General features: G+C 38.2%; 6 protein-coding genes, 1 long non-coding RNA gene, 1 other non-coding gene and 1 pseudogene across 8 annotated transcripts; 5 read left to right on the top strand and 4 right to left on the bottom strand.

Moving 5' to 3' along the window:
• Window positions 1–52,708: 52,708 nt before the first annotated feature.
• On the top strand, window positions 52,709–52,812 carry LOC147524709 (small nucleolar RNA R71). Its single transcript, XR_015206129.1, has one exon. It is a non-coding gene; the product is annotated as a small nucleolar RNA R71 (small nucleolar RNA).
• Window positions 52,813–67,546: 14,734 nt separating this feature from the next.
• On the top strand, window positions 67,547–68,089 carry LOC147524708 (uncharacterized). The gene has a single exon (XM_086576015.1). The coding sequence runs from the start codon at window positions 67,547–67,549 to the stop codon at window positions 68,087–68,089; it is 543 nt and encodes a 180-aa protein (XP_086432141.1).
• Window positions 68,090–68,356: 267 nt separating this feature from the next.
• On the top strand, window positions 68,357–68,830 carry LOC147524707 (uncharacterized). The gene has a single exon (XM_086576005.1). It carries the CDS (start codon window positions 68,357–68,359, stop codon window positions 68,828–68,830), a length of 474 nt encoding a protein of 157 aa, XP_086432131.1.
• Window positions 68,831–70,025: 1,195 nt separating this feature from the next.
• Window positions 70,026–72,808, top strand: LOC147524706 (NAC domain-containing protein 71-like). Its single transcript, XM_086604072.1, has 5 exons — window positions 70,026–70,610; window positions 71,170–71,447; window positions 71,541–71,837; window positions 71,972–72,254; window positions 72,333–72,808. The coding sequence occupies exons 1-5, from the start codon at window positions 70,454–70,456 to the stop codon at window positions 72,452–72,454; spliced, it is 1,137 nt and encodes a 378-aa protein (XP_086460198.1). The 5' UTR covers window positions 70,026–70,453; the 3' UTR covers window positions 72,455–72,808.
• A 2,128-nt stretch (window positions 72,809–74,936) lies between these two features.
• Window positions 74,937–89,067, bottom strand: LOC147524704 (uncharacterized). Its single transcript, XM_086575998.1, has 11 exons — window positions 88,492–89,067; window positions 88,210–88,350; window positions 87,851–88,123; window positions 87,578–87,696; window positions 87,250–87,393; window positions 78,200–78,488; window positions 77,949–78,089; window positions 76,722–76,991; window positions 76,460–76,584; window positions 76,258–76,375; window positions 74,937–75,943 (listed from the first exon to the last, which is right to left on the bottom strand). The coding sequence occupies exons 1-11, from the start codon at window positions 88,772–88,774 to the stop codon at window positions 75,336–75,338; spliced, it is 2,511 nt and encodes an 836-aa protein (XP_086432124.1). The 5' UTR covers window positions 88,775–89,067; the 3' UTR covers window positions 74,937–75,335.
• On the bottom strand, window positions 79,044–84,584 carry LOC147524705 (TLDc domain protein). Its single transcript, XM_086604066.1, has 2 exons — window positions 84,331–84,584; window positions 79,044–79,637 (listed from the first exon to the last, which is right to left on the bottom strand). Exons 1-2 carry the CDS (start codon window positions 84,491–84,493, stop codon window positions 79,117–79,119), a joined length of 684 nt encoding a protein of 227 aa, XP_086460192.1. The 5' UTR covers window positions 84,494–84,584; the 3' UTR covers window positions 79,044–79,116.
• Window positions 89,068–97,776: 8,709 nt separating the features above from the next.
• LOC147524703 (uncharacterized) lies at window positions 97,777–99,378 on the bottom strand. The gene is made up of 3 exons (XR_015197095.1): window positions 99,122–99,378; window positions 98,536–99,032; window positions 97,777–98,463 (listed from the first exon to the last, which is right to left on the bottom strand). It is a non-coding gene; the product is annotated as an uncharacterized LOC147524703 (long non-coding RNA).
• A 5,599-nt stretch (window positions 99,379–104,977) lies between these two features.
• Window positions 104,978–108,254, bottom strand: LOC147524702 (MND1-interacting protein 1-like). The gene is made up of 3 exons (XM_086604061.1): window positions 108,086–108,254; window positions 106,257–107,985; window positions 104,978–105,724 (listed from the first exon to the last, which is right to left on the bottom strand). Exons 2-3 carry the CDS (start codon window positions 107,958–107,960, stop codon window positions 105,206–105,208), a joined length of 2,223 nt encoding a protein of 740 aa, XP_086460187.1. The 5' UTR covers window positions 107,961–107,985; window positions 108,086–108,254; the 3' UTR covers window positions 104,978–105,205.
• Window positions 108,255–109,106: 852 nt separating this feature from the next.
• LOC147524701 (polyadenylate-binding protein RBP47B'-like) lies at window positions 109,107–121,347 on the top strand (annotated as a pseudogene).
• Window positions 121,348–144,179: the final 22,832 nt, after the last annotated feature.

Below are 144,179 nucleotides of genomic sequence, written 5' to 3'. Positions count from 1 at the left end.
AAAAACTATTATAATGCAAAAGCTACGTGAGACTTTTAGATTATTGAGAGCATAGAGAAAGAAAACAATACCAATATTCTTAAGTGTATAGCATACTTTTTATTTATATTTTTAATTTTTTTTTTAATTTTTTAACTAGAAAACAAGTGCATATTATACATATCTATATCCTAATAGATGCCTTAATTACACATGTTTCTATGCCCACCCCCCCCCCCCCCCCCCAAACAAAAAGCATGCTTTATCCTCAAAGTATTTAAATAACTAGGGTAGAGAAATACCATTGAAACGCGTGAAATTCTAGAGCATCTGCAAAATAAGGTTAAACATACTAATATAGAAAAGAAAAACTGACGCAACTCTATAATAGTTCGACCCGTTATGGGGTTAATGAGTAATATATTGCTTGGGACATAAGCAGACACTAACTGAAATAAAAACTAACCTTAACTCCCATTTACACATTTTCCTCCTCATCCTTAATAAAGAAATGAGGTTCCTTCGCATTCTGCCACGCCATGGTATTTTGCCAGGCTTCACGCCACTTATCGTCTACTATAGCTAACTTGTCAAGCGCCACTTGGTCGGATGGGGTGTAGGGGGCAACCAAATGAGGTTGCACCTGCCATCCCGGCCAAGTCATTGCACGGAAAGATCGAATAATAGAATTGGTGGGTCTTACAGTGTAGACCCCTACCCGATCTGTGTAACGGGCCCAAAAAACAAGGAAGAAACATAGCATAATACGGCAAACTAAAATAGGCATAAGAAGATACTTATGCCTCATATTCTGGGCTCGTGCTAAACTAGACATTAATGTCTTGGGATGGTCATATAGCAGATGTCCCTCAGCTAGAGCAAGGAAAATGTCGCAAGTGGCATCATTCGCAGAAGAAAAATGCCACTCCCCTAATATGTTTAGCATTATAAAAAACATCACTGTGCCCACGTTCATGGACAAGCTACCAAGGGCGACGTTATATTCCCCTTGGTCCTCTATCCTAAAGATTCATGCCCCATAATGCTCATGCAAATCCTCATAGTTATAGAGGTACATATTATCTACCAAATAGGCCCATGAGTCTTGTATTTCAGCGGTCATAGGAAGTCCGAGAGCAAAGGCTAACAAGAACCTGGTAATTTCCATTGGTTCATCCCTGATGGTGATGGAGAACACTTGTTCTCCATCTGGTCTATCAAAGAACTTACAATTATCATAAAAATAAGATGTAAGTGCGGGAGAATAAAGTTCATCAGGACTTACCAATAGTGGCTCCCATCCTACTAGAATGATCACTTCGCAAAATCACGCATCATAGGTGTCACTTTGGAACAAGTCTTGAAAGAGACTGCTTCAAAGATGATCTGAGGAATGTCATCCCCAATAAACTTGCTGGAATAGCTGCGAAGGATCCTAGAACAACCCACAAACAATTGGAGTTTTTCTTGCCTACAGGGTTTTGGGCGTGGGGTGCCCCCCCTTATGCCTGGATAGGGCGCGGGGTGCGCCTTGGTGATTTTCGAGTTCCAAGCACTTGGGCGCAGGTCGCGCTCACTTTGTGCCTGGGATGGGCGCGGGTCGCGCTCAGGATGAAAACTAAAATTCTAGTGTTATGGGCACAGGTCGTGCTCAGCTCAGGGCTTGGTAGGTCGCGGGTCGCGCTCTAATAAAATTCTATCAGAGAGTGCCTATGTAGGTCGCTGGCTCCATCGGGGTATAAAACGCTCCGAAGCCACCGATAGTGCTAAAATAGATAAGAAGATGGGAATCGTGGGAGTGAAAGGTGAGAGATGAAAGTGAGGTGTAGTGTGGGTTGTGAGTGTAGAATGAATGAAGTTTTTATAGGTTTTAAGTTGCTAAAACTAATCGGGAAGTTACCAAATAGTTTTAAGGCAATTGCCAGAAACAAAAAAATTCCAAACCCAAAAACGGAAACAACCCATATTCTCTATTCCAAAACCAACCTAATATCTTTTAGGTTGAATTTAGGATAGAAACTGCCTAATTTATCAAGATTTCATCCTATCACAATATCTATTCATAGCTATGCCCATATCGGCAATATTCTCAACCCTCACTCCAACACAAATTCTTAACCAGAGGATCATATCAAAAATCATGCTAGAATACATAATACCACCCCCAAACAATTCGGGAAGGTGGGATTAATGATAAAAACAATGCACAATTTAAAAAGAACCGGATTATATTAAAATGGAAATTCAAACAACATTTAACAACCAAATTCAAAATTAAATACAGAATTCATAAATTAACATCCGAACTAAAATAAAAAGCAAATACAAAACAACATCAACTTATAATATTCCTAAACCACTCGCTGCTGGTAGTGGAAAGGACATGGAAAGGTGATGTCTCCTGAGCTCCTGATGGGCCAGAGCCATTAGTCATGCGGCGACGACGCTCGTGCCTCACAGATTGCTCCTCAGAAGAAGCACCCCCCTGGGGTAGAAAGCGTGCAAGCATATCTTCTCGGAACTTGCGTTGAGCTTCCATCTCGGCCCTCGTCTGTTCCCACCGCTCATTCTCGCGCTGGGCATGAGTCTCGAAGTTATGATGCATGGTAGCTTGCCGAATTTGGAGGTCTTCACAAATAGTATTGAGAGATCGCATGCCACGATGAATCACAGCCATGCGTTCTGCATCCGACCTACACCTCTCTAAGGCATCGGCATCAAAACAGGCCGTGTCCTCCTCATCCTCCTCGACTACTCTCTCTTTAGGCAACCTCCAAACTCTCTGGATACACTCCGTATAAATATGAAGATTTCGGTGCTCTTTCAGGCAAATCCTATCAGAAGTCGGAGTCGCTCTCAAGGTCATCATGATCTTGGTTATCAAAACAGGGAGAGGTGCAATACTCTTCCCAACTCCCCTAATCATGTTACCCAAAAACTCTAAAATACAGAACTCGTACTTCTGCTCTTGGAGTATCCATAGAATGTGAAGGCAGTTCAGACCGATGTCACTGACTTTCTCCTTTCCTATGACATTCCTACCAATCCATCGAGCTCTGACCCGTTGGTTGGTTTCGAGATGATTTGGCGAACACAATGCGAGCTCGCATTGTAGTTCCCTTCCGAAATAGTCACGTTCATCAAAGGCTCAACCCCAGTAAATTGGGAATCCTGTAGTGTGGAATCGAGATGGCGTCTAGGTGGAATGCCTTAAATCTCAGCTAACAACCCAGTAGATACTTCTCTCCTCCGCCCAGCCACCTTAACAAAAATCCTATTTCCATCTAACTCCCTCATCCTATAAAACTGTCGGACCAAATCTTCATGGTAAAAATCCTCTGTCGAGTACTACAAACCACTCCAATCTTTCCTAACCATTTTGTCACCGTAAAACGGCGCGAAGTGGTCGGCAGTAAACGCGTGCTCCGGCAAAATCCGACGTCTTTGAGCCATCTTAAGATTTGGGACGATGTGGGGGTTTAACTTGAATGTGGGGATGGAGTTTGAGATAACCTCACTAACCAAATAGTGGTGGTGGCGCGACAGTTCAAATTCCACAATTTTTTTGTTTTTTTTCTAATGTTTGGTGGTGGGAATTGGTGGGGGAATGATTTGGAGAGGATTTGGGGTGGATTTAATTGATGGACGTGGGTGTAATTAGATTTCTTTTTATTTTTTTTATTTTTTTAATTTTAGGTTAGGTTTTGAAGTTTAAACTTTGTTAATGGTGGTTTTGAGGTGAAATTGCGATTGTTGGGTTGAAGGAAAGGGACGCACGTGCTGGCACGTGCGCGCGAGATTGGGCCCAAGCCCAATTTGATTTTGACATTTTTCCATGCAACTTCAAACTAAAATTGCCGCTTCGTTACCAGTCCGATTTTTGCAAATGAGGTATGGAAATGATCATGAGAGAATTTCCAATCTAATAATCCATAAAACACCCTATTCTGACTGTGGATGACATATAAGAAGATGGAAAATACTTCGAAGTACGTGCATGACGTAAGTTATGCTAACGAATGAGCTCTAAATTCATAGATAATGTCACTTCGAATCGAAATACGATTAAACAGCTTAAGCAACACAAATGGAAAGTTGAACAATCCATTACGGAAAAACGAACATCCCACCCCCAAACAAATTTTAGACAATAGAGTTTGAAAATTTGTTTTAACAGTGGGTCTTTTAAAGTCAGATTCCCGAGACTTCCTAAATTACTATTTTTATGATTTTAACAATTTTTTTATTTTTTTATGAATAAGGTTTAATATAAGAAAAACAATAAAGCAATAAATGCATAATTCATACCATAGAAGAACATGACTCAAAATCCGAGAAACGTGAATTATGTTTAACGTGGTCTTAGGATCCGGTACTTACAGGCACACATTGTATAAGGAGGTCCCGGTTACCTGAATGGTGCACTTACCAATATATGAAAATGAAAGGAAATACACCAATGAAAAAGGTCAATCCTCATAGACAGGGTCCTGTAAGAGGACTTCCTTTACATCAGGGGACAATAGCTCGTGAAAATGTTTCAACCGTTGGCCATTAACTTGAAAGGTATTGTTGTCCTTGAGATTTACCAAGGTGATTGCCCCATGAGGGGTGACTTCAGTAACCAGAAAAGGACCAGACCAACGGGTTTTTAATTTCCCTGGAAAAATATGTAGACGAGAGTTGTAAAGCAAGACTTTTTGACCTACCACAAACTCTTGGCGCAAGATTTGCTTATTATGAACACGTTTCATGTTAGCTTCATAATCCTTCGCGAGATCATAAGAATCGCTACGGATTTCTTCAAGCTCATTGAATTGCAACTTGCGCTTGACACCCGCCTCATCGACATTGAAGTTAAGGCTTTTTATAGCCCACATAGCACGGTGCTCCAATTCAATGGGCAAATGACAAGGTTTCCCAAATACAAGTCTAAAGGGAGACATACCTATAGGAGTTTTGAAAGCCGTCCTATATGCCCATAAGGCATCAGATAGACGCTTTGACCAGTCTTTCCTATCAGGATTTACAGTTGTTTCTAATATCTTTTTGATTTTCCTATTATAAACTTCTACTTGTCTGCTAGTTTGTGGATGATACGGAGTTGCGACTTTATGTGTAACTCCATACTTTTTCACTAGAGATGCAACAACTCTGTTGCAAAAATGTGTTCCACCATCACTAATAATGGCTTTGGGAATGCCAAATCAACAGAAAATATATTCTTTAACAAAAAACACAACTGTCTTATGGTCATTGCTACGGCAAGCCATGGCCTCTATCCATTTAGACACGTAGTCCACGGTGACTAGAATATAAATGAAACCATGGGAAACTGGAAAGGGACCCATGAAATCAATGCCCCATACGTCAAAAATTTCTACCACCAATATTGGATTCAATGGCATCATATTATGCTTTGTGATTCGCCCAAGTTGTTAGCAACGAATGCACGTCTTGCAATGCACTTGGGCATCTTTAAAGAGAGTAGGCCAATAAAACCCATATTGAAGAATTTTAGTAGCTGTTTTCATACCACTAAAATAGCCACCATACTCTTTATCATGGCAGAATGAGAGAACCTCATTATATTCCCATTGGGGAATACAACGACGAATAATCTGATCCGCATAATACTTGAAAAGGTAGGGCTCATCCCAGTAGTATAGCTTAACTCTGGCCAAGAACTTCTTACGTTCATTTCTTGACCAATCATAAGGAATAACATCAGACGCTAAATAATTCACAATGTCAGCATACCATGGTGCAGAAAAAATAGCATACAGATGCTCATCCGGAAAAGAGTCCGGTATGGAGTCAGAATCACTATCATCGTCGTTTGTAAGTCTAGATAAGTGGTCGGCAACTACGTTTTCGACCCCTCATTTGTCCTTTATTTCTAATGTGAATTCTTACAGGAGAAGAATTGTCACACCACGAATTTCGACAAAATTCGGAAAAAACATTATTTGTTCTCGACTCTTCGATCTCCGAGGTGTGACGCACTCTCCACTTCCAAAAACCCATAAACAGTTTAAATATGCGGATAATTAAAAATCAATAAAAATTTCAATTAAACAAAAGTCATGTTCATTACAAAAATTAACAAATGAAAATGCAAATAACTTTATCTCAATTGAAACTCTATATCACCTCAAAGGAAAACAAGGCCTATCTTGAAATGCGACGCTAACGCAAACCACAAGCAGCAACCAATCTTCTTCAACACTAAACCTGTCAAGACTTATCAACTGTGTTCATTTAATAAACACACCCGATAAGCAAACATGCAAATCGGGTCAGCATTACAAAAATGCTGGTGTGAGTAGCTCTAAAATACAACATATAATTATACATATATATACACAATCCATACGGCAGTTAGTTCCTCCATCGAGGCGCCTTAACTTTCAACGACTAATACAACATCCTCAAGTTCAATAACTAAGGCAGGTAGTTCCTCCACTGAGGCGCCTTAACTTTCAACAACTAATACAACATACCATACGCATAATAAAAAGGCATTTAGTTCCTCCACGAGGCGCCTTAGGTTCTAACTAAACTACTAACCAACATATTACCATAATTATATTAATTTAGACTTTCTTTGTGTGTCCCTAAAATTCACGTCGTATCTATGTCTTACCTAGTTTCCCTGGCTACCACAATCGCTACCCAACGCCGAACATGTACATCCACATGCCTCCCCTTACATAATGAACCACTCCGTGCGTAACCACCCTGAGCGGGATGCCGCACATTAGGTAAATCCTCACACGAAAGCCATTATGTAAGTAATGCCACTATTCGGCATAAAATATCGCGCGTCTCGTTCTATTTTGCGAACGGAATAATCAAGCCACTATTCGGCTACGCCAGGAGGACCATTCAGCTTTACTGAAACGCCAGGAGGGCCAATCACATTACTTATGCCCGAAGGCCATTCAGATTAACTGAAACGCTAGAAGGGCCAATCATATCACATACGCCCGAAGGCCATTCAGATTCACTGAAACGCCAGAAGGGCCAAATCACATGAGTTGTGGTAGCTAGGTTCTAGGATTTTCGTTACATAATTTATTCAGGTGTCATACATTAATGACTCATAGTAATTCCACTATATCATGTGCAGGTCAATTACCTTATTGCACTAAGCCACAATATGTAGAAATATCTCAATTATATCTCATAACCACTTTCATTCTTTCACGTGCCAATATATTATTGCACTAAGCTATAATCCCGTGGGAAAAATATCCACACATACTATACTATCTCATAGTAGCATCTCACATATAAAGTACTGGAGTGTTTATACATTTATTTCTCCAAAACTATTGCATTTAATATATATATCCCAACATATTATATAATGTCATAATACCAACGTCGAATCTTAATTAGATAATGACCACCAAATTTATACAAGCTTCCACAACATTTTAACATTTGATTTGTCCATACAATTTACAACATAAAATGTAGCATAATTAAACAATCCACAGTCCACAATCAAAGCCCAATATATATATATATGTTTTACACACTACTCACGTCAAATCTTAATTCGATAATGACGTTCGACAATATTTTATTATTATATTTGTCCATATTCTTAAATATGTGAAAAACGGGAAAAAGTCAACATTCCAAAGTCAAAGGTCAACGGTCAAAGTCAAAGTCGACACGTCATGGTCAAAGTCAAACTGGCATGGTCAAAGTCAAACTGTCGTTCGACAGGTTTAGAGTCATAGCCATGGTTCATGGTTAAGGTCAATGTGCATGGCTCATGGGCTCATGACTACGGAAACGGTTCGGACCCAACTAGCCGAGCCCAAACCTTAGAACCCGAAAGTCTAAACATTTAAATACCCAATTAGATCTATTTTAAGTTATATGGACCGGCCCCAAAACTAACTTGGAACTGGTCCAAAGAAAAGCAATTAAAACTGGCCCCCAACAAGAAATAGAACTGGCCCAACTCAAAAGATTAATATCGGCCCAAAACAGAAAATTGGATTTCGGCCCAACCAACTAAACAAGCTAGGCCCTAACCAAAACTAAAATAGAATCGGGCCCAACAACAAATGAACTGGCCCATAGACTAAGCCAAATTGGTCTGGCCCAAACAAATAACTTAAAATCGGGCCCAACAAGAAATAGAAATTGGCCCAAAGAACTTAAACATTTCGGCCCAGCTAACAATAAGGTTTTGACCCAACCAAATTAAACTTGCTAAGGCCCAAGACCCAATTCGGATTACTGTTCATCTTCTTCACCCATTTCTCTCCTCATGAAAACCCTTTAAACTTTAACAAAAGCCAAAAACCGAAAATCCTACAATTAAACCTCTTCCTAAATCTAGATCTGAAAATCGTGACCGCCATTAATGGCTTCTCTAAGCTCTCCATCAACACTCTCCAACACCCACTTATCCCCCCACTACAATCAAACGTAAATCCAACCAAAAAAAAACAACATCATAAACATTTCAACGGTTCAAATGATTTAGAGGACGGTTCTTGGAACTGCCGCTGCCATTAACACCTCCATCGAGCTTCAACAGCCCCCAACTCTCTAGTACTCAAACCTCCCACTACAACCCAACCTTCATCCCCTTACTACCACCAACAGTTTATATAATATTGTATCGGCGATTTCTTGGTGCTGCCATAAAACCTATAACCCCGACATCAAACAACCCATATAAAACCAACAAAATACCCCAAATCCACAATTCCCAGCTCGACAGTCTAAAAGCTCAGTATCACAGTTCAACATTTCAACAGTTTAACAGTTCAAATGTTCAATACTAACCAAAACAATATACTAATAATTAACCCATTTAATAAATGACGCGACATGACGAAGAGTAATGAACAGTAAAAACCGTTACTGTGTACCGGTGAAGTAGAAAACTAACTACTCACAATAATGAACAGCTCGATGAATCCTCCTAGCCCGAATCGTCGTGCTCCAACGCTCGAGCAAACAAGCTTTAAGCTCTGCCTCCATTTTTAATATTTTTATTCTCCCAGAACCCTATTCTCTAGAACAATGTGTTTATATACTTGGGTCTGAAACCCAAGCCCAACATAGACCCGGGCCCAAAAACCAGGCCCACGTATCCCGAACCCAATCCAGCCGATTTTTAAATAAATAAATTTAATTAATTAATAAATAAAAAAAAAACGTATTTTAAATACGGGCGTTACAAGAATCCATCGGATCAACCTCTGCTTAGCATCTTTCTTTGCGAGAAGGTACCTAAGGGCTGCATGGTCCGTGTAAACTAGAGTCTTAAAACCAACCAAATAAGGACGAATCTTATCTAAAGCATAAACGACAGCTAAGAATTCTTTTTCAGTAGTTGTATAATTCCTTTGAGCATCGTTTAGAGTTTTACTAACATAATAAATAACGATGGATTTATTATCTAGTTTCTGTCCCAAGACAGCACCAACTGCATAATCACTAGCATCACACATAAGTTCGAAAGCTTTAGACCAGTCGGGAGGCTATATAATGGATGTAGAAGTTAAGGCGGCTTTTAAAGTTTCAAAAGGCTGTTTACAGTTAAAATTAAAATCAAAGATGGCCTCATTTAAAAGCATATTAGTTAAGGGTCTAGCTATTCGAAAAATCTTTGATAAAATGTCTATAAAAACCTGCATGGCCTAGAAAGGCTCTAATATCACGGACAGTCCGTGGTATAGGTAAAGTCGCTATCTTATCTAGTTTGGCCTTATCTACTTTGATGCCATCACTAGATACGATGTAACCTAGTTCTATGCCTTTTTTCACCATGAAGTGACATTTTTCCCAATTTAAAACGAGACTCTTCTCTTCACATCGTGTTAAAACTTTAGACAAGTTAGACAGGCATTCAGTGAAAGAGTCTCCATAGATAGAAAAATCATCCATGAACACTTCCATGAAACGCTTTACCATGTCACTAAATATATGAAGTATACATAGCTGGAAGGTACCCGGAGCATTATAAAGGCCAAAAGACATTCATTTATAGGCGTATGTTCCAAAAGGACATGTGAAGGTAGTCCTTTCTTGGTCATCAATATCAATAATAATTTGGAAATAGCCAGAGTAGCCGTCCAAAAAACAATAAAAAACATGACCAACTAGACGTTCAAGCATCTGATCTATAAAGGGTAAATGAAAATGATCATTTTGTGTCATGGCATTTAAATGTCTGTAATCAATACAGATCCTCCATTTCATAGGACCATGCGTGGCAACATATTCACCCTTGGCGTTACGTACCATGGTAATCCCTGATTTCTTTAGAACTACATGAATGGGACTTACCCATTCACTATCAGAGATTGGGTATATGATACCCGCATCGAGTAACCGTAAGACCTCTTCCCTGACCACTTCTTTCATGGCAGGGTTTAAACGACGCTGAGGTTCGCAGGAAGTCTTTGCGTTATCCTCTAAATGGATACGATGAGTGCACACATTAGGGTCAATTCCCTTAATATCGGCTAGGGATCAACCAATTACAGAACGATGTTCCCTAATCACCCTGATAAATCGTGTCTCTTCCTCATTAGATAACAGAGAAGATATAATTACCGGGTGACTACCATCCGGATCAAGTTGAATATACTTTAACTCAGGAGGAAGACGTTTAAGCACCGGGGTGGAAGGAATATCGATAAATGCTTCTAGAGGGTCCTCATCTTGAGTAATGAATACTTGCTTAGGCAGCAGGTCTTCAAACTCTGTATATGGAGCAACTGAAGGGTCTACGATTTGTGTAGACTCGAAGATGGTGTTGACTTCCTCTATGTAGGAGTCATCGACAAAATCTAAACTTCCAAAAGAAAGGAATTTATGCATATGGTTTTCTGGAAACGTGTTATTACAGTAATCTTGAGCTAAGCTCTCGATCATGCTAACCTCTCCATCTATAAACGAATCTGGTAACTGTTTCATCATTTTAAAAATATTTACCTCAACCGAAAGATGGCCAAAAGACAAGGATATCGAACCATCGCGGCAGTTTATAAGCGCGTTGGCAGTCGCCAAAAAAGGACGCCCTAAGATGATCGGAACAGAGTCGTTAGCGACTTCTGTATCAAGGATAACAAAATCAGCAGGATAGTAGAAATCCTAGACCTTAACAAGCACGTTTTCAACCACGCCCTTAGGGTACTTAATAGATCGATCCGCTAATTGCAACGTCATTTTAGTAGGTTGCATATCTTGTAGACCTATTTGTTTGTATAGATAATTGATATTAGCTTTTTTTTTTTACGTTAGAGATTTGACTCTCTAATTTGATGCAAAAGCGAATTCAAAGTTCCTTACTCACGATCTTCGCGTTCGTAAAGTTGAAGTAAGGATCGAACCAACCTAAAGGTTAGGACAACTACAAGTTGGTTGTTACTCTTAGGGAACTAGTGAGTAAGTTTATATTAAAACTAGGATTCTTACCTACACAAACATTAAATAAAAATATTAAGATTCGAAATATACAACTAAGACAAAATACAATTTACTAAATAAAAGGTGGAGAGCTAATCCTCCTCATGTAAAAATAACATTTAGTTGTTGATTTGAAAAGGTTCATTTGATTCTTCCTAGACTCATAGACAAGCCCTAATGGAAGAAAACTTGATCCCTAACATGTATGGCTCATTTCTAAACTCATACATGTTAGCAATTGGAATCAAGCAATGACTTATCTCTAAGCTCATTCCTTGATTCCTAACTAGACACTACACCAACTATCATTTTGGGATAGGATGTAGGTCTAGTTGTTCTTCCTAACAACCTACCAAACCAACAACAATTATTTTCCCTCACATGAGTTGGATTAACTCCCCAAAAGGGAAGTTAGCTCATGATCCTTGGGATAAAGGATTACAAACTAGAAGAACAAAAGAGAGAGAGAAAGAGGAAGAAGAAAAACTAACTAAACTCACTTGCTTTTATTTATTTTCTAGAAGAAAACCAAGGTTTCCTCCATTAAAACTATTACAAGCTTTCTTACAAAACTAAAAACTAAAAAATAAAAAATGACTAAGGAACTAAAATAATACAAGATAAGGAAAAGAAGTCAAGGGAGTAAATGGAGTGTCCCCCCCCCCCCCCCCCCATCAAACCATATTTACTTCATTTTTATCCACCACATTAAAACAAAGTGACACCTTGCCTTTTTTTCACTATTAACACCTAATCTAATTAATTACATGCAAGGTGTCAACTTTGCACCAATAATTTGTCATTTTTGTCTTGACATGCTCCATGATTGATGACTCATCCAATCTTGTGGGTCCTCATAGTGGGTCCTATGTGCAGTCCAGTGGCGGTCTGGTCTTTGGCCAATTTTACAACTTCCCGCCTATGTGTAGAGTTCATCTCCCTGATTGTCTGGGCAGCTCATTTGTCGCATTCGGAGTCCTGGTTCAAGAGGTAGGAGCTTCGAAAGTTTGATGCTTCTGTGCGGATTTGGAAGAATTTATATACATGTCGTTCCTCGTGCTTTATTGTAGGTTTAAACCATATTTCCATGTTTACTGCGAATACCTGCAAAAGTATGAAAACATATTTATTTCATGATTATTAAACACATAGTTAACCAAATTTATATGTCTCCACGGGGTTTCATAATACACTTTTGGGTGCTTATCAATAATATGGGAGTAAGTTAAAACTCGCCCCCAGGTCTAGTAAAGCGGTTGTCGTGTGGGAATCTCATAAGGTGCATTGTACAGTAGGATGACCAGGGTCCTTGTACTTAACGATTCCATTGTGTTCCGTTAAAGTTGGAAACTGTTTAGTTAAAAAGGCGTCTTTAGGAATGTTTGTCTTACGCCTTTTAGTGCACAACTCTTTGAGAAACTTAGCATGGTGAGGTAATTTTTTAATTGCGTCCAGAAAAGGTAAGTTTATCGTTAGATTTTTAAAAACTTTTCTAATCTCATCGAAGTTTGTATCCCTGTTTAACATAGCTAATTTCTGGGGAAACGGTGGTTTCTCTCTATATTTAACGTATGGATCAATTGGATGTCTAACCTTTGCTTTCTGTTTCTTAGGTTATGGTTTAACTGGTACCTCTATAGGGGTAGGCTCTTCAGTTTCTATTACGGTATCTAGTACAATCTCCGGTGTAGGGACAACTGGTGGGGTAACTATAGGCATAGTTACTTTGTTAGCAACCACTCTCCCAGAACGAAGAGTGGAGATGGCATTTAGCTCACCTACATTTTCATTTTCCGTACTAGTATTACCATTTACCTCAAAGGCTATGTTTGATGTTTTAGGTTTAGCTATCGCTTGTCCTGGAAAAACACTTTTGGGTTGCACTTTCTCTTGAGATAACTGTTGTAAGGAAAGTTGGATGGCTTGTAAAATCTGTTGTTGAGATTACATAAAGGTATCGAAACGATCCGGTTGTGGGAGAGTGTTAGCTATAGGTTGTGTGACAGGAACTATGTCACGTTGATTATTAATGTGTGGATTTTGATAGTTATTATTTACCGGAACGATACCTCTATTAGTATTATAATTATTATTGTTATAATTATTATAATTACCCTGACCTTGTCCTTGTCGTGGTTGAGCTTGGTTGTTATAATTATAATTACCCTGACCTTGTCCCTTGACCTTGTCGTGGTGGGCCTTGGTTATAATTGTTTGCTAGCCTAACATTTTGATTATTAAACCCTGGAGGTGTTACTTGTTGATTATTTCTCCAACTGAAATTAGGATGTTGTCTCCAAGGGGCGTTAGGAATAGGAAAACTATTAATCGAGCAAACATTATCTTGTTGTGACTGTTGTTGTTCATAGGCAAAATGACAATAGGAGTCGGGATGTTGTGGACTCAAACGGAAATTACATGGATTGGAGTTGACATTCATGATGGGGATCGGCGTTTGTTGAATAGAAATAGCCTCTCCCTTTTTAGTTAGAGATTCGATTAAATTTTTAAGTTCCGGATCGGGTTTCATCTCAAACATACCGGCGACTTTAACTGTTGTAGAAGAACTAGCGGAACGGGAGAAATCGTCACTACCCCACCCAATTATTATTACGCTTAGTTTGATCTTCTAAAAATTTATAAGCCTCTAAGGCTCCCTTACTTAGGAAACTACCCCCATTCATTATGTCAAGCACCTCCTTGTGGTGGTGTAATGATCCCCTTGAAAAGGCAATTTAATTAGCGTGTCTTTCAGGAAGTTATGGTGTGGACATTCTATAAGTAGATCGGTGAAACGATTCCAAGCCTCTGAAAATGATTCATGAGGATTCTGTCGAAAGAAATGAATCTTGGAAAGCATTTCATCGGTCTTTAGTGGTGGGTAAACATGTTCCATAAATAGTTGAACAAGTTTAGCCCACGAGTCCACAGAATTTGGCGCTTGGGCAATTAACCAAGACACCGCCTTATCGGCTAAAGTGAAAGGAAATACCCTTAGTTTAATTTTTTCAGCACCAACTGTAGGATGGTAGAATGTAGTAAGGACTTGGTCAATCCTACGCATGTGCTGATAAGGCTTTTCATGGTCTAACCCATGAAAAATGGGTAACAAATTAAATATATTTGGGGGGATTCGGAAATACCCCACTGGGTCTGATAGAACGATGCAAGATTTAGGGCTATCGTTCAAGGCTTTGTAAAAGTTAGAGAGAGGAGACTCTCTTTCTTCAGCCATTACTTCAGGTGGTGTGTAGTATATTAGTTAGAGGTGTAGTGAGTGGTATACTAGAAAGGTGTGTTTGTTGACGTTGCCGGTTGATTACGTTAGGCATTTTTCTTCGGCCTGACCTTAATCTCATGCAAGGTTAAGCCAATCTTAACGAAACACAAACACTCCAAATAATCCTAATATGCTAGTATGAACCTCTAACAGGAGATGCGAGGTATGGAAGAAAAGAGTACCTGAATGCCTCCTTGCGTCGCTTATAAATAGCGTCTTGTTTACGCGTGCTCAGTGTTTATAACAAGTTAAAACACTGAAAACAATGAAGAAATGGAAATTTGAAACAAACCTGTGGAAATCGGGCAGTTTCAGCAGAGGGCGCAGGTAGCGCTCAGAATAGGCCTAAGTAGGGCGCACGTAGCGCTTAGGTTCGAGTTGGAGTTCCAAGCTCTTGGGCGCAGGGCGCGCTCCAATTATGCCTACCCAGGGCTCGGGTCGCGCTCCGTGTAATTTTTCGAGGAAAATTTTCAGTGCTAAAACGGACAACCACAGTGAGAATCAAACAAGGGTGGGTGAGTTATGGAACTTTGGAAAATTAACAATTCTAAAGGAAACAATGCTAAAGGCAACTAAGATGGCAGAGGCGCCATTTGCTATGGTAAAATTGAATAGTTTTACTAATGAATAAAGCGATGAAACTTTAAACGCAAGTAAAATTAAAACTAAACTTATACTAGACTTATCAAAGATTTCTACTCTCGATACTATTGAAGTAGAGATGGAATAGAAGATTCGTTCCACTCCTAGTTCTTTAGCATTCAAGTTTCTTACGACTATCAATCCTACCGAAGTCAATGAGAGAATTACAAATTATACTACGAAATGCTATGGAATACTAAGGTTGAATCTAGAATAAGAATTAGGGGGGAATTGAATCCACCTTGAATCCAACTTAAGAAACTAGCATAGATTGTTGTAATCCAATTCTTACGTTCTTACGGTAAAAATTGGTCGTTCTAATCCCTAATTATACATGGCATCTCTACCAATTCATAACTACCATGTGAGGACGTCCACCCATTCTCATGGCGAATCAATGTCCTTCTAGAGTGGAATAGACTCTTACAACGATTCTAAGCTAGTTTGATCAAGTTTTCATCAAGGCTTCATTAAACCCCTCTAATGGAGGTTTAGCCTCGATTCATCAAACTATCATTTATAAATGAAATTGAATAAGATATAATATAAAAATTCTAACTTTATTAAATTCAACTAAACAATAATTGAAATCTAAATTAACAACTAAGAATTCATTGAATAACAAGAATTGAAATTAGATCTAAACAATTTTAAATAACAAAATCGAATTTAACAAGAACTAACTATTTTATTTATCTAATCAATGATAAACAATGATTCAAATACTTAATCTAAAACAAGGAATGAAACTAATTAATGGAATGGAAACTAATTAATTAAAACCAAAAACTAGATCTAGAACTAAGCTTTTTTAATGGCTACTCTAATGGCTACCTTCTAACCTAACCTAATTGATTCTTAAGAGCTCAGTCTTGTGTGTGGAAATGGAGGAGACCAGATCTACATTTTTGTGTATGGGCTGAGGGTCCATGTTTTGGGCCGGAAATCGAGCCCAAAGCCCAATTTCTTCAGTCCACATGGCACTTTTCAGCTGGCTTTGGCTTCAACAAGCTCCTCTTATTGGATCAAGGTTTGGACCATTGGAAATCTCTTTCCGAGTCGGTTGTTTTGACATAAGGTACGCCCAATTCTGAGACCTGAGTCCAAAGAGACGATCTTTGGAAGTTCTGCTGACTTTTGTGTGCTGTTTCTGCCCGTCTTGGCCTTATCCCAGAACTTCTTAGCAACCAACCCTTTTCTCCTTTCTATCGCCAAAGTGGCACATTTCTGCACATAATTGACTTCAATGCCTGAAATAGATAAAAGCACGTAATTAGCATTAACTCTTATTTATTACTCGTATAATTGGTCTAAAAGTATTATTGTTAAGGGGTTAAAACTATAGTTTTGGGCTCTTATCAATGTGTACTAGATAAAGTCTATGATTTTATAGACCTAGTACATTGGCAATGGAGGCATGATCTTGTTCTAACATATTGGCCCCCTTCTTATGCTGATCGTATTTTATCTATGCCTTTGAGTTGCTCTCCTCATCATGATTCTCAATACTGGGCACCTGATAAGCATGGAACTTACACCGTCAAGAGTGCCTACACTAAAGTGATGGAATTTATTCAACCGATAGAGGACATTCCAACAACTTTGTATAAGCGGATTTGGTCATTAAAGGTGCCTTACAAGATTCGATTTTTTCTATGGCAAGGCGCACAAGGTGTAATTCCAACGGCTGATTTACTAGCGGCAAAATCATTCATTGTTGACCCATATGTTATGTTTGCACTGATAAAGATGAATCAGTTATGCATCTTTTTGTCGATTGTTCTTTTGCTCGTGCGGTATGGTTTGGTCTTAATTTATGTCATACTATTAACTAAGCATCGCATGTCAATTTCCAGTCTTGGATGACAGATGTTCTCAAAGTCCTTACTCAAGGCATTGATTCCACCTACTTATGGATACTTTTTGCCACCACGATATGGCAGTTGTGGCTTGAACGTAATAAATTCCGGTTTCAAGCAGTACATGGCAGGCCTAATCCTCTGACTGTCATTCGACTGAGTCAAAAGTTTGCACAGGAACTACATCTACTCTATCTTAACGTAGCTTCCAACTCCATTCAGGCTGATAAAAGAACAATTCCTCTTTATTGGATGTCCCCACCTTTTGACTACTTAAAGTTCAATGTGGATGGTTCGTCTCTGGGTAATCCAGGACCTGCCAGTGCTAGAGGAGTTTTGCATGATGTCAATGGTAAGTTCTTGCTTGGATTTGCTTTTCCTATGCGCAGAGGATCAACTTTGCAAGCTAAAATTCTTGCACTTCGCACTAGTATGCAACTGCCGCAGTGACTGGGACTTACAAATGTGATCTTTGAGACTGATTCTAAGTATATATACTAGTGCATTACTTCTTAATGCTCCGAAGTTCAATGGGAGCTCCGTGTTGTCATTGGTGATATCAAAGAGTTGTTCAATTTGAACCCAACTTATATCTTGAAATGAATGTATAGGGAGTGTAATTTTGTCGCAGACGCTATGGCTAAACTTGCATCACAACAAGCAAGTGATTCAACTTGGTGGGTGATAACCCGTAAAAACTCAATTAGATTACTCTAACCTTATTCTTACGGTATCAATAATTTATTTCCAACTCTCACATGTATATTCATGCAATATATAGAGTACGGAATCGTTCCACTCTTAACTCTCAAGACTTAAACAAATTCAATTGAACAAACACAAAGAACAATGGTGAGAGCAATGTGTTATGTGAAATTTCTATTCTACGATTATACTACGGATTCAATTTTTACTAACAAGACGCGATAATTCAAATAACAAGGTATGAACTAAAATGATTTCATGAAAAGGAATTAGGGGGGATTTGAATCCACCTTAACTCGACTTAATTTACTAACAACGAATCGTCGTAATCCGAATTGAACTGCTACGCAGAACAATTGGTTTTTCCTAATCCCTAGTGTTCATGGTAATCTCTACCAACTAACATCTAGCATGTGAAGTATTCAACCCCATTCTCATGGTGGACTAATTACTTCTAGAGTTGAATGGGAAATTACAACTATTCTACGTTAATCGAAATCAAGCTTCATCAAGGTTTTTCAACCCCCTCTAATTGAGGTTTAGCCGAGAATCATAAGACTATCATTTCTCATGGAATCTAAACAAGACATAATATAAAGATTTGAACTTTACTTGTTTAAACTAAATTCGAAACTATTCATGCAATAATTGAATTAAACTAATAATGACAAATAAGTAAATCTAAGGATTTAAGCTAATAAATAAATGAAAATGAAACTAGATTATGGAGAACTAATTAACTTTATTTATCTAATGAATAGCAATAACAATAATTTAATACTGAATTAAAGGTAAGAATAAAAACTAATTAATTAATCTAAAACTAGATCTAGAAATAAGGTTTAATGGCTACTTTTCTTATCCTAACCTAATTTATTTTCTAACCTAACTATCTACCATTAACAAGGAGTCAAGCTTTTGTTTTTATACTTTCAGATCCAAAAATTGTGCATGGGCTTGGAGCCATGTTTTGGGTCGAAAAATCGAGCCAAAACCTAATTTCTTTAGTCCAAAATGGGCTCTTCAGCTGCAATTGGCTTCGACAAACATCCATTTCTGCTCCTCTGATTGGGTCAAGGCTTAGACCATTGAAAATCTCTTTCCGAGCCGGTCTTATTGACGTAAGGTAGGCCCAATTCCGAGGTCTGAGTCCAAAGATATGGTCTTCGGAAGTTCTCATTGACTTTAATCAAGTTTACGCCCGCGTGGACTTTGACTTTTCATCTTTTGACCGGGCTTTACAGAGGCTTTGTCTTCTTGAAAATTGGCCTTTAATCACAGAACTCCTTAGCAACCGACCTTTGCTCCTTTATCTCGCTAAAGTGGCACATTTCTACACATAATGGACTTTGAAGCCTGAAATGCATAAAAACACATAATCAGTATTAACTCTTACTTATTATTCACATAATTGGTCTAAAAGTACGATTGTTAAGGGGTTAAAACTACAGTTTTGGGCTCTTATCAAACCACCCCCAAACAGCATTTTGCTTGTCCTCAAGCAAATATAAGAAATTAGAATAAGTGACCAAAAATGGAGTTCTAACTACTCTCGTTTCGCTGAGTGCGATTGCATTTACCATATGCAATAAGGCCTTAAACCACTAGAAATTCCCTAGTGGATGAGTTATAGCCTCGTGAGAGTTTTCCATTGAAGGTACTCACAAACTTCATCTATACTACAACGACTAAGAAATAAAACTATTGTTTCCTTATTCATGTCTCAACTATCTATACATCTCACTAGCAAATGAATAAGAATAACCAAGTCAAAAACCTAAGCTAATATATGCATAATAATCAATCATCTATGATACAAATATATATAATATGAGTAATACTATGAAATACCTAGCAAGTTCGTTTTGAAAAACTTCGAATAGCGTGCCCTTAAGTAGGTCCTCACATAAATGTCAAGACAAAACCACTCGATTTTTCCGCTCAAGTTTTTTTTACTCCATTAAGTGTCGGTGGGCACACTTTACCTTACAATCTCAATGACAAACAAGGAAGCCGGAGTCGATCAAACACATCTGCCACTTACTATCACACTAACCTATTTCTAATTGAGCTAGAGGTCTTTATTAGGTGTCTTGCGGGGGATTAGGAGATGGTTTAAGAAGGAAGAAAATGGATATTCAAAAGGACAAGTCCGAGATAATAGAGTCTTCATATTATGTAACTTAGAGAAAACCTTGTTATTTTCTTTTTGCTTCTATACTTTGTTTCCATCCTTAGCCATATTTTTCTTTTTCTTTTCTTTGGCTTTTGACTCCCTTTTATTCTATTTTTTGGAGTTTTTATTTATTTCTATTTTTTTTTTTCTTTTCCTTGGATGGAAACTTCTTTTCTTTTTTCTAAAGCAACTAACTAATTTTTTGTTTACATGTGTTTTTCTCTTCTTCTTTCTTCACTCATTCTATTCTCAGACTTATTCTAGATTGGGTAAGTTGAATTTTTTTATTTTGTTTTGTTTTTGTAACAGGGTAAAGGAATTGTGGTTTATGGAAGGCTAAAGAAAGGCTCAGAGGGGCGACTAGCGGAAAATAATTCATAGGTTTGAATTTCTGGCTATATCGATCCAAAGAGGGAATAAATTCTCGCTTAGGATATGGCATAGTGATCAAGCAAGTGGACGTGTGATTTCTCTATCCGGATTTTACTTCTCCCTTGTGTCATTTCTCAAATGTTTCGCTCATATAAGGCTTTAGGCTATATTCTCACAGGATTTGTAGAATAAGTACTCTAGCCTAGATTTCAGAAACTTACTGCTAACAATCATAGATACTCTTATAGATAGATGCAAAGATTATTACCTACATATTAACCTAAGTTTCTAACAATTATCCTGATGCAAAAGCTACGTGAGACTTCTAGATTGTTAAGAGCATAGAGAAATAAAACAATACCAATATTCCTAAGTGTATAACATAAACTTATTTATTTATATTTTTGAAAATTTTAATTTGAAAACAAATGCATATTATACATATCTATATCCTAATAGATGCCTTAATTACACGTGTTTCTATGCCCCCCCAAACAAGAAGCATGCTTTGTCCTCAAAGCATTTAAATAGAGAGGGTAGAAAAATACCATGGAAACACATGAAATTCTGGAACATCTGCAAAACAAGGTTAGAACATACTAATATAGGAAGGAAAAACCGACGACGAACTCTATAAGAGTTCCACCCATTATGGGGTTAACGTAATTAAATTGCTTGGGACATAAGCGCATTACTTAACTGAAACTAAAAACTTACCTCCACTCCAAAGCGTTTACTTTCATCCTCCTCTTCTATAAAGAAGTGAGGTTCCTTCGCGATCCCGCCATGCCATTATAATTTGCCAAGCTTGCCGCCATTTATCATCTACGGATGCTAACCTTTGTTAAAGCGCCACTTGGTCGGATGGAGTGTAAGGTGCAACCTGATGAGGTTGTATCCTCCACCCTTGCCAAGTCATTGCACGGAAAGATCAAATAATAGAATTGGTGGGTCTCACAATGTCGAATTTAACCCGGTCCGCAGGAAACGGGCACAAAAAGCGAGGAAGAAACATAGCATAATACAAACTAATATAGGCATAAGAAGATACTTATGCCTCATGCTATGGGCTCGTGCTAAACTAGACATTAAGGTCTTAGGAAGGTCATATAGCAGCGTTCCTCGCCTAAAGCAAGGAAAACATCGCAAGTGGCATCATTCGCAGAAGAAAAATGCCACTCCTCTAATATGTTTAGCATGATAAAGAACATTACCGTATCACATTAAGGGACAAGCTACCAAGGGCTACGTTATATGTCCCTTGGTCCTCTACACGAAAAATGCCGGACCCATAATTCTCATGTAAAAGCTCATAGTTGTAGGCAGAGAAATTATCAACTATGTAGCCCCATGGGTCTTGAATCTTAGTAGGCATAGGAATCTCAATAACAAAAGCCAACAGGGACTTAGTTATCTCCATTGTTTCATCATCAATGTTGATGGAGAACACTTGTTCTCCATCCATCCGATAAAAGAATGTACAATGGTTATAAAAATACGAGGCAAGTGTAGGGGAGTAAAGTTCATCAGAACTTACCATTAAAGATTGCCATCCTGCTTGTATCATCACAAAACTACTCTCTGGAATAGCTGCAACTATCCTGGAACAACCCACGCAAAAAATCGGAAATTTTGCGTCTCATCGAAGTTCCGGCGCAGTGCGCTCTACTTGAAGCAGCGCCGGGTGTTTTGGATTTACAAGTGTTTTGCCGAAGTCGCTCGGCCAACTTGGGCGAAGGTGTGCTCGGGGTAGAATTTCTCGATGATGATTAGGGTGCGGGCGCTTCCATCAAGCAGTGCTTGCCGGGTGTCAGAAGTGCCGAAATGCGAAGGAAAATTAAGCGAAAATTGGGAGTGAAAAATGAGGGATGGATGTGAGAGATGTGTGTGTGTGGAGAATGAATGAAGTTTATATAGGGTTAGGTTTCCAAAAACAAATCGGGAAATTTCCAAAACGTTTTAAGGCAATTGCCGGAAACAGATATTTCCAAAACCGGAAACGGAAACAACCCATATTCTTGATTCTATAACAACCCTAATATCTTTTATACTAGATTTAGACTAGTAACTTCTAAACTCTCTTAGATTTCATCCTACCACCACATCTAATCATAGGTATGCCAATTACGGCAATATTCTCAACCTTCACTCCAAAACATACTCTAAAATGGAGGATCTTCTACAAATCATGATAGAATAAATAATACAACCCCCAAACAATTCGGGAAGTTGGGATTAACAATAAAATCCATGCACAATTTGAAAAGAACCACATTATATTAAAATTGAAATTCAAACAACATTTAACTACCAAATTCAAAGTTAACTACGGAATTTAACAACGTAACATCCTATCTACTAAAAATAATAAAAAACAACATCAAAACAACAAACAAGAAGAAATCTAGCTACTCTTCAAGGGAGCGAGGTGGGGGTAAGAATAGGAATTTGAGTGATCAAGAATGGAAAAACCAAACACCCCACCCCCAAACAAATTTTTGAAAACAGGTTTGTAAAAATTTGTTTTAAAACGTGGGTCTTTTAAAGTCAGATTTCCGAGATTTAATGTGGGGTCATTTTACGTCAGATTCCCCTAGACTGTGCACACCCCCAAACAAGCATGAAACTGGGGTGGCACAAAGTGGATGATGCGTGGTCAACTATAAACAAATAGTCGGAAGAGTTGGGGGTCTAGCCATAAAAACATGATACTAAATGCACCCCCAAACAGAATAATGTTGTATAATTGGAAGCAAACATGTAAGAGAAGGAATGAAAACTTATGCATCCTATCAAAGAACATATGCAAACCATCATGTTGTAATTGTTTTAAATAGTTGGAATGACCAAAAAGATGAATTAGCGATACTTTAGGTGAGAAGGGAATGAAGTGTGGATCCTGATGTCTTTCATGAAGCTCAGATGAGGAAAAATAAGACAAACTAGGTTTCTCACTACACTTTCCGTCTTGTCTTCTCTCTCAATTACCGAATGGTGTACTCATGGGATTGTGTGCTAGGCAAACACTCTTCACTGTGAGGGTTGAAAAAATTATAGATGGTCTCTGAGGCAATTGGCTCAAGGGCAAAATCGAGGTTCCTTTTAAATGGTGGGTGAATGGATGGCTTAGTTGTAGTAGATGGTTGGATTATAAGAGGTGGTAACTCAGGTGGATGGTGGTTGGTTGGTGGTTCATCGAGTGGTGGATCCTCACATGCTCTTAAGAACTCTACATCTGGCTTAGCTGAATCCACAAGGTTGTGGTTCATGGCTTTATCTTTAAGATTTTCCTCTATTTCTTTCCTTGTTATTTCCTCAGCTGCCAAACTGAATTGAGATTCACATTGCTCTAAAGATGTAACTTCCTCGTTTTCTTGCACATTAACTTGTTCTTGCCTTAGATTTGAATTGTTAATCTCCATGTCCTCACCCTCTTCCTCTAAAACACTACAAGTATCCTCAATGGCCTCATTCGAATGTGTCGAGACATCATCCAGCCGAGTGCGGTTAGCAAACTCAAAGGCCTGGACATGCTCAATAGGAGGGTCCATATTACGAGAATGCCAATAGTTATCAAATTCTTCCTTCGTCACACCTTTACAAATATCTTCTAAAGTGTCATCATTATATTCATCATCAGGTGGATCAGTGGGAAGTTCATCGGAGACATCGCTCAAGTTTGAGTGGTCATCCGAAACTAGTCCTAAAGAGTCGTCTACAAGAATTTCCTCATCCAGGTGGGGTGTGGAGTTAATATCATGGTTAATGGGAGGGTCTTCAGAAGGTAATGGTTCATGAAATGTAGGGTAGGTGTGAACTAGGTTGACTGGGTTAGTTATGGGAATAGTGTCGATCTCTGGCATGGTAGAAATGTTTGGTGTAGGTGAACCTAGTATCTTTAGGTTCCGGTTTATTTCCTGAAGTATTATTTTGTTTTGGTCCATTATTTCATCGAATGTTGTTAGCTGAGGGGAAGCTTGGTGGTGTGGGTCTGGTTGGTATGGTGTTTGATAGTCATAGTTATTGGCGTTTGAGTGACTCTAGTTGATGTAAATCTTGTGATGGGTTGGGTTGAAATTTGAATGGCTGGTTGATTGTTATTGGTGGAATTACATGAATAGTTTGGATGACTAGAAAACTCTTGATTGTATGAGTCACTATAAAAATTTGAAAATTGAGACTAATAATTATTATTATATCCTATAGTAGGCTCAGACTCTTGATATGATGGGCATTGAGAAGCCCAATGGTCAGGACTACCACAACATGAACATGGTGAAGGGTTTCCATAATAATTACAAGATTGCTCTTGATATGATGGGCATTGAGAAACCCAATGATCAGGACTACCACAACATGAACATGGTGAAGGGTTTTCATAATAATTACATGATTGCTCTTGATATGATGGGCATTGAGAAGCCCAATGGTCAGGACTACCACAGCATGAATATGGTGAAGGGTTTGCATAATTATCATATGATTGTTGGTCTACATATTGATATGCCATATTGGTTTTTCAAATATATTATAGGGCAATTAATATGCAACCACAACTTTAAGCATACATTTCTAGATAGGCGTGTGGTATTTCGTTTTAAGAAAACAAGCCTGATTATACTATAATTAAAACTCCTCTGACAGAAGAAACAAGGAGTGAAAGAAAGAGTACCTGAATGCCTCCTTGCTTCGCTTACGAATAGCGTCTTGTATACGCGATCTCAGTGTTTGTATGATGTTAGAAATACTGAATGACTTGAAGAAATGAAAATTTGGAACAAACCTAAGGAAATCGGGCAAATTCAGCAGTTTAGGGCACAGTCGCGCTCTGTTTCGGCACAGGTGCGCTCAAGACACTCGAAGTTCCAGGCGTTTGGGCGCAGGTGCGCTCGGTTTGGGCGCAGGTGCGCTCAGGTCAATCTTTGAGTTTTAGGTATTTTAACGTACTCCAAAAAATTTGAAATTTTTACAGTAAATTTCTAAGACATCTATCAAGTAGCCTGTAAAATTTCAGATCAATCGAAGCTATGAAAGTCCCTTTACTGCCTTGCAAAGTTTGCAAAACAGTTTTCGGACACAATACAAACAACCTAATGGTTAACCCATCAAAACAAAGCCAAAAATTTCCAAATTTTTACTTGAGACTCCTGACAGATCCTACTTATTTCTGTAAAAATTTAAGAGCAATTAGAGTTCTATAAACTCTCCTTATGAGCTGGTGTTCCAGAAATTAAGTGTTTGCAAAACTGCAGAAACACACTGGAAACACTCCACTATTTAGGAGGTCAAAACAATTCGAAAACTCATCAAATTTTTACTGAAAGCTCCTGACGTAGGATAGATACTCCTGTAAAAATTATAAAATTTTTAGAACTGCCTAAGTAACCTTACTCGACAGTTTTCCAAGAACACACGGTTTGAAAACTGAAATGCGGCACTATAAAGATCGTATTTGTTCACAAGGTAAAACAATTAGGAAATTTCTGAAAAAATTACAGTAAATCAATAACACATTAAGGATTACAGCTGTAAGTTTTTAGAATTTTTAGAAATTTACAAATACCTTTACTATAGTGTTTTCCTCCGTGAATCCGCAGCCCCTATGCCTAAACAGTGAATAGTTCTAAAAATTCAAGAAATAAGAATGAAAAATTAAAAGGGTGGGTGGGTAGAGAATGGGGGATTTCCCCTTGGATTCAATCAATTGAATTATTGTCTTGAACGAGATTAAGATGGCAGCGGCGCCATTTGATAACCCGTAAAAACTCAATTAGATTACTCTAACCTTATTCTTACGGTATCAATAATTTATTTCCTACTCTCACATGTATATTCATGCAATATATAGAGTACGGAATCGTTCCACTCTTAACTCTCAAGACTTAAACAAATTCAATTGATCAAACACAAAGAACAATGGTGAGAGTAATGTGTTATGTGAAATTTATATTCTACGATTATACTACGGATTCAATTTATACTAACAAGACGCGATAATTCAAATAACAAGGTATGAACTAAAATGATTCAATGATAAGGAATTAGGGGGGATTTGAATCCACCTTAACTCGACTTAATTTACTAAAGACGAATCGTCGTAATCCGAATTGAACTGCTACGCAGAACAATTGGTTCTTCCTAATCCCTAGTGTTCATGGTAATCTCTACCAACTAACATCTAGCATGTGAAGTATTCAACCCAATTCTCATGGTGGACTAATTACTTCTAGAGTTGAATGGGAAATTACGACTATTCTACGCTAATCGAAATCAAGCTTCATCAATGTTTTTCAACCCCTTCTAATGGAGGTTTAGCCGAGAATCATAAGACTATCATTTCTCATGGAATCTAAACAAGACATAATATAAAGATTTGAACTTTACTTGTTTAAACTAAATTCGAAACTACTCATGCAATAATTGAATTAAACTAATAATGACAAATAAGTAAATCTAAGGATTTAAGCTAATAAATAAATGAAAATGAAACTAGATTATGGAGAACTAATTAACTTTATTTATCTAATGAATAACAATAACAATAATTTAATACTGAATTTAAGGCAAGAATAAAAACTAATTAATTAATCTAAAACTAGGTCTAGAACTAAGGTTTAATGGCTACTTTTCTTATCCTAACCTAATTTATTTTCTAACCTAACTCTCTACAATTAACAAAGAGTCAAGCTTTTGTTTTTATACTTTCAGATCCAAAAATTGTGCATGGGCTTGGAGCCATGTTTTGGGCTGGAAAATCGGGCCCAAAACCTAATTTCTTTAGTCCAAAATGGGCTCTTCAGCTGCAATTGGGTTCGACAAATGTTTTGTCCACTTCTGCTCCTCTGATTGGGTCAAGACTTGGACCATTAAAAAGCTCTTTCCGAGCCGGTCGTTTTGACGTAAGGTAGGTCTAATTCCGAGGTCTGAGTCCAAAGATATAGTCTTTGGAAGTTCTGCTGACTTTATGCACTATTTCTGCCCACGTGGACTTTGACTTTTCATCTTTTGACCAGGCTTTACAGAGGCTTTGTCTTCTTGAAAATTGGCCTTTAATCACAGAATTCCTTAGCAACCGACCTTTGCTCCTTTATCTCGCTAAAGTGGCACATTTCTACACATAATGGACTTTGAAGCTTGAAATACATAAAAACACGTAATCAGTATTAACTCTTACTTATTATTCACATAATTGGTCTAAAAGTACGATTGTTAAGGGGTTAAAACTACAATTTTGGGCTCTTATCAGTGGGGTAATCCAGAAGTTCTTCATTCTAATTTGCCTGCAAGTCTATCTAATTTAGATATGAGGGACCTTTCTTTATGGTTCTCTACACCACCAGATTGTATAAATGTTTTACTTTTCAGAGATGTAACTGCAACCTATACCTATCGCACTGTATAACAATAAAAATTCCAAATTACCAAAAAAAATAAATAGATATGGTAATACAATTGAAAATGTCAACAAGAGTCAATGTGTCATTGTTTATCATTCTATGAGCATTTACAATGCAAGTGACTATAATCCCCCCCTTATCACCGCCACCTCAACACTTATTCACCCCATTTTCACCAAAACGGTGAAAACCAAGGTGAAGCTGTGTAATGCAAAGGTGAATAAAATATCTCGAACAGGATGTTAGATTCTGTCTGGAGGTTTTTTATTGAGACGGAATGTAACATCCCGTCTGGTATTTTATAACGAGACGGAATATAATATCCCATATGGTGAGTCAATATGAACAGACGCGAACAAGCTCCATTTTCACTTTCTTCCCAGCCTCCAATGTGATTTTCTAGCCTCCACTAACAACCTTTTATCACAAACTTCCATTCCTAATAACTTCTCCACCCAATGCATCCCCACCAACCTCACCACATGAAGAGCATAGTAGATGATTTGGAAGTTTTAAAATATCCAAAAAAAAGGGGTAAAAAGGATCGTTGTCGCGAACGCAAAATGTGGGCGAGGAGGATGAAATTGAACTTGGGTTCAATTTTCCACCACGTTATGAAATCGAGGAACACCCACCATTAGCGTCAACATCGGTCCAACACGTAGCAAATCGAGTGGCGGAGTCTCAAGTAAGTTTTAGATTTTTTTTTTATGTTAATTATTATTATTTATGTTAGTTTATATCAAGTTTGTTGTTGTGTAATTAGTTTGAATATATTTGTCGCATTGTTTTAATAAAAAATTAGTTATAATTATATCGTATTGCGTGTTGGTTGAATGTAGGAAGTACACCTATGGAAAGTGCGTTGTGCACTTTCAAATGTTGTGTCGTGGTGGCGTTGTATGAAATCAAAAACGGATTCTAATTTTGTCACGATTACCAATATTATAGCCGCCACACCATTTGAGAACTTTTTAAATTCTAATTTGGGACAAAATGATCAAGCGTTGTTGTTTGGGATAGTTGAGCGGTGGTGGCAAACTACCCACATATTCCATTTCCCATGGGGTGAGCTTTAGATTACCCCTCTTGATTTCACAATGCTCATGGGTATCCCAATTGGTTATGGAGATGTCATTCCTTTTGATGAAAATTTAGAGGTTTTTACTACGGCGATGAGTTTCTTTGAAGGTTTTGATTTGGTTGAAGATGATGAGAAAGACGGGTTTTTGAGATTATCAGCTGAGCAGTTTAAGGGAGGAGCTATAAATATGAGTTGGTTTACTTCGAGATATTTGAATAGACTCAAGGAGAAGCCGAAAGACTATCATATTGGTGAGGAGTCGATCCACGAATATGTACATGCCTTCCTCTTTTACTTTGTTGGTGCAGTATTATTTGGATATGCTGATAGTTATTTACGTATAGGGTGGATGGCCGCTGTCTCAGACATAGAGAGGATGTGGGATTATGACTGGGGTCAATCCATCTTGGCATACCTTTACCGCTGGTTAGACCTCGCAGTTGAGACGAAAGCCGCTAAAGGCAATTTGTGCAGCTTTGTTTGGATTATATTGGTAAGTCTTATTTATTAAGTTATTGTTTCATTTCATTTATTTATCTAATTATTAATGTTGACATATATATATATATATATATATATATATATATATATATATATATATATATATATATATATATATATATATATATATATATATATATATATATTAACCCAACAACAAAAGGAAAAGGTCCATAATTTTAAAAATGTTTAATACATAACATGCATATGCTCATCAAAGCCATTATCTAAAAGTTCTATTTAGCGACGGTTTACTAAACCGAAGGCGAAGGTGATGCCTCCTCCGGAGGCGAGAGGTGCAAGCCCGTCCATCCAGAGAAAAAAACCTATCATGTGACATTATAAAACTAAACCAGATGGATAAATTGATTACTATTTCCTTAAACTTTATCTTATCAAGACATTAGCTACCACACATTAATTCAAAAGCACACAGTCCAAACAAAGTCACCACTAAGCAACGATATATAGATGATTTGGCATCATAAAATTGTTATAATAAGCGGACTCAATAAAGATCAGCACATCTTTAAAGATCGATACAGTACAAACAAAATCACCATTAAGCAAAGGCAAATAGATAATGGCGTCTTATAACTATTATATGAACTCGACTCAAGGATCACCAAATCTTTAAAGATCAGTAATTGAGGGTGGATCATGATATACTAAGTATAAACCTAAGTATCATGCATTGAGTCCCTTCGCTTCAAGGACCTCATGGTGTATTAGGACTTATGAAACTCTGGTTTCAGCTTGAACTCCTTTGAACATTGGGGAATGCAGTAAGACATTTTTAACAAGTATCTATGAAATTCCTGTTTTACCAAGTTTATAAGATAGAGTATGTCGTATAACTATATAACTATAAACTATGTCAACCAACTATGAAGTGAGAACTATAAGATTCCTTCCTAAAATAATACAATATAATTGTAAACTGAAAAGAAACGAATGATATGTATTTGAGTTTTATAGCTAAAACCGTATAGAGACATCCATAAGTCAAATGTAAGAATAGATGGCCCATAAGATGACTAAGCTGTTCAACAAAGGTGACAAAAGGTGTGCAACTTTTCCTCATGCACCAAGCAAGCATACAATGGAGCAAATTTGCTATATAAACAACTTAGAATTTTTCTGTTACGGCTTAAAGTCAAATGGATTAGTCCTTGACTTAACTAGCATAAATTGGATTTGTAAAACATATGAGATTGATAAACAAAATAATTTTTCAAAAAGTTCATCGAGTTTGACAACTTTGGTATAGACATATATGCATCATAAACATAACCAAAGATAGAAATCTCAAAGCAATCACGACATCTAATTAATCTCTAAAAACAAGACAATTATCCAATAAACTTTGACATTTAGCAAAGTATAATTACTTCCGTCAAATAAATCAATCCATAATGTAACTAGCATTCATAGGAAAACCAAATAACTAAACAAATGACAGCAGAGGGGATTTCAAACGACACAGTTATTAGATCACTGTGACATTTAGCAAGCACAATTTTCAAGGAGTTACCTGAAAATATCAACACCATCAAGCATAAAAATCCGGGTTCCTCACCGTCTTCCCCATCAAGAACAACTACATTACCCAATCTCCTCCCTCTCCTTCTTCCCACATATTCTCAATCTCTCTCCACTTCCCACCACTCTTCAACTCCAAAAACCACACCATCTCTATAATACTCATCCTTTGAAAAACCCCCAAACCCGCCCTCGACTCACCATACCAACCCATAACCCAAAACTCCATCTCCTCACCATTCCTAACTAAAAACCCAACACACCCAGCTCGAAACCTCGGTAACCCATCTATCTCCACCCACTCATTTTTCTCCACATCATATCTCTCCACTGAACTCATCCTACTTCCAGCTGCCCCAAACATAGCATGTCTAGACCCGCCACCAGCCACAATAATCCCCCCATTGACCGCCGCACACGCAAAACTCCCCCGAGCCGATAACATAGGCGATAAACACACCCAGTCATTGGTAAACATATCAAACCTATATATCGAGCCAGACGCCGATGGGCAGTCCATAGGAAACGACCTGGCGTCGAACAACGAGCCGCCAATTACGTGTGAGGAGGGGCTATCCCCCGCGTATCGGAAATTACTATTCTAGCGTGTCCCCGGCGTGTCCCCCGTGTATAGGAAATTAAAAATTAATTATAAAATCCAGATACTCTAAATTACATTGTATAGCAGAACCTGACAACAATATTATCTAGTGTTCAGATTGAATGCAAGCTATGGTTATAAACTTATAATGGTGCTTAAATCAGTTTCTTGACCAATTCCCTTTCATTCAATCTCAAATTTATTGATCAAAGTTTACGGTTTTATTTTTTATCAAAATTTACGTTTTGTTTCCTGTATAGACTCAAAGATTCAACAACAACAAATACAGAGTGATATAATAGACTCAAAAACAAAACTTTGATCAGATTAATTTTCAATAGCATCCAAAACATAGACAATTAAATAAAAACAAAAAAAAAATATTACCTTTATTTTCTTGCTCGTGAGAGAGAGAGAGAGCTGGAAAGCGAACCGGAGAACGACACCAGACGAGAGATGGGTGAGGAGCGCGCGTGGTGCAATAAAACGCCGGTGAGAAGTTGGGAGGAAGAACGGTTACGAGACAGAGTTTTTCTTTTCTCTTTTTTTTCTTCTGGTTTTTTTCTTTTTTAACCTAAGTGATGAGTACGAAGTGATTTAAACGAACTTCAGTTTCTATTTCTATTCCCTTTCTATTCTTTTTCCTTTTAGGTTTAGTAAGTTAGTTGTTTTTGGGAGGGAACTTAAAACATATAGCCGCACGCCCAAAATCATGACTTTGAGTTTCATGGCATAATGGTAATTATTCGTACTGCATTGCACTTTCGTACTGTCATTATTAAACTTATTTATTTCGATAATTTGTTAATTTTTGTTTTCGATATTTTTACACCCAGAAGTGACACATCAAGGCAAACCACTAGTGTCACTTTCAAATAATGGGACACAAAAAATAAAATTACTTGTGTCACTTTTCCTAGAAGTAACACATCAACCCTCGTTCTATAAAAAAGTGACACATCAAAACTCTGTATGTCACTTTTTTCTAGTAAAGTAAGTGACACAAGACAAAAAAAATAAGTGACACAAAAAGCCCTTCTTTTAGTAGTGTATGTTGAACTACCAAATAAAAATGTCCAAATCTGAAATCAAATCAGGATTGGAGTTCAGAACAATGAGCTCATGAAAAGGAGCCAAAATATATCACAAAGAACTAGAACAAGTTGAAACAATTTTAATTATTCTATTCAACTAGAATATAGAGGCACATATGGAACACGCGTATTCTATGCAACAATTTATAAAACAAGCCACCAAATAGCCTTAAATATATTGACCATTTATATATAACACATGAAATCAAGATCTAGTATAGTTTTGTGTTACTTCAATGTTTACCAAGCTAAAAAAATTATTTGCACAATACATTACAAAATTATAACAGATATTGCAATTTTTCTTACAATGAATTAAATATTAAATGTATTAGCTTTTAGGAAATATTCAACATTTTTTCATACAAAAAATTGCAATAATAATAGCATACCAGTAACAATAATTAATTTTTTGACTAATAACAGCCATCAATAAAAAAAAATAGGCGAAAATACATGTTAATTGGATGACTTACATAAAAGAAACCCACCAGAACTCTAGAATAGAAACCGAAGAAATGATGTGAAATGAATAAAAGAATTCAAAATTGGAGAATGGGAGATCTCAACTGAAGAATGAGAAATCAAAAAAGAATTCAAAGTGCTATTGCAAAAGAGAATTAGAAATTACGTTGTCAATGGCGAAGGAACCAAGCTTTATACTAAAACAAAACTGCTTGATTTCCAGTGTATTTCTCTACTTTGAAATCACTCTCTCTCTCTCTCTCTCATGCTCACTTTCTGTTTTGTGAAGAAATGAAACTCTCTTAGTTTTTCTCTCTCACGCTCACTCTCACTCTCTCTATTATTCCGTCAAAGAGATGAATGTTGGATTAGCGTTTTTCAAGTTCTCAAAAGTTTTGGGTGGCCCCTACTAAAATTTAGCGGGACGAGTCAAATTTTTTCACGAAATATTAGAGCGGGAATGAGCCTGTGCCCCAAATTTTCACATAGCGTGACCCTTGAGTACTGGCCCATGCTTTATTACAAAGGCTTTTAACTAACCGTCACTTACGCTAGATTGTAGGTGTCACATTTTAAGAGCATCTCTAGGTGGTAGTATAACAGGTCGAATTCTTCAAATTTACTTTCAAAACTCAAAATTTCCCAGAATTCCAACTCTAAGTGGCCTCAAATTATTTCATCACTCGGCCCGGCCAATTCTTGTTTCGCAAATTTGGCAATTTGATGCGGATGCGAGCTTATTGATGGTAATGTCGTAGCGCCATTGCAAATGTAATTGTCGGGCCATTGCCAATGTCGCGTGCTCCAAAAAAAAAAAAAAAAAAAAAACGGGGGTAAAAAACGGCCGAAATTCTACATCCATATATCTACACTCATCTCCTTCTTCATTTTACATACACTCAACTCAAACATTCTTATAAAAAAAACTCAACCATTTCACATCAATCCTCACCAAACAACACACACACATTGCCAAAAAATGGATAATGAAGTGTATGAGATTTTTCCCCTTCAATCTTTATCTTTATCTTCATCGTCGTCTTCTTCTTCATCTTCTCCAGCAGAAGACTCGGCAAATAGTCTTGATGAAGAATTTGTTAATGTTATTCCCTTTATGAAGCACCATTTCGCTGTATTTGCACAAGCACAAGTGCATGCTTTGAAGGCACCACATGGTGGTTCAAAGAAGGGTCAAAAAGTGAAACATAAAAACTATGTTTTGACTTTGGAAATCTTGAAGGCCAACTACTTTGTCGATCATCCTGTTTTTCCGAAAGAGGATTTCAAACGGCGCTTTCGTATGAAAAAAATCTTTATTCCTTCACATCTTCAACGATATTCAGACTCATTTTCAGTACTTTTAGCCTAAATTTAACAATGCTTGTAAACCTGGTATAGATCCTCTAATCAAGGTGGTTGCAGCTTTGCATATTTTTGGTTATGGTGCGGTGGCTGATCAAATTGACGATCAATTATACATTTCTGAGCAAAGTGGAAACCAGGCGTTGAGGCATTTTTGTGATGCAATTATCAAATTGTACGGTTTAGTCTACTTGCGAAGGCCAAATATTGCAGATACAGAACGCTTGCTTGCACATTCTGCCATATGTGGATGGCTGGGTATGTTGGGAAGCATTAATTGTATGCATTGAGAATGACATTGTCCAACTGAATGGCAAGGTGCTTACAATGGTCGTTCTGGAAAACCATATGTTATTCTCGAAGCTGTTGCAACCGAAGACCTGTGGATATGGCATTCTTTCTTTGGGATGTCAGGGTCACACAATGACATCAACATGTTGGACAACTCGCCGGTCTTTGAGCACGTGATCAATGGTACTTCTCCACCTGTTTATTTTGATGTAAATCAGCATAGTTATAATATGGGTTATTATTTAGCTGATGGTATCTATCCTGACTATGCGGCATTTATACAAACAATTTCAAACCTTAATGCTCTAAAGACAAAGTGGTTCGCAACGATGCAAGAAGATGCAAGGAAAGATATTGAAAGATTTTTTGGGGTTTTGCAATCTCAATTTGGGATTTTGGCAAAACCTTGCAAATTATGGCATGTGGAGACAATGGGTACCGTTATGAAAGCATGTATCATATTGCACAATATATAATCGGAGCTAAGAATAAAAATTATGAAATGATGAGGTACATTCCTGATCCAGAAGGACAACCGCAGATCCCACCTACTCGGGAACACTACATTGAGGGGACTCTACGAGTTCAATCAAAGACTATGCATGATAGACTTAAAAATGACCTTGCCGAGCATCTATAGAGCATTAGGGGTGACCGACGTTGATTGTTGTAATTTAATTTAATTTCGTAGATGCATGTTTATTTTTAATCATCAATAAACAATGTTAATCAATTTTTATTTTATTATATATATTTTTTAATTTAAACTAACATATATTTATATCAAATAAAAGTTATTCATATTAAAAAAACATATTACGTTACATAGTCATAGAAAATAAAATGATTAACCACTCTTAACCTTTTCCATTACAGCACCTAACCACTCACATTTTTCACACGCTAAACACTTCAATAGATCAAGACCTTTTCCTTCAAGGTTCGTGAACTTTTTCAGCTCGATCTCTAACACCATCACAACCATTTGGGCATGGTATATGTGCATAGGGGCAATACCTATACCAATTATCATCCTCACCATTACAATTGCATATCAACAAACTGCCTCCATATATATATTCCATACCAGGACATATATCATACATGTATTTCAAAAATCTTACTTCTTCACCATCTTCGTTACAACTTCTATGTATAAGCATATAACCTTGGCAATGTAGTGCTTTAGGACACCTTGCATTCAGATACTTGCATGATAACGCAAGGTGTTTTCTTGAGGTGCAAATTTGGCACCTCTCTTGATCGAGTGTATCAAAATAACATGATTGCTGAGTTGATTTGCCAACATCGGTATGTTGGCTAGTTTTTTGTAATGATGAAGAAGAAGCCACGGTAAAATGAAATGGTTGTGGAGATAGTTTTGGAGTGTTGGGTGAGAATGAAGCAATTTCTGAAATTTCTGACTTTCTACTCGATAGCACGCGTCATTAGTAATGGAGCGTGACAGTACCAATGGCACGCAGGGTGGGATCTACAATCAATTTTGTGGTCGATATTTGCGACCACTTAGAGTTGGTCAAAATTTGCGACCAGATTCTCCAAATTTCTCCTTCAAATTTGAAGAGTATACTACCACCACCTAGAGATGCTCTAACCAAGTGCTCATTGACCACATTTAAGTACCAATCTCGTGTCAATTGTCATGGAATTTTAGTGTCCTTGCAAAAGCCTAAAATAAACCAAACCAATTGTTGCAATTTAATTAGAAAATTGGGTATTAATCCCTCATTCCATTTTGTATACAAATCAACGACAGCAAAGTTGCATATTAATGGTCCTCACTAAAGTCGTACATATACTAACATAACGGACAATGTGACATATACAAAACCTAAAAAATCAACGACCAAGATTGCACCTCTCATCCCACTTTCATTATCAAGGGTCAGATATTGTTTATTTGAATAAGAGGATCACGAAACTTATCATCCTTTGGATCTTTATGCCTGAATACTCATTACCATATTAAAATCCATCTCAAAACATTACAAATATGGGGTTTCATTTCACTCATTAGATCATCTTCAGTTAGTCATTCAGATAACGAACTAATTGCTTAGTAGTCTTCTTTTCTTTAGTATTTTTTTTTTTTTTTTTTTTTGGCCAATTCATCATTTTATGTTAAAACTTCTTTAATTTAATCTTAAGATGAAGGTAAAAGTTCAACTTCATGGTTTTTCTAATTTAGTTCTTCATGTTCTTCGTCCTTATTAATTCCATTTTCTCCTAGTTCGATATTGAGTAGAAGCTTCGGTCTTGAATAAAATCTCAACATCTTCTCTCTTACCTATCATCTAAATTTTACACCTCAATAGAAGTAAGGTTGGCTTCACTAGGCGAGTGTGGGAGCCTAACATTTCCCCACATCATACCAAGTACGTCATTCACGTATGTTTTACTTAACTTTTCCTTGATAAAGTTAGGTAGCGACTCTAAAATCAATTTCTTAGACCTAGGCACACATTTTTGTGTGTACAACGTCCTATATACTTAAACGCTCTATATGATCATACGCCTTACAATGTCATACGTCCTATATGATCATTCTGCTTATATACATATACGTCCTACAAGATCATATGACATCTCATATCTTAGACCGTCTATAACGGTTCATTGTCGATATCAAAAAGATAACCATTACAAGATCCAGTACACGCTTTGCACTCCTTTCTCTAGCACAATGGATCTCTAAATCCTATGCAACCGTTACAAATCTACTCATTAATGTATTCAAATACAAGCGTGTTATTGCCTTCCATTTATGGCAACGCGATCTCAGGCAATATCTCACCTATAAAAGGATACCCAAAACTACCTTGGATTGATTCCACTCCCCCCAAAAAGATTGGATACAAAGACATCTTGTTCATTGAAGAAGAACATCCCTAACCTATTCATCTCAAAATCCACATTCTCATTCTTTAGTGTAATATTGATTACAAGTCTTATAGACGAAAATCGGTATCTATACTTATAGTATCTCTACACAGTACAAATAATTTGGTTAGTTTGGGAGTCTATTAATGGAGTCCCTTTAGAAGGCGCAATATTTTCATAGACCTTTCTTTCGAATTTTTGACATAGAGGACTCCTCTGTATATTGGCATTTTAAAAATGCAAAACCTAGAGTACGCATGCTGCATGTGTACTCTCTCATCTGGGCCCTCCACCAGCAAAAGGTGAGGGTGTATTGCATGGCAAGGTACTGGATCTAGGTTCTCCTAGTCCTGTGAACCGGTATAGCCAGCGCATGCTAGAATTGATATTTTAAAAAATGCCAAACCCGTCATAATGCTTTTTCAAATCAAATCTAAATCAATATTTCTAATCAATATATCCAACTAAAGAGACTATAGTATTTTTTGTGACCATAAGAGTTTACCATACAATCCACTAAGTGTGGTACCTCCATGCATTCACACAACTCAACCATCATAAATTACATACAAATAAAATAACATTGTTCACCCACAGGCGCTATTACACATAGAAACCACAAGAAGGCTATGCGAAGGATACAATTCTAGTTCGCTTAGAAGTTCCAATCTTAATGTACATGATATGAAGAACAAAGTGTGTCAAATCACGTACCAAAATTCATTCATACAACATGATTAAAATGGATATATTTCATTTCTTCTTCATGTAAATCATATGCAACTACATTTCCCTGCATACTTAACTAATTAACACGTGACGGTAAAAGATCTGCATCAAATCCCTTAGCTCCCATCAAATGAGCAGCTAAAAATTGTAATTCAAAGCTGGCAATTGTATTAGATTGGTGCATAGATGGCAATTGTATCCCCGACCCTTTCATTCCTCAATCCAACCTTACCTAATTAAGCTTACCTACAAAAAACAAAGATAAAAAACAGAGATTCATGCGAGAAGAAACGAAATAAAATATTAGAATTACAAAAACATCAACAAGTTAAGCAAACTGAAATAGTAATCAAATAATCAATAGATAAAGTAATTTCATTTTTCAAAAATCTTGACAAAGGATATAGTCTCTATAGAAACAACCAAATCTTTTACTGATCAAAGCTTCACGAACGTCCTTTTAACAATAAAAATGTCAGACATCCCCTCCTTAAACACATTTATCCAACAATTGATGTTAATTCTAGTAATCAAAAAGTTTTATTTCAGACGTCAAATGTGCACCTTTTCTTTCCGTATCATATGTCCAACTTAGTGAAAAGGCACCCACTCCAAAAGTAGAACCACCAGCCCTTTCCTCACCAGTCCATTATAAACTTAAAATTTTAGAAATAACATAATTAAAGAATAAATGAAGTACTAGAGGCCTCTAACGCAACTCAAAATTAAAGAATACAATCCAATAGAAAAGAAACCAGAGTACTAGAGCTATGCATAACTGGTTACTGATCATAAGATGATCATAAGACAAGGATCTTTTGCTGATTGAATGATTAATTAAATAACAATAATATATGCAAACAAAGTGATTAAACAATATTAAAAATGGAATGGAGAATCAATTGATATACCTTCCCACTCATTCATAAGTCTCACAATGATTAGTGTATACTTGAGGACTACGCCTTCAAGTTTATGTCTCCACAATGTAACAAGTGATGACAACATTAAAGCATTGAAACACCAAGCACTTATAACAACACTATGTGTTAAATATTGGCAATACCTTAGCCTGTACGAAGAACAAGAATTTTCCAGTGTTAGCACAGACTTCCATGACCGCCATAAGAAGAGATAGGTTCCTTTCACATGCAAATAGGGTCGCTATGTACAATAACCATCCTCCTCAAGTATACGAATCTACAAGTACGCCTTTGTTTTTTCGGTAACAATCTACAAAAACGCCTTTACCTATAACACCTAAAACAAAGAATATGAATTTATCCTCTTGATTAGCAATTATTTGAGTCACAAACTAGTAGCACCATATGCTGAAAACTAACTCATAGTCTAGGAAATTGATAAAAAAGGTTCTCTCACCAACAAGTCTATTGACATCATAAAAAAATTCAATAGCATTAGTAGCTCTTAAACTCAACCTTCCACATAATTTAACATCACATGTACATTAACTTATAGTAGTCAGATGTCACCATATTTACGAACATATAGTAAACATACTACTTGTGGAGTAATTTATTTTCTAGAAAAATGATCCAGACGTAGAAAATACTGCATTTTATATTTCTATTGGTTTAATACAAAATCTTATCAGTAATTTATTAACAGTTAGACTCCGAAGTCCCAAAATTCGATACGAGCAATTTTATAATTTATACTAAATGCCAATCACCATTCAGAGAAAGCTGAAAAAGATATGAGCATGAGCACAAGTTATCTAGGAGCACAACCTTATTAAGAAGAGAAACTCGAGGATTCAAATACATACCAGATTTTTGTTACACACAAAAGATCCCTTAAACACATACCAATAAAACATGTAGCTACGTAGAGTTCTAATAGCCAAAGAAGACATTTTAATTTTCGGTTTTCTTCATGGGATTTTTGCATAAAATTTCCAGCCAATATATAAGAGGTAACAGATGGCTTCTAACACAACATTTGTAAGAATAATTGCTAGTACACAACAGACCAGAAAATTGTAAGTGTGGTTATAAACTTATTCAAAGTGGTAACATCACTTCATTAAAATAGTTAACCAGTTACAACAATCAAGACTAGGTGTTAATGAATATAGCCAACCATAACCAGGATAACAATATGGAAGGAGGTTGGGATATGATGGGGCAGTGTGCTAGTGATTACTGTAAAATGAATAGTTTACCTACGAAATGAACTATGAATTCAAAACGTAAGTAAACTAAAACTATTCTTTTATACTCAATTATCAAATCTTCTACTCTCAATGCGAATTGCACTATGTGGAGTAAGAAGTTCGTTCCACTCCTAGTTCCCTAGCATGGATTGTTTTCTAAGTCTAACTAGTCGCTCTTAAGTCAATGAGAGCTTTACGAAATATTATACTACGATACTTAATTAAGATGATTACTAGAAATTAACTACAAATGCTATGGAAATACTATTGTTTGACTCTAGATAAAGGAATTAGAGGGGAATCGAATCCACCTCGAATCCAACTTAATGACCTAGTACAGATTGTGGTATCTCGATTCTTACGTTTTTCACGGCAGCAAGAATTCGAAGTCTAATCCCTAGTGTTCATGGCATTTCTACCAAGTACTAACTAGCATGTGAGGTCGCCCACCCATTCTCATGGCTTAAACACGACCTTCTAGAGTGGAATAGATGCTACAACGCGTTTCTATACTAAACAACTAAGTTTTCATCAAGGCTTCATCAACCCCTCTAATGGAGGTTTAGCCTTGAATCATCAATCTAACATTTCCCATTGAATCTAAACTAAACGTAATGTAAGAAATTTAGATTTACTTAATTTGAACAATAATGAATCTAATTTAATGGTTGGAATGAAACAAGAACAAGAATTGAAATTAGATCTAGAATGGAAATGACAAATTGAAATTGACAAACTATCTATTTTATTTATCTAATCAATCAAGAACAATGATTCAGAGATTTAATCTAAAACAAGAATTTAAATGGAACTAAAACTTAATTTAATTAATAAAACTAGATCTATAATTCTATATCTTAATTTAGGTCTAACTAGCTACCATTAACAAAGAGCTAAGCTTTTGTTTTTATACATCCAGATCCAAAATTCGTGCATGGGCTTGGAGCCATGGTTTGGGCCAGAGAATCAGGCCCAAAACCCAATTCTTTCAGTCCAAAAAGGCCTCTTCAGCTGCAGTTAGTTTCCACAGACTTTTTGTCCACTTCTGCTCCTCTGATTGGGTCAAGGCTTGGACCATTGGAAAGCTCTTTCCGAGCCGGTCGTTTTGACATAAGGTAGGCCTCAATCCGATGTCTGAGTCCAAAGATATGGCATTCGGAAGTTCTGCTGACTGTTGCTCCTTTATCTCGCTAAAGTGGCACATTTCTGCACATAATGGACTTTGAAGCCTGAAATGCATAGAAACACGTAATCAGTATTAACTCTTACTTATTATTCACATAATTGGTCTAACAAAGATGATTATTAAGGGGTTAAAACTACAGTTTTGGGCTCTTATCAAAACCCCCCAAAGCTTGGCATTTTGCTTGTCCTCAAGCAAAGATGAGAAATTAGAATAAGTGACCAAAATGGAGTTCTAACTACTCGTTTAAGCTGAGTGGGATTGCATTGACCATATGCAACAAGGCCTTAAACCACTAGGAATTCCCTAGTGGACGAGTTATAGCCTCGTGAGAGTTTTCGATGAAGGTACTCACAAACTTCATCTATACTACAACGACTAAGAAAATAAAACTATTGTTTCCTTATTCATGCTCAACTATCTATACATCTCTCTAGCAATTACATAAGAATAACAGTCAAAACCTAAGTTAATATATGCATAATAAACAATCATCTACAATAAACATATAACAATGAGTAATACTATGAAATGTTCAAAGGTTTGTTTTAGAGACTTCGGAATAAGCGTCCTTAAGTAGGTCCTCACATAAATGTCAAGACAAAAACCTCTCGATTTTTCCACTCAAGTTTTAAGCTACTCCGGTGTGTGTGGGCACACTTTACCTTACAATCTCAATGACATCAAGGAAGCCGGGGTCGATCAAACACATCTGCCACTTACTATCACACTAACCTATTCCTAATTGAGCTAGAGGTCTTTATTAGGTGTTGCGGGGATTAGGAGATGGTTTAAGAAGGAAGGAAATGGATATTCAAAAGGACAAGTCTGAGATAATAGAGTCTTCATATTATGTAACTTAGAGAAAACCTTGTTAATTACTTTTGCTTCTACACTTTGTTTCCATCCTTAGCCATATTTTTTTTTTTTTTTTTCTTTTCTTTGGCCTTTGACTCCCTTTTATTCTATTTTTTTGGAGTTTTTATTTATTTCTATTTTTTTTTTTTTTTTTTTTTTCTTTTCTCTTTGGATGGAAACTTCTTTTCTTTATTTTCTGAAGCAACTAACTAATTTTTGTTTACACAGGTTTTTCTCTTCTTCTTTCTTCCTCATTCTATTCTCAGACTTATTCTAAATTGGGTAGGTTGATTTTTTTATTTTGTTTTGTTTTTGTAACAGGGTAAAGGAATTGTGGTTTATGGAAGGCTAAAGAAAGGCTCAGAGGGGCGACTAGTGGAACATAATTCATAGGTTTGAATTTCTGGCTATATCGATCCAAAGAGCGGCCTAAATTCTCGCTTAGGATATGGTTTAGTGATCAAGCAAGTGGACGTGTGATTTCTCTATCCGGATTTTACTTCTCCCTTGTGTCATTTCTCAAATGTTTCGCTCATATAAGGCTTTAGGCTATATTCTCACAGGATTTGTAGAATAAGTACTCTAGCCTAGATTTCAGAAACTTACTGCTAGCAATCATAGATACTCATGTAATAAATTTATAGATAGATGCAAAGATTATTACATACATATTAACCTAAGTTTCTAACAATTATTCTGATGCAACAGCTACGTGAGACTTCTAGATTGTTAAGAGCATGGAGGAAGAAAACAATACCAATATTCCTAAGTGTATAGCATATTTTTTTTTTTTTATTTATATTTTTGAATTTTCGAAATTTTAACTAGAAAACAAGTGCACATTATACATATCTCTATCCTAACAGATGTCTTAATTACACGTGTTTCTATGCCCCCAAACAAAAAGCATGCTTTGTCCTCAAAGCGTTTAAATAAAGAGGGTAGGAAAAATACCATTGAAACGCGGAAATTCAGAAACATCTGCAAAACAATGTTAGAACGTACTAATATAGGAAATAAAACTGACGCAACACTATAAGAGTTCCACCCATTATGGGGTTAACAGAATTAAATTGCTTGGGACATAAGCAGACACTAACTTAACTAAAACTTACCTGCACCCCAACATCTACTCGTCATCCTCCTCTTCTATATGAGGTTCTTTCGCGATCCCCGCCATGCCATAACAACTTGCCACGCCTTACGCCGCGGTATCATCAACTAGTGCTAACCTCTCTAGTGTTATTTGGTCCGATGGGGTGTGAGGAGCAACCAAATGTGGTTGCACTGCCATCCCGCCAAGTCATGGCTCGAATGATCTTACCCACGATTGGTGGGTCTCATGATTTCGACCCTTTCCCAATGCGGTAATCGCGGTAATGAGAATCACGGGTAGGCAAAGCGCGATAAGGCGGCAAACCAAGACAGGCATAAGAAGGTACTTATGCCTCAAGGTATAGGCTCGCTTCGAGTAGCAACTAAAACTCGGGAATGTCATACCTACGACGCCCCTCGCCTAAAGCAAGGAAAACGCCACCGGTATTATTATTGGCCATAAACTGCCGTTCCCCTAGAATGTTCATCATGATGAACAACATGGTTGTGCCTACATTCAGTGATAGGCTACTTTCGAGGCGATGTTATATTGGTCTTGGTCCATGATATGAAATACCCTCCCCATAATACTCATGGAAATAGGCATATTCATATAGGTATGAGTTATCGTCATATATCCCCACGTGTGCATGGTCGTAATGGCAATCCCGAAACCAAAGCTATCAAGTGTTTATTGAATTCCATAGTCGTACCATCAATAGTAAGGGAAAATTTTTGTTCTCCTTCTTGGGTACAAAAAAAAAGTAATATTATTATAGAAGAATTCAGTTAGCTTAGGTGAAAAAGAATCGTCATCACTCACCAGAAGATGCCGCCATCCTAATTGCACGATCCGCTCGCGGAACGATGCTCCATAGGTATAGGTTCCCATCAAGTCTTCAAAAGACTGTTCAGGAATCACTATAGGTGGTGTCATCTCAACACTACTTGTAGAATAGCTGCGAAAAACACGGAAGAACCTCGAAAATCGAAAAATTTCGTGATTATTGAGAGAGGCGCTGGCGTTCAGATAGAAGCGCGAAGTCGCGCTCTTTGGTTTTGAAATTACAGTGTTTTAGCTGGTCGCGCTTACTTGTAAGCGCTGGGCGCTGATTTAGGGATTTTTCGATTTACGATTATAATAGGGCTTCTAGGGATTTTTCGATTTACAGTATAATAGGGCGAAGTCGCGTCGCTGGCGCGCTGGCGCCAGAGAGGGTGCTTGAGAAAGTGAGTTTCTAAGAAAAACAAGAAAAAAGGTTGGAGTGAAAAGTGAAAGATGATTGTGGTGTGTAGTGTGGGTTGTGAGTGTAGTATGATGGAAGTTTAAATAGGTTTCGGGTTTCCAAAACGAATCGGGCAAATTGCCAAATTGTTTTAAGGCAATTTCCGAAATAGAAAAGCGCCAAACCCAAACCGAAACTAACCATTGTTTTGATTTCCTAACAACCCTGGTATCTTTTACTTGGTTTAGAACAAGTAACTTCTAAACTCTCCTACATATCATGCTACCACTACAAAAATCATAGGTATGCCGGTATCGGCCTAATTTTCAACTTTTACTTCCAAGACAACTATAAGAAAGATGATAAAAATAAATTATATTAAAATAATATGAAATCCAAGCAATCTAAAACAAACAACTTAATACTCAAATCTAACTACTGAAATAAAATTCCACTAACAAAACAATAAAAACAATGAAATAAAAGGACACAACTGATGGTGAACACCTAGGCGTGTGAAGAAGATGGTCCCTGAGATGGAGACTGGCTCTGTGGTGACGAATGGCTTGAGCCATCTGGCCTGCGGCGACGACGCTCATGCCTCTCAGAATCAGCTGAGACAGACTCATCCACGAGTGGCATGCGTCGTAGCATCTCTATCCTGAACAAGCGCTGTGCTTCCATCTCAGTCTTGAGTACTACATACTGGGCTTGGTGATTCTTGTGGATAACCTCCAAGTCGACAAGATATCTTTCGACCCCTTTCGAAAGCATTTCAACTCTCGTCGAAAGTTCGCTTTGCTTATTTCAATTACAATTTGTCTATGTCGTATATCTTCACAGAGATACGATAACCGTGATCGCAAAACCGGTTTGCGAAAGATTATCATACGTTCTAAATTAGAAGTATGACTATCAAAATTATCCTCAACCAACCATGTCATATCTTCCCCTACATTATCCGACTCAACTTCCTTCTCTGCAGACAACGGCCAAGTCTTTTGAATGCATTCCTTATAAATACTTGCATTAGAAGGCAATTTGATCTTAATAGGAGCAGATCTAGCGGCGGCTCTAAATGAGAGCATAATCTTAGTGATCAATACGGAAGAGGGCCGTGCTCTTTTCCCACTCCTCTAATCACATTCAAAATTAAATCAAGGATGCAGAAATTATACTCCTTCGTTTGCAAATTCCAGAGAACGCACATCGAAGTCCGATGTCGATGTCGCTGACTTTGTCTTTCCCGAGGGCGTTCTTACCAATCCACCGAGCTTCTGGCCGGTTGATTGGTTCTCGTGGTCGTCTGGCTTAACGAATAAGATATCGTATTGTATTCACCCTCTATGACCGTATCTTTCATCAAAACAGAACTGCAGTATCTTGGGATTCCTGTTTGGTCATATCTAGGTTGGTTCTGGGGTGATTCCTAATAGCTCACCAACAACCGTCTCATAACTTCCCTCCGCTCCTCGCTATCCTAATGAAAATCCTATTTCCCTCCACTTCTCGTTTCTTATAAAACTGTTCTACCAAATCATAGTGATAGAAATCCTCTCGAATACCACAGTCCGTTCAATTTCTCTTAAACATCTCCGCGTCATAAAATGGCGCAAAACTGTCGGGTGCAAACGCGTTTTCCGGCAGAATTCTACGTCGTAGCGCCATTGAAGTTTGAACTGATTTGGGGTTTGTAGATGGTGGTGGATTCGAGTTTGATGAAAACTAACCAAACCAACAGTGGTGGTTATGGTAGGTTCGGCGGCAGGTTCGAAAACTCGAATTGGTGGGTGGTTTCTTGGTGGAAACGGTTGGAGATTGTGTTGGTGTTTGACAATGGGGGTTGGGTGGTCTTTCTATTTGAATGTATTCTATTTTTATTTATTTTTTTATTTTTTTTTTATTTGGGTTGCTAGGGTTTGACTTTAAATTTGTGTCAAGCGGCTGGAGAAGATGAAGGTCGCGATTTGTTTTTGGAAAGGGGGGCGCGGGCGCGCTGTAGGTGAGCACGAGTCGGCCCAAGCCCAATTCGTATTTTTCGACTTTTGTCGCATTTTTAGCATAATTTCAAACTAGATTTCCGCCGTTATCGGTCCGATTCTTTTCGAATGAGATATGGAAATGATCGGGAGAGAATTTCCAATCCAATGATCCATACAACACTCGATTCCGACCATGGGTGACGTATGAGAGGGTGGAAGGACGCCTCGAAGCGCGTGTGTGACGAAGTTATGCTTAACGAATGAACACTAAATTAGATGACGCCAAACCCAATGAACTATACTAATGGACCTAAGCAACGCAAAAGGAAGGTTCGAGCAATCGGATGCAAGGATCGATCGCCCACCCCAAACAAATTTTTAAACACAAAATTTGTTTACAACGGGTCGCGTTTAAAGTCGATTCCCACGACTTGTTGGATTGCTATGTCTATGATTTTTAAGAATTTTAATTTTAATTTTATTTGTTAAGAAACACGAAAAACAATAAATACACAATTCACTCCATAGAGGAACATGACTCAAAGATCGAGAAAACATGCGAAAGTGGAAAAACGGAATTGTGTGAACTGTGGACTTAGGATCCGGTACTTACAGTACCACACACTCCATAGGGAGGGCCCGGTTACCTGAATGGTGTACTTATCAGTATATGGAAATGAAAGTAAGTACACCAATGACAAGGTCAGTCCTCATAGACAGGGTCCTGTAAAAGGACTTCCTCCACATCAGGGGACAAAAGTTCGTGAAAATGTTTTAACCGTTGACCATTAACTTGAAAGGTATCGTTGTCCTTGGGATTTACCAAGGTAATTGCCCGTAAGGGGTGACTTCAAGAACCAAAAAGGACCGCACCAACGGGTTTTAGTTTCCCAGGAAAATATGTAGACGGGAGTTGTAAAGCAAAACCTTTTGTCCGACCACAAACTCTTTATAAGATATGCTTATCATGAACACGCGTTTTCATGTTGGCTTTATAATCCTTCATGAGATCGTAAGAATCGCCACGGATTTCTTCAAGCTCATTTAATTGTAACTGCGTTTGATGCCCGCCTCATCAATATTGAAGTTAAGGCTTTTATAGCCCACGAGCACGGTGCTCTAATTCAATCGGGCAAATGACATGGTTTCCTAATACAAGTCTAAAGGGAGACATACCTATAGGAGTTTTGAAAGCAGTTCTATATGCCCATAAGGCATCCGATAGACGCTTCGACCAGTCTTTCCTATCAGGGTTTACTGTTGTTTCTAAAATCTTTTTGATTTCCCTATTAGAAACTTCTACTTGTCCGCTAGTTTGTGGATGATAAGGAGTTGCTATTTTGTGTGTAACTCCGTACTTTTTAACTAGGGATGCAACAACTCGTTGTAAAATGTGTTCCACCATCACTAATGATGGCTTTAGGAATGCCAAACCGACGTAAAATGTATTCTTTAATAAAAAATACAACGGTCTTATGGTCATTGCTACGGCAAGCTAGGGCCTCTATCCATTTAGACACATAGTCCACGGCAACTAGAATATAAATATAACCGTGGGAAACAGGGAAAGGGCCCATGAAATCAATACCCCAAACATCAAAAATTTCTACTATTAAGATTGGATTTAATGGCATCATATTACTGCGGATTAAGCCCAAGTTGTTGGCAACGAATACACGCCTTGCAATGCACTTGGGCATCCTTAAAAAGGGTAGGCCAATAAAATCCACATTGAAGAACCTTAGCAGCTGTTTTCATTCCACTAAAGTGGCCACCACACTCTTTGTCATGGCGTAACGATAGAACTTCATTATATTCCCACCGGGAATGCAAATCATTTAATAATCTGATCCGCACAATACTTAAAAGGTAGGGCTCATCCCAATAGTATAACTTGACTCGCCAAAAACTTCTTACGCTCATTTCTTGACCAATTATAAGGCATAACATCCGCCGCTAAATAATTTATTTATGTCCGTGATACCATGGTGATGAAAAAAATAGCATACAGATGCTCATCAGAAAAGAGTCGTATGGACTCGTAATCACTACTATCGCCATTTGTAAGTCTAGATAAGTGGTCGGCAACCACGTTTTGACCCCTCTTTTGTCCTTTTATTTCTAATGTGAACTCTTGCGGAGAAGAATCCATCGGATTAATCTCGCTTAGCATCCTTCTTTGCAAGAAGGTACCTATGGTCGCGATGGTCCGCGGTAAACTAAAGTTTTAGAACCAACCAAATAAGGATCTAAACTTATCTAAAGCATAAATGACTAAGAATTCTTTTTTCAGTAGTTGTGTAATTCCGTTGGCGCCGTTTAATGTTTTACTAGCATAATAAATAACAAAGTGGACTTATTATCTATTTTACGTCCCAAGACAAAGACTAACCGTGATAGTCACTAGCATCACACATGAGTTCGAAAGGTTTTGACCAATCAGGAGGCTGTATAATAGGTGCAGTGGTTAGGGCGGCTTTTAAGGTGTCAAAAGCCTGTTTACAGTTAAAATTAAAATCAAAGATTGCATCCTTCAAAAGCAAGTTAGTTAAAGGCCTAGCTATTTTCGAAAAATCTTTAATGAACCTTTATAAAACCCCAAGATGGCCTAGAAAGGTTCTAATCTCACCTGACAAACCGTGGTTTTAGGTAGGGTCGCTATCTTATCTAGTTTGGCTTTATCTACTTCGATGCCATCACTAGATACAATATGACCTAATACTATGCCCTTTTTGACCATGAAATGACACTTTTCCCAATTTAAAACGAGGCTCTTTTCTTCACACCGTGTCAAAACCTTAGACAGGTTAGACAAACAAATTGCGGAAGGAGTCTCCATAGATAGAAAAATCATCCATGAAAACTTCCATAAAGCTTCTACCATGTCACTAAATATATGAAGCATACATTTGGAAGGTACCGGAGCATTACAAAGGCCAAAAGGCATTCGCTTATAGGCATATGTTCCGGGGGACATGTGAATGTTGTCTTTTCTTGGTCATCAATATCAATAATAATCTGAAAATAGCCGAGTAGCCATCCAGAAACAATAAAAGGCATGACCAGCTAGACGTTCTAGCATCCGATCTATAAATGGTAAGGGAAAGTGATCCTTTCGTGTCATAGCATTTAAACGCCCTCAGAATCAATACGATTCTCCATTTCATAGGACCTCGAGTGACAACATAGTCACCCTTCCCGTTACGTACCATGGTAATTCCCGATTTCTTAGGAACTACATGAATGGGACTTACCCATTCGCTATCGGAGATTGGGTATATAATACCCGCATCCAGTAATCGCAAAACTTCTTCCCTAACCACCTCTTTCATGGCAGGGTTCAAGCGACGCTGAGGTTCGCGAGAAGTCTTCGCGTTATCCTCCAAATGTATACGATGAGTGCAGACATTAGGGTCAATGCCCTTAATGTCGGCTAAGGACCAACCAATCGCAGACCGATGTTCCCTAATCACCCTTATTAACGATGTCTCTTCATCTTTAGTTAACAGAGAAGATATAATTATCGGGTGACTACCATCCGGATCAAGTTGAATATATTTTAACTCCGGGGGAAGAGGTTTAAGCACTGGTGTGGACAGACTGTCCGTTGATGTTTCATAAGTGTCCTTATCTTGCGTAATGAATACTTGCTTAGGTAGCAAGTCTTCATACTCAGTATATGGAGCAAACCGGGCGGTCTACAATTGGTGTGGATTCCGGGATGGTGTTGACCTCCTCTAAGTAGGAGTCATTCACAAAATCAGAAGTTCCAAAAGAAAGGAATTTGTACATATTGTTTTCGTGAAACGTGTTGTTAAAATAATCTTGAGCTAAACTCTCGATCATGCTAACCTCCCCATCTATAGATCTAATCTGGGTAATCTGTTTCATCATTTTAAAACATTTTACCTCGACGAAAAGATGGCCAAAAGATAAGGACATCTTTCCATCGCGACAATTTATAAGCGCATTGGGGTTGCCAAGAAGGGCGCCCTAAGATGATCCAGACGAGTCATTAGCGACTTACGTATCGAGGATAACAAAATCAGCCAGGATAGTAGAAATCCTCGAACCTTAACAAGCACGTTTTCCACTACACCTTTAGGATACTTAATTGACTCGTCCGCTAATTGCAACGTTATTTTTGTAGGTTGCATTTCCTCGTGAGACCTATTTGTTTATACAAGTAATACGGAGTAAGTTAACACTCGCCCCGTGTCTAATAAAGCGGTCGCCGCGGTGGGAATCTCCTAAGGTGCATTTTACAAAGAGGGATCGACGTGGTCCTTGTACTTAACAATTCCATTATTTTCGGATAAAGTTGGGAACCGCTCGGTTAAAAGCGCCTTTGGGTATGTTCGCCTTACGCCTAGTAGTGCACAACTCTTTAAGAAACTTAGCGTGGTTAGGAAGCTTTTTAATAGCTTCGAGAAAATGGAGGTTTATCGTTAGATTCTTGAAAACGTTCCTAATTTCCTCAAAGTTTGTATCCCTAGTTAGCATGGCTAATTTTTTGAGGAACGGTGGTTTCGGGCTTCTATATTTCGCGATATGGCTCTACTTGCCGCGGTAACCTTGGCTTTCTGTTTCTTTGGTTGTGATTTAACCGGTACCTCTACCGTGGTAGGCTCCTCGTTTCTATTGGCGGTATCTAGTTCGATATCCGGTGTAGGGAGTAATCGATGGGGTAACTATAGCGAAGTTACTTTTTTGTTATCAACCACTCTTCCGTAAGCGGAGAGTGGTGATGGCATTTAGGTCACCTACGCATTGTAGTTTCGCACTAGAATTACCGTTTACCCTCAAAGGTGTTGGTTTGTTTTAGGGTTTGGTATCGCTTTGACTTGGAAACACGCCTTTTGGTTCTTTCTCTTGGGCTAACCGTTGTATGCCCCGATTTATGGATTGTAAAATCTGTTGGTTTGATTGAGTCATTGTCCGGAAAAGTTGTTGGGTAACTTGTATAAAGGCGCCGATACGATCCGGTTGTGTAGGTGTAGTAGTCACGGGTGGTGCGACCGAACTATCTCGTTGATTATTTATGGGTGGGTTGTGATAGTTAGTATTATAAACCGAACGATACCTCTATTGGTATTATAATTATTATAATTATTTCGACCTTGTGCTTGACCTTGCTTAGGTTGCGCTTTGGTTGTTATAATTATTATAATTCCCTTGACTTTGTCCTTGTCCTTGCCTAAGTGGAGCTTGGTTATAATTGTTTGCTTGCCTAACGTTTTGATTATTGTACCACCGGAGGTGTTACTTGTTGATTATTTCTCCAACTGAAGTTGGGATGTTGTTCCAAAGTTAGGAATAGGATAGTTATTAATAAAGTAAACATTATCTTGCTCGGTGGTTGTTGTTCATAAGCTAGAGGACAATAATTGTCAGGGTGCTCTGGGCTCAAACAGAAATTACATGGGTTGGAGTTTACATTCATGACGGGGATAGGCTTTTGTTGAACAGAAATAGCCTCTACTTTTTTGTTAGGGATTCGAGTAAATTTTTAAGTTCTGGATCGGTTTTATTCTCAAACATACCGGCGGCCTTTAATGTTGAAGAAGAACTAGCTGAGCGGGGGATATCATCACTACCCCCCCAATTATTATTCCGTTTAGTTTGGTCTTCTAAAAATTTGTAAGCCTCCGAGGCTCCTTTACTTAGGAAACTACCCCCATTCATTATGTCAAGGACTTCTTTATGGTGATGTTGAAGTCCTTTGAAAAAAGGCAACTAACTAACGTGTCTTTTGCTAGGTTATGGTGTGGACACTCTATAAGGAGATCGGTGAAACGATTCCATGCCTCAGAAAATGATTCATGAGGGTTCTGTCGGAAAAAATGAATCTTGGAAAGCATTTCATCCGTCTTTAGGGGTGGGTAAAAATGTTCCATAAATAGCTGAACAAGTTTAGCCCACGAGTCCACAGAATTAGGCGCTTGGGCAGTTAACCAAGACGCCGCCTTATCGGCTAATGTGAAAGGGAATACCCTTAATTTAATCTGTTCCGTACCAACCGTAGGATGGTGGAATGTTGTAAGGACTTGTTCAATCCTACGCATGTGCTGATAAGGTTTTTCATGGTCTAACCCATGAAAAACGGGTAACAAATTAAATATGTTTGGGGGGATTCGAAAATCCCCCACTGGGTCTGCTAGAACGATGCAAGATTTAGGGCTATCGCTCAAGGCTTTGTAAAAGTCGGAGAGAGGAGTCTCTCTTTCTTCAGCCATTACGTCAGGTATGGTGTGTGTGATAGTAGCTAGAGGTGTCGTGGGTGGTGTACTAGATAGACTTGTTTGTTGCGGTGTAATTACGTTTGTTGTTTTTGTTCGACCAGACCTTAATCTCATGCAAGACTAAGTTGAGCTTAACTAAACATGCAACACTCCAACCAATTCGATATACTAGTAGAAAACCTCTAACTAGAAATGCGAGGTATGGAAGAAAGGAATACCCGATAAAGCGTCCTTGCTTTCGCTTTATGAATAGCGTCTTGTGTACGCGTGTTCGGTGTATATAAGAGGTTAGAACACCGAAAAACTTGACAACTCGAAGTTCGAATCAAACCGTGGAAATCCCTGAAATTTTTCGCTAAGGCGCTTCTTAGCTGGCTTCTATCTTAAGCGCTTCTTCGGTCAAATAATGTCGAGATTCCAAGAACTTAGCTGGTCGCGCTCTCTCTTTTGGCGCTCTGCGGGTAAACGAGAATTCCAAGTAAAGATAGCTGGTCGCTCTCTTTTTTTTTTAAGCGGGCGCTTCAGTGAATTTTTCTGCGAATTTTTCCAAAATGAAAAACGGCAAACCACAGTATGAATCAAACAAGGGTGGGTGGGTTTAATGGGACTTAAAAATAACTACTTCTACAAAGAAAACGATGCTAAAGTGCAACTAAGATGGCAGCGGCGCCATTTGATTACTGTAAAATGAATAGTTTACCTACGAAATGAACTATGAATTCAAAACGTAAGTAAACTAAAACTATTCTTTTATACTCAATTATCAAATCTTCTACTCTCAATGCGAATTGCACTATGTGGAGTAAGAAGTTCGTTCCACTCCTAGTTCCCTAGCATGGATTGTTTTCTAAGTCTAACTAGTCGCTCTTAAGTCAATGAGAGCTTTACGAAATATTATACTACGATACTTAATTAAGATGATTACTAGAAATTAACTACAAATACTATGGAAATACTATTGTTTGACTCTAGATAAAGGAATTAGAGGGGAATCGAATCCACCTCGAATCCAACTTAATGACCTAGTACAAATTGTGGTATCTCGATTCTTACGTTTTCACGGCAAGAATTCCGAGTCTAATCCCTAGTGTTCATGGCATTTCTACCAAGTACTAACTAGCATGTGAGGTCGCCCACCCATTCATGGCATAAAACACGACCTTCTAGAGTGGAATAGATGCTACAACGTTTCTATACTAAACAACTAAGTTTTCATCAAGGCTTCATCAACCCCTCTAATGGAGGTTTAGCCTTGAATCATCAATCTAACATTTCCCATTGAATCTAAACTAAACGTAATGTAAGAAATTTAGATTTACTTAATTTGAACAATAATGAATCTAATTTAATGGCTGGAATGAAACAAGAACAAGAATTGAAATTAGATCTAGAATGGAAATGACAAATTCGAAATTGACAAACTATCTATTTTATTTATCTAATCAATCAAGAACAATGATTTGAGATTTAATCTAAAACAAGAATTTAAATGGAACTAAAACTTAATTTAATTAATAAAACTAGATCTATAATTCTATATCTTAATTTAGGTCTAACTAGCTACCATTAACAAAGAGCTAAGCTTTTGTTTTATACATCCAGATCCAAAATTCGTGCATGGGCTTGGAGCCATGGTTTGGGGCGAGAATCGTGCCCAAAACCCAATTCTCTTCAAATCCAAAAGGCCTCTTCAGCTGCAGTTGGCTTCCACAGACTTTTCGTCCACTTCTGCTCCTCTGATTGGGTCAAGGCTTGGACCATTGGAAAGCTCTTTCCGAGCCGGTCGTTTTGACATAAGGTAGGCCTCAATCCGATGTCTGAGTCCAAAGATATGGCATTCGGAAGTTCTGCTGACTGTTGCTCCTTTATCTCGCTAAAGTGGGACATTTCTGCACAGAATGGACTTTGAAGCCTGAAATGCATAGAAACACGTAATCAGTATTAACTCTTACTTATTATTCACATAATTGGTCTAACAGTATGATTATTAAGGGGTTAAAACTACAGTTTTGGGCTCTTATCAGCTAGCATGCAACAAACAAAATTACTCCACTAATCCTCTCTAGAAGTTACAACATCTATCCTTGATCTGACAGACCTATGGAAAACACCGATGGCTATGCACATCCACCACATTGAACTTTACCCAGAGGAATTGAGCAATAAATGCGTCAACAATAGACAATATAAAGGGGTATCGGATTCCAAAGCTAAGGTTGTTACCGGAGGTGTTCTTGTATTAACAAAATAACAATTACAAGAAAAAAGGGCAATGTTTTCCAACTTAATACCCCACCGCAATGTACAGGGCAATCAAAAGCCAAACTATACTATAGAATTTCCATGAACATGCTATTTATTAAGCTTAGTTACACCCACGAGGGTCCAGCCCGTATTTTGGGATCTAGTAATATTTCGTCTTTGTTTAACCGGTGATGCGCCTCAAGTTTACACTTATGCTAGAAACACTTCAAGAGTAAGCCATGACTAAAGGCGTTCTCTGCATCCGACTTAAAGGTTTTGCAACATCTTAAGCATATGCACATCAAGGGGAACTGTCCAACAGACTCACTCATCTAGTAAGCCTCTGATATAACCATATCGGTCAATGAAAACCCGGTGAGCATTTATCAAACATCATCGCCCACAAAAGCGGAACCGACAAGTTGAAATATTTTCAAACAACTACACAGAATCACACAACTTGACAGAGATATAAGCCTTTTAGATATGCATTAACACAACAAGTCAATATAAATAGAACAAAGAAATAAATCAGCGCCAAAAAAAAATAACAAACAAGTCACTAAAAATAGAACAAAGAAATAAACAAAAACTGATCACACTATTGTGCACTTCATAATTCAACTCGACTCAACATTTCCACTTGCATAAATAATCCCTATTATAATGACAAGAATAAACAAGAAAAAAGTATATAACTACATAAGAGAAGAAATATTGATAATTTTTCTTTTTTTTTGCTCGGTATATTGAATAATCTTTCACCAAACAAGACAACAAACACCAACCCCAATTTTATCAAGGACATAAGATACACATAAGTACCACGCACAATAAACGAACTGAGAAGAGAGCAATATAAATCTGCCCAAAAATTATTCCTGTGTGAGCAAGTTTTTTCCCTTTTTTGTTGTTTCTTTTGAACGTTAAAAAATATAGATATACATGTAGGGAATTGAAATAGTATCCTTCGACTGTAGACCATGCCAACAAAGGGGCCAAGGAAGTTTAATTAAAATGCAAATGTGCGCCTAAGTAAGCAAGCTTTGTATGAGCAAGAATGATAAAATCTCCTAAAATCTTTACTATGAACAGAATACCTAAAGGCCCTGGCCTTACCTTTTCTAAGAAAGGAATCATGCCTTACCATATGATCAATCAAGATAGTGCAATAACTAAAACCATGAACAAGGAATTGAAAAGTAGTTTATAAATCACCTGGAATGTATTATCCTTGACAAATTAAAAACCAAATGATCTCTCCTTCAACCAATTAGCTAGCGAGCAGTTGAGAACCCTCTCCATCTGGTATTCAGTAGACATTTTTCAGAGTGAAAGATATGTAGGTCAGTAGGTATCAACTTGATCAGACACCACCTGCTCAAGTATCGCGAGGTTAATAAATTATGTAATAATTCAAACATAACACTGTTTTTTTTTTTATATAACCAATGGTAAACCTCAATTGAAACTATGGATTAAATCAATAGCTGCTAACAAGACCTGCTTCTAATTTCCCACCCGACTACCATTATTAACAGACTACAACAACAATGCAGTAGTATGAACCAAATTGAATCCGAAGTACACTTAACAAGAAAATTACGCACAACTGCCCACTTTTAGCATGGTGGGGAAGGCTTTATCGAACTTGAAGCAATACAAACACATTGACTAATGAAGTCGTGGGACATCACTGTCTACTTTGTGAATGGTTTTTAACATGTGTTCTTTCCCATTGAGTAAATTGACTAAAGTATACGACGAATTTGCAAATGAAGACACACCCATTACCAATCACTGTAAAAAAACCTTCATATGGTTCAGCCGAAAAAACTTGGGGCCATGGAGACATGGGCATGGATAGTAGAGCATGGTTGAGTGATTTTTATGATTTCCAATCCAAACATTAGTCGTCTTTATTGATTTCGTATTTAATCCATAACCAACACTTGTTCAAAACCCAAAACTAAATAAAGAATGGCTAATGAAACAAAAAACATTAAAAAGTTGTTGATTATCTTTTACATGATAAACCGAACGGTGGGTTGTAAGCAAGAAAGCGGAGTCAAATATGAGATGAGAAATTAGAGAAGACAAATGAAGTGAGGTGAGGTGACAGAGAAGGAGAGAAAATAGGGAAGAAGGCTGTAGAGAAAATAGACTAGATCGAGCGAAAGAGATGTGAGATGTGTTGTTACGTTATTACCCTCTACTGTTCCTTTTACTAAAGGTTTCTCACCCCGTCACCAAAATTTAAAACGAGTGGACATAAATCCAGCGCAACCATACACCCTGCGCACCCTAGCTTTTTGGTTGTTTCTAGCATGCATTTTGTCCACGAAGGTGACAGAGTATGGTATATACTGAGGAGTGTTCCTCTTTTGTTTGCTAGAACCTATGATAAATTAAGAGATAGGATGGTAGAAAATTGATAGAAGGCCTATAGAGGAACCTTTTACCTCAGTACAACTCAAGAGTTGAACAATTAAGATACGTGATAAGTCATGTCTTATTCCATATTCACTACACCTTATATAGGTGTTTGATTACAACGGACTCTACCAAGAGAATAGGAAAGAGTTACAACTACTTACTCAACCTACTTGCTACTATCTCCTACTATCCAGGAGAAGACTAGTTCTTTCCTACTTATTAGCAACTAAACCCAGACTTATTCAATTAGCACGTAACAATTCCTCCCCCCTTAAAAAAGGGCCTTGTCCCCAAGGCCATGTTCGAAATGGACCTTCATCAATTCGGATCCTCCCATGTTGTTTCTGTTGGTGATAACCCTTGCCAATGAATAAGAACTTGCTCTTTCCTTTTTCGTAGTCGACGATCAAGAATGGCTTGAGGCCTAGGATACAGCGATTCATCGACTTCTCTTGTAATGGGCAACTCAGTTTGAACTTGAATCTTGTCACCAACCTGTTTCTTCAACAAAGAGACATGAAATACTGGATGAATGCGAGAACCCTTTGGCAAATCCAGTTTATAGGCTACGACACCTATTTTCTTAAGAACTTGAAATGGCCCATAAAACTTAGGAGATAACTTAAAGTTTTTTCTCATCGAAAGAGATGTTTGACGATAAGGTTGAAGCCTCAAATAAACCCAATCTCCTTCTGTGAATTCTCTGTCTGTATGGTGGCGATCATATATCTTCTTCATTCTTGATTGAGCTTCCTTAATATTGGTCGTTAAGTCGTTAAGAATCTGATCACGGTCCATCAATTCTTTTTCCACAGCTTCAACTTTAGCTAAACCCGAATATAGGACTGACAAGATAGGAGGGTGCCGACCATAAACAACTTGAAAAGGAGTTGTTTTAATAGCTGAATGCCAACTGGTGTTGTAGCAATATTCAGCCCATGCTAACCATTTAAACCAGTCCTTAGGCTGCGAACTAGTGAAACAACGCAAATACATCTCCACAGTGCGATTTACAACTTCACTTTGACCGTCGGTTTGAGGATGGTAAGCTGAGCTGTAGTTGAAGTTGGTACCATTCACTTTGAATAACTCTGACCAAAAAATGCTTGTGAAAGTCGGATCTCGATCACAGACAATTGTCCTTGGCATGCCATGCAATCGGAAGATATTATCAAAGAAGACTTTTACGCCAACCCCAACTGTGTAAGCAAATGTGTGATAATGGAATGAAATGTGCATATTTAGAGAGCCTATCGACAATCACAAAAATTGTAGTTTTGCCCTTGGATATAGGAAGACCATCAATAAAGTCCATAGAAATATCTTCCCATACCCTGTTAGGAATTGGAAGTGGCTGTAACAAACCCGAAGGCGCCAGATGTTCGGATTTATGCCTTTGACACACATCACAAGCAGCAACAAATTCGCAAATTCGTCTTCGCATTCCTGTCCAATAGAAGTTTTCTGATAGCCTTCATGAGTGCTATTGTGAAATTGGCCCATAATAGCTTTGATTAGGAAGAACCTTCTGCTAGATAAATTCTTTCCTTGAAAAAAATTACTCCGTCCTTGAACTGCCATGGTCCTACTGCTTCACCATCATTTATACGCTGAATCACACGTTGCAAGTCTGGATTGTGTTGCACCTCTTCCTTGATAGCCTCCACCCAATCAGGAATCGGCTGGCTAATGATTGCAAGCTCCCCCTTTTCATTTTCAACAGGCTGGATGGATTCTTTCCTTGAAAGAACGTCAGCGACAATGTTCTCCTTACCCTTTTTGTACTCAATAACAAAGTCAAATCCCATCAACTTATAGAGCCACCTTTGTTTGTCTTTGTAGTAGTAATTTTTGATTCCACAAGTACTTCAAACTGTGATGATCATCCAAGACCAAGAATTGCCGCCCTAGTAAGCACGGACGCCATTTTTGCACGGCCAACACTAAAGCTAGCATCTCCTTTTCATAAGTGGACAACAACAAGTTCTTTCCCCGTAATGCATGACTGTAAAAAGCGATAGGCTTTTCTTGCATTAGGACAGCTCCCACACCCGAGCCACTAGCATCACATTCAACAGTAAATTGCTTTGAGAAATCAAGTAAAGCTAATACGGAAGCTTTAGTCATAGCTTCTTTCAACTGCTCAAATGATCTTTCAGCTTCATGTGTCCAAACAAATGAATCCTTCTTCAACATTTTAGTGAGTGGAGCAGCTATCTTGCCAAAGCTTTGGATAAACTTTCGGTAATAGCCTGTCAACCCCAAGAAACCTCTCAATGCTTTCAGTGTTTTCGGTTTGGGCCAGCTTATCATCACTTCAATTTTGTCGGGATCAACAAAGAACACACTGTGGTGCGAAATTACAAGGCCAAGGTATTGCACCTTGTTTTGGCCAAACTGACATTTTTCTTGCTTAAGATACAATTGATTAGATTCTAAAATAGAAAAGACAATTTCTAAATGATGCATATGTTCAGCCCATGTTTTGCTGTAAATGAGAATGTCATCAAAGAAAACCATAACAAACTTTCTTAGATAATCTTTGAATACCTCGTTCATAAACGCCTGAAAAGATGAAGGTGCATTGGTGAGACCGAAAGGCATGACCAAGAATTCATAGTGACCATGATGTGTTCGGAAAGCCGTTTTCTCTATGTCGTGAGGATGGGCACGAATTTGATAATAACCGGAACGAAGATCTAACTTTGTAAAGACTTTTGCGCCATTCAGTTCGTCCAACAGCTCATCGATCACTGGAATTGGAAACTTGTCCTTGATTGTAATACTATTCAAAGCTCGGTAATCAACACACAGTCGCCATGAACCGTCATGTTTCTTCACTAAGATAACAGGAGAAGAATAAGGACTATTGCTTGGTCGAATCACACCGAAGATAACAGGTTACGCCACCATCTTTTCGATTTCAGTTTTCTGAAAATGAGGATAGCGATATGGCTTCACCGAGACCGGTCCTTGATCGGGCAACAATGGAATTTTGTGATCCCGCAAGCGTCGAGGAGGAAGGCTAGTAGGTGCTACCAACACCCCTTTATATCGATGTAGAAGCTTCACCACTTGTGAGGGTACACAAGAATTAATAACATTTGTTTGAGACACCCTTAAGGAATACAAGTGTAGCATGCCTCTCCTGCTCTTCCTCCTCGGCTTGTATAAATTGAAGGTTACCAACAACTTTGTTTTTCGGACGGATAATCCCCTGTAGTGCCACTTCCTTACCTTCTACCTTAAACTTCATTCTAAGTTTAGAGAAATCCCATTCAATAGGTCCTAGAGTACTTAACCACCGAAAAGTACCTAAGACAACATCATAACCTTCCGTGGAATCACATAAAAATCAACAAATATCGAACACCCTGTAGATTCGGTTGAGTGTGAGCACACTTACCCGAACTACTCAACCTTTCACTGAAGCTACCATCACTTCGAAGTTTGGTAGATGAAGTTGGTTGCAATGCCGCTTTCTTTGCCATTCGTGCACACACAAAATTGTGTGTACTTCCCGAATCGATGAGAACCGCGGATTGGTTTGTGTCCCAACCTTCCCTAACTTCGCATTGTATCAGTGCACGAAGTTCCCGCAATCGCATGTAATGATATTTTCGGAGGTGGATCATCGGTACCCCCATCCATTTCCATTTCCACATCATCATCGCTATCGTCTTGGTGACCTGAATTGAGAACAATTTCTTGCGGTGACCGGGAACAAATTTCGTTACAATGAAAAGCAAAGCCCCTTTCTTCTCCTATCATTCATTTCCTCAAATCAACCTTTTAATTGGTGTTGCGGATGAATTAGTGGTGACAAAGATCGCTAACTCGTGAGCTGACTTTTTGAAGTTGCCGGAGGCGGCTTTTGGTGAGAGATATCTCTGGCTTCATAAAGGCGAGCCAACCCAATAGCTATAGAGAGAGTGGAGGGTCTGTTGGCTTGTACATCAGTTCGAATAGAATCCCGTAAACCACTAACAAAGCAACTCACCTGTCGTTCTTGTGGTAAAGAGCCTGCCTTGGCTAGTAGTCTCTCAAAACTTGCTTGATACTCTTGTACAATTCCTATTTGCTGTAACTTGGTAAGTTGTCCAAAGAAATCCATAAACTTGTTCGGAGAATATCGAGAATTGATTCCTTCCTTAAAGTCTTCCCAAGAGACATTACCCATTTCTTCTTGCAACAACTGGTACCATACTTGGGCATCACCCTCAAGATGGAATGAGGCTAAGGGAACACGATCGACGCAAGTGGCGATGATGAAGTTCAAAGAATTTTCCCACCCCGCACAACCAAACTGTTGGATCTCCTTCTCCATTTGGCGAGGAAAATCAATCTTCACTTGTTTTGGCACAATGGAACTGCTTGAAGTGGTGTCTTTGTGAACCGTTCCAACATTTTATCTCCACCATTTTGAATTTTGTTAGCGGAAGTTTCAGCATCATCGGTGTTGGAGTGAGCTAGTGCTATTTGTTGTACTTGAGTGTGGAGTTTCTCTAACAAATCAATGATAGACTTCATTTGCGTTTCCATGCTCTCCACTCTTGTCTCCATTCCAAGGCCCTGATACCAAGCTGGTATATACTGAGGAGTGTTCCTCTTTTGTTTGCTAGAACCTATGATGAATTAAGAGATAGGATGGTAGAAAATTGATAGAAGGCTTATAGAGGAACCTTTTACCTCAGTACAACTCAAGAGTTGAACAATTAAGATACGTGATAAGTCATGTCTTATTCCATATTCACTACACCTTATATAGGTGTTTGATTACAACGGACTCTACCAAGAGAATAGGAAAGAGTTACAACTACTTACTCAACCTACTTACTACTATCTCCTACTATCCAGGAGAAGACTAGTTCTTTCCTACTTATTAGCAACTAAACCCAGACTTATTCAATTAGCACGTAACAGTATATTTTTAATTTTGAAGCATGTTAAACTTTTCCAACTGGATCGCAGCATGGCTTAGATACTACTGTATTCAGAATTAAGTTCCACTGCCAACTGACTTCGAAATGGAGAGAGCAAATTCTTTTAAATTCCACTGTCAGAAGGTTACACTAGTTTGTGCAGCCGGTCACCCATGGTGGCCCAATAGCTAATCGCTCCAACGTGTAATTCACTTATATTTGGTGTGACGAAATGTCGATTCGTTCCTCAAATGCCTTTTTTACTCGTGAGAATTCGACAATGAATCGAGAACAAATCAATGTTAGTGTATTAATTATAAGAAAGCAACACTTTTATATAACCTTTTGGCTTTTGATAGTGATTAGAGTGCAGCTTTCTACATTGCCAATAATTAAGCTTCACACTGTATCCAGATGCAGCCAAATAACTACAACAGTTTTCCCATCACCTATGGAAAACTGGAAAAGTAACTACATTTGTTGCACTGGACTCATCATAGGCCGTCAAATTGCTAGAAGATGACATCAAACAAAGGAGAATAAGAGAATTGGACAAAGTGGACCGAAAGGAGGGGGACATTAACAGGGACAGAGATAATATGGTCATTCCATTTCCCAATAAACACCAACATTCTATACTTTTACCGTTTTACCACTTTCATTCTGCATTTGACATTTTGACCACTTTTACATTTTCTCATTTCATACTGCTACAAATTATAGTCTCAATGCTAGTAGGCTAGTATCTCATACACCACTTTTTTTCCCAAACCTAAACCGAAACAGAATAGGATAGAGAACAGATAGTGGGATATAGATTTGTCTCCTCCAACTATCTATCATTCCAAATTATAATGCCTACTAGCACATTATATCTTTGAGTTGAAAAAGTAAATAAATCTCAGATCTGGTTTTGAGTGGAAGAAACAAAAGTTTCAAATCTTAATATTGCTTCTCAAATTTGATTTTTTTAGTTGGAGAACAACAAATTTCAAGAGAAATTGATTGAGAAAAAGAAAATAATAATTTCGTATTTGAAAAGAACAAAAGAAAGAGAAAAAATGAGAAACGAAGATGTTAGTGGTGATGTTAGGAGAGTTTAAACATGATTATAATAGGGAAACCAGTAAGAAGAATAATTGAAAAGAGAGGAGGCTAGAATAATATGGTTAGAAAGTTCTCAATACTCTATCCATAGTTTCATCTATTTATACTTGACTTACTTGGGTGTCAAACTACTCAAAACAGAAACTCCTAAATATGTATCCACACTTATAGATATGTGGGATACTTTACATACTTCAACACTCCCCCTCAAGCTGTAATTACATAAATTATACAAATTACAGATTAGATTGCAAAAATAAACGATAAGAATACTATAAGAATAATGTTTCCCCTTTCGTATAGAACTGTCTTTAGTTGAAGAACTCGAACAACTATTGAGACGTTCTAGAAAGTGAAACTATCGGTGTAGGCAATAGCATAACCTGAATACCGAAGGTGTACCACAGTCACAAACTGAAACCATAACACCGTTTTAGTGGTGCGCTGCTTGGCTACTGCTCACTCCATTCGCTGTTATGGTTGTTATAATATAAATTGAAAAACAATAACACTGATTTGATGTGCGCTTCTTGGCTGCTACTATCAATATCACTGTTGAAGTCTACAAAATATTATTATGGGTACTCCTGAATACTGAATACTGGTACAGTTTAGGCTTGACTGCTACTTGAAATATACGTGCAGTTTAGGCGTGACTGCTACCTAAATACGGATGAGTGTAGTTTAGGCTTGATTGCTACCTGAAACATACGTGTAGTTTAGGCGTGATTGCTACCTAAACATTCGTGCAGTTTAGGCTTGACTGCTATCTAAAATATACGTTCAGTTTAGGCTTGACTGCTACCTAAAACATACGTGCAGTTTATGCGTGACTGCTACCTAAAACATATGTGTAGTTTAGGCTTGATTGCTACCTAGAACATACGTGCAGTTTAGGCTTGACTGCTACCTAGAACATACGTGCAGCTTAGGCGTGACTACGTGCAGTTTAGGCGTGACTGCTACCTGAATACTATACTGAATGGTGGGGATGTCATTATCTCATACGAATATGGATCTCATACTCTTCCACATATGTCTCCATATTTGTCGTGCCTCATATACTACTCAATGTTCTCATATCTCCATATTCCACCCCTCAAGGTGGAATATACAAGTCTGAAATGGAACATACAAAGGCTTGCCTATTCTGACTTAAACTTGAAACTGAGGAGACCAAATACCAACTCAATAAATAAACTGACCACCCCATCAACAAAACTGACCAATGCTTTCTTCAAAGAACAATACTTCACAAAAAAAATTTTGAATAGAACATGTATCATATACTACTCACTATAGAGGGTGGAGGGTGGGTCGCGCCTCCTTGTTATGACTGCGAACTTCTGGAACAGTACCGGAAACAGAGGAAGATAGAAAGAATAATTTCTCGTGAGATAGAGGTCGTGTGCCCCTATAATACTTCAAACAAACAACTTGAAACATCTAACAAATACTTTGGTCATCAATACCAACTGCGCGGAAGCTAGAAACTCAAACGTCCATAACAAGATTGACATCAAACTTTATATTCCTCAAATTTGACATACCAACAATACTCAAAATTACTCAACGAGCTCATATCTCCATATTTTCACCATACACCAACTGCGAAAGCGAATCAATACTTTCAATCAAGAAACCCAACGATTGCAATACAGTTTCTGAAATGTGCAAGTTGTCGAGAAAACCAAGATGAAACAGAAGCCTCCAATCAAGATACCAAGGTGGAGAACTTCTGAAATAGGACTACTTCAGTCATTGTAAAGAGAAGAAGTACTTACTGTATGGATATGAAGAGAGCGTGCTAGACGAATAGCCCAAAGCGCGTGCGCGCCTTCCACTAGAAACTGCAAGATATAGAGCCCAGAGCGCGTGCACTCCTAGCAGAAGGCTAAACCGAGCACATGCGCGCCTCGTCCAATACTAACTTCAGAGACTGCGAGATACAGAGAGGTTGTACCCTTCTTATCAATACTAAGACAGAGAGATTGCGGAAGAAGGAGACTGTGGAAGCAAAACAATACTAAGAAACCAATACTGAGAAACTTCGGATCTCTCTCATAGCATTCTTCAAGTAAACTTTAAACACCAATGGAAACTTCTTGTGAGAAATATTAAAACTTGAATTGAATACTATACTGAAAACTGAAAAAGAATTGATTTTTTTTTCTTGTATACTTATTTTGGGGGTTACCTCTTTTAGCATACCACTAAACTTATATTTGAACCTGATGCTCTGATACCATGTTAGTGGTGATGCTAGGAGAGTTTAAATATGATTGTAATAGGAAAACCAGTAAGAAGAATAATAAAGAAGAGATGAGGGAATATGATTGTAATAGAAAAACCAGTAAGAAGAATAATAAAGAAGAGAGGAGGCTAGAATAATAAGGTTAGAGAGTTCTCAATACTTTATCCATAGTTTCATCTATTTATACTTGACTTACTTTGGTGTCAAACTATTCAAAACAAAAACTCCTAAATACGTAGCCACACTTATAGAAACGTGTGATACTTTACATATTTCAACAGAAGAAGAAAAAGGATAGTGGTGTCAGGAGTTTTGAAAAGGAAGGAGGTTATGAGTTTGTTCGCTTAGAGGTGGTTTTAGCGTCCGGTTATCTTGCCAAGGAAATTAAACCCAAAACCTGGTGGTAATGAAATATATTTTTTAGACTTATTACTGTCTTAGTAGGCAAGTAGCTAACAGATTAATATAATCATAAATTCATAACAAATTAACAATCCGTATACATATTCTTTACCTTGAGTAAATTATATAAATGTGTTGTAAAAGTTAATCTTGGTAAAGTATTTTTTTTTTTTCGATAACCAAACTCTTGGTAAAGTATACCGACTGCTAATGCGCATTCATTTTGTTGAAATTCGTTCACTTGGTCGATTAGTTTTGTTGAAATACAGTCACTTGGTCGATAATTCAGCTCATGAAGTTATTATCGTGGGCTCCAAGTTAGTCACATCGAAAGTGAGAGAAAATTTGGATGAACATGAAAAAGTCAAATTTGCAAGTTTCTGAGCGCTTCGGACTTGATTACCAAGTATGGCATGATATTACTTAGCAGCCATATACGTAAACTCTTCCTTAACATATATCGACAAAAGGAATTAACTATGAGATGTGGATTTTTTATTTTTTGGAACTCTTCGTAATTTTCCACAACACATTGACATGAAATATTATTCACACAAATGGGCTAACAGCCTAACTGGATGTTGTCACACGCTACTTGGTCTGCAGGACACTAGGACGCCCACACAATTCTTAGTTTAAGAGGAAACCAATCAAATTTAATTCTGGAGTGCACCAAACGGTTCAGGATAATTTATGAAGGACAGGACCAAATTGGCCTGGGCGGTAAGGTTGGGCGGGAAAAATGCTATCCTTCCAAGGAAGGGTGGTGCTAGCAAAGCATGTCCTCAATAGTATCCCGGTTCACAATATGGCTATCTACAAATGGCCAAAATCGGTGATAAAGGAATGTGAAAACATCATCAGGAACTTTATCTAGAGTGGCAACCCAGCGGAAAGGAAAGTTATAACGGTTTCTTGGGAGAAATCATGCAAACGAACAGAAGAGGGAGGGTTAAGAATAAGGAGGCTCAAAGATATTAATCTTGCAATGTTAATAAAACAAGCTTGGACGCTGCTGTCCGGAGATGGAGACTGGGCAGATTTCATGAAGGGGAAATATACCAACAGAGTTGATGGATGGTCAAACTACAAAACCTCAACAGTTTGGCCTGGCATCAAATGGGCTCTCAATGAAATGGCATCTCTACATGGTTGGAACGTCGGTAACGGTGAGGCGATTAACATTTGGAGGGAGAACTGGCTATTGCAGAGGCCCATATGTGACTTTTTTCAGGAGGAAAGGAAAGAAATTGTTAAATTCCAAGCTAGACTCTGTGATTACATACACGAGGATAGATGGTCCTTCTCCAACGAGATGATGCAAGTACTCCATCAGCTGGGCATCAACATCTCTAAGCTACCTCAACCAGACAGTTCCAAAGAAGATTCAAGAGTGTGGATCGCTTCTACAAATGGGCACTTTACAGTGGCAGCAGCATATAAAGGTATCAGGAAAAAAGCTCCGAAATCAGCATGGAGTAAGTTCATTTGGAGCGCCAAAATTCTGCCGAGAACACAGGGTATTGCTTAGAAACTAGCGCACGGTGCTGCTAGAACGGATGATTAGCTACAAAAAAGGAAGTTTCACCTTGCATCTAGATGTTGTATTTGTCAAAATCAGGAGGAAACTCTGGAGCACGTCCTATTCCATTGCGCCTTTGCTAGGAAGATTTGGAAGTTTGCACAGGAAATCTTTCAAATTCAGCGAGAACTGGAGTCCTTCTCTGATGTGAGGCAGCAGAGCAAGCATTATAGCTCTCTCATCTTGGATATGTGGAAAGCTTGCTCCTTGACGATCATGGTCAGTCTTTGGAAAACCAGGAACAAAGCCCTCTATGACGACAAAGTTCCAAGCTACACACAAGTTTGCTTCTTGGTCAGGAGAGCGATTACAAGTGCGCACCATAAGTCCTTGGGGATTATGGAAAACTCGATGCATGACCTCAAGATTCTAAAGCATTTTCAGCTACAGCTCAAAATTCGCAGGTCCCCAAAAATCTTTGAGTGTTATTGGCTACCTCCTCCTCCGGGTATACTCAAGATAAACACTGACGGATGTTCGAAAGGAAATCCGGGAAGATCGGGGTGGGGATATGTCTTCAGAAACTACAGAGGAGATTTCTTGGGAGCGGCTGCTGGTGGGATGGGTATATCCACTAACTACATGGAAGAAACAATGGCTATTATCCAGGCCATTAAACAGGCGATTGATTTGGGTTGGCGCTATATTTGGGTGGAATGTGATTCTACTTCAGTTGTCCAGGCTTTCTAGAACAACACAACGCATTGGAGAGTCAAAGAAATCGGCAATCTTTGAAAGAAAAGCGGCATGGCATGGATTAATCTCGCTCCATCTTGGAGAGACTAATCTGAGGGGAGACATTGCATGACGAGGGGGCTACGTTAACACAGGGAGACAGTATATGGTGGATTTCTCGACCTTCTTTCTTGATTCATCTGGAGAACCATCATACGACTTATCATCGTTTTGTTCACTAGATTTTCATTTCTAGTGTAGGCTTGTATTTTATTTTTTTCTCTATTCTGCTACCTTTGATATCATGTAAGTCTTATTCTTTATAATTAATCAATTACCTTTAACAAAAAAAAAAAAAAAAAGGCCTGGGCGGTAAGGAGGATATTTTTTGTCATTTTAATTACCCCCAAATGTTTTGTTTTAACTTTTAAAACATATGCTACATTTCTATATATTTTGCGGCAGAGTTATGTAGCTGTAAAACACATGTTGTATCGTGGCAATTTCTTTCTCCGGCGGCTATGGGTAAGAAATGCATAATCTACTTTGCATAATGCAAGTCTAATAGGTCTTTATCAACAAAATATAATAAAATGTCTAATATATGTACAATCCGACCTTAAATGACACTTGATTTTTCTGCGGCATTTTGAGCTCTAGGTGAAAAGAACTAAAATGGTTTTTCAGTCTTTTCAAAAGTTCAAACTCCGACTACCTAGGCTCCTAGACATTTCCCATGCAATTTTGGAACAAGAGTGGCCCCAATAACAAAATTAACATATACAAAAGTCGAAAAAAGCATACTTGTCCGATTCAATATGATGTGGAAGAAGCTTAAATTGGGGGATATGAATCAAAGAGCTAGAAAGAACAATTAACGGTAATATAAAATTTGGCGGGAATGATCCATAAATAGTGTGTGAACTCAAATTGAGTTCATTCAAGGGTCCACACTCCACACACCACATACACCTTTAGAATTTTTTGGTTCGCTTCAGACAAGGAAACTTATCATGCCTTTCGGTGTTCTTTTTACACTGCACATACCTTATATATAATGCCCTTCACTCCCTTCTCTTTTCCTCTACCACACAACAACTCTCCCTCTTCTTCTTTAATCATATTTAGACCCTGGGTATTTTTTTTTATAATAATAAACAAACAAAGATATAATTCAAAAACTCAAGTTTTAAGCAGTTTTTGAATGCTATAGCATTTGGATAAAATATTTTAACCTTGGAAGTTTGTTTGAAGTGGGGAATGTATTGGAAACCTTTGAAGGATATGGCATATGGGTGGTGAAAACGCGAGTTTTGGTGCGTGTGTAATCTTGTTAGATTGTTGAGTATTTGGGTGGGGGGGTGTTGAATATAAGAAACATATTGAGTTTTGAAAGAATGATTTTGTCGTTCAACGGTTGCATTCTGTGGAAGTTTTCCTCTGTTGTTGTCAAGAAATTGTGCGTCGAAGAAAGATTTTACTACTGGATCTTCCAAATCTTTAATAGGTTCAGCATGGGTACCTAAATGCAACTGGATTTCTAATCTTTCTTCAACAAAATTTAGAAGTTTTTCGTTCTTTTCGAGTTTTAGTCGTTTGTTTATTTTATAGATCAAAATTGGCTTGTTTATGTGAGAAATGGGAGGAGCTTCATTGCCTCCTGGCTTTCGCTTCCACCCAACCGATGAAGAACTGGTTGGTTACTACTTGAAGAAGAAAGTAGATGGTGTGAGAATTGAGCTTGAAGTGATCCCAGAAATCGATCTGTACAAATTTGATCCATGGGAGTTACCAGGTACTCGCTTCTCATTTATAATGTTGCGCCTAATGTTAACATTACAAAGAGGTACTAGCTAGCCACAAATTTTGAAAGCAGAAACTACTCCTCCATAACATTTAGTACGTAGACTTACATACCATGACTTGATTATTGGTCCAAATATTAATAGGCCAGACAGTCGCCACTTCTTGAACCTGCACTTCATTTCAGTCAGTTTCATAAAAGTTTTTCCAATAGTCAGGCTTCAAATTACTCATATTGATTAGTTCCACCGATGACTGATGAAGTGTAGTATGGAGGTCATTTAAGAATTACTGGTGGGAATGCTAATAAGTTGAGGATTTAATAATGTTAGAAAGGTGTTAGTTTTGGTTTATATTCGTCACTACAAGATAAAAAGTTGCAAAACCTCTTTTTGTTCTGCATCTGACTTTATATTTAAAAGCGAATTCAGTGAAGCCTCTTTTTCAAAAAGCAAACATTGCATGACAAAAAAATAAGAAAAGGACAGTAGCACAAATTGAAACTTTTAATTATATCCAAAGAAGTTTGAATTGTATAATGTATATTGCAGATAAGTCTTTTCTTCCAAAGCGAGATATGGAATGGTTCTTCTTCTGTCCTCGAGATCGGAAGTATCCAAATGGCTCACGTACAAATAGAGCCACAAAAGCTGGTTACTGGAAAGCTACTGGGAAAGACCGCAAAGTTGTATGTCAGTCTGATGTTACCGGTTATAGGAAGACCCTAGTTTTTTATCGTGGGAGGGCTCCTATGGGTGATCGAACAGACTGGGTAATGCATGAATACCGTCTTTGTGATAATCTTTCTCAAGGATCATCTAGTCTCCAGGTACAGTTGACAATTGCATTGAACTAACTTTTGCATACATATCTAAAATTAGCCGCCCACATTGAATTTGATTATTTAAATTCTTTTGTCAAGGGAGCTTTCGCTTTGTGTCGTATCGTTAAGAAAAATGAACCAGAGGCTAAATCCAAGAGGGCAGAGAGCTCCTCTGCAGCTGGAAACTTCACCCCAACCACAAACTCAAACGAACTCTTAAACTACTCCAGTGGAAGTCCTTCACAAGCCAGTAATCTATATGGTGGGAGTAGTTACTCAAGCCCTGTCAATTCTCCCTATGATACCAGAAGGTTCAGTGATCTGGAACCAACTTCAGTCGAGACTCATCTTTCCAGCCCCTGGATGTCTCCTCATCTGATTCTGGATACCTCAAAGGTATTAAAGTTCTACGGGATAAAGTAACGTAATGATTTAAAATTGAGGATAGTGACTTGTAGAGAGAGTTTTGTTTAGTAAGCTTCAATTGTCTAAGTAATTCATTGTCATTTATATCTCATGCTTTAATGTAGGTTTACTCGGAAGGACGAGACGTCTCTCAAAGATTACCTAGAAATGACTACTCAAACATGCCGGAGCCACGGCAATCATGTAGTTCATTGGAATTCTCTGCCCCTCCGTCCTACTCAAATGTCACAGAAGAAGTTGATCTAGTCAATGATTTCGGTCAAGTTAGCTGTATGTCACCCTACATGGAGCCCACAAATTACATGGCAGCGGGCGGGGATGGGGATATAACATATCAGAGCTTCGATCAGACTGATTTCCTAAGGCATCAAAGCTCACCATTCAATGGTGTGACATTATATTCTACATTTACCAATGGAAACTCCTTATAAAGATCCTTAAAGCTCATCTGTACTTTAAATGCAGGGTTTGAAGCTTGGAACCCAATGTCATCTCCTCCGATTTGTCGACAAGCTAGTGGGGATGGGAGTCTGGGGGACCTAGGCAGCTTATGGTCACTAGAAGACAACTTAGCAATTATGATATGAAGTAATGGCCCAGAAGTATCTGCTGGCTAGCTTTACCCCTGTATCACTGGGGACGTACCACAGCAGTGGTTATCTAAATAATTTGGATCTCTGAGACAACAACTTTTAACGATTGCTCTCTGAATATAGTACCAATCCCAGCACTTTATTCGTAAGGTAGTAACAAAGATCTCCCTGTGACAATCACTATTAACGATTTGCAGCCGAGACTGTTTCTTTGGTAATAGCTTCTTATGTAAGTTTTATTTGAGGTTCATGTATATTTCTTTCCATTGCATATGTAGTCGGCTGTATTATAGGTAAGGGAACATGAATTTATATGATTTCTCTAATAGATGTATTATCTATTTCTTAGCTCTTATGGAATCATGTTTGGAGATAATACACTATGGATGGGCATTTGTTCGATCTGGTAGAGTTCCCAATTAGTTTCTTGAACAATACTGTCCTCATTTTCGTCTTACCTACATGTGTGGATATCAAAATGAATCCAAATTGCATTTTTCAGCGACAAGTTTAATTGGAGTCCATGTCAAGGGCTTTGCAGTAGTGCATACAGACTGTGAGGAACCTTCTTCATCGACCTTAGGGGGGGGGGGGGAAACAAGAGTGCGAGAACGGCAATAGACGCACACATGGCATGAAACAAACACAGAGAGTCTTCTAGGTACCGTATTATCACCTATCAAGGACTAATCCAGGCATAGGTATAGTGAAGTTATTGCATTAGGTTTCAATGGCATAGTTTAGAAGTTACTTGAGTTTTTTTCCTAGGGTTTTCTGAAGTATTCAATTGGGTAAACTAATATAATCATCAAAAGCACTTAAGTCAATAAATGTAAGCATATTCCTCTTCTCAAAGGAATACGTTTACAAATTACAATGAAGATAATGACCTTACTCGAGCGCTACTTCATGTGAAATAACTGTGAAAATATTATGTGATGCAGCGCATATTTTTTTCCACTTAACCTCGATCTCCTTTTCTGAAGAATCAAAGTAGGTTATAGTTCTTTAGGTAATTACTTTAAAGGACAACTAGTCACCAACACAATACTCCTTCTCATGAAAGTCAGTTGGAATAAATGCTGCCCGCCTGTCACATAGTTGCATCCCCAAGCCTATCCAGTAGCCGCCATGTCATTATAAATCAATATATCTGGAGCAGCATATAAAAAAGGGTGTTCTTTTTCAGTAGCTATATCGGATAAAATCCACAGCCTCAAGCTTGGAATCCAGAACACCGCCCAACTTATCTCTTGTTGCGTCATTTTTTATTATTGATAAGTAAAAATGTCGCAAGATCAAATGACTGATTTGACAAGTTCATATAAGGACACTTTTCCCTATTTAGAACTAGAATATGCCCCGTGTCTTAAAGACACTCACCCGCATGCCTTCGCCACGTTTCACCTATGCATTAAAGGCCTTCGGCACTGGTTGCAATCATGTTTGGGCATGCATTCAATACCTCCATGAGTAAATTCTAAGACAACGAATAGGATGATTTTACTCCAAGATGTTTGCATCACTGAGTATTCAACACACTGGTTTGACTGCTGGCCTTTGGGAACTGGTTCCCGAGTTCGATTCACCCCATTAGCAATATTTGTTTTAATCAATTTTATGTTGTTGCAATAAACAAAACAAAACACAAAATGATGTTAGAGCGACTCGAACTGTTGACCTGTTGGCGTTACAGCCGTTTCGGCTCATGGATCAACTTTGTGACATATTTAGTTAATAGTTGCCAACGCATATCTCAGGGAAAAGAAGAGCACAGTAGCCGTTTGATGGTTCTAGATTCGATCTGGATCGTCCTCTGTATATAATTTTGTCTTTTAGTGCCAAGAAAACCCTAGCTTATTATATAGATACAAGACAAATTTCATACTTGTAAATCTGCAAATCCCATACAAAAGACGAAATATGAAAAAGCACGTAGATAAACAGATATACTACCACTTGCTTCATGCAGTACTTGAACGACATCTGACTATCTGAGATGACACCCTGAATGCATCAGAGAAATGGAATCAATAATTTGTGTTATGAAACAGAATTTGCATAAGCATAGACGAGTTTGTTTTTCGACACCAAGACTCCAAGTGGGTTTCATTTCCTCTGTTGCATAAACAGACCCTGCATCCACGTACTGGTTGACCACAAAAACACTTGCAAAAAATGTTGCGAGTGGTACTTCCTAACAGAAATTGAACAAGAAGTCAAGAATCCCATACTTGTCTCTCCCATTGAAGCATGTACTTTTGCTCAGATTATTAAAGTTTAGAACTGTGTAGCACACACTCATTGGCAAGAGTAGGTTATAACTGTACGTAGATGCTACTCGATCTGGGAGCTTTCGACAGAGATAGTGACTAATATAAACATGAAGAGAAATACTATCTTGTGTAGATTACTTTCCATATTATAGGTACTTCAATTCCAGTTGAAATAACGGTTACAATGCTAAAAAAAAGAAAAAGCCCTCCTTATATCAAGTATAGTTTTTGTGCCATTTTTTGTTTACTCTCAGGATTATCTGTATGTTTCAATAAAGCAGTCAAAAGGAAAGAAAAAACCAACAAGATTTTATTTCCCTTTGAACAACACTACATCCTGGCGATCTAATACCAGGGATATGATGGTGAAACAAACACTACTATTAATAAACTAAATTTTAAGTTAACGTACAGGTATCCGGTGGTTAAGGACTTTAATTGACAAAAACCCAACATTAATGGATTTGATATACAACTAGGATCAACTAATGTATGTACAACACCTTATTTACAAAACTATCCAACAAATACATTTGATTTTTGTCTCCATCATTAGTCTGGGTGACAATGTGCCAATTAGGTTTTACACCTTCCGCGTACTATTTAGAGAGTGGTTTCTGGTTTCCTTTACTATATGTGTCCTGACTAGTAACAACAATTTCAATAGCTGTATCTTCATGGAATCCTTTAAACTGTGCCACATTTCCCAGCTCTTCTACTTCTTCAATCAGGAGGTCAAGCCTTGCCGCTGTCTCTACTAGCAGTGAAGCAAAAGCAGCAAAAGGAAGCGCCTTGCAAAATTCTAGACACGCCATTACAGTTTTACTCTCTGTCTGGTTAGCTATCTTAACACTTTCCTCTTTTGACTGTTCTACAGCTTGCCTTTTGCTTTGCTGTCTGACAAACTCCATGGGCTTGTACACTTCGGTGTCTTGAATTGGCTTTGAGGTGAGACAGAGTCGAGGTTGGGATTTAATTGAAGCATTGAGTTCTTGCAGTGCTTTGTGAAGCTGATTAGATATGTGTGGTGAACAATGCTGATGATTTCTTATGGCGTCAGCTAGTTTCCCAAGAACGTTTACGACTTCCTTTGCAACTTGCTCGCATGGTTCTCTAAATAGAGCTCTAACTGATTGAGGAGCCTGAGGCAAAACATTAGAAGTGTAAGCACAAAGTGATGATATGTGAGGCAAAGCACGGTTTGAGCCTTGCAATTATTTCATCTAGAAACTGAAGCTTTTTTATTCCCTAAGTTTGTATTCTGTTGAAACAACCGTGTACCTTGAGTTGAGTATGTGAATCATGCATAATTATTTGATGAAAACTAAAATGCTGATACCACAAGAACATGGATGGTTAGAAATTTTTTGAAAACAGTAAATCAAGATGTCATGACTGGTGTTCATTTTAATTCAACATTTCAAGTGAGGTTCAAACAGTAAAACTCTGTCCAGGCTCTTCATCAATTTCTTTATGCAACATATAGTACGAATCACGTTACCTGAATTTGAGATTTCAAACAGCCATTTAAAGCAAAAATATTGTGACCAAAATGGTGAAGAGCACTCTCTAGCTGCAAATACTGATGCCATGGATAACCAAATTTCAAATGACGAGGCTCCCATCCTGCAAAAGTTGCCTGACATCCAGAGTGTAACATTTTGTTATAAACTTGACTATACCAGATGCTAATAAATTATAAAATGTGTACAACAATGCATACCAATGATTCATCTGCTGATGTGTTCTCTAAGATCTCTTGGTAGACTTTCTCTGCGGAGGAGTCCTTGGTGGATTTGGTACTGTCTTCTTTAGCATTCTTTTCCTGAAAATACTCCTTTACGTGTGCTGCAGGATTTACATTGCAACCAGTTAGATATATGATTCCTAGTGAACCTTTCCATCTTAAAAACAATTTACGCTAAGCTGAATTTTTTGCATATATGAAGATGCATATGCTACTGCGATAGATAAGGTTGCGGTACCTTCTACTAATTCTGCCAACACTTCAAACTTTTTTGTAATGGAATTCTGAAGATCTTCACCAGACCAGTGGGGAAGTATAAAAGCGCTTACAATCAGACAAATGATAAAGCCTATACCAATGGCATAGATACGCTGCAACATCATCTTCCAAACAGTCTGGTCATGGTAACCGGAAGCTATTAACGTATTAAATGTCAAAAGAAAGACATTCACTCCATGGTCGTAGATTCTGAGGGACGAGATGAATCTTGCATACGTAGTAGATGAACCTGTCCAGAAATAAGCAAGTTACAAGTAAGAGTAGTAGCCCATCCATCCAGCAATGTTCTAAAGTTCTGAAAATTACAGTACTGTAGTTGGACACATAGAGACTTAGGTCAATTTTATGGACTCTTCAGTCCTAACCATATACATTACAGAACAACAAAATGATGCATGACCCTATGGTAGAAGCAACCCATAGAGAAGGAATTGGTTGTACCGCTATGTAACTATATGTAATCTATATATAATTAATTTACAGTTTAGGCAGTTGGATCGTGTACATAGATCTTTCCACAGTATAATTTGATCTCTGTCCCTAGGTCTTCTTGGATGTCTAAATAATCATTATTGCTCTTTTCTAATAAAAACTGGATTCGTCCCAGTTTACTACTCCTGCTTAGTATTTTGTAAAATACAGCATTTGCAAGTATCAGAAGGTTATGATATATGAGCCATGATATATTTTCTGCAAAGTGTCCTCATCTCTTAAATGTACAAAAAGTTAATACTTTTCAACATGGACAAAATTTTAACACTTCTCAATGTTTTACACGAATTCCCCAAACTAACTCATTCATCAAAAGTCATGATATCACGTATACTTACAGGATTTATGGTGTGGATTGTACAACAAAACATTGCAGAATCTCATTCTAACAATAGCGCAAAGATGAATTCAACGGTGAAAAAAAGGCTTTATGAGAAACATGGGTACAACAAGCAGTGACGGAACCAGGATTCAACGTCTGTGGGTGCAAGAGCATATGCAACACAGTAATTGAACAAGAGTGCCAAGTTTGCCCATTTTAAGCACTTTAAGCAAATTACTAATAAATTATGCAACTTTTCAAATCTATGGGTATAAGTGGCTGTGTTAAACAGCAGGATACTAAAAGAGCTATGCTTACAAGTTTAAACAGCAGTAAGCTATAATCTAGTAATGCGAGATGAGTTCAACTCACCTATTATCAAGGTTGAAATGCCTATAAAGAAGGCACAACCAACTTTGTTAAAGTGCCGAGCAATTATCTCCAAAAGAAACGCCAGAGATATTGCAGCCAACGTTCCGATCCCTCTATTGACTCCCTTGTACAAAGTCTCACCTGTCCATGACATGCATATATATCAAATAAATAAACGCACAATACTCCTACTTAAAAAAGTAATAGAAAAAATAATAACATTACAAGAAAATTAAAAAAATAGGACATACCTGCAGTGAACTCGAGAAGTTGAATGACAGTAAGAACAGCCCAAATAGCATTCTTTCCAATACCATTGAAAACAGGATCCAACAAATAAAGCAGAGAAGCAAAAGCAAGTGCTAAGCCCACTTTTACAGAATGTACCATCCTTCTAGGGTCTTCTTTCCCTGCCTTGAAAACTTCATCTTTCACTACTATAACCCACTCCTTCAATCTCTTAGCATGCTTTTCAACATGCATGCTAGATACAAATTTGTTTACATGATTTTTAACTTGTTTCATGTTGGTTAGCAATTTCTTGAGCCCCAAGTCTGGTGGTTCTGCTTTTGATGTTTGATCTTCAATCACGTTGTCATTACCTTGTTTTGTGTCCATGATGCTAATGGTGTTCTTGGGCCTTTGAGTGAGAGAGAGACATAGAGATTTGGGAATACGTTAATTACTAAATTAGTACAGATTTTGTGTAGTGTCTATAACAGGGAACGTGATGATCTCATGATCAATCCTATTTAATGTTTGGAATTTCATCCTACGTTTTTCCCGAGAGTCCGCTTCTCCCAGAGTCCCAGGTAATGTGGTGGGCGGTTCCCAACTTGTATTAGAAAGCCCAAGGTGGTGTGAAGTCCAAATGTCCCAACATACATGCTTATAGCCTCGACTGCTTGAGCTTGTTTTTTTTCACCAGAAAACAGATTTCGATTGATTTATGCCATTAAACATTGAAAAAGCAGCTGTGAGGATTTGCGATGCTTAGTTCATTTAGCATGAAAAATACACAAGACAAAGCTCATTTAGCATAAAAAGAATTAGAAAGGACAGGTGTTTATACAAAATTACATAATGCATGGCATATGAACAAAACACAAATCAATTTCCTGTAATGTAGAATCAATGTTCTCTGTATAAGTAATTTACATTATTGATGTCAATATAAACTTGCGATGTAAGGACTACAAAAGACTTGAACTTCTTCTAGGGTTGCTCTTGACTCATCCCCAAACAAAGACTCCTTCCCATCCTTCCTCTTGGCATATGACAACCCCAACCTTGATTTAGCCTGCCTGAGATCACCAACACCTGAATTTGTATCCGGTCCAGCGAACCCACCCATTACCGGTGCCAAAGGTGGCCCAATAAGAAGCCCATCTGCCCCAAATTGAGGCCCACCCCTAGCGTAGTCGAATAGCGCAGCACCATTCCCCCCTACTTTGGGTAGGATAATAGGTTTGATTTCCTCATTGTCTATCCAGTAAAACAGAAATGCATCAAATGAGTCATAGTAATCATCTGTACTCCTGTAACCTTCCGGATTAAATGCGCCAAACTTGAATGACTTGTTTGTGTAACCAATCACTACACAAGGCCCCTTGAAGTCGGAACAATTGTGAAATGAAGTTGCACTGAATCCATCTTTTGAGGCCGTATAGCAGCATTTTAGTTCTCTACCTGATCATTACAAAAATTTGGCCTCAAAAGTTAAAACAAGTACAAACGTAAGGAAATTCTAAATTATTTCTTGATCAATGTCACGAAACATAATGAGACACCAGTTACTGTTTGTAATTAAAAATCATGCTTGTATATATTTTGGAGACCCGATATTATAGCAGAAAATTTGATATTCTCTGCTTCGTATCTACTTTAATTGTTATAATTTTTCTTTGAAAGAAACATGACACATGACTTATCAACCTAGAGTCCAATAGATTCCTGGCATATATGTGGGCAATAACAGCTTCGTGCACAGTATACATGTATACATGAGACAAACCCTAACATGCACGCATTATTGGTGCACAACAATCAATTAGTTGTTTTGTTAAAATATGTCAATATTAGAATATGTCCAATATGAAAAGTCCCATGTTTCTATAAGTGTGGACATCCATATCTAGTAGTTTCTATTATCATGTTTTAGTTTTAGTATAAGTATGTAATTCTGGGTGGAGAACATAACCTCCGATACAAGAACTCTCTAACCCTAATCAATTTCTAGTTTTCTCTGTTCTTCTTCTTGGTTTCTCTAATATATCAATGTCACAACTCTCCTAGCATCACCACTAACATAGAATTTAACATGGTATCATAGCGAAGTTCAGTGGTATGCTAAGAGAGGAATCCCTCACCAAGTTTTTCAGTATAGTATTCAAGTCAAGTTTCAAGAAGAAGAAGAATTTCTCACAAGAAGTTATTATATCTCAATTCAAGTTTCAATCTTTCTCTGGAAGGATTTACTGTTCACTGACACTGTTCACGGTATTGTTCATCGACATGTTTAAGTATTCTAAGTTCTGAAATCTCTCATCTCATTATTCTTTATGGTTCGAATCTCCTTCTTCCACAACCTCTCCGTCTTAGTATTGTAAGAGGGGCACAACCTCTCTGTATCTCGCAGTCTCTAAAATTAGTATTGGACGAGACACGCACGCGCGAAGTTTAAGCCTTCTGCTGCGTGCCCATGCCGTGAAAAATAAGTAAGTTTTCTATGTACTGATTCGTTTTTCCAGTGAAAAGGCGCATGCGCTCAAGTATAGCCAGGCCTAAAAGGCGCACGGGCCCATGCCGTAAAAGAAAGAAAAAAAAAACTTTCGCGAAACAACAGTACTGAGAGCGCGCACGCGCTCGAAATTGGCCTTGCCAAGAGCGCGCCTACGCCTATGCCTCCACACATTAGTTTTTGAGATTTTTGAAGTATCAAGCTTTTGGAAGGTAGTTTGCATTCTCATCCAGGATTGGAGGGGTAGTATTGTTTGTATGTCATTATGGATATTTGGGTTTCTAGCTTCCGCGCAGTTAGTATTGATGTCGTCTTCTGTCTCAGTTTCTAGAACATGATCAAGTTGTTTGTTTGAAATATTATAGGGGCGCATGACCTCTATCTCACAAGGAATTATTCTTTCCATCTTCCACTGTTTCAGAAGTTCGCAATCATAAAAAGGCGCGACCCACCCTTCACCCTTTATAATGAGTATTGTTTGATGCATGTTCTATTAGAATTTTTTTATTTTTTGTGTATTGGAGTATAAAGTATTGTTTTTTGAAGTGAGCATTGGTTGGTTGTATAAGTTAGTATTTGGTCTTCTCTATTTCAAGTTCAAGTCGGAATAGACAAGTCTTTGTATGTTCCTACTCAGCCTTGTATATTTCAACTTGAGGGGGGGGAATAGAGAGATATGAAGACATTCAGTAGTATATAAGGGAAGAAAAATATGGAGACGTATGAGAAAGAGTACTTATGTCTCCATATTCCGGCATGCCTTGACGAACTCTTCATGACAAGGCATATCCACTATTCAATCTTTAGTTTCAGGTAGCAGTCACGCCTAAACTACAAGTATGTTTCAGGTAGTAGTCAAGCCTTAACTGCAAGTATGTTTCAGGTCCTTAACTGCAAGTATGTTTCAGGTAGCAGTCAAGCCTAAACTGTAAGTATGTTTCAGGTAGCAATCACACCTAAACTGCAAGTATGTTTCAGGTAGCAGTCAAGTCTTAACTGCTATAGAAACCGTTATGTCAGAATGCAAATGTCTACAAACCGCGAAAACCCACGCGCAGCGGAATTAATGGGTTCTCACTATTTTGGATAGAAAACATACCTTTGAATCGGCTGTGATAACTCTGAGAATCCAATAGCTATGAATCCGAATCAACAATCAACCCCTTGATCTTCTGTTGTATTCATTTAGAATAGATTGGAAGTTGTGTGGGCAACGATCTACCAACCCTCTTCTTTCTCACAAAGCTAGATCCAATTTTGGATCTATCTTTCCTTGCCTCTCTTTTCAATCTAATGAATTTTGGCCAAGAAGAAAGGATTCTATTTATAGGCTACAACAGGGACCATGAGGAGAAATTAGGGTTGGGCCTCCTGACGGGCTTGGGCTTCCCATGTTCGCTCAGAACACACGGCCCAAGTCCGTCAACAAATGACTTATTCCAGTAAAGGTCATTGTTGCACTACCGCCCTAATCCCAAATTACGTGTCAGCATTTATGGACTCCATATTATATGCTCGTTGATCTCCCCGTGTTTAAGATATCAAATGTCTGTTGATTAAGTCAAGTTACTGACAACAACATCAATCAACTTCTTATGTCCTTGAGTAGTACCACTCAACTTCATTGTCATGTCGAATCAAATCCACCTGCAGGGTTTACATGACAATCCTTATGAGCTCCTCAAGGGAACATCATCAGCCCGACTTCTTGCGGGACACGGATTCCTTCTATAATCAACAACACACCTTACATATAATGTCATTACCCAATCCATCGAGTTTGTTGATTCATAAATGAATCTCACTCATTGATGATTTAAAGCAATATACAATGCACGTAAGTGCCCGTTATTATATCCAGATTAAGAGGACAAACATTCATAATAACAGAGACGTTTGTTCTCTTATATAGTCAGTATAAAGAGAAACAACCTCACTTTGTCATGTTCAATACACATAAAGTGTACTAGTGTAATCCTATATAGTCAAGATAGACTAATACCAGATTATACTACAACCGTACCAATGGTTTATCCAAATCTATCTAGGTTGTAAACGATTACTTATACTTTATAAGGTACTGATGATATGATTTTCTGTGTATCCACACCATATCATCTACAACATAAAGTATTAGACACATGCATATAACTAATAACATATATAATATGCATAACATTTGCCCATATGATTCTCATTCAAAATATAAAAAATTAGAGTTAATACAAAAGTAATATTTTTAGTATATAACCCTATCAAACTGCAAGTATGTTTCAGGTAGCAGTCACGCCTAAACTGCAAGTATGTTTCAGGTAGCAGTCACGCCTAAACTGCAAGTATGTTTTAGATAGCAGTCAAGCCTTAACTGCAAGTATGTTTCAAGTAGCAGTCAAGCCTAAACTGCACTCATCAGGATTCAGATAGCAGTCAAGTTATAACTACACCAGTATTCAGTATTCAGGAGTACCCATAATAGTATTTTATTAACATTAACTGTGATATTAATAGTAACAGCCAAGAAGTGCACATCAAGTCAATGTTATTGTTTTCAATTTATATTATGACAGCCATAACAGTGAATGGAGTGAGTAGTAGTCAAGCAGCGCGCCACTAAACCAGTGTTATGATTTCAGTTTGTGATTGTGGTACACTTTTAGTATTCAGGTTAGGTCATTGCCTACACCGACAGTTTCACCTCCAGAACGTCTCAACAGTTGTTCGAGTTCTTCAACTAAAGACAGTTATATGCGAAAGGGGTCGAGAGCAGTATTCTTATATTTTATTTTTTGTAATCCAAACTGTAATTTGCATAGTTTGCATAATTACAGCTTGAAGGGGAGTGTTAGAATATTTCATTATTAGAATATGTTTAATATGAAAAGTCCCATGTTTCTATAAATGTGGACATCCATATCTAGTAGTTTTCTATTATCATGTTTTAGTTTTAGTATAAGTATGTAACTCTGGGTAGAGAATATAATCTCAAATATAAGAACTCTCTAACCCTAATCAACATCTAGTCTTCTCTGTTTTTCTTATTAGTTTATCTAATATATAAATGTCACAACTCTCCTAACATCACCACTAACATAGAATTCAACATGTTTGATTATGATTCTGTTTGATCTACTTTTTTATATTCCGAGGCACATGACATGTTATTGCCGGTGCATGACTTGAAATTAATTCTGGTCTCCAACAAAGATTGTCTGTGTGACTCTGTATTCCGTTCTCTTATTAAAATTCAAAAGAATGTAATTGACCTATTATATTAGAGCACTTCTTCAGTGCGCGAGATGTATGGTGCGCAGAGGATATAGACCTTTGGATCAGTACTTCTGCCATACAATACACACGCACCCCTTGGTATGAGTGGCCCAGATTTGACAGCACACCATACGACCTGCGCACTATAGATTTAGCCATTATATTATGGATGACAATATCAAATAATGAACATCGTCATTGTTATTTTATTTGTAAAACTATGATTTAGTGAACTAAAGTTTAACAATAAACGCATTAACATATTCCTACTTGGTTTTTATGTTTGTATAACTCACCCAATTTCATGGTCTAGTAGAAAGTAACATCTATGAGGTATAAGAGTTGTGGATGTATGTGAGAGATAAAATAGAGTACCTTGTAAGAAAGTTTTGTTAAGCAGAGAAGGTGAGAAGGGAAGATCAATGTCATGGTACTTGGGCTGTGGCTTTTCCTCATTTGCCTTGCGTTTGTTCCAATCAAAGAAGCTGGATGGGTTCCTCTTCCACCTTGGAAGGATGTAATTAGACACACAAGCCATGAACAGTAACCCACTCACACAGTCTCACTATGGACCATACACACTGAGATGCCTTATCTGATATATAGTATGTTATTGTATCAACTGACATGTGTCATTTTAGGCTGTTCAAACTGTAGTAACCTTTTTAGGCAACATGAACGGGACTTTAGGGGTTAAGTCTTGGAGCGCAAATCAGCATGCTAGCAACTAATTGAGGGGGTCCCCTAAAATACTCATACTTGACACCTCTTGTAGTTGGCTGTGCACGACAGCACTAATTCGAGAATCAGTAATTGATGTGGACTAATATTTGGTTCATATATCTGATATAATCACACTCGATAAGTGCTTAAGGGAGAATTTTGACTGACCTCGCTGTGTGAATAGCAATAATTTGATTTGAATTAAGAATCACGCAGACTATGAACTTGTTCTGCGGTGCATAGAGGGTTAAATGAACACCTTGCAGTTTGCTTCCAAGTTCTATCAGGAACAGTGAGTTTCGTTATAGAGTTCATATATAGGGGAGACAGACCACAGAATTGCATCAAGAGTAAAAGTTCTACTTGTACTAGGGCAAACTCAGGTGGGCAGCACAAACCACATCTGCAGCCAGGGGTGGATTTTCTGGAAAAACCATGTCCTACTTAGTTATGCCATGGCCACCTGATATAAGTTCCTGGATGAAGCCTCCTTGTACTATTAAGTTCTACTTGTACTACTAGCTAGATCTATTCTGTAGGTTAGTGTGTGTTGATCGTCAATAATGAGAAAAGCTTGAAAGTGATCTCATTATAGCCGTACAATTGCTATGATCTCCTAACAAAAAAAAATAATAATAATAATAACGAAACTGGAACATTCTCATTATTAAACTTTCAATTGAATGGGAACTAGATAGCCCCCGGCTTCAATACATTATTTATAGAAGGGAAGTCGTGATCTTGTTTATACTGATTGCTAAGTGACAATTTGTATAATCTATAATGAGCTCTTTTGGGACTCGATCAATCTCATAGCCATAAAGATGACACCCAGCCAAATAAAATTAAACTATTCAATGTTTTGAAAAGGCAGATTGGGGGGTAACTGTCGTCGCTGTCCCGTTTGTGCATTTTCACGGGAAACTATAATTTCTATCTCTGATTTGAACTCCTTAAAATGTGCCATTCTCCCCAGTTCTTCAACCTGTTCAATTACAAGATCAAGCCTTACCGCCATCTCTAGCAATAAAGAAGCAAAAGCAGCAAATGGAAGCGCTTCCGAGAATTCAAGACTAGTGATTGCGAGTTTGCTCAATGTTGGCCTTAAGACTTTCCTTTCATTTTCCTTAGACTGGTCAGTCATCCTTCTAGTTTTCCATTCAAGCAACGCGGATGAATCAGTCTTAACAGAGGATAATGAGACTCCCGACTCCTTCTCTTGTTTCTGGTTGGCAGCAGCAGCGGCAGCTAAAGCCAGCATGTTTGTAGCTTGGTTATGGTTTGATCCAAGGAAAAGACGAGGTTGGGACTTGATGGTATTATTAAGGTCTTGTAAAGCAAGGTGAAGATTATCTGAAAGTAAGCCTGATGAGCAACGACGTCGGTTTCTTATGCTATCTGCAAGTTCCGTGAGCACCTTTGAAACTTCCCCAGCAACTCGAATACTTGGTTTCTTAAAAAGAGCTCGAATCGATTTTGGTGTCTAAAACAAAACAAACATAGTTAGAACTGAAGCACCTCTACCTCGCTTGATAAACGTTCCGTACAATTAACATTAGATCGACAGTCTAGTTCTACTTTTAAGTTGACAGGAAGGGAACTTCACGATCTGACGCGAAAACTTCAACTAGCTAGATTTGAAGTATTTCTGTTTAGCCTAAAAAGTTCACAAGAAACGTTTCATTTGCATTTAAGTCTTACGTACGTCCTTGTTAGCGCAAGATCGACCCTGCAAACGTTTTTTGTTCTGCCCATGAAATGTTAAAAACTAATGGCCTTAGATCATTAGTAAATGAGTTTCAAATTTTACTTGAATAGGAAAGCACTTTGCCATACACAGAACAAGCAAATCAATATTCCATGTAACCAAACATTCCCTTGCGAAACATAAAATATTTATCTTTTTTCCTTTGTCTGAGGTCTTTAAGGGACAGAACCTGTGGAACGATCCTAGATTTGCTTTAGCATTCATGTGGGTGTTAGGAACTTCACATGGACTTGAAATCAAAGGAAGCTGGATTCGGATTTGATTATTACTAAATTATATACAATGCCATACTTAGAACAGATAAGTGCATATTGGTAAAAACAATTTCTAACAAAAAGTAGCTGTCCTTATATATATAATTGTAATCGTATCAACAAGATGTGAATATATATGTCGTTTCTATGAGTATCCACTATGCGCAAGTGCTAGCCTAATTAATTTCAGCACAATATATTCAGTGATCTGAAACATAGCATTTTATTAACAGATCAAGACAATTTTTTTTTACTGTATTCGTGATATATAATATATATAATAATGTAGGATATGATGACAAAGCTAATCTGGACGCTACACATAGCGACAAGCTAGTTACCTAAATAATTAAATAGAAGAATTCTGCATCAGTTAGTGTCATCTGAGGACAAGCTAATCTGTATACAAGTCACTGTTAAATAAGATGAATGAGGCCGGAGAAGGACGCATGACAACATCATGGTTTGATTAGGGCTATAAGCAGCAATTCCGAGGGTGACGAAGTTGATATGTACATAAAGAGTTAAGGTGATTATTTAGGCGTTTACCTGGATCTCAGAGTGCAAACAGCCATGTAGTGCTACAGCTGTATACCCGAAATGGCGAAGAACAGTTCCAAATTTCACATATTCCTGCCATGGGTACCTATAACAGTGTCTTGAGTGTCTTGGCTCCCAGCTTGCGTGTAATGCCTGATCGACACAGTTTTTGTTACAAAGAGCTTGATAGCATTCCATTTTTAACACATCAAACCCTCTAATTTTAATGACTGATCACATAATGATGGAATTCGATGTATGTTATTTTGTGATAATTAGTATATATAGTACTGAATTGACAGTGTATATAGGAGAAACATTGAATGAGATTTCTTACTAGGATCTCGTCCATGGACTTGGAATCCAGAACAGCCTTGTAGCTCTTGTAGATGGGATCCTCAGAGGGATTGTCTTCAACGACAGTTTCTTCGTCTTGAAAGTATTCGCTAACGCAAGCTACATGTTCAATTATTTTCAGATAAGTTGATAACATTTTTGAAGATGAGGACAGACAACTTATTAAGGCTAAAACAAGTACGTGACCAGACAACAAAATCCAATCTCATAACCAAACGAAAATTCTCAGTGAATGAAATGAATATATATGTACCTTCAATTGATCTTGCTAAGCTTTCCAGCTTGTACACAGTTGAACCATGGAGCTCTTCTCCGGACCAGTTAGGAAAAACGAAGAAGCTCATTAGAAGGCATATTCCACAACCAATGGCGATAGTGTAGAAACGTTCATGTGCGACGCGTAAAACATTATGGACTCGATAACTAGATACAGTTATCAGATTAAACGTTAAGAGAAAGATCACAACACCATAGTCGTAATTTTTCTTTATTTTAGGAAAGAACCTCGTATATGTTGCTGCAGTTCCTGGAAAAGAAGTTGTCTGTAAGACATCCATTAAGTGATCTAAAGCACTCTCTTTGATGATTAGACATTTAGAGACAACGAGGTACCTATTAAAAAGACGGTGGTTCCTATGAATACTGCTCGAAAAATTTTCCCAGACTCATTTGCAACGTACTCAATGAAAAATGCTAGTGATCCGGCACACAATGTTCCCAGTCCTCTATTCAATCCTTTGCATATAGTTGCACCTAGGAAATCACAACAATGCAAATTAAAAACTACGAGCAAATAACAAAAGTTTGTAAAATGGCCTACTGAAAATGTTAAGCCATTAAGCCGATAGTTTGTCAAGTAAGTTAGTCACCATTGCATGTTCAACAATGACTTACCTACAGTGAACTCGAGTACCACAACGACAGTCATTACAGCCCAAATTGCATTTGATCCAATTCCTTCAAACAATGGTTCCATGAGATACAACAGAGATACCAACGTCAGTGACAACCCGACTTTCAAAGCGTGAATGAACCTCCGTGGATCTTCACGACCAACTTTCCATATTGTTAACCAAACTTGCCTTGGAAAGCTTCTCATCTTTGATGCAAACTTATCCAAGAATGTTTTCTTCATTGCATTTTCTTTGCCTTGATTTTTAACCCTGTTATCAGACATCTTGATGAACTCTGTTATCAGACATATTGATGTCTAGTGTTAAACAACTATTTAACAATACTTCTACTGTTATAATGTCTCTTGATAATAATAAATAAAGAATTGTTTCTATGATAAGGGTTAGTGACTATCTATATATAAGATAGCTTGAATTTAAGGTGTAACAAGAAGCCAAGAATGTCGGTTCTTGGGAAGAGTCGTATGTTATGCGATTGAAGCAATGAGACCATGCAGAGTGTCTCGTAAAGAATTTGAGATTCTTCTACAGGTTTGGGAGCTAGTTTGGATTATTATGTGAGTACTCCACCTCTCTATACAGTGCAGGTGTGTTCTATATATATTTCAAGTGAAACTAGTCATGGTATCATTCACATGGCATCCAATTAAAGTCACCAAAGATATTAATAGTGTTGCTTTCATGAGCATCTAAAGTCAACAACAGGAGACAACAATGAGAGGTATCTAAGCTTTATAGAATCAGAGAGAAGCCCCTTGACCATTTAACAAAGTTGCTATCCTAACTCTTTTGGAACTAAATATTCTACTCAAACTTTTAAACTGAAGGCCTATAAGTTTGGGAATTTGGAGCAACCCAACACAGTGTCAATCTCACAAGGCAAGTAAAATGGTTATTAAGCCCCCATTATGTGCACAACAACTTGTACCCAAAGTCACGAGCAAACTCTCAAATGAGTTGTTAGTTTTGACTTGCAAAGAAAGGGAAGTTTATGGTTCACCTAAACCATTCACAGGTAGGGAGAAAAAGAGGAGTTTCCAATAAATGCAACTGCAGGGCACAATTATATCCCTGAATTCTCATGCGTGCTCAACTTTTAAACTAGAAGTAAAGGATTTGCCATATGGTGCATTCTGTTGATGACAAATGGTGAGAGCGAGACTCACTACTTGTCACGTTTCTGATTTGATGCAACCAACTGCTAACTAAAACTTTCTGTGGACAACCATTCTTCATATGTGCAAATCAGAATCTCATTTGGACAGTTGTGTTAGTATACGCAAAGATTGTTTGTCCCTGCGATCAATGAATTTACTTCTGAAGCCCACTTTCTGCGCACACCAAATCTACAAATATGCGCGCACTTTGTGAGGAAATATGACATTTACATGCAGAGCATCAGGATTGCCGAATGAGTCAAGTGTTGTAGTCCTAGTATCAGCCACCCTAATAACATAATCTGTGTCTAACTCACTGTGTCACAGCCTCTTGGTTGCAACTCTAATGTTGGTTTGCAAGTTCACTCTAAAATCAAGGGTGCGGCATTTGGCTTTGGACTTGGATATATTTCTAAGTCGGTCTTTCAAGTTTCAACAACATGCTTTTGCTGGGCTAGAACTAAAACAGAATTTGGGAACGCAACCAAAGCAATCCTCTGGAGGCCTACCCATCGTACCATGGTTCGCCACTTCGCCCAGTTACAGTCTCCCTTCGAACTAGGAGCAAGTGGGAGCCTTAAATTATGCACAAATTCTGTTCTTGTTCTGTAGGTCAGCTATCAGCATAGGGAGGCGCAGCCTCAGCAGAACATGCAACACTCAACCATTAACAAATCACAAGAGCCTACTTAGTAGCTGATCTGCTCATGTATGGCGAGCCAGGGAGCAAGTTTCAACCTCTTAGCAACTAGTGTGTGTGCTCACGCGCTACCTCATAGCAACCACAGCAATGAAAATATACTCAGTTCTACCAGAGTCGGATTCTAGTCTTCCAGACAATCCAAACGTGCTACCAAAGCTATTAACTTTCATGTCTAGTCATCGAAATCTGTTTAGACAAAGCTCAACTACCGTGTATATCAACTTTTATCCAGTTAATACCACCTAAATCTGGAATACTGGAAGGCAGTATGAGCCAGTATAAATCAACTTCCAAATCAGGACAAGTCTTCTTAACAAGGGGTTTTTTTTGGGTACCTTCCGACCTTCGTAGCCAGTGTAGGGAGCGATATCCTATCATGCACACGTGCAACGTAAGCGAACTCAGGACATCGACCTCCAAGACCGAACTGTGAGCAGCTCCCTCGAGAATGCGCAGGTGCAGCGAACTCAGATGTCTCGGTACCCAAGACCGACCTGTGAGTAGTTCCTTTCAAATAGGTGGTACGAACAAAGATGTCTCGGTACGAGCACATAGCTAGAGACAGAACGCCTCAGATAAGATGACCACCAGGGGTAATCATTACCAAAATCTTGATTGTATTTCCCACCACCGGGAAATAGGGGTGACCTCGCCAACACCCAATCAGCAGACGACTTATAATATAACTAGCCCAACACTCATTCACGATCTCCACCTTACACGTGTCCCAGAGCCACACGTGCCTTCCAGATTGATATTCCCTTAAGCCTATAAATACCACCTAATTGAACTACGTCGGGCCTGATTCCTCTCTCCCTGAAAAGAAAAGAAAAACCAACAAGAGGATACGTAGGCAGTTCGCTCAGAAGCGAACTCGGTCCCAACAGAAAACCCAAAACACTCCTTTACATTGGCGCCGTCTGTGGTTTCGATTACTTGAGAACCACCTTAAATCAGTTCATACATCACCAATTCTCAAGCCCACGAAGCATGGTCAGCCTCGAAGCTCAAGTCCAGCACCTTGCCCACCAGTTGGGAATAACGAACGAGAGCATTTTCTTGCTCAGGGAGGAAAATGCTACTTTACGAGCTCAAGTGGATAGTTACCAGCAACAACAAGTCGGTAACGGAGCAGAGAACGGCATCAACGACGTTAATCAACAGATTAACGAGTTATCACAAAGGATTGGTCAGAACGCCGTAAAGAAGGATTCGACACAGATTGTGCACAAGATGCTTAAGACATATCGCGCGTCTCCGTTCAGCGCAGAGGTCCTCAATAAACCCTCTCCACAAGACTTTATCCAGCCACGCTTTCCCATGTACGATGGCAGCACGTACCCTGGTCAGCATGTGGCTCGCTAGATTCAGAGTTTGGCACTTTACAGCTCACCCGAGTTTGATCATCTCCACTGCAGATTATTTCCAGCCAGTCTCAAGGATGGCGCTCTTGATTGGTTCTTTTCACTGGAATCCGATTCTATCAAAACCTTGAGCGACTTCATCGATTTGTTTTTGCCGGCCCAAGACGTCCACAACAAAGGAAGAAGGCAGATCTTGATTCTTTGTTTCAATTATCATTTAAGGAAGACGAAACTATTCGTGAGTTCCTAGGACGGTTCAAGGCCAAACTGTTGTGCATGGAAAGCGGCTTGAAAGAATCTTTCGCCACACTAGCCTTTTCCAATGCTTGCCGAGTGCGTAACACCGACCTCTCCAGGTCGTTGATGAAGGAACGCCCAAAGACACTATCCGAGCTCTACGTTCGCGTGGACAAGTACATCAAGTTGCAGGAAACTTTGAAACTCCACGGCTTAGACGAGAACCAGGAGGTGGCAGCAGTTTCAGATCGTACTCCACGGGCCAAGAAGCGCCCTAGGTCGCTTGTACCAAAAGCCGATTACCAATCGGACAACAGAGAGTTAAGCTATCGACCGCTCCCCGGTTACATTACGGGTAAGATTAAGCGAGCCCCATTCTTAGGCCCGATGTGAGGCAACCAGTAGATCGACCTGACAAGCCATTTTGCGCATTTCACAACGCAAAATGCCATGAAACTGATGCATGCTGGGGGCTTAAACATTATCTCCAGGATCTAGTGGAAGTCGGCCATATAAAAGCGATTACACTAGCATTTCTGATAGCGACTTGTGTCACAAACCGATGGCGCCGAAGTACGTAGTCGATCTCCACCTCGCCGTCACTACCAAAGAGGTTCAAGCTTCGTCAGCGGACGCCCAGGAAGGGCGTCCCGAGATCGTTAAGCGCCCGCGGCGAAGGCTCATCCGATCGTGACAATGATCGAACTATTCCGCGTGATTACTTTCCGGATGATTCCGTAACCTCATCCGAGAGAAAAGCGCCGTGTCGGGCTCTTCTTGAAGTCTATCATTTCACTTCACAGGCAGCTCACGCTCCGCGTGGTTCAGGTCGCAGCGCAGGCGATATCACTTTCACGGAGGCCGACTTAAGCAAAGTCTGCCTTCCTCATAATGATGCATTGGTAGTCCATGTCAAAATTAGCGGGCGATCAAAGCGGCGTCTCGTCGACCCGGCGGTTCTGTGACATCTTGTTCTACCACACCATGCAAGAGATGAACCTTCCCAAGTCCGTCCTCGTAGACCCGATCGCCCCCCTTTATGGGTTCAATGGTTCGGGGGCGATCCCATTGGTGATATTATACTTCCGATGTCGGTGGGATCTAGAGAGGACAAGATCATTTTGCAATACACGGTTATGCGTTTCTAGGCGACAAGTCGTCATACAATGCCATACTTTCGGACGACGTTGGATCCATCGGATCGCGGCGGTGATACCGTCAACGTTGCATCAAGTTCTCCGTTTCCGGGACCTAGAGGAATGATGGAACTTAGAAGCAATCAGCAGGCGTACCATTGTAAACGGATCATGTCAACAAGTGAGCCCGCCGTGAACCGACCCCGCCACACATGAACCCACCGATTCTGATGAATGGCACATGACTTAGTTGCGAAGTCGAGCCCCGAAGCGCCAAGCGAAATTTCTTGGGGGCTCTAGCAAGCAGATTTTCTCTCAATGCGGATACCGCTTTTCGCTCCCCGAGTCCGCCCGCCGACAAAGGTCTCAAAGATTGATCCAACGTCGATAACCGTCGGTTAAAGTATCGAGGTCGTCTCATTTCGTGTTAGGCGCCATTGCGGATGGCGGCAGACCACACCATCAATGTGCATGCAGCCAGGTCCCACTCCCCAGGTCGTGGGTATCCAGTCGTGGGTATCCTGTCGGCGTTGCCGCGAAGTCGCTCCACCCTCGTGACGGTCATGTAGATCCCACAAAGTGTTCAGACATCCCCCGATAGCGAATCGCCAAATGGCGGCCGCCATCGATTGCAAAATCTCCGGTGAAGAAAGAGAAAAAGTGAACCTAGGCACCGAAGACGACCCCAAGTTTGTATATGTAGGGGCTAACCTCGACCCCACAATCAGGACCCACCTTGTAAATTTCTTATCTATGAATAAAGATGTTTTTGCTTGGTCGTATATCGATGTGCCGGAATAGATCCTGCAATCGCATGCCATAAATTAAATGTTCATCCCAATGCTAGACCAGTCCGACAACGACCTCGCCCGACTATCCTGCGTTTTCAAAAGCCATCAACGGCGAGGTCGACAAACTCAAGCAAGTCGGTTTTATCGGAAAAGTAGACTATCCGGGTGGATCGCTAACATAACATCGTGGCGATACCTAAAAGAGCGGAACGGTTAAGCCTATCGTCGATTTTATGAATGTAAATCAGGCCACACCAAAAAACGGTTTTCCCTACCTCGCATTGACCGACTTGTCGACCGGACACTGTGGTCATGAGCTTCTCTCCTTCATGGACGCGTCACGATTGGGTACAACCAAATCCCCACTCGCGAGAGAGGAGGATCAAAGAAGACCTCTTTCATTCTGAGCAAAGGGATCTATTGCTGCTAAGCGTTTCTCGATTCGCCTGAAAAATGCCAGAGCAACGTATCAACGCCTGGTCACTGACATGTTCCAAGACATGTTAGGCGACACCATAGAGGTCTACATCGACGATATGGTCGTCAAAAGGAAAAAAGCCGGTGATCACCTCGACCACCTTGAACAAGCGTTCTCTAGATTACGTCGTACGGGCATGAAGCTGAATCCAGAGAAATGCCTTTTTGGAGCGACCTCCGGCAAATTTTTAGGGTATCAAGTGTCTCAGCGAGGGATCGAAGCGAATCCAGACCAGATCCGAGCGTTCTTAGATATGCCCGATCCACGCACGAAGAAACAAATACAGAAATCGTCAGGCATGGTTGCTGCACTCAACCGATTCATATCAAGGGCATCCGATAGGTGTAGACCGTTCCTGCAACTCCTTAAAAAAGGCGAGCAGTTCTCATGGAGCGATCAGTGCCATCAAGCATTCGCCACTCTCAAACAGTACCTCACCACGCCCCCCGTCTTAGCCAAGCCCGTAGATGGAGAGACTTTGGGGCTCTATCTGGCAGTATCCGATTTCGCCATCAGCTCACTTCTCTTCAAAGAGGAAAACAATTCAGAAAAACCGATCTACTTCACAAGCAAGACGCTCACGACAGCGGAAAAGAATTACTCCTTCCTGGAAAGAGCCGTACTTGCTTTGTTGTATTCAGCACGGAAGTTCAGGCCTTACTTTCAGGCGCATCAAATCAAAGTTCTTACCGATCTCCCATTGAAGAAAATCCTCAACAAAGAAAACAAGACTACTTGAATGGCAGTTTGGGCCGAAGAACTCGGCGAACACCACCTGGAGTTCGTACCACGGATTTCTCAGAAAGGACAGGTCGTCGCCGATTTTCTAGCGGATTTCCCTGTGGATGACCCCAATTGGGAACAAGAAACCGACCTCCCAGATTCGAAAGAGCACATCAAGTCCACCTGGTCTCTCTTTGTAGATGGTTCTAGCAATCCTGGCGGCAGTGGCATAGGGGTTGTCTTAGTTTCACCCGATGGAACGGTGATGGAGAAGTCGGTTAAGCATCGATTTATGAACTTCCAATAATGGTAGATGAGTATTTGTCGGGGACTTCGTATTATGGCGGCTGCGCTTTCGGTATCAAAGAGCTCCAAGTCTTTAGTGACTTCGCGGTGGTTGTTAAGCCAAGTTGCAAAAGAGTACACTACCCATGAAGGTAATCTTTCAAAATATCTTGGTCGTTCATCAATTATTGCCTTCTTTTAAGCGGTACACATACATCATTTCTTGCGTGGCGAAAACCGTCATCGCGGACGGTTTAGCTTACCTAGCAACCCGGACCGAAATGCACCCCAAGACAACTACTCATAGAAGTAGTCGATCGACCTGCGTACCAAGTCGAGCACACCACGACAATAAGCGACCTATTCCCTCTCTCGCCCGGTCGGTTAAGTCAAACATGGATGCGACCTATCATCGACTATATCCAAAGACGGGCTCCACGAGGAGTGTACCAAGGCTAAGCAGATCCCCTATCAAGCCACGGCGTTATTGTTGGTTCCATAACAAATTGTCGGGAAATCTACGGTGGCCCACACTTGCGGTGCATCACTCCAGAGCAGGGTCAGTTAGTTTTCGCAGAGATCCACGAAGGAGAATGTGGAAATCATGCCGGCGGTTGCTCTTTAGCCTATAAGGCCATTTCACAAGGATATTTTTGGCCCCATATGCAGATCGATGCTAAAGCATACGTCCTCAAATGTGTCAAGTGTCAAACATTTGGCCACAATATCATCCAACCTGCTCTCGTGGAATGGACAGTATAGCAAGCCCATGGCCATTCCACATGTGGGCCATGGACATCATGGGACCATTCATCCCACAGAAAAGTACGGGCTTCCGTTTTGTATTAGCTGCAACCGACTACTTCACCAAGTGGGTCGAGACTATTCCTTTAGCACACGTCAAAGAGTCACATGTCAGAAACTTCATCTGGATTCACATCATCACCAGATTTGGTTTGCCACATACATTAGTAATGGATAATGGGCCTCAGTTCAAAGGCAGAACAGTTAAAGAGTTTCTAGCCAAGTGGAAGATCGTTCACGCATTTTCTACTCCACGATGCATTTCGAGTAAATGGTCGGCGAGCCCGGTAACAAAGCAATCTTGGAAAACTTGAAGAAAAAGATTGAAAAGAATAAGAGCCAATGGCCAAAATCGGTTGGAGAATATTCTATGGGCTCACCGCACCCATTTCGATCGATGCCGTGAATCACCATTCTCCTTATGTTATGGCACGAAGCCGTAATTCCCACCGAAATGATCCTACCACGACTTCGATCGGAACTTGTCGAAGTCGGGACACAACGACTCCGTGTTAGCACGAGAAGTCGACCTGTTGGAAGAAAAGCGGGACTTAGCTGCCATCAGAGTCGCATCTTATCAGCAAACTCTGAAGAACTCCTACAACAAGCGAGTTCATCCTAGGTCTTTTCAACCTGGTGACCTAGTGCTGAAAAAGACGCAAGACGATTCCAAGTTAGCACCCACATGGGAAGGCCCCATACATGGAGTGGCGCGAAATTCGGCAATGGAGCATACTGGATAAGAACCCAAGAGGGGAAGATGTTGCCTCGACCTTGGAATACCTATCTACTGAAATTTTTTTACCAGTAGCGCCATTCATGTTGTATATCCTTTTGTCCACATTAATGAAAAATAAGTTTCTTATGTTAACTAATACAATATAATCTATTTACTTGTATTGACAAGTCAAACAGTTTACACAGCATAGATAATCAACACGTTTACTGGGTCCGCCATCCTCAGCCAGCAGCACGCTGTCGCAAACGAGAACGCTCACCGCGAGCATACAGCTCTCTGGAGCTTATAGGCTCTACAACCTCTCTAAGTCTTGTTACGTCGAGGACCTATATTTCTAGGATCGACCACACGAGAACGCTCTCTCTCCATGCATCATGACTCTCTCGGAGCTTACGGGCTCTACCTCTCCAAGTCTTGTTACGTCAAGGACCTATATTTCTAGGATCGACCCACGAGAACGCTCTTCTCCATGCGATCATCTGACTCTACGAGCTTACGGGCTCTGACCTCTCCAATTCTTGTTACGTCGAGGACCTATATTTCTAGGATCGACTATACGAGAACGCTCTCCGTAAGCAAACAGCTCTCTGGAGCTCACAGGCTACATCGCCTCCCCAATTCTTGTTACGTCAAGGACCTATATTTCAAGGGTTTACTACACGAAAACGCTCGTGAAGCGGAGCAGACTCTCTCGGAGCTCCACGCGGGCTACATAGCCTCTCCAATTCTGTCCGCCGTCGGCGACCTATATTTCTAGGGTTCACCACAAAGGCGAACACATATTTCTAGAATCCTACGCAGAACGCTAGTCACACACAAGTGCACGGCAACATGCATACGGAACATCACCAATAAAATTATATGACCATTCGTCACAACAACTACATCCACCGATCTGCTGGGATTACCCAGAAAATCCAGATCGGTGATCATTACAAAACTTAACCAAGTATCGAACTGCCACTTTCGTGGAAACCAGTTCCCTGAATAAAAAAGGCGAACTACTCAGGCAAGCCTGAAAACACAACTCTACTGTTAACTCTCGTATAAGAGAGGGAAATGTAAACAGAACTTACAACTCATGGCTAACAGAGCCAAATCAGGATCAAATCTCACTTATGACATGCTTATCTTCTGGCGCTGCGCTAGTCGAAGCAGTATGCCGAGCCGACCTCAGCATCACACGCATCTCATGACCTCGTTAAATTCGTTCGCAATCGTTTTCTTTCAACAAGATCGTACTTCGTCGGCCCAGAGCGTCTGGGGCTTCGATTATATGCCTTCTTCGCTGCGCCACCTTCCGACACTTCTTAGCATAAGCGGTCACCGCGGCTAATTCCCTTTCTAACTCCGTCCGCGTCGGTCACTAACGCGGCATTCTCGCGATTCGTTACGGTCGGCTTGGTAGTCATCACCTCCAGCTTTCTCTTGTCAGCCCCCCACGCCGCTCGCATACACCCCAGCTCGACGTGAGGGTTATCAACAGCCTCGGTGTTTTGCACAACTTCTTTCAATTTATCATATCCTGCAAGAAACTGCACGAACGAAGTCCAATAGTCAGTTTGCCTTGGTAACTGACATAACAACCTAGTGCATCATGAACTTACCAAACAAGCGGCCATATCCATCGTCCCCAGTAGCGTCTCCATGTCCTCATCCTTCATCTCTGCCTTGTCGCCATCCAGCACGATCCCCTTCAGAACGCTGGTCGCTATGGGCGCCGAGTGGAAGCTACAGTCTGACCGTTTCACCATACGCTTCTTCCCAGTCTTCCCCACGTAGTAGAACTCGTTCCCCACGTCACCACAGCGCGAGGACGAACTCTCACCAGCGACTGGGCGACCTTGCCCCAGGTCGCTACATTCCGCAGCGTGACGATCAGTGTCGCCTACCCGCTGCGGCGACCTAAAGACAATGCCGCCAGTTGGACGTCCAGCCCTCCTAGGACGCTTATGACTCTTCGCTTCTACAACATCAGCTTTCCTCTTCCCGCGATCACCATGCACGTGCGGTTGAAACTCCATCTTTTCCATTATCAGCGGAGAAGTTTCCCTTATGTTGTCCTTTCCTCTCGCGTAGGGATGACATCTCGCCATGATAAAACCTAGGAAAGGAACGTACTGTCACATGAGCTACAATTTTATCCCCAACTTTTCTCAACGAAAGAATACTCACAGAAGAGAGTGAACATACCTGAATAAGCAGCAATGGAGGAAATGCACAGCGAACGAGCAAAGCAAGAAGACAGACTGAAGCTTTGGCACAAAGACAAGCAAATACTTGTTTTGGTATTCGATGAACCGTTTTTATTCAAAAGGAAACGTCTTTTCCTAAGCGCCTCTTAATTACCTTGAGACGCCAAACGCCATCTGCCTGCCATCATTACGTTCCTTGAACCGCTCGTATCCCTCCACGTGTCAAGCACGCGAGGGAACACTGCCGTTAGTGACACTAAATACGAAACGATTCGACCTGCTTCACAAAACCGAGGCCACCTCATTACGACAACCACCTCAGAGCTGCAGGTCATGTAACAACAAGACGCTCATGCAAACTTACCAGCCAGGCGCAGAGACGTTGTCACTGCAACGTCCCTGCCATTCTTTGTTATACGCACCGTGATCACACACAACTATAGTTAAGCAAGCAGTTCATACATAATAAGGGAACCAGCGACAAGCATGGCATACATACAATCAACGGTCTGTCTTAGCAAGATAGAAACATAATAAGTTAGCCAGGTTGCTGAGACTACTCAGGAAATCCAACCCGACTAAACAATCTTCGTTCTCACATGAATACCCCAACATAGAACGGAGCACCGTGTCATTCATTCATCGTGCTTAAGCATACAAATAAAAGGCGAACGCCCGGGTTACCCTGGGAAACCGGCTCTAATGTATCCACGGCTATAAGGCGACAAAAGCTTTTAACATAACAAATTTACAACTTCGCCATCTCGGGCTCAACAATTAACCCTCCGGGCACAAGTGATTCGTCAATCTCAGCCTCCCTCCCGCCTACCATAACAGATACTCCATCCAAGTCTAAACTTCGGTAGCCACATCGGATGCAAATGACATCGGTTCAGCGATATCGATCGTCGTAAACCGCGACCTCACGGCGGCGGGAGCACTACTTATTCCTCCAAACACCGGTCTACCCCGATAATGCGTGTAATGCGGCGTGCATGATCTGTCTTCAAAGCGTTGTAGTCCGCCTCCAGTTCAACGAAATCTGCGTCCAGAACATCATAGGCTTTGGTAGCGTCCTGAGCAACCTTCTTGCAGTGTAAGGCATAATCGTTCAACCTACCAATCTCCACAGTGGCTGCCAGGACGTTCTCTTGACTCCCTATAGTTTTGCCTCGGCTCTTGGCTTGGTGTCTTTCAACATCTTGGTCAAACTTCGGTAGCTTGATGAGCTTTCTTGAGATCTTCCGGTTCCTCGCGTTCCATCTTCGAGGCCTCACGGGCGTTCTTGAGTTCATCGCAGGGCAACTTCACCACCGTCTCTCTATCTGCCTCCGCGAACTGCGCAATCTCCTTCAATTTCTGAAATCCACTTACCAGCTGCAAATACACACGCATGGTTAATAGCCACAAAACAACATCGTCTGTACAAAGACAAATACATCAAATGAAGATTAGACACGCGTACCAAACATTGTGCAATTTCCATTCGCCTCAGATTATCAGTCAGCCCTTTCTCATCCAGCTCCCTGCGGTTGCCATCCAAAGCTATCTGTTCTAACAGGCAACCCGATATCTTACTCGACCTGAAGCTACAATCACTCTGCTTCACAGTACATTGCGCCCCATACTCATCTAGGAACACAAACTGTCCCTCCAAGTCGTCAGCCACCACAACAGCCTTTTCACTCGCCTTACGTGGAGCTTTCGCTTTCGGCAGCGGACTGGGTTCACGCCCCCGTCGGGACGCACTAGAACCCGCCCCAAATGTGGCCAAGTCCATGACCGCCAGTCAGCGCTCCACTCCCGGCGAAACCATAGCCCCAATTTGGACCACCATCGAGAACCGCCGCTTTAGAGCTCTCCCAGGCGTGCGGCGCTACTTTTCGTAACACGCGGACGGCGTCTTGCTCCGCGTCGTCAGCGGCCTCTTCTCGACCTGCTCCTCCTCGCTTCAGGATTGAAAACCACCGTTTCCAACTCCACAGGCGCATCGATCGAAGCGCCCGGTGAAGCTCGATCCTCCGACCGAGGCACCACCTCTAGCAGGTCGCCTCGCACCACCGTGCACCCATTGCCTCTCTTCTCGTGTTACTAAGTCACTCGTTCGTGTCTCCATCACTTCTTCCCTTGTCTGACCTCGAGCTCGGTCTTTTTGCGCCTTCCTTTTTTCCCGGATCGCAGGCCCACCCTTCTCCACAAAGAAGTGTGCAACTTCAGGCAGCTTCGCTTGCTTTTCTTCACGAGTCAACCGCGCGAACCTCTCTATCTCCCCACGATCAGTTCGCTTCTTCACAGAAAACTCTGTAATCAAAGCAAAACAACAGCCTGTTAGAACAACTATCAATCGTTATGTAAAGCAACAACAGAAGAATGTTCCTACCCACCGGAAATGTTACAAATCCTAGTTCGCAATCTACACCCGTTCATACAGTAGTTGCCAACTAGCAACAATGGCCTCTTGGTCCAGGCCTCATTGCTTACTCCATCGATCACAGCAGAACGAGTTGTCATGGTTTGCAAGCTAAAGTTCAGATTCCCAGATCGCCTTACCACATAGTGCTCCACTATGTCAGATACCCCTATGTCGTATTCCCCACTCACATTTAACAAGTCAAACACCTTAAACAATCTCCAAGTGTTACCAACGAACTGACAAGGAGACTTCCAACAATGGGCCAAGAAGTCACATACCAATTTCAAGAACGGTATTTGCATATGCGCTCTCAGCTGGCCCTCACAGATTATTATTCCACCATTCGGCGGGTTGTACTCCTCACTACGAACATTTTCACTCAACCGTGGTTCGTATATCTCCAGGTTGGGGACATCAATCCCATACGCTGCCCTCAGTTCGGGGAACGAGCTAGCAGCACGACGGTTTACACTTCTAAGGGGCACATCGCTTGATGACGACATCTCCCCTCGACTGACGCGTCTCGACTCACGCCACCTTTTCGGCATAGATCGGGTATTACCCTCATCTATCCTATCCTCTTCATCCAACTCAACCTCAACGCCAACACTTTCACGCTTCTTCATCCTCATACTCTCCTTGAACTCAAAGATATCTCACGGACCTCCTCCGATCGAGTATCATCCGAATCGGACATTATAGCAAGTCTTTTCTATCAATTACTCAAGCTTAAACCCTATAGCCTTACGATGACCTACCGACTTAATAAAGCGCGACCGGATGAGAAGAAAGTAAATTGAAAATGGAAAGGGTAGCAGCGTGAAGCACTCACCGAGAAACCCTAGCTTGCGTTTTGCGAAGATGAAAACACGCAATACCTTTTCGATGTCCCAAATTTGATTTTGTATAAACCGCCCGTTCGGTTACCAAGAAGTTATGATTGACCTGGGCTCTAGCCCGCGACACGTGTTCCCGCGCATCGTCTTTTCGCCATTCAGGTATAATGCGGCGACACGTTTCTTTCTTCTTCAAGCGATTACGATTAAATCGCGTGTGTATTACGACACAACTTCCCTTTCCCGCCAAATCATCACGTTACATGACTTCAAAAGTTGCGACGTCCTGGTCGAAGTGTCCACCACAGCTCGCTCACGTTCCACACGTTCTTCCATTTTTTCTCTCAGCAGAACGTTTCCTGTGGCATAAACACTCTACTGAGAGGGGGCTATGTAGGGGAGCGATATCCTATCATGCACGCGTGCAACGTAAGCGAACTCAGGACATCGACCTCCAAGACCGAACTGTGAGCAGCTCCCTCGAGAATGCGCAGGTGCAGCGAACTCAGATGTCTCGGTACCCAAGACCGACCTGTGAGTAGTTCCTTTCAAATAGGTGGTACGAACAAAGATGTCTCGGTACGAGCACATAGCTAGAGACAGAACGCCTCAGATAAGATGACCACCAGGGGTAATCATTACCAAAATCTTGATTGTATTTCCCACCACCGGGAAATAGGGGTGACCTCGCCAACACCCAATCAGCAGACGACTTATAATATAACTAGCCCAACACTCATTCACGATCTCCACCTTACACGTGTCCCAGAGCCACACGTGCCTTCCAGATTGATATTCCCTTAAGCCTATAAATACCACCTGATTGAACTACGTCGGGCCTGATTCCTCTCTCCCCGAAAAGAAAAGAAAAACCAACAAGAGGATACGTAGGCAGTTCGCTCAGAAGCGAACTCGGTCCCAACAGAAAACCCAAAACACTCCTTTACAGCCAGGATTATTGTATTACACTAAAAAAGAGGGTTTCAGACAACGTAAAAAAAGGGCTAGGCCGCTAGGGCAGTGCTACTTGCTCGAGTTTGATAAACTTGTTCACCCTCAAGCAAACCTGTAAAGCAAAACCCGAATTATTTGTTTCTTTTAAGTTATTTATGTATTATGCATCCAACAATACAAACAGGTCAACATACTAATAACAATACGAGGAGAAACAAATATATATACTCCTAACAGAAACGATTCGCAAAGGCTACTCGCGATAGACTATTTCTCGCTTATATTCACGGTTCCTCTAAAACCCATTGTGCATAGTATCAAATTTCATCTAGGCTTCGATTTGGTTCTACCTTCCCTTCCCTCCTGATTTTGTAAACTATTGTTAGTGCTAATAATGCACATTTGCTTCTTCAACTTCCGGCTTGAACTCCAACTCCGAATGTATTCATCAATTCCATTACAATCTTCGTGTGACCATTCCTTACCTAGCAAAAAAAAAAAATAGTATGACTGTTGTTCCTTAGATGCTTCAGCTCAGACTCACAGTGCAGAAACAGCAATACACCGTCTCATTGAATAAGGTGCTCAAGAAACAACGGTACTCAAGTTCCCTGATCAACCTCCAGCCGGATATTCCGCAAGCAGTGCTTATTAACGTCCTTACATAGGACGCATCTTGAGCTACTAATTTCCTTTCAGTAAACTTTATGGAGTATCTTTCCAAATGTTACTAGTAAATTACCTTCAAATAAAGAAACAGAAACAGCAGTAACGCACTAAAGCCTACACTTAACACAGTCCAGAATTGGTCATCAAAACCTAAGGTAAGCATGACAAAGGTCGTTTCAGAAGAATCTGGGTGAACAATTCGATCAAATTCAGCAAAGCAAAGGAGCTCATTTCAAAAATATATGGTGCATCTCATACAATTTAGATTAACAAGCACGACACAAAACACGACCTGCAAATGAATTTAAGAATCACCGGAATGACACTATCGAGACACCCTCAAACCCATTAAAACAAATTTCAAGAAGACTATAGAAAGACATAAGTGAGAAGAGACACTTCTTGCACCCTTATAGAATCATCACATCGCTATATCAAGGATCAAAGCAATTGAGGTTAAACTGAAAAGGAAATCAGCCATCTATTCGATTACAAGTCACTTGGGTTTCCCCCTCAAACCAGGGTGGGTCGCGAGCTAGACGCATGTCACCAATTAAGACCACATCTTCTGCCTAATGTTATCTTCATGGGTTAGCAAAAGCACGATGTGAAAGTTGAAAAGGATCTCTGGAATTGGTGCAACGATGCCTTCAAACCAAATTACAGATATTTCAATAAACAAAACGGTAATTATATTGTCCAGATATAAATATTAACTCCAAGAAGAAGAAGATTATTGATAAGTGAGTTTGAAATAAAATACACACACAAGAAAAAATAAAAAACCACAGAAAAAAAGAAAGAAAGAAATGAACACTTATTCATAGCTTTAGAAGGACCACTTACTCCTATTACAAGTTAGGACCTTATCTTGCACAACAGGAACGCCGATGTAATATGGTATAGAATAATGAAAATATGACATTATAAACTCAGTTGTGTAATAATACCATATTCAGCATAACATCAAAATTCCGTCGTAGGAGGAAAATTCTATAATTTATTCTTCGCAAAGAGACACTTTAGAACAACTTTTATTCACCAACTACAAGCATATCAGAATTGGCCCATAAAGCCCAAGCCTGAAAAAGCTCAGCTACTTTTTTGCTATAATGGAAGTAAAGAATCCCAATGACTTATAACGGCAATGAGATTGTATAGTTCTGATCAACCAAACTTACTGATGAAACACGGCATTCTTTCAACCAAACTAGGAGCTTGCTCCATAAACATTGATTCGTTGTTCGATCTGGACCCGGCAACATGGGCAATTAGCTCTGCCCTTCTTACCATAATCCTGACTGCAACTTGCACACAAAACTTGGTGAGCACAAGGAAGGAACACAACTGACACTTCATCCTTCTTACATATCAAGCATTCCCTGTCATAGTCCATTTCTTTCTCTGAAAAATCCTGCAATTTATTCAACTCATTAAGCATCCTTGCATTTGTCTCACTAGGGGTTTTTGCAATCTCAGTGTCTCCTGCTCGGATTGGATTTGTTTGGCAATTAATCTGAGTGGATCCAACAGATGCTTTGAGACGAGAAAGTTCCTGTTCCAATCTCTGAATGTCATCCTTATGGCGCTGGAAGTCTAATTCTATCTTGTGGCGTACGGTTTCCGTCTTTCGTTTAGCGTTGACCTCTGTTGCTTCTTTGGATCTTCTTTCTTCGTCTACCTGAGCAATCGCCAGCTCTTTAGCCTTGAGTTCCTGCCTCCAGTTCACCTGTGATCAGATATTACATTACAAATGTGAACTTCTTTTGGATAATAATTACAAAAGTTAGCTTGTACATCCATAATTGAATATCAAATCACTTACGTGATTTAACAGTTTAAACTATTAGTGAAGACCAGCAAACAGAAGTATAGTGTTTCTAAGAAACTGTTGACCGTCTTTAGCACAGCAACTGACCAACTCATCCAACCTTCAAGTCACCTTACTGATAGAGACTGCCTAAATTTCAAACCGCTGAAGCATATGATACTTCCTATCTCACTCATCCGGGGCCAAAAACATCATCTAGTTTATGGTATCGAAAACCAACAATAAAACAAGGACATGGTCCATTAACGATACAAACCTAAAATAAAAGTACATCTATCCCCGCAACAAGTAAGCGATAAATAATACTCTCTACTTTGTAAATATTTCATTCAAAACATCAGCATTTTTCAGTCATGTCGGAACATAATTGAACAGAATGTTTTCCAATATAAAACAATAATCTATTTATTTCATATCTATTGCAACATACCTCAGTGTCTTTCTGAGTTTCCTTAATGAGAACCAGCTGCTCTTGTAACTGCGAAATCTTTTGTTTTTCATCTGCAATCTCCTCTTGAAGTTTACTTTTCTGTTTCTCCCATGCCAAAAGCTTCTTAAGACACTTCTTCTCCCTCTTGGCAACTTCCAAACAAGTAGTCACGGACTCAGAAGCACTCAGCTTTGATGCTTCCATCTCCGCCTTGATCTCAGCATTCTCGGTCTCAAGCCTTTTCACTGCTGCATTTGCACGATCAACTTGACCACTTGCTTTCCTCAAAGCATTCTCCATCTCTGAGAGCCTTTTCATTGTTGTGTCTTCCAAGGTCTGCTTGCCTTTCTTCAACCGTTGGGTCTCCTCCCTTTCCATCCTTAATGTTTTAAGTTCTGTGAGATCATGACTGAGTTTCCTAGCAGCTTGCATGGCTTTCTGGTGAGCCCAGTCCTTCCGTTCTATGATCTGTCCCTCTAGGTCTCTAATCTGATGGATCAGATTTAGAATCATCTCATTCTTATGGTCAGGTGTACCACCTTCCACTTTCTCGTCAAGACTCAAATTACCCAAGCTACTCAACACAGAATTCACTACATCTAAAGCCTCAGAGTCTTGAGCCCCTTCCGATTTCTCAAAAGGAACTTCAGGTTCTAATTTGACCCCCACAGCAGATCTTCCAAAAATCTGTGGTTTTCCACCAGACTGTTTGGCATTCTCCTTGAAACCCTCGGACTTCCCAGAAGAAACTTCAGGTTCCAATTTGACACCCACAGAAGATCTTCCGAAAATCTGCGGTTTTATCACAGTAGTTTTAGCATTCGCTCGGAACCCCGCCGCAAACAGAGTAACATTCTTTTGTAACATGGATTCCATAGGTGGTGTGAGATTAAACCTCTTTGGACACTCAATATTTTTCACAACCGCAGCATGAAAAGGAGACTGAAAAGACCCACTAATCGAAAACCCACAAGCCTCTCCGCTACCAAATCCCCAACCACCATGAAACTTACAATTCCCAGGAGCAATCCCATTCAAACCATTACTCACATTCTCACTAGTCACCCCACCACCAATACCAGACGAAGGCAAAACCGGTATTTCCATACTACTAGCTCGACCTACATGAAGATCACTCATAAGTAAACACCACATAGCATCTCCCTTACTCAACTGTGGCCTAACTTGTTGTAACAAACACACCATAGCAGCCAAAGAATACTCTTCCAACTGCCTTAAATCAACAAAAACCGAGTCCGACTCCTCTGAAGTCACATTACTACTACTACTACTATTCAAATAAGCAAGCGAATTCTGCAAAATATTCGACAACACATCCAAACTACCATAACAATGCCCATTCCTCAAAATCGCTTTCAAAGCAACATCCTCATCGTACCCTAACGCGACAAGCTTAGACAAAGCTTCAGTGTACAAAAACTCCAAATTCTTTAACAACAACTCTTCCAACTGATCTTCAGTACAGTAACCCCAACCACTAGTTTCATCAAAATTAGGATTTGGGCTTCTGTTATCAATTCCCAAACAATGATCAGATGGTTTTAGAGTTAATTCAGGTAAATTACTACCAGTACCAAACCTTTCAACAGGCAAGTTGTTGGTATCTGAATTGAGTTTCATTAAAGATGATCTGATTTTTCTATGATTGCTTCTTAGATGCTTGTCTCTTACATTACAACCCATTTTTTAATCAATTGAATCAAGAACCCTAAAACACATGAAACAAATTAATGATTTTTAATACAATTATGCCGATAAATGAAACGGAAAAATATAAACGAAATATAACGGAGAAAAGAAATACTTACAGAGATACAGAGAAAGAGAGTGATGGAGAACAAAAATGAGATGACAGAAAAGGAAGAAGAATGGGAGGATTGAAAGAGAGAGTGTATTTATAAGAGGAGGAAATAAAATCTACCAAATTTTTTTTTTTTTTTTTTTTTTTAATATTGTTTTGAGCGTTGGATGGTTATCGAGATTGAGAGAAAAGGGTTGAATATAAAGGAAATGAAGTCTAGGGTAAGTGAAAAGAAAGAAAATGGTATAATTTAGATTGGTGGGATAAACTTTATTGTTAATATAACATGGAAATGGATGTTGTTAATATATTATCTTATCTTTAATCTTTAATATATAGAAAAATGTGGGGATTGAGTAACAAGGTTTTAGTGTACGTCTCAGGGGCAATTTGGTCATTTTAATTTTTTTTAGAGGTAAAATAGTAATTTAATGTTTATAATTTTTTTAAAAAAACTCAATAGAGCCCACGTGGGTACCACGTGTACAGTGGCTAGTCTCTATATATATATTATAGCTCTCCCCTTATTAATTGAGGGAGAGTTTTGAGAGTGTCCACGTGAGCAAAACTAATTACGATAAAATAGGGAGAGCTAAAAAAATTCATCTACTTCTTTTGTGCCCGAATCTAACCCCGAACTCTAAAAAAACTGGGCGATAGATATTTGGAAAAACCCACAATTCAATTTTACGCCATCCACTCCGAAAACCCCAAACTCTGTAGAAGGAAAAAAAAAACATCTAATTACAATATCATGCCCAAACAGTCTCAAAGTTAATTGGTACATCTTCTCCTCATCTCAAATCCAAGTTGTATTTTTGGTAGAAAAAGTTAATCCACATATTCCTCCTCTCAATCCAAGTTCCAAAACCCCAAAACTTTCACCTTTTAATTCTTTGAGTCTCCAGATTAAGAATTGAGTCCGCCTCTTCAAGGTGTGCATTTTCTCTGATCGACACTTTGGATCTCAGACAAAATTAACCAAGCTAATGCTGAGAAAAAGAAGGGCGACTAAAAGGTGGATATTCTAAGAGTACCCAAAAAAGAAAAATGAAGCAACTGGCTGCTCAACAAAGCTCGACGAAGAGGTTGCAAATTTTGGACTACATTCTATCAATCTTTGATTCACAGCAGCAGCAGCAGCAGCAATGGACGATGAGTGGAGGAGGAGCACAACAAGCAGCAACATCGTCAGTACCACCAACAAGTAATTACAATCATCATAACTACCAACCAACTACTCTTGAAGAAATAAGAACTCTTTGGATTGGTGATCTTCAATACTGGGTCGAAGAAAATTACCTCAATACTTGCTTTGCTCACACTGGAGAGGTAAAAAGAACTCAATGCCCATCTTCTTTTATTTCATCTTTTTGTGTTTTAATTAATATTTAGTATGTTGGTAGGTGATGTCAATAAAAATCATAACGTAACAAGATTACTTAAATGTACCGAGGGTTACGGTTTTGTGGAGTTTGCTTCTCATGGGGCGTGAGCGAGTTTTGCAAACATATAATGGTACACTAATGCCCGGGCCGACCAACCATTTAGATTTAATTGGCGTCTTTTGGGATTGAGAAAGACGCCCCGATGCAGGACCCGAAAGCATTCTATTTTTGTTGGGGATTTAGCACCGGATGTTACGGATTATTTATTACGGGAGACTTTTCGAGCTCAAGATCCGCCTGTTAGAGGTGCTAAGGTGGTGACATTTCCCTATCACCGGTCGTTCTAAGGGTTATGGATTTGTTAAATCTGGCTGATGAAATGGAAAGGAACCATGCTATGAGTGAAATGAATGGGGTGTATTGTTTCAGCAGGCCAATGCGTATAAGTCTTTACTCCAAAGAAGGCTACTTGGTTTCCAAAGAATCAGATAATCTTGACCGGAAGGTAAGAATCCTTTTCCTAAGAAAGAAACGCTACTACTACTATAGTGGTGTTTATGTTGTATTGAACATTGGAGTTATTGGTGCTAAGTTCTCGCTTGAAAATGGTCCTACGTAGTTTGCGGATATGCATAGTACTCAACCGTCCAATCGTAATGATAAAAAAAAAAAAAGATAAGCATTGTGCCATACCGTCCATTGCACGCTTTTGTGCCTCGTGAGATTGTTAGTGGATGGTTTATGGTTGTGGACAAACTTACAAGTAAAATTAATTCTCTAATTTCTCAATTTGTTTGTGGCAGCAACATATCCAACACCGCTTTTCGGCATCAAGGGCGGTGTAGCCATTTCGGTATGTAGACAATGGTATTACCAACACAATAGTAAGTCAAGGTAAATATATTCTGAATGAATTTCATTCCCATCTTTAAAAGTTAATGATTGTCTTATTTCTACTGCAGATATTCGTTGGTGGTCTGGACCTGAATGTCACAGAGGAGGAACTGAGGCAAATATTTGCGCAGTTTGGTGATCCTTTCAGGTCGTTTTGACTCAAATTTATTGGAATTCTGATATCCAAATTCTTTCCACTTAATTTATTGGATTGGGTTTTTTTTATTGGACCTTTACCCCATTTTGGAATTTAACAATTTTAAATCTAATAACATGCATGAATATGCTTACAAGATTATTTTGGAAACGGAGAAACACACAAACGAATTATTTTTTATATGCTTACAAGGAAATCAGACCATACTAATTAGTTACCCATACTGATTTCTCTCTCGGCTTTGTTCTCTATCTCTGAGATTATAGTCTAGAAATTGGCATTCAAGCTAAAAATGATGGAGTATATATTGTCCGCTTATCTGTGATATCAGACAAGTGAGAGGTGCAACTTGACCTTCTGAGGATGGAAAAGATATCCTTTCAGGTCGTTTTGACTCAAATTTATTGGAATTATGATATCCGAATTCTTTCCACTTAATTTATTGGATTGGGTTTTTTTTTATTAGACCTTTACCCCATTTTGGAGCAAGAGTTAGGGATTCAACCTACTTGGACCGGTTGGATGTGCGAGGCGAGTAGTGTAACATCACGCTCGTACATCTCAACCCAACTTGGAGGTTGAAGTTCCAATCTTTGACGACCAAGAGTTGGGGAGTCAACTTACTTGGACCCGGTTGGATGCGGCGCAGTAGTGTAACATCACGCCACAAGATCTCAACCCAACTTGGGGGTTGAAGTTCCAATCTTTCTTTGACGAACACTTTCCATGCTTTTACCTATTTTGTATAATTAATTATTAATTAATTAGCTAAGCGTAGTCTCTATATATATATTATAGCTCTCCCCTCCTCAATTGAGGAAGCATAGCTAGAGTGTCCACGTGTCCAGACTAATTACGATAAATCCGGAGTAAAACTTGCCGATAGAAAAACTGCTTCAACTCAAACTTAAAATGGAAACCCAACAAAACCCACGACTCTCATACGAACTGATCTCTCTTTCCCACTCTCTCTTCTCTACCACCCAACCTAAATCGTCATCTATTAATTAATGTCAATCGTATATCAAAGTGAGAATAGTTATTTGATGCTCCTTTTACTGGGTTGTTCTCAAAAACCCCTTTTTTCTCCCATCAATGCAAGAAGATTTGTAAAATTGCAGACTTTTGATTAAAGAGAATCTGCTTCGATGTTATAATTCCTATCTCAAGTCGCAGTATCCAGTCCTACTTGAAATTTTATAATTTGTTCCTGGTGCAGTATCCACTCCTAATTTTGGGATAAAAAGAGATTATTGTGCAGACACAAGATTGGAATTTTACAATTTGTCTCTATACAGTATCAATAGCAACAATCTCATGAACCGCAATTCTAAGGCTGCTGATCGAACAGGGGACGATGTGCATCTGCAGAAGTCCCAAATGGTTTTTGTACCATAAGTAATACAAATGATTAGGCTCCCAACCCTCTGCCTCTTTTACTTTTAGCCTTCATCCCAGTTTTAAGGGATTATGGAAATATAAAATCAATTTTGTAATTATATAATTTATATAAATGTACTAAGTTTGTAACCCCTCCTCTTTTTGGCAGTTGCTTACAAGTCCTTTGTTATAAGAAACTATATCTTTTAATTCAGTTATCATACATCATCAAATAAGGACTAATTTATTGCCATGGAAAAGCATACAAGGCTTATTCAGGATGTGTATTTTGTGCATTGCATACAGATGATCATAATGCTAAATTTATAGACTTCCAACATTTTTGTTTGTTGCAAATATAACTGCATACCCAGTCCAGGTGTTACATGCCAGTAGATTTGTTCTTAGTAGCCCAATATCATTATCTCATAACTAGATTGAAGCAATACTCGTGAGAGCTATTTCAACTTAAGGTTACTTCAGCATCTCTTTCTCCTAGCTTATATACTGTCAATTCAATTGTTTTACAACCCTTGATTGGATATTGATAAGGGAATACTAGCCTATTAAATGTAAGACATTAATGTGTACACTAATTAGAAACCTAAAACTAACCCTAAACGGACCAAAAATTTGAAAGTTGAAGCTTTAATTGACATCAAGCACAAATATTGGTTTAAGGTGAAAATATTAACAATTGAAAGAAATCAGTTTGTCACTAATTGATGTACACTACGAAGTTACAACTTCAAATACGAAGAAAAAACATCCGAATTTATAGCGGAAGCATTTAGTGAAGGTCAACCATACCATCGCGAAATAAACATGCAGAAAATGATATCAACCAAAACTATAAATCATATATATAGAAGCAACCATTCATATAATTTCGGACAACCGGAGGTAGCCAGTACATATCTACACAACTGTAATATTTTAATGAAATAACTTCAGTTACTACAATTCACTTTATGCTCAGTGCAAGTGATATATATAGTTAAACAGGGAAAAACATATGACTAGGCTATCACATTCCATCTCTCTATTTAGCACTATTTTCCATGAACACAGGGTTAGGTCAGCATTTGAACACCTTGCAGACCATCAACCACAGTATAACAATGACGATAAGAACAACCCCTCCCACCATCAGTATCATTTGAAGGTTCTCCAACCACATCTTTCGCCGAAGTTGCCTGCCCTGCCTCTGGAAGCTATTAGCCTAGAGACCAAGACAGAGAACCCAAAATAATTAAACACATCATATCACCCATGTAAAACTCTCCAATCCTAAGAAATTCTAGGTATGGACAACCAAAAGCACAATAGGGTATGACTCACAATTTCAGGAAATAGTTTATTCGGTTAAAAGTATGTCAATTGCTTCAACAATAGAAATAGTAGTGCACTTGGTTGATGGTGAAAACAACAACGAGCATGCAGTGCAAAAGGCTCAGTTTCACATTTGGGAGCCAGAGCTTGAGTACATGAACAAGGCCGAGACAAAGAACTCAGTTTTACTTAGTAAACAATGCAACCAACATGGAGTCGGTCAATATACTATCTGATCCAGTCCCTCCCACTCATGCAAAGCACATCTTGCCTTTTGACGATGATATTGTTGAAGCCATTGAGATAGTATTGGAGAATTCAAATGATCCTAAATACCTCCCCTTCAATGTTAACAAACTCAATTACCCCAGCTTTATGCAAAGAAGTCCTTGCATGAATTATGTCCCTTTTGGCAAACTTCGGGGTATCCTTGGAATTATATCTCCTATCTAAATCAGTTTTTGGTAGTTCCTGCAGTGGAGGGAATATATCCATATATCCTAATGCAGCCTCTCCTTTTTGTCGGGCTCGAACACTCGACGACACGCGACAAATTGGTAAACCACCGCCCTTATATAAATCATGTCACGTCTTTGCTCGATAAGTCTGCTACACTTTCAGTCTTGATGGTTGAGGGCAAACCATCATTAGTAGTAAGTCCATCATCTGTAGTCTGTAGCTCAACTTCCTTAAGGCTCATATCATCAGATTAGATGTGAGCTGATATAAAATCTCCGAACTTGATTTTCTATAACTCTGCTAACATATTTAGTGCTTTCTATGACACGAAACAATGTCCCTGCTACTGAAATCAACAGTAACTTTTAATTAGAGCAATAAAAAAATGCTTAAAAGTTCTGAAACCTCAAATGCATATGATTGAACTTGAAACAAAATAAGATTAAACCTCAAATACTCTATTTTCAAGTCAACCAAATCATCAGTTTACGAAAGCAGTAATCAGAGATATCACCTTTACGACATGTAATCTCTAAATTTAGCATAATCAAGAATATATGAACAATTAAATGAAAGAATAAGAAGTAAATGGAAATAACTTACCTTTGAGTTGGTTGGAGAAAATGTTTGAGATAGGTTTCGGTGATCAATGTACTACTCTCTCGATTTACGCGCGTCTAAATAACAGGTCTGAAATTGTACACACACAATATGGACTAGAAACTTGGATCAACAAAATAGTGTTACAAAGTCTTTAAATTAACAGATAAAATAAGATCTTGCAACAGCTGTTAATTAAATCATTATTTCCTTCTACACAAGGGCATGAAGGAGAGTTAAGGTCTTCTACTACTCTATACTGACTATTGACCATAACCTCCGGTAGAGTGGAAAAGTGGCAGTGTTGCACTATGATTGGATATCAATAAGGAAATACTACCCTATTAAACATAAGACATTAATGTGTACACTAATTAGAAACCTAAAAACCCAAACTAACATACGAGCAAATTTTAAAGTTGAAGCCAGAAAAATAATTAATGCAACAACTTTTTAGTTATTACCTACCATATCTAGGAAAGCTAAGACCTAATAAACTAAGATACTTCTAAGGTAGCTTTACCAATAAAGGAGACTTAGTCGCCACAGTTGGTGTAGGTGGTGGCCTAAAATAGGAACTTTTGCCCACGTTCAACGGCTTCACTATTGGAGGTGTCTTAGATACTGAGGCAATGTTGCACTATGATTACTCTAGGGATCCCTTAAACTAACATAGTCCGGTCCAAGATTTTAGATTATTCCAGAAGACAACACAACATATGAAGTATGTAACTTGGTCCTGGGCATCTCTAGAAATTATGAATAGGTAGACTAGCCATCTCTTTTTAGAGCTATCTATATTGGTTCTGTAATAAGCCTAAACATACACAACATATGTTGTACGTTAATAAGGTTAGCGAACTAAGAAGCAAGGAAGAAAATTTCATAAATGAATGTCAGATGCAATTGGATGAGTATTGTCAGAACATTGGGTACACTGGAGGATACACCTAAAGCTTGCCCATGTTCGACGGCTTCACTATTTGAAGTGATGTAAAAATACTAGAGGTAGTGGACACAACTTCAATAAAGGATGTTTTGGCACATATATTGTGGCTTCGCCACGGGAGGCTTCATGGGCACATGGGGTGGTGTCACTATAGCGTACTTCAGTACATGCATGAGGCAACATGACGATGACGATGGGTTGATTTGGCACATAGATTTCATGTCAAAATGAAGTGAAAGAGCAACATAAAAAATAAAAACATGATCATATATTAATTAAACTGTAAACAAAGCAAAAAATATATGTGATAAAACAAAATTACCTATCAACAACTTCTTCTTCATCTTTTTTTAGTCTTCACATTCCAACCACTACAATTTCCTTCATCATAAAGTTCTTCAATGTTTTTTGTTTTAAAATGATGAAGTTCTTCCTTCCTAATAACTTCAACCAAAAAATTCACACACTACAGAAAACTGATTCAATCAAAATTCTTATCATAATAATTTTGTATGTTCTCCACTCGAACTTTTTTGGAAAACAACATTATAGCAGGAAAGCTAACACAATCACTTTAAGAAAAAAAAAATAGTAATGTTATAACTAAAATTATTCAAATTATAAAATTAGATTTAAAAAAAAAAATACATACTCATTCAATTGGCTTTTCATACTTAGAACCAACTTTTGAGTTTCACTATTTATATATCGATTACTGTCACCACGTTTTAATCAGATATTCAAAATAATCGAACACATAAATCTTTTCTGTGTTATCAAAAGCATACTTATTTGCCAGCCAGATATCTTTTGGACAATTAAAAAAACATCATAAATTTACAAGCACAATCCCTACAAAACAAAAAAATTGAGACAAATACATTACTAAAAAATAAAAATTTACTTCAGTACAAACTTTGATAAAAATAAACAGATAAAACAAAAAAAAAATCAACTTACTCTTCCATTGAGAAAAATATTCCAAGAATACCTATAAAACAATAAAAAAAAAATACATAAAATCAACTTACTCTTCATTCTATACATATGCATTTATATTAATCAAGCATAACTAGAGAGATAAACTTATTGCCATAACCAAATATACTACTCTATCAGAAATGGAATGATAATTACGTGTATGGCTTTCTGTAGTACAATATATGTTGTAAAAGTTTAGACTGATTATGAATACTATATTTTAAACAATTATAGTTCAATGCATGCGTAATCCAGATTAACCCATGGCCAAAAGGACATACATTTGGAATCATGAAACCAACTATACGTCTATATGTCTGCTGCTAGAATTAGAAATGAATTTCAGCTAACATGCATGCTTAATAAAGAAGAATATCAATAAGCCCATGTGAGACTAAATGCTTGATATATACACCATAACAATAAGTTGATTAAATTTGCATTTTTAGCTATTTTGGCGCGGTTTATCCAAAACAGCGTAATTTGGTGTCGAATTTTTGATGTATGGGCTGAAGTTGTTTGGTGTTTAATTGTTTGGTAAAAAAATTTGGTGTTTTTCAAATCTTACCATTAAAGATGCTCTCAGGCAGGTGTTAAGAATACCATTATGAGATGGAAGAGTTTAAAACTTTAAATAATTGAATCTGAAGTTGAGGGTCCTAAGCATAAACGAAAGTACTTCATGGGTTAGTATGATGTTAGAAAAGATTGTTTCCATTGCAACGACCATAATTTTGTAGTAATTCCCACACAGTCTCAAGGGAATTGATATTCTTAACAACGAATAAAGAATATACATATTTTGGAGCTTAATAGGTTACAAGGGGCAATTTAACGCTCCCAACCACATAAGTGGAACTTTTAACGTTGATTCGGTTGATTACTATTTAAAATTATATTCGATCGATTGGGAATGCCTAGCTATTCAACTAGGTGCAATATGATCTTTCGCCTAATTTGGCATTCTCAAAAACTTCGATCAAACGCCTATTATTAAAAAAAAAAAAAAAAAGTTGAAGGGATTCTTTATTTTTATGGTGAGTGGGGTTTTCACGTTACAAGATCAATATAATATTTATATCTCATAACTCTGCATAGTTGCAAATATTTTCCAAAATAATATATAATATATAACGGCACCCGTTCGTAGGACGGGTTCGAAAACTAGTTTTATATATAATGGGAAAACTCACCCCCGTTTATTAGTCTCCATATTTTCAGTTTTAATCCAATCTTTTGGTCCAAAAGGGTATCCAAAAATTTCACCCATGAAATTTCTACACTTCACGTTCAAAGGGTAAATTGGTAATTTAAATTATTTCCCACGACTATAAAACTCAACATCTTCAGAAAATAGACAGACACCGCTTCATGGTTTCCCCACTAAAAAAAAAATAACCGTTCGTTCGTATTCTTCGTTCTTGATATTCCCAATTAAAGCCCGTTAAGCTCGAAAGTTCAAATCAAACACTTTGCTACCAATTCTATGAAGATGACCAGTCGATCAGAAAAAATTCCGAAACCAGTCGATTATTCCGGTGGCATTCTTTGCTTCGTTATAAATGCAAGTGAGTAAATAAAACTCTTCAATACAATTCTCTGTTTCCAATTTGTAGGAAACCACACTAAATTTTTTACACCGTTTCAAGATTTTACAAAGAATCATAAAAATTCTGAAACCAATCGATTATTCTTCGATACAATTCTCTATTTCCAAGGTTATAGAAATCATCGGTTTGAGAAGAAACATAGTTTAGATCTACTTATGAGGCTTCAGGTACTTTCGCAAACTCGTTTATTTGGAAATGGCATTAAGTAGAATTGAATTGAAGTAGATTTTGTGTTTCTGCAAGAAAAAGATAAAATACTAGTACTAAGCTTTGTTTTGGTAGTACTCAATTACTAAGTTTTGACTATCTCGGAACAATGACAATGACTAATAATGCTTTCGACCAAATGTTTGAGAGTTAGACGAGTTAATTATGTTCCTCCATTGAATTTTAGCATGTGGGTTTTTATATGGAATTTTTTCATAATTCGGTTCTGGCAACAACGATTTTCATCACTTGGTCCACATATTGCTCTTCGAAACCCTCATCTTGCTTGCCTTTTGAAATCAGATTAGTTGTACAGTTTCTCTTTGGCCGCAATGTAGTCTTTTTTATTGTACATAATGGAACCGACTCTTAATGTTCTCAAGGAATTTAGAAACAACTGGATAACATATGTTTTAGTGGTTTGCATTTTACAATCGTTGATGCATTTTAAATCACTCTCCTCAGTATCCAGAGACATGATACAGAAGAAGTTACAAACGAGGCAGTAACAACCACTTTAAGAAGGGCTTTGAGCTATTACTCAACTATTCAGGGACATGATGGGCATTGGCCAGGGGATTATGGTGGCCCTATGTTTCTCATGCTAGGTCTGGTAAGTGTTGCCTTTCTTCACTGTGGAACTTGATGGACTTATTTCACATCTTTCACATTTTTCTGATTGCTTTGTTTTTTCCCCTCTTAATTCTTCTTTTTCTTAGATTATATTTTCACATTCTCTCTATTTGGTGAAATCCTAATTAGTATTTTGGAATCATTTGTTTTCTCTGCAAATACTGTGTACTCATTGGCCTTTTCTTAGCAGAAGATCACAGTAAATGCCCCCTCTCGCATTTTCTATTTATTTTCTAATTATTCATTAAACGAAATTTATTGGTTACAAAAAACCATGGGTTGTGAGTTCGCTTCTTTCTCCTTATTCCTTAGTCAATTTTTGTATTTTCTCATGCTATACTCAGACTACAAATGATTTGCTTTAGTCTATGCTCTGACTTTTTATCCCTTTAAATAATGGTGGTTTCCTTAGTTCCAAAGAATTTGTGTTCATTCTTTTTTGTTCAACATTATCAATTTTATCAATTGATGTTCTACCTAATGTTCTAGCTTGATAAAAAAAAAATTGACTGGTGGATAAAACTCTCGGGACCCCTAAGACATGGAACTTTGGATACCTTTTTAGTATTGATTCAGCTGCTACAATTACGCTGTAGATTTCTATCTATAATCTAGCCGCTCTCTTGAAATTACATTAAAGGAGTCTAGGAATTTGAGTGTATAATTCGCTTTATAAATTCAGGATAACAACATTCTCTAGTTAATGCACGACCACTCTGAATACCACGCTTATCGAGCATGTATGTTTTCGAGAGAAACATTAACCTTCAATTTGATTGGTGTTTTACTGTGGATGAATTTACTTGTTGAGTCATGCAGGGAAGACGATGGAGTAATGGACTGCACTAGGCAGTTGTAGAAAAAGAAGGGATGCCCGTTTAAAACAAAACCATAACTCCCACGTCAATCAACCTCCATAATTACTTTCGCCAGTTTCCTATCCTCTGTCCAATAGCTAATTGTGGGTAAGCAACTTTTAATTGTATGTTCTTTTTAGAATTTCTATAATTGATTGAAAGAAAATACATTATTTCTATATTGCTGATTGTTGCCGACGTATAAGTGTTATATCTTTCATGTTCTAAAGCTATGCGCGTGCGGGGTTGACTGCCCTTTCATGTTCGTAACTTTATTTCTATAAAGATTTACATTTATATGTGTTCTAATAATGATCAAGGATACAAATGAGTGCGTGGGGGTTGACTGGGGTTTGATTTCATATATTGTCAATGATAGAGTACAACGGCGCAACCAGGGATTACATTCAATGATACTTCCAGGCACACAACTATTATTATTGCTTTATTCATGGTCATCAATCTATAGTTTTAGGAATGATACTTCTTTAGAACTATTGTTTCGTCCAAGTGAATAAATTGTAGTTGATGAATTAATACGCACTTGCTGACTTGGAGATAATATCTATAGGCATTGTCCAATGAAAAGAGGAAACCAAGAAGATCTGGGGATAGGATCAAAGACAGTCTATATAACTGAGAATCTAAGAGACTGTCCAAGATTTGTTTTTTACGGTGTCATTCCTTTCTTTCTCCATGCAAGACTATATTGAACCAATACCTGTTAAATACTTAAGTTAGATGCTAAGTTTATTGACAAAGGCCTCGAATTTGCATAGGCGATTTCAGAATACAAAGTTAAAGCAGGACACGTGCAGAATATCAGGAAATCCGAGCCACCTATAGAGTTACTACCTAAAGCACGACCATCATCTACGCTGCCAGCAGACTTTTTTGATACGAATGAAACGAAAAGGCAGCAAACTGGTAAACAAATGATTTAAGTTTCCTTCTTTGAATGATTTTTTCGTCATCAACACCCTAAAACTGGATTGGACTTCTGGTTTCTCTCTCCAAATATGGTTTTTCCCGGTATTGGGCCATCCTTTATAGCCCTAATCGATATGACAAAACAAAAAACAAGACATTTTCTTTAGGACTAGAGTACTATACTGGTGTTAGTGAGCTCTCTACTTCTTTGTTAGCCCTGAACGACTTTTTGGTTGTTTTTTTTTTTTCATTCATTCGATATGGTATGTAACTATCATTGATAGATTGTGTTAATCACTGAATAGTTGAAAATTGTAGGATTAGGTACTGGAGAGAAGATTGGAACTGACACTCTCAAGGGTTCTGTCAAGTCCTTGGATGCTGTTTCTTCCGAAATGGTTCATGGAAAATCAAAAGTTTTGCTTCGACTTCGCGGAAGCCACTTGCATCAAAAACCAAATAAAGGAACCATCTATTAAATTTGTATTTACCTTGAGGGAGAAAGGGGAAGTAACTGTCTATCCATTCTAGTCACACAACGCAAAGCAGTACTAACACAGGAGTCAGGTGTTCTCTTCCTGAAGGTTTCTTTGATGGCATGGATATCGATGCAACAACAACTATTGATGGTTGTAATGTCAAGCAAATGGAGAGAATTCTTCCTGACTACTTTGCCAATACGGATTTTGTGACTACCAAAAAGGTGGATGGTTAAGAAATCAAGCAAGTGAAGGATTCTCTTCCTGAAGGTTTCTTTGAGAAGGAAGATGCCCACACAAAGATGGACGTTGTTGGTTCAGAAGTCAAGCAAGTGAAGGGTGCTCTTCCTGAAGGCTTCTTTGACAACAAAGATGCAGATCAACGTGCACATGGCATTGAAAACTATGCTTAATTGTTGACTATGATTGTTGTATGATTTAATCAGTTAAAACCCTTGACCTCACGTCCATTCTATTTGGACTACTGCTTTAGTCAGCGAGAATGTTGCTGCACTATATTTAAAGGGTCGAAAATGAATGTATCCTTCTGTTTGTATTACCTTTTTAAAATCCTCAATTTGTTATTTACTGATTTACTTCTTTGTCAATGTACTCACACGCCACTATTAACATGAAAATAGGCATGTCATTGAACTTCTTCATATTTAATTTAGGTATTATTTGAATTCTAAATATCTACTTATGACAGCAGGTGCCTACGGCCTAAAATTCATATTGTAATAATGTGCTTCTATTGAATTAAATATTTGTATGACAACCAGTCTTATGACAGAGCCTGGTTGGTGTAGCTTTGAGTTTGAGGTCATAGTACTACACTCAACAGTACATTTTTAAACCCTCAAGCAAAATAAAAAAAAAAAAAAAGCTTATAACAAGCTTTATTAGTCTGGAATCATGACGAAGGGAATGATGGATGCAATAGCCTTATGAAGAAACCATCAATTACAATTGTTGCAACAGGGAGAAGGGGAAGTAATCCGTCTATCCATTCCACTCACACAACACAAAGCAGTACTAACACAGGAGTTAGGTGTTGTCTTCCTGAAGGCTTCTTTGATGGCATGGATATCGATGCAACAACAAGTATTGATGGTTCTAATGTCAAGCAAATGGAGAGAAAAAATTGCAAGAGGTAGGGATGGTGTTTTTTCATATCGTGCACAGGGTTCTATTTATCACAGAATAGGGAGCCTCTTACCAACACCTGGTAGCAAACCTAGATTTTTGCAACTGTATGTCTTTGACACTGATCATGAGATTGATAATTGTCATACTGAAAATGAAAATGAAAATATACACATTATTTCTAAGATAAAATCTATCTTGGATAATTGCAATAATCCATTTGTAGGTGTGTTTAGACAAATTGGACAGAGGGATGACTTACAACAATGTAGACTAATCATTAAAGAGTTGAAAACTGATCATAGGGAACACACATTGCCAATAGAATCGCAAGTTGCTGCTGTCTTGATTGGTGATAATGATCCAGAACTATTGGAACCAAGATATATAATTGTTCAAACATAGACAGGTCATATTCGTCCAATTCCAAACACTGCGGGATATTACGATCCATTACAGTATCCTCTTTTATTGCCATTCGGTGAATATGGGTGGGATCTAAGTGTACATCGTAGTAGTACAAGAAGAATTTGTTGATGCACTTACTATTCTTATATTCTTCAAATATAAACTTCTTCTTTGCTCTTTGCAATATTTTACGGTCTTCCCTTTTTTAAATCAAATTCATTTTTATAATTATGAATAATTCTTTCATTACATATTCCAAATTCGTCCTTGCGAGGTATCTTTGTTCCTTCTTGGTTGTCGCCTTCTTCAACAATTTGTTGTTGACATCTGTGTAAAAATAGAAACAATGACACTTAGATATTATCGTGAAAATTAGGCAAACATTAGAGCTGAATCCGCTTTATTACATTACACACTACTAAAAGAAGGGCTTTTTTGTGTCACTTTTTAAGTGACACAAGAAGTCACTTGTGTCGCTTTTGAAACTAATTCTGAAGAGACCTATAAGCCCCCGACACATAAAGTTCTACCAAAAGTGACACAAAAGTCTTACTAAATGTGTCACTTTTTGTTAATAAAAGTGACACTTAAGAATAGCCTCCTGTGTCACTTTAAGAAAGAGTGTCACAGTGTTTGTCAAAAGTGACATTAGTTGTATCTGTTTTGGATCAGAGTGGGACATAATTTCATCAAAAGTGACACATTAAGTATATTAGTTGTGTCACTTTTGGACCAGAGTGAGACATAAGCACGTCAAAAGTGACACATTAAGTATACTAGTTGTGTCACTTTTGGACTGAGACATAAACCGTCAAAAGTGACACATTAAGTATACTAGTTGTGTCACTTTTTGGAAAGTGACACATTCAAAAGTGACACATTAAGTATACTAGTTGTGTCACTTTTAGACCAGAGTGAGACATAAGTACATCAAAAGTGACACATTAAGTATACTAGTTGTGTCACTTTTGGACCAGAGTGATACATAAGTACGTCAAAAGTGACACATTAAGTATACTAATTGTGTCACTTTTGGACCAAAGTGAGACATAAGTGTGTCAAAAGTGATACATTAAGTATACTAGTTGTGTCACTTTTGGACCAGAGTGAGACACAAGTACGTCAAAAGCGACACAAAAGCCCCTTACTTCCTGTGTCACTTTTGGGAGTCAACTCCATGTAACTCTTATGAAAAAGAAAGCGACACGTAAGAGTGGTCAGTTGTGTCACTTTTAATAGATATTATGTCACTTTTTTCAAAAGCGAGACAAATAAAAATAATTTTTTTTTTTAAACTTTTTCTCATTTCTGTATTCGATCGTATTCATTTCTCAACTGCATCCTATACGTCATAACCAAAATCCCATTAACCTGTTTTATGACAGAAACAACATCCACACACATTTATCAAAACATCACAACCAAAATCACTTTAACCTGCTTTATGATACGGAAACAACATCCACTCGAGAAAAAATAAACAACATTCAAAACAATTAACTTCTATTGATTTCATCGATCAAACCAAGTATTTATCATCTAGTTTGACTCCCAACAACAGAAGTCATTCCAATACCAAAAGAATCACAACTAAAAAAAAAAAAAAAAAAAAAAAAAACTAACTACATAGCGCCAATACTATCCTATCAATATCTTAGCTTGTTATGCACACTTCCAACACCAAAAAACCTAGCTATCATCTATTCATCTGTTAATCAATCCATGCACCTGCATCATATCATGAAGTTGTCATTCCACTATGACTAGTATATAAAATTAAAAAGCAAGCGAATCAAGAAGGGTATATTACACAAGTAAGAAAAAAAATCGATAAGAAAAGTAAATATACATAAAGAAAGGGAAAATATGGAACCCCACTTACCTAAATTAACTACTCAGATAAATTGTTGGATAAAGTCGATGAATTCAAGACGAACTTAATCTATTTTAGTGGTGTAACTCTTCTTGCTAGAGAACTCCAATACCTGTTCGACAAAAAATATATTATAAATATTATAAAAATGAATAATGCAGAAAATGCATTGCCTACCATATTTACACATGCACCAATTTATAAGCTAGTTAAGACTATATGAAAAATAATATTACTTTACAGTCACCTTCTTTTTTAGTGGTGGACCAAGATCCTCTACTAAATCTCGCATAAAGCACAATACATAATATCCGCATACAATCCCCCCTTGTTATTGTGGGCACTACACATAATTAATACTTGTATTAACACATACACAAATTCCTATAGGGACCTTGCAAATTCCGATACTGTGGTAAGTATTCCAGTTTTTTTACTTTTCAGAAATCTACGGATTTTGAAATCCCAAACTATGCTCGAGGCTCACTGCCTCTGCGAGGTTTAAGGCAAGGCTCAGAGGCTCTTGAGGTTTAAGCCTCAATAAATATAAAAATAATAAAGGAGAACAAGGAAAAATCAGGAAGCTTGGGATTCCTAATTAAATGAGTTGATTTGATGCTTAAAACAAAACTTCTCGTCTTTAATCTTTTGAAAAGTTAAGAGGGAGATAAGTGTCAAAAAACTGGAAAAAAAAATGGGAAAAGAATATAAAGATGTGAGCCTTAAGCCTCAAGGCGCTAAATAAAAGGCTTGAGGCACAACATGAGTCTTCAGCCTCAATACATTTTTTTAAACCTTTTATACAACAATGTCGTAGATATGCAGCAACAGTGCATCATTTATTAACAGCCAAGTAATTGAAACCCTATAACCTCACAACGTTCATTATTAAGAACCAAATTTGGACAACTACATACATAAGGTATGTTAAAGACCACTTACAATTCCAATGGAAGGCTTATCCTTGCTAGTCTCAGTTAAAAACAAGCCACCAACAGTTTTCTGCTTCGCCTCGGCAACCTAAATGAATGTAATCCAGCTAAAAGTGAATATCATTTTAATGCACTTGTTTAACTATAAAATTGCTTGGGGAACCTTAAAAAATAGTACCTTTTTCTTAAGTTCCACTAGTTGTGGACTCTTAGATCACTTGATTAATAACAATAGTTACAATATACATAGGATGAATTTATCTGACCTTGATTGAAAACAGTCATTTAGAGGCTTGATATCTTTGACTTCATCAGTCTCAAGAATACCCACAATGTCATCTTCCTTTAATAAAAGATGAGTTGATCCATCAAATTCGAGTTCTATCCTAGCATATTTGGAGTAGACAATTTGTGCTCCATTCTAGGCAACAAGGGAAAAAAAAAATATTAACAAGAACTACAGTAATCATTTGTAAGAATTCAGTTTCTAACTTTCCATGCTCCCGCAGTCATGCCAACCAACCAAGAGTTCATTTGCAAATTTCATCAACATAATACCTATTTTTTTGCTAAATTAGTTTGTGGCATATGCACTAATATTTACTAAATTACAGTCAGTTTAATACCTCTTCGAATATATTTATTCACACCATGGAAGAGCAGTAAAAATCGAATAGGGCAAAGAACACAACTAGCGTATTGAAGTGTTTTTTTTTCCTTATTGAAGTATTTTGTCAAACCTCTACCTGTATTAATCTAAAACATGTTACATAATATATCCATTCAAACAAATGTAATATGTTAATATTCTAATTTACACGCGTTTATTCCTTTGATTTTCTCCACCCCAATTTTCTTTGCTAGCACGTGCAACGCAAGTGCCCGTTTACTAGTTAAAAATAATGCCACATTAAATCGCCAAGTTAAATAGTTGAACTATATGAACCACTACACGTTCCATGGTTTTTCCACTCGCAATTGATATGTTGATGTTAATAAAACGTAGTGTTAGCTTATTATTATTTCAAAGCCATAACCTTAAGTTATGTGTGAGACATTACGTGTACAATTCAAGTAACCACTTTAATTCCTCTAGTTAGTTTCATACTTTCATTGTAATATTTTTTGGTTTCCTCACAATATCTCACAAATTTATAAAGAAATATTGCTAACATCACCAATACCATTATACTCCCAAAGTGTAAAAGCTACAGTTATGTCCTCTACAATATCTTTAGTAACAATTTCAAAGATGGAAAAGAGATTAATTGTTATTTGAGTAGTTCTTCCGCTACTCCATTATATACTCAACGTAGTCACATACTTGTTATTTCATGTCATATCAAGTAGTGGCGGGATTTATGTACAACCCGCCCCCCCTCAAACTTGTAACAAAAAAAAACTATTAATACTAAAAGTTCAACAGCAAGAACCTTTCAACACTTTTGCCCCCTATTTCAACACTACTACCCCCTGGATGGATTAAGATAGTATGTTAACCAAAATCAAATGTTAAAAAAATAGTTAGGCCCACACTAGGGATTTCCTGGCTTCGCCCCTGATATCATATCAAGTGCATTTCAATTTTTTTTATTTTTTATTTTTTATTTATTTTAGAAGCTAGCGGTTAAGGATACCCCAACCTTTATTCATAGATCAGCTAACTCTTGGGTACACAGTTCCTTCTTTATCCTCCTTTACAATGGAATCTAGAGTTGAGTCTAGGGGAGGTATAAAGTACACCACATCCATATCTGGGCAGTCAGAAACTTTAGACAAGTAATCGGCTGCCCTATTACCTTCTCTTAAAATATGAACTATTCTGAGAGACACAAACAAACTACTAAGACTCTTAAGCTTAGCTACTAGGTTCTTACAGTGCCACGGCGCTTTCTCCTGCCAGTTTGTTATGTTTACAACTCTGAGAGAATCAGATGCAACTTTTATGTACTTCGCGCTGATCTCAAGGGCAGCCTTTAGACCAGCAACTATAGCTTGTAGCTCCTATTATAAGGTTGAGATTTGTCTCGATCTGCCATAATAAGCCACCTTCGCTTTGACCGTCTTCATCTCTTATCAGTCCACCATATCTCGCGATATTGTCCTTCACCAACCCATCTGAATTAAGTAGCAGCTCGCCAGGTTCTGGTCTTACCCAACTACACCACCTGATTTCCTTCTGTTGGTATCTTGGGGAGATACCCAACCTCTGTAAAAGAATACGCAGCTGGATATTGTCAGTCACTTCTATCAAGCATTTGGCCAAGTATTTCTTCATGGTGTGGTTTAGATTGTCGCTGACCTCTTGTGCTGTCTTGACCCAACCCTTTAGCCTTCGCTTATTCCTTTCATACTAGATAGCATGCACCGCAGCACATATCAAGGCCTTAACCACTTCTGAGAACATAGAGTTGCATCTACACAGCCTCAACAGGTAGTTCCATTCTTCTCGTGATCCCAGGACTGTCTTTGGTAAGCCCATACTTTCCTTCGCTGCCTCCCATATAGCCTTTGAGAACTGGCAGTCGAAGAAGAGATGTGACGTACTCTCCTCATGAGAGTTACATAAGATGCAGACCGACTGAGAAAGGAGCTTCTTCTGCTTCAACCTGTTTTGGGTGGGCAAACATCCAGCGAAAGCCTGCCAGGTAGTAAAGGAATGTGTGGCATCGACAACTTCCCCCACACCAATTTGAACCATTTTACCTTCTTGTATGCATTTAAATTCTTGTATGCAACGCCGACAGCTTCCCCCACACCAATTTGAACCTTTTTACCTTCTTGTATGCATTTCAATTCTTGTATGCAATGAATGTGTGATTCTAATAGAGAACTATATACAGAGCCAACCACTAGATCTTTCGAACTCCAACAGACAAATACGAGTGTGTCTAAAACATCATTTACCTCTTTTATCCCCCAAAACCTATTTCCTTCAATTTTCCAATTCAATTTTTTTCGTTCTCTTAAACTCTGATTTTATGCACAAAGGTGTAGAAGTTTGATTGTGCATATCGGATACTTGGATCATTAGGTTCTTATATATTTCTCCATTTTTATAATAATAATAATAATATTAATTTATTAACTAATTTATTATTATTTATTTATTATTTCTTGCTTTTATGCACCTACATGGTTCAAGAGTAAGACTGTAAAAATCATGATCCATTATCTAGCTTAAATTTAATTTTATATTACCTCTTTGGTCTATTTTTTGGTTCCACCAATTAACCGCTATGCATCTCTTATATTTACGTACTAAATCTCTAAATCTTGCATCTTCAAGAAATCATGTCAAAATTCTATTCCATCACTTTGCTCTTATGATTGGGAATGCTATGCAATGATCTTAGGCATGTAATGCATTTCAGTAATTGTCCTAATTTTAAGTAGACCTTTAGCCCAAAAGGCAGAGCCCTTGAGGGGTAGAAGTTGGAGATTTACGCATGTTCATTGGTCAACCTACTAGTTTTTTTTTAGTAAAATCAACCTACTAGTTGTGTTGCCTGTTGATTTGCTTTTCTTTCTTTTCCTTTGTCTAGATACAATGACGCATGTATATATATACTGACAAGATTTAACGAACTTTTCTTGGAGCAACTTAACCATATACTTAAAAGCGTTAACAAATGAAGGTAGCAAATTATAGTTCAACCTGTTATATATATATATACAAAATCAATTTGTCCAAAGTAATGCAAACAAGCTGAGGCTAGTCAACTGATTGAAAATAGGACGTATATGACTTTTGGAAACAAAATAAGTGCAATGCATGCAAGGATCTTAGTGGATTCAAACCAACATCCCCACTAGATGGGAAATTAGGCCCTCCCCCAAAATACACACACAAAAAAAGTCAAATTGAATTGACCATACCCAAAAATAAATAATACTTTAGATCAAATGAGGAATATAATTATTATAACTTGGTTACTTGGGTAGACAAAAATAATTTGGGCAAGCAATTTCTTCAAGTAATTAAGGCCCCATTTAAGAGCTCACCTAGGGCTCCATAATCTCAGTGCCGGTCCTAAAGCACAAGGTCTCTTTTTCATTTTGCTCCCATCAAGAACTTATCCTTGCAAACTGCACATTCCTCTTCCCTAAAAGTCTTCAGTGGAAACCTTAACCGGGACATAGTTCTCTAAAAAGTAGCTACTTAAGTTAACTTAAAATAAGTACATAAGTAAAACTTTACCTAGAAAATAAATTTTCAACCCTACTTTTTTGTGGATATGATATACTTAACATTAAGATCATCTCCACAAAATTTCAACTCATTTGGAAACCTCTAACATATATATATATATATTAAGATCATCTCCACAAAATTTAACTCATTTGAAAACCCTAACATATCATATATATATATATATATATATATATATATATATATATATATATATATATATATATATATATATATGTTAGAGGTTTTCAAATGAGTTGAAATTTTGTGGAGATGATCTATATATATATATATATATGGCCTTCTCTTAGACGGATAATCCGTTAGCGAACATCTTGAAAGTCAAAGCTCCTCATGTGTTTTCTCTCTCATCCCACTTTGCTCTCTAATATTAAATGAATATTAGTAGTCCTACATAAAAACATTTATGAAAAACTTAATCTAGAGCTTAATAACTCCCATCACGTGTTTTTTTCCCTCTCTTTCTTCTCTCTCTCTCTCCTCACACTTTCACCTTATGAGTTCCTCAAAATTTTCTCTTGCCTCTTAAATTAGCTGAACAACAACACCTGAACGAAATTTCTTTGAGAAGAATTGAAACAGGAGGAGGGTAATAATGTTCAATTTCATTTTAGCTAGTTACTAATTTTCTTTTCTAATGGTGTATCTTTGTTTGAATTATGCTATATTTTTGCAGTAATTTGGTATGGGTTTTGCTTCATTTTAATTTGTTTTCTCATATTTTTTGACAGTTTGAGTCAATAATTGTTTCATGTTGATAAAGTATATATATGTTTTTGTTGTTACCCAATCTCTCTTATATTGCTTAGAAAATCATTAAATTCTATCGTTGGTTTTTTTTTTTAATATTTCATTTATACTACTTGTTTGATATATTTTACATACATTTCAGGTTATTTTCAAATGGAAGACGAGGAATTAGAAGTAGAGAGTGGGATTGAAAGATCGAGAAGAGCATACTAAGCTTAACAATCTTCAATTATCAAGCAACACCAAGCCTAAAAAGGGTCAAGAATTTGAGTCACTACATGATGTTAGAAACTTTTATAATGCATATGTGAAACAAACTGGGTTTAGCATCCACAGTTGGTCTGAGAGGAAGAATGATGATGGTGGTACCTTAAGAAAGGAACATGTTTGTTATAAAGAGGGAAAAATATCACTACTAGCGGGAGTTGGAACACAAAGGCGTCGAGGCAGTTTGAAAGAGGAGTGTAAAGCGAAGCTTGCAGTAGTTAAGTCATCAACATCTAGTGCTTTTGTAGTTAGCATATTCGTTGAAGAGCATTCTCACCCATTATCGACAGCGGAAACAATACACCTTTTAAGATCTCACCGTGGTGTTTCTGATTCTCAAAAATGCTTAGCTCAACAGCTTAACTTGGTAAATATGCCTACTCATCAACAGTTCAATCTTCTTGGAGTCTAGTCAAGAGGAATCGACCATATTGGTTTCATAGGAAAAGATTTATATAATCATGAAAGAGATTTGCGTAATAAGTTGAAGGGTCTTGACGGGGATATGTTGCACGACTACTTCAGGTTGGAACAAGGAAAAAAAAATCCATTTTTCACTTTTAAAATTGAGTCAGATGCTGAACAAAAGATAACCCGTTGTTTTTGGGCTGATGCAACTTCTAGACAAGCTTATAATTTTTACGGTGATGTGGTCATCTTCGATACTACATTGAACACTAATCAGTATGGATTGATCTTTGCACCGTTATTTGGAGTTAACAATAATGGTCAGACTATTGTTTTTGCTTGTGCGTTCTTATGTGACAAGGCCATAGATTCTTTTGTTTTGCTATTCAACCAATTTCTAGAAGCTATGCCAGGTGATGCCCCCAAAATGATTATAACCGATCAAGATCCAACAATGGCAAATGCTATTTCCCAGACTCTTCCGACTACCTATCATAGGCTTTGCAGTTGGCACATCTTGATGACGTTTTCAACTAAGATAGATGCATTAAAATATAGTGCTCACTATCAAGACTTTTCAAGATGCATATGGGGATCAAAAACAAAATAAGAGTTTGACTTGCGGTGGAAGGAGCTTCTTGAGCAGAGCGGTTTAGTTAAGTGTAAATGGCTGAAATCAATGTACAAAATCCGGTCAAAGTGGGTGCCCGTGTATGTAAACCATGTATTCTCAGCCGGTATGTCCAGTAGCCAACCAGCTGAAAGCGTTCATTCGTTCTTCAAAGGGTATGTTTCTAAGGATAATTCATTGTTAGATTTTATGATTCAATTTGGTAAAGGACTTATGCACCAACGCCATGAAGAGTTGATTGCTGATAACAAAGATATGATTGAAAAGCCAAAGCTAAAACTATTACACCACTTTTTGCTACATGTGTGATGGTTTTTCCTAATCTAGAAACACAAGTATTTTGTTGATGATCAAAGAACAACTAGAAGTATTGAATCAAGAAGAAGAAAAGATCTATAAGATAATGAGTTGAACCACGTTCTTTAATGGCTGCCTACGTATCCTGTGAATAGGAATCAAACTCAAAGCGTAGTTCAACTATTCTATTTATAAGAATAGATTCAATTTCCCATAACTACTTGTGAGATACATAAGTAATTAGTGTTTAACTAGGAAGCAATCTCTTGTGAAGTCTTATCCAGACTCTTCTAGAAGCTCATGTTTCCTAAGTCAATAAGTCTCTTTTATTGACTTAAACAACAAAGAAACATGTTCAAGTTCGGATTGAGAGTTGGAGTTCCGAACCAAACAGTTCTGGATTTAGAGTTCCTAGTCAGAAAGTGGTTCTCCGAACCTACTACTCCAACAAGTTCCGAACCTCCAGTTCTCCGAGCCTACTACTCCAACCAATTCCGAACCTCCTCTTCTTAATTATTTCACTTCCGAACTTAGGAAGTGAGTTAGTCAAGACTTGGACTTAAAGTGTGTTCTGGTACTTTTTACCCACACTAAGACCATACCCGAGCGTTAAAAAGATGTTGTCACGTGTCACATATTTATTTGTTAAAATATGTACACACATATGCCCCCTTTTTTCTTCATGGGTTGTAACTCAAACCCTTAAGGAAAAATAGTAAAATTGTTGATGTACGTTGCGTACGAAACTGCATAAAAAATTAGTGAGCAATGTGCCTCAACTTTCTTTTTGAAATTTATGTACAAAATTTCTCAATATTTCAGGTTCAAGGAACTGAATTTTGTTAAGTTTGGAGTTCAGGACATGCCACAACCATGACCCGAACCTTGAATACTTGCACATGTAAGGAACTTTATCAAATCTGGACATGCCAACCCATTATCACTCATCCGGAACTATTCGTTGGATCTCCAAAGTCCAATCTATATCCCTAAATATTCCGTACCATGGTGCTGAAATTTTGACGGTATGTGCAACTAAAATTTCGACGGCTTTTGTAATGACCCAGGACATGTCAATCCCAAATCACCCATTGGGATTCCGGAGCTAAGCTCTTCCACTTATTGTCTACAATAAAGAAAGGTTCCTTTTGTTATGACAATTCCTCAAAAGTCAAAAGTAAACTTTACTTTTTGCAAATTGTTAATGCTTGACTCCCATCCAAATCTGATCCGAACGTGCCATAGTCATGACCCGAAGTTGAACTTTGTCACACACTCACATGACCCGGACTCAACCCAGACCTTAAATACTAGCACATGGCCACATGTAAGGAACTGAACTTGGCCACATGTCAAGTTTAATGACTAGCTAGGAAGTGGAGTTCTGAACGTAGAGTTTCTAACTAGCTAGGAAGTGGAGTTTCGAACTTAGACAAGTTTCGAACATGAAGTTCTAGACAAGCTAGGAAGTGGTGTTCTTTTCTCCTTATTTGTATAAATATGTATACACAGATGCCCCACTTTTCCCTCTGACGACGGTCGCACATTCAACCGTTGAGGGAAAATGACAAAAGTGTCGAATTATATTTTATACAAATTCATATTGCAAAGGTTATAAAAACAAGGTTTTGTGAGAAAATAGGATTTGCCCCTGTGTCAATTCCTGTAAATACCTTTAGTTTTGTTAAGAAATAAGGCTTTGTAGGAACGTAGGGTGTCCCTGTATTATTTCCTGTAAAGTCCTTAGATGATCTGGTATCTAATGCATAAACCGACACTTATAAGCATAAGACATTAGAACTGCTCTTAGGAGGATAAAATCCAAGCTAAGTTAAACTTTCTCTATCACACGGGGAACAACACATGAGATCTTTCACTCATCATCCCGAGAAAGCTTTCTAAAGGTTCTGATACAACTTTGGCCAACATATGGGATCTCTCACCCAACATCCAAAAGGTATTCCAACATAAAATTATAAAAGAAACAATGCTCTAAAAAGAGAAATATAACTTTTATTGAGAATTGATTGGCATAGATCATGCCCCCAGTCTAGTGGAAGTAGATCCAAATTTGTGAAAATTTTGTCTCTTATAAGCTAAAAGTAGTGTAACATTACTTGGAAACAGTACATGTTAGCATCGAGATTCACCGCTGGAGGATTTTTCATGAACATCTTGTTCCTGGTTAACTTCAAAGATGTCCTCATAAGGATAAGTTAAAGTGGTAAAGTCCCTATCCTGTGGGGGTAATTTACTACTTCCACACGTGTTACTAGTCTTCTGTCTCTTGGACTTATCATTATAAGAATTCTTATCAAATGACTTTTGCTCCGATTGTGGTCCCTCGGACTTCTTGTCATTATAATGATTAGTAGAGCTCATACCGGTTGGGGCATACCGGTTGGAGCGGAGGTGACACTGATTATCACTCTTATATGAGAAGATTCCCTATGCAATTGGTCATCTTCTAGTTCGACATACTTGTCAATCCTAGCCTACAACTTTGTCATGTTCGCAGGCTTCTTTTTCTTCAAGGACGTGTATAGACCATAAGCAAGATCTAATCCCTTCCTAAAGGCCACTATGGCGAGGGTCTAGCTCATCGACGTTGTCAACATGCAATTGAACCTCGTTGAATCTTTTAGTAAAATCCCTGATACGCACATCTTTCCGAATCTTCATGTCAAACAGTGCATCAGCGGTCTTAATGTAGGGCAAGTTGCAAATGAATTTCATAATGAAATTGATGGATAGCTCCTTAAACTCGTGAATGCTGCCCCTGGGCAGCTTCATGTTCCAAATGAGTGTTGAGTCTATCAAACTTGAAGTAAAATACCGGCACAAATAATGATCTTCCTTAAAAAGACACACCATTGCTTGATGATATCCGAGCACATGAGAGACTGGATCTCCTTTGCCATTAAATTTAGAGAACTTCGGTGGTTTATAATCATGGGGGATGTATCCGCTCATAACATGTCGAGAAAAATGAGTTCCAATGTCTCCCTCGTTTGCTGACTGAACAACTGACTCATCCATCTTGGTTGGTTTCGAACCTCACAGTTCCTTCAGTATTTGCACCTTGAGTTGTGCAAGAGTAATTGGTTCATGAGTTGGAGTTCTCTCATTGTTGTACCTCAGACCTGGACTCTCGTAGTTCTCATCACGATGATAACGTGGTTCCGGTTCCTAAGATCAAGTAGAGGAGTTTCCAAAACTGGATCGGGGAACTGAAGGATGCCGAGGCAATGAAGGTTCCCTTGGAATTGAAAGTCTTCTTTGTACCGAGGGTGACCTTGATAGTTATGGATTCCGGGCAAACACATTCGGACGTCTATCACTCGTACCTTGAGAACTTGAATACCAAAAGAAGTCAGTTCCGTGTGAACTCGAGTGTCGGGCTGGATCCAATTCCGGATTATAATCTGAATTTGGTTGGTCGCTATGATACCCAATGAAGTAAGGGATATAAGGTATAGGGACGTAACCCTCACCATGGTCGAGACTTGGTGGCTAGAACTGCCCCCTCGAGTTTCCATCTGTAGGCAACACCTTTGGAGGTGAACGACCCTCCTTCGTGCGATAGTAGTCTTGGAAAAAAAAGCAAACGAGCCTCCTGTCGACCACGTTCGGCCATCACAACATCCATAATGGCTTGGTTTGTTATGGCAGATTGGGGAGTATCGTTGTTGGGCTCATCTCCTTCACGCTTTCCCTAAAACGACGAGCTCCGCTACATTCAGATTGTCTTTGAGCAGTAACTTGTGGATTATTGATCTCATTATTCCCCTCATTATCCTGATTCGCATTGGCACTTGTAGTAACCATGATGTTGAATCAAAGTGAATGGATTTTTTTTTTTTTTTAGAGAACAAAAAACCCAAGCAAAATTGATGGGTAGGAGAACCAAGAACCGAAAAATTTTTGACCAAGAAATCAAATCAATTCTGTATGGTCCCCACAGATGGCGCCAATTGTGTGATGGTTTTTCCTAATCTAGAAACACAAGTATTTTGTTGATGATCAAAGAACAACTAGAAGTATTGAATCGAGAAGAAGAAGAGATCTATAAGATAATGAGTTGAACCACGTTCTTTAATGGCTTCCTACGTATCCTGTGAATAGGAATCAAACTCAAAGTGTAGTTCAGCAATTCTATTTATAAGAATAGATTCAGTTTCCCATAACTACGGAAACAATCTCTTGTGAAGTTTTATCCAAACTCTTCTAGAAGCTCATGTTTCCTAAGTCAATAAGTCTCTTTTATTGACTTAAACAACAAAGAAACATGTTCAGGTTCGGATTGAGAGTTGGAGTTCCGAACCAAGCAGTTCCAGATTTGGAGTTCCTAGTCAGAAAGTGGTTCTCCGAACCTACTACTCCAACATGCAAGTTCCGAACCTCCAGTTCTCCGAGCCTACTACTCCAACCAATTTTGAACCTCCTCTTCTTATTTCACTTTCGAACTTAGGAAGTGAGTTAGTCAGGACTTGGACTTAAAGTGTGTTCTTGTACTTTTTACCCACACCAAGACCATACCCGAGCGTTAAAAAGATGTTGTCACATGTCACATATTTATTTGCTAAAATATGTACACAAACTACACATGGTTGAAGTTTATACAATTGAGATGTTTTTCAAATTCCAAGATGAGTTGTGTAATAGCATGAACTACAAATTCGAGCTTTTTAGTAAGACTAAGGAGCATCGTGTTTATAAGGTTAAATACAAATTGGCGGGAAAGACTAGAGTGCGAGAAATTCTTTATTACAAGGGCTTGGATTTTGTTTCATGTGCTTGCAAAAAATTGAAGTGTTATGGGGTACCTTGCAGGCATATTTTGGCATACCTGATGAAGATGCATGATTGTAATAAACTACCAAGCCAATACATTTTGAAGAGATGGTGTAAAACAGCAAAATTGGGGTTAGTCATAAATGATGGAGGAATGGAGACAACCAATGACAAATCATATCTCATGAAGTGAGGCAAATTAATTCAGATGTCATCTACACTTATAGTTGAGAAGGCCCTTGGAAGTAAAGAAGCAACTAGGGTGTATACAGACGCTTTATCTAGCATACTTGACAAAATTAATAAGTTGATCGGATGTGGTACAAGTGGAGGAGCATCAACAGGAGATAAATGTAGTCAAAAGAGTATTTCTGGTGTAAGTTTAGGTTGTTTTCTTAAGATGAGGTCTAATGTAGAACATACTTATTGTGAACCAAGTCAAGTGAAGGCAAAAAGGCGTGGAAAAAGGCTAAAAGGTGGAAAAGAGAATGCACTAAGGGAAAAAAAAAGTATAAAGGCAAACGGTGCAGTGGCTGTAATTTGGTTGGACAATCGCATGATAAACAAAATTGTCCTAAACTTAAAAATAGGTAAGTAATCTCATGTATTAATTTTTCTCTATTTATTTTTGTTTTCTTAATTAAAATTCTCGTATACCTATTGTTGTGTTGTTTCTTGTAGTGATAACATCATCCCGTGTGGTGAGGTTGCAACTGTAGATTCAACTCAAGATTTTACCACAGACGATGATTCTAATTCAATCTTAGGTAAGCTTCATTTGTAATATTATCATTCATTGTTTACGTTTCTTTCCATAACTTTAACATGGTTATGTGATTTAAATGCAGAAATGACACTTGATGAAATTCAAAGAGATGTTTCATTTTGAATTAAGAAAGTTATACTAGGGTATTGTTTGAAGAATTTATCTGGAATTTATGTACTCTGACTGAGAGTTGATCTTATGATGACTCTATTTTTTTTTTGGATATTGATGTATCTTGAAATTTTGTGCACCTTTGTTAACTTCTGTTAATTGGATGTATGACAGTATCTTCCATGATTCAATTGTTTGAAATCATGCATATTTTGGTATCTAGCTGCAGCAATATAAGCATATTTGTTTCCAGTTCTGAAAATCCCATTGTAATGGGCTATTATGATAGTGTATTCGGTTAGTACAACTTTTTCTGGAATTATTGATCTTGAAAGGGGTTTTTTTTTAAGACTAAAGTATATGTATGAAGTTAGGGGAATGATAAATTAAGTTTAAGGAAAAAAATACTTGTTATGGTAGAGGAGCACAATAAATGATTATTCTTGAATAGATACTTATTAATGGTTTGTATATTATCAATAAATGTTGTAAAGTGTCTATAAAATGTCATATTCTAGATTTTGGATGTGTATGAGAATGTTGCATCTACAAGACACTACAGAAGTTCAATACGACATTATAACTCTATAAGGGTATTCCAACAACACTATATGACACTATAGAAGTTCAATAGGACACTATAACTGATGCAGGAGGATCCGAGTCAGATGTTGCTGAGTTGATAGATTGCACGTTGATGGCACTAAAGTATCATGAGTTGGCGGATCAGCGCAAAGATGGCAAGTAATCATGATCTTTTCCTAATTGGGGTAAGTTGGGATGTGTTTTTGGTATTTTGGCCATAACTTTGGCTACGGTTGTCAAAATCAGGCGTGTGACCCCAATTCGAAAAGATCTCGACAGCGCACACGCTGTTACCACCCAGCTACACTTTGTGGTAGCCATTTTTGAGGTCAAAATCCACTATTTTTCCTTCCAAATTTATCGTTTTAGGGTTTCTTTCCTTTTTACCATTTTGGAAGTAAATCTAAGTCCAATTTGGGCTAGATTTTTTGTAGATTACTTCTGTTATTATCTAGTTAATTTTAGTATGAATAATATTCGGATTTAGAATGTTTTACAGCTATAAAGTCCGGCTTGTGGGCTAATATTGGATCATTCTTGATTTTATTAAACTTTAATAGACATTAGAGACGATTTTCTCTGTCTTTAGGGCAAATCTCTTGTGTTCTTCCCTATTTATTATATGTTATTACTAGTCTACAGGATAATCGCTATTCTGGTTGGCTTCAATAACTCTATAGTATAATATAAGATTATACTATGATTTTCAAATACGACATTATGTAACACTATTACGACATTTTAGTGGTGCTTTTGTATTACGTACTATTTTAAACCTTTAAGGTACTGTGTAGTGTGTATATATATAGCCAGCCTCGATTGAAGTCCATACTCGCCAATATTTTTTTGTACAGATCCATCCGTCTCATATGAAAAATCATGAAAGACAAACAAGTCCATTTTCAAGCATCAACTTAGATTTGAGACCCCTTAATCAATAGGGTGCATAACAATCGGTACACCATAAATTAGCTCAAACTAGTACTCTTGTACACCTCACTTGATTATTCTTGAATAGATACTTATTAATGGTTTGGATATCGTCTATAAAATGTCATATTCTAGTTTTGGATGTGTATGAGAATGTTGCATCTACAAGCAAATCAAGACACTATAAAAGTTCAATACGACACTATAACTCTATAAGGGTATTCCAACAACACTATACGACACTATAGAAGTTCAATATGACAGTATAACTCTATAAGGGTATTCCAACAACACTGTAGAAGTTCAATACGACACTATAACTCTATAAGGGTATTCCAACAACACTGTACGACACTATAGAAGTTCAATACGACACTATAACTCTATAGTATAATTCAAGATTATACTACTAAGATTATACTATGATTTTCTAATACGGCATTATATAACACTATTACGACATTTTAGTGGTGCTTTTGTATTACTATTTTAAACTTTTAAAGTAATGTGTAGTGTATATATAGCTAGCCTCGATTGAAGTCCATACTCGCCAATATTTTTTTGTACAGACCCATCTGTCTCATATGAAAAATCATGAAAGACAAATAAGTCTATTTCCAAGCATCAACTTAGATTTGAGACCCCTTAATCAAATAGAATGCATAACAATCGGTACACCATAAGTTAGCTCAAACTAGTCCTCTTGTACACCTCGCTCATGAAACTAAATATTATAGGCATTAAGAATGTCTACAAAATCTACGAAATGAAAACATATAGGATCATCGTATGCTCGACTTTAGTTGCTAAAGGGGATTGTATTAGTAAATAATCAAATAAATATCAAAACCGCTACCCTTGCACACTTAATTCAATTTAAACGTAATTATTCATATATCCAAGATTATATTATGAGTTTTTAATATGACATTATACAACACTATTACGACATTTTACAGGCATGGTGTTCTTGTATTGCTCTTTTTAAAGCTTCAAGGCACTACATGTGAAAAATCGAGAAAGACAATCAAGTTCACTTCGAAGCATCAACGTAACTTAGAACCCCTTAATCAAATAGGGCATATAACAACCGGTACACCATAGGTTGGCCCAAACCAGTCTTTTTGTATGCCTCCCCCTAGAAACTAAATCATTATAGGCATTAAGAATGTTTACAAAACCTACGAAATGACGGGCGGAATCGTTGTATGTTCGATTTTAGTTGCTAAAGGAGATTTTATTAGTAAATAACCAGACAAGATTATATTAGAATTTTTTAATATGACATTATATAACACTATTACGACAATTTACTGGTGTTGTTGTATTGATATTTTAAAAGCTTAAAGGTACTGTGTAGTGTGTCAGAAATGTCTTAACAACTAAAAAGCAATGGAAACTAATGTAAAATCACTATGCTCTTCATTAGAATTTGAAACATTTAATACATTCTGTAATCAATCTTCATTAACGTTGGAGGAATTGTTTTCTTGCAAATATGAGGAGAGAGAAAATAAAAATGTAGTTAAGTAATTGATATGTTGGTGGGCCCAAATTTTTCTTATACTTAGTAACAAAAAGATAATAAATGTGAGGAGAGAGAGAGAGAAACACGTGAGAGATTTATTAAACTTTCAAGAATCTTATTTTGTGGGACCCAATATATATTAATTTTATATTAGAGATAATTGATGACGTGAGAGAGAAACATGTGAGGAACTTTGACTTTCAACATGTCCGCTAACGGATTGTCCGTTTAAGAGAATTCCTATATATATATATATATATATATATATTCAATGGCGCGACATTGTAAGTGTAACAAGCCATCTTTGTCCATTAAGTTTATTAGCGCGCACAAGAAAACACAATAATCTTGCAACAATAATGGTGGCAGAAGATTAGCACAAGAAAGCACATTCCCTAAACGTTATCTTAATTTGTCATAAGATAGCATCATTAGCATGTCTTCCGTCATTATGTCTAAGAAATCAATTGAGAAGTCTTTTTCAAATTTGTTTATAAATTTCCTTGAACCGCATCCATACCCCTATTATTTGTTTGATTGAAATCTGAAACATATTTCTCTATTTGTCTTCGTTCCTTAAACATAACTGGGTTGTGTATACATTTTTACAGCGAGCTAAGCTAGTTGATAACTGATCTTCTGGCTTTGACACTTATATAACGTCGACCCCTTTTTTGTTTTTTGCATTTTTACTAAACTTCACATCCAACAAAAAATCGATTCTCAACCGCTTATATAGACACATAACCAACGGTTTCTGGATAGCTGGGACACACTTTTTTAGGACTGGAAAATCAACTTGGTCACCAAAACGACAGTACCAAACCAAGTTTCCTAAGAAACTAACAATTCCCAATTGCTAATTAAACTTCAGAGAGCAACTCTCAAGGAAAAAAGAGTCGCTAAAATCCAGGCCCGGCCCTGACCAGGTGTATTGTGGGCGACGGCACAGGGCCCCATGATGTGCAGGGCCCAAAATATGTTTAGTTTTATTGCCAAAAAGCCTAATATTTTGAGCCTACCCAAAACAAAGTGAACAATACAATAAAAATCGGAGACCCATAATGTGACCCACTAGGCCACTATGTCAGAAGAATAAATAAATGAGATAAGTCCCCTCCATAACTCCATAGTTTTTTTTTTTTTTTGATAAAAATAAATCCATAGTTTATAACAGTTAGTATCTCAATGACTACATATTTTTTTGTCATAGTCTCAACGACTAGAAGCAATAATAGCTTGAACGGCTCTCTTAGCTCAATTAGCAATAAGGACACAGTGATCACTCATTCTTCTCTCATCAAGCAGACCACTATCTTTATTCATTTAAGCATATCAGGTTCTATTATTCTTACTCAATCCTTATATAACTTCATTTTTAAAAAAATGCTTCTTAGAAAGTGTCAATGTGGAAAAGAAAAGCCCAAAAAGAGGAAAAGACTTGTAAAACTAACTAAATAACAAAAAATATCCCTTGATAAATTCATTCTTAAATAACCACAAGGTTTTGAAAGAAATTTGGTGTTGATGGAAGAGGGCCACATTTCACTGTTTGCACAGGGCCATTGAAATCTCAGGAACGGCCCTGCTAAAATCACTCACAAAACCATAGTTTTGTGAAAATCAGCCACAAGGACAGGGACAATGAAATGTCCATTTTACTTACAACCATCATTCTTAAAAAAACAAAAAACCAAGCCGCAAACACTAAAAATCCCAGACCACCTTTGAAGCTACTCTCTAAAGCTTTAATTCAGATTTAAGGTGGATGAAAACTTTTTTACCGATCTTGAATTAATAAGAAGAGAGGATTGAAGATCTTGATGATTGTTTTAGAAATCTGCAAGAAATCTGACTTGGGTTGTTAGTTATTTGATCCGAACTTCAATATGTTATTGATATCGGTGGTGCCTCATCTAAAAGCATGATTAAGCAAAAAACTAAATATTTCTTCAACAGCGGTTGAAAAAAGTTTGTATTTGGTTAAGGAGGACTGAATTAATTCTTGCGTGAAGCCTATCGAGTGTTGAGTTAGGAAAAGAGGTCCACTGTTATGTAGTTAAAGTCTTAAAGAGATGTTGTTTATTATAATACAACTAGGGTATGCCCGTGCCTATGGCCCACGAGGCGTCGACGCGCCTGCGGCGCTACCTCGACGCAACTGTTTGTCTTGTTTAATTGGCGTGAAGAAGTTTTGTCGCCACAATCACTATTGGACATGGACAAAGACAAAACACTTTTGTGGGAACTCAATAAAATTTATTCCCGTTGTTAAGGTGGTTAGGAAACAACATACTTAGAGATGTAAAACGCACATAAACAAAAATTATCTGGTCATGGGATGTAATTCCACCATTGACAAATCTAAGTATGAAAAAATGTTAACGCTAAATCATTTTAATAAACAAAATTGCATAATGATAATTGAAACAAAGTCGGTCCAAATCTTGTTATAGTTACAAATCTGGCGTTTATAATTGTGTAGAATGTTATTACTACAACACAAATAAGAAATATAATTGATCGTTAAGGTAATCAAAATCATTATAAGCACAACAACATAGACCCAATCGTAGATATAGCAGTGAATATCCTAAGATAGAGTCCCTGAGACATTCTACTTCCCAGTTCCCTACGATACACATCCAAATGTGGAACAATTGTAAAACAAATGTATGTGAGAAAGATGTGCCAAGATAAAGACAAGGTTATTTTGTTTACCCGGTTACCTTGTTATATACCTATATGACTTTGCAAAATACCAGTAAGCAACTGCACCCAACATGGGAATCATTGCTGTCGGAATGTCAAGTAGCCCAGAATCTATAGCAACTTGAAGCCTTTTTTTCTCTACTACAGCTGCCACCACCATGGCGATCACCGATAAGAACATTCCACAACCAATTCTCTGCAGCATTGTTATTCCTGCGGGTTTCTCGGTAATAGCTCTTGCAATAGGAACAAAGACTCTATCATAGATGGGAATGAAGATGACAAATGAAAGGCTAATAAAAGTTTGGAGGGCGTTGCTGGTAACTTGAAGTTCGATCCTATTGATCATCCATAATCCCGCCTTGCTTGGTGAAGAAGGTTGAGGATCGTGCAAATACAATGCCATAAATCAAACAAGTAGCCCAAATTGGAGCTAAACGCTAACACGCCTTTGCTTATTCCACGAGTAATGCTACAAACTTCCCAATCATCTGAAGTGACAACTGCTGAACTCATTGCTTTGTCAAGGAACCTGACAAGGCCGGATTAAAAGTTTTTTTAGTATGTTAGTCTATTAGTTTCCAGATACTAAGCATTACCGATGTAGTTAGTAAGTGAAAATTTTTTCAAGTGCAAACTGTACTAAACTTGAGATCTAATTCGTGCGGCAGCTGGATCTGTGGATCAGTAGTAGCATTCTAATGCATGGGTCGTGAAATGAATTGAAGGGTCCTACTCTTATAGTGTTATGATCTAGCAAAAGTGGACTTCTGCTCAGTTTATCAGGGTGTTTTTCTTTATAGAATCACACTCATTATGCATAATGTGGGCACAAATGAACAAAATAGAACATGAGCCTCTTTTAATTTGCCATGCACTTCTGTAATTCTAATC

This window comes from Coptis chinensis, chromosome 1, assembly GCF_015680905.1.
Source record: "Coptis chinensis isolate HL-2020 chromosome 1, ASM1568090v1, whole genome shotgun sequence".
Lineage (NCBI taxonomy): Eukaryota > Viridiplantae > Streptophyta > Magnoliopsida > Ranunculales > Ranunculaceae > Coptis > Coptis chinensis.
This window is presented reverse-complemented; position numbering and strand designations above follow the sequence as displayed.

Coding starts and splice junctions, on each gene's coding strand:
- LOC147524706 (XM_086604072.1), top strand. CDS start 70,454: ATGGGAGGAGCTTCATTGCCTCCTGGCTTTCGCTTCCACCCAACCGAT. Junction 70,611..71,169: donor TGATCCATGGGAGTTACCAG/GTACTCGCTTCT, acceptor TGTATATTGCAG/ATAAGTCTTTTCTTCCAAAG. Junction 72,255..72,332: donor TCAAAGCTCACCATTCAATG/GTGTGACATTAT, acceptor CTTTAAATGCAG/GGTTTGAAGCTTGGAACCCA.
- LOC147524707 (XM_086576005.1), top strand. CDS start 68,357: ATGGTCAGTCTTTGGAAAACCAGGAACAAAGCCCTCTATGACGACAAA.
- LOC147524704 (XM_086575998.1), bottom strand. CDS start 88,774: ATGTCTGATAACAGGGTTAAAAATCAAGGCAAAGAAAATGCAATGAAG. Junction 88,351..88,491: donor GGTACTCGAGTTCACTGTAG/GTAAGTCATTGT, acceptor GTGATTTCCTAG/GTGCAACTATATGCAAAGGA. Junction 76,376..76,459: donor CATCAGCAGATGAATCATTG/GTATGCATTGTT, acceptor TCTGGATGTCAG/GCAACTTTTGCAGGATGGGA.
- LOC147524708 (XM_086576015.1), top strand. CDS start 67,547: ATGTTAATAAAACAAGCTTGGACGCTGCTGTCCGGAGATGGAGACTGG.
- LOC147524705 (XM_086604066.1), bottom strand. CDS start 84,493: ATGGCTTGTGTGTCTAATTACATCCTTCCAAGGTGGAAGAGGAACCCA. Junction 79,638..84,330: donor TAACAAAACTTTCTTACAAG/GTACTCTATTTT, acceptor TGTAATGATCAG/GTAGAGAACTAAAATGCTGC.
- LOC147524702 (XM_086604061.1), bottom strand. CDS start 107,960: ATGGGTTGTAATGTAAGAGACAAGCATCTAAGAAGCAATCATAGAAAA. Junction 105,725..106,256: donor AAACTCAGAAAGACACTGAG/GTATGTTGCAAT, acceptor ATCTGATCACAG/GTGAACTGGAGGCAGGAACT.